The sequence below is a fragment of the Prionailurus bengalensis genome, chromosome A1 (assembly GCF_016509475.1).
Source record: "Prionailurus bengalensis isolate Pbe53 chromosome A1, Fcat_Pben_1.1_paternal_pri, whole genome shotgun sequence".
In the NCBI taxonomy this organism is placed as follows: domain Eukaryota; kingdom Metazoa; phylum Chordata; class Mammalia; order Carnivora; family Felidae; genus Prionailurus; species Prionailurus bengalensis.
Window position 1 is genome coordinate 191,289,585 of NC_057343.1, and position 106,616 is coordinate 191,396,200.

Genomic DNA, 106,616 nt, shown 5'->3' on the forward strand with positions numbered 1-106,616 from the left:
ATATCATATGATTTCAAATATTTGACACTCCAGAAAAGACAAAACTATGGAGACAGTAAAAAGATCAGTGATTGGAAGTTTGGGGTTTGGGGTGAGAGATGAATAGGCAGATCACAGAGGATTTTTAAGGCAGTGAAACTATTCGGTATGGTATTTATAATGGTGGATACATATAGTTACACATTTGCTAAAACCTGTAGAGTGTATAACACTAACAGTGAACCTTAATGTAAACTATGAACTTTGGGTGATAATGATATATCAGGGTAGGCTCATAACATCAACCATAACAAACATATTACTCTGGCTGGGGGGGGGGGGGATGTCAATAGTGGGGCAGGTGGTGTGTGTGTGGGGAAGGGGAGTAGTGAATTCGTTATGCTTTCTGTTCAATTTTATTGCGAACCTAAAGCTTCGCTAAAAAATAAAGTTTGTTAATTTAAAACGATGTACTTCCTTTAGGGTCAAGTAGTAGCAAGCAAGTATCAAAGCCTCTTTCCTAGCTGTTCTGCCAGCTGTGGAGGCCACACCCTGTGTTTCCGAGGATGGCCTGAATTCAGCCCAATTTCCAGAGTGACAAGGAGGAGATGAGAAAAAAACGTGATTTGGCCAGGAGTTTGAAGCTGGGATGCCCTGTGAACTTGGGGCATGGTAGATCCCACAGCCACCTCAGGCAACTTCACCTCTTCAAGCCTCAGTTTGCTTATCTGTAATAATATCAGAGTAGCATAGTGGTTACAGACCATTATGGTTTCAGTGGCTCTGAAGTTCCTCATACTTCAGTTGTGAATTCAAGCTTTGTCTCCAATCTAGCAGCTTCATGAACATGCTTCCATCACCATCTTCAGTCTCAGTTGCCTCCTCTGTAGGAATATCAGTAGTACCTATGGTAGAGAGTTGTCCTAAGGATAAAATGTGATAATGCACTGGTTACACTGTATGCCTTGTGTAATCAATTATGACTATTATTATTAGGTGAACCATATTACATTGCCAAAGTTTGACCCTTTCTGATCTACAAAATCAACAATTCTGTATGCTTTAACCTTATATCTTTTATGGAACTATTATGGGCACTGAATGAGATAATACAGGCACTGTACTTGCTACCATCACATGATAGTGATTATTATTATTATCCACAATTCTGGAGACAGTACCTGGTGTTGAGAATTCAAAGGCCCAAGACACATCGAGAAACTTGATCATGCTCTGTAACTGTCATTTCATTTACTTGTCAGTTCCTATTCCCATCTCTCTTTTTCCTCACCTCCCCCTACCCTAATTGTTACAGTAGAGACCTTGTCTTAGAAATCTTTGTATTTGTAGGGGCACCTGGGTGGCTCAGTTAGTTGAGCGTCTGACTCTTGGGTTCAGCTCAGGTCATGATACCAGGATCATGGGATCAAGCCCCATATTGGGCTCTCTGTTTCTAAAATAATAAAAAAAAATTGTTTTAAAAGAGAATCTTTGTGTTTTTAGATTCTAGCAAATGCTAGATACATAATTAACTGCTCAAGAAATGCTGTTGAATGAGTGATTCCAAGAGCTTTACGGGTTTCCCAGGGGTTGGAGGGATTTGCTTCTCCTGTGGATTACTAAGAGAAAAAAAGGAACTAAAGACTAAAATCTTGAACATAACCAAAGAACTTGAGTAAAAGACCCATTTAGGCTTTAATTGCTTCTGTCAAAATGGATCCGATAATCCTAATCTGGTCCCCTCACAGAGTACTTGAAATGCAAACGTGTTGCTGGGAAACAACACATATATTAAAATGGCTAAAATCAAAAGAACTGACAATACTAAGTCCTGCCAAGGATGTGGACCAATTGGAACTCTCATGTATTGCTGGGAGGAATGCAACACCGTACAACCACTTTTAAAAGTACTTTTTTGTAGTTTCTTATGAAGTGAAACATATTTAACCACAAGACCTAGAAATTTCACTCCTAATTATTAACCCTAGAGAAATGAAAACATAGGTTCACGTAAAACTTGAATATTTATAGTGACTTCATTCATAATTGTCAAAAACTGGAAACACCCAATGTCGTTCAACAGGTGAATGGATAAACTAACTGTGGTATATCCACACAATGGAATATTACTGAACAATAAAAAGGTGGCAACTATTGATACATGCAACAACGTGGATGAATCTTAAATACATTATGCTGGATGAAAGAAGCCAGACTCAAAAAGCTAAATTCTGTATGGTTCCATTTATGTGGCATTCTGGAAAAGGTAATGCTAAAAGGACAGAAAGCCAATCAATGATTGCTAGTAGTTGGGAGTGATAGGAAGCAGGAGTGAAGTTTTGGGGGCGATCCTAATTGCAGAAGTGGTTGTTCAAACTGTATGTATTTATCAAAATTCATAGTCATGTACACTAAAAAAAATGGAGACTATTAATTATGTAAATTATACCCAAACTGGACTTTAAAAAAAGAGCTAGTTGCTGGAAAAATGGTTTACAAAGCAAAGTTGTCACTGGGCCAACATTATTCCCATAGTAAGGGCCAGTGAAGAAAATTCTCCTAAGAGCAACTTGGAAGTGTGCTGAGCCCGAATAAAATAATAACAATTAATTATTTAATTTATAATTTATCTAATTAAACATTTATGATACCTTCTAAATGCTGATGGGACAAAAGAAGAACAAGGTATACCTCCTATTCACAAAAGGCTCACAATGTAGTGGGAGTGGGGTAAGAAAAAGAAAATTACAGTATAACAGGATCATTATCTTTGATAATAATTAAAGAATCAGTATATAATTAGACTCTTCACACATCACACAATTAAAAGCACAAGCTAAGCATTATACACTCCTCACCCCTGTACTTAATAGCAGTAGAATGAGGATAATAAAAACTAGCACTTATTGACTGCTTACTACGTGAGAGGTGTTATTCTAAGCAACCATTTAAGCCTCACAAAAACCCTGTGATCTAGGAACCATCATTATCACTGTCCTTTATAGATAAGGCAACAAAGTCATAGGAAAGTTTATTTTCCCATGGTCACACAATTGTAAAGGGTAGCACAGGGATTTAAACCCTGGTATGATGGTCACCTCCTAAACATGACAGTATACTGTGGCTACAGAGAAACAGTGACCTGGGTCACTTGGACTCCCAAAATTTGGAACCGGTTGCTCTAACTCTGCCTCAGTTTCCCTTACATTGGAGGAGAGAGTCAAGCATGCAAAACTCTCTGTGTAAGACACCAGGGTAAACCACTATTCCTCTTGTGATCCTTTCCTGTGTTTACCATTTAACCCGTCCACCCCCATTACTAAAATAATATGTAATTATAAAAAATGGAAGAAGCAAAAAAAAAAAAAAAAAGATAAACAAAATGCAAAAAACAAACAAATAAACCTTCATCCACCCATAGTCTCACCACCTAGAGGCAAATACTCTAGCATTTTGGCACATTTCCTTCTAGTCTTTTTAAGAAATGTCTTTTATTTACATAGCTGAGATAAGACTTAAATGTAATTTTGGACCCTGCTTTTTTTCACTTAAAATCAGAGCATAAACTCTTTGTAAACGCTATTTTATTTTATTTTTTTAATTTTTTTTTTCAACGTTTATTTATTTTGGGGACAGAGAGAGACAGAGTATGAATGGGGGAGGGGCAGAGAGAGAGGGAGACACAGAATCGGAAACAGGCTCCAGGCTCTGAGCCATCAGCCCAGAGCCTGACGCGGGGCTCGAACTCCCGGACCGCGAGATCGTGACCTGGCTGAAGTCGGACGCTTAACCGACTGCGCCACCCAGGCGCCCCTGTAAACGCTATTTTAAATGAATGTATACTAATCTATCATATAGATACTCTACAATTTATTAACTATTCCTTCACAGTTGGATATTTAGGTAATTTCCAATATTTTTACTATTATAAATAACACCACTATTAACATTCTAGTCCATAAATCTTGCAGATTATTTTTTTAGGATAGTTTCCCAGAAATGTAATTACTAGGTTAAATGTCAAGAATATTTTAAAGATTACATAGAGATGTAGTATTCTTTACAAATACAAATACATTCTTTACAAATAAATGGAAAGGCTTCCATGGGGTCAAAAGTCATTTGTATGTTTGTTTCTGTGTATAAGTATGGAGTTGAGGGGGTGATGAGAGACAGAATTGGGAACTTTCTCAGTACTTGGTCAGTGCAGTAACCACTTGACTTTTTCTTTTGTGAGCTACTTTCCAGTTGTCAGGGGCCCATGATGGTTAAATATTGATCACTGAGTGCCAGCAAATGGAAGCAAATTTCATGTACAGAGTTTGTATACCTTTTGCAAGTATATTGCCCATAGAATCAGTGAGACTTGGCACCTCAGTGTTTTTCACTGGGCAGCACCTTCACCACCATTTCGTCAAGCGTTCTCATAGCTCCTGGGTGAAATGGGTTGGAACAGCCATTACCATTCTCAGGTCATTGGTTAGAAACTGAGGCACAGAAAGAAGTGACTTACCCAAAGTTACAGAGCTGGTTGGAGAGAGCTGGGACTAGAATTCTACTCTCATGCTTCTAGGGTAAAAGCCCTTGTTACAAACTGAATTATGTCTCCCCACCCCCCAAACCCACATCACCCATTCATATGTTGGAGCCCTGACCTGCAATGTTACTATATTTGGAGACAGGGCCTATAAGGGGGTAATAAAGGTTAAAAGAAGTCATAAGGGTAGGGCCCTGATCTCCTAAGATTAGTGCCCTTATAAGAAGAGGAAGACCAGAGCTCTCTGCACACGCACAGAGAAATAGCCATGTCAGGACACAGCAGAAGGGGGTTGTCTACAAGCAAGGAAAAGAGACCTCACCAGAAACCAACCTTGCTGACACACTGATTGTGGACTTCCAGCTTCCAGAACTGTGAGAAAATAAATTTGTGTTGTTTAAGTCACCGCATTTGTGGTATTCTGCTATGGCAGCCCTAGCAGACTAATACAGATTCTGGTATCGAGAAGTGAGGGGGGGGGGGGGCGGGGAAGAAGTGTGGGGAGGGGGGTGGTTTGCCTAAAAAATGTGGAAATTGTTTCTGGAACTGGGTAATAGGGAGAGACTGGATAAGCTGTGGGGTGCATGCTAGAAAAAAAAATCCTAGGTTGCCTTGAAGGGACGGTTGGTAGAAATTGAATGTTAAAGGCAATTCTGGTGAGGGCTGAGGAAGGAATGAGAGGAGCTATTAAAGAAAGCATCTCTTATTTTAGAGAAGACACATATCATCATGGACAGAATGTTGGTAGAACTGTGAACATTAAAGGTTATTCTGGTGAGGCTTCAGATGGAAATGCAAAACATGGGAATGGAAACTGGAGAAAGATGATCCTTATCAGGAAGCAGCAAAGAACTTGGCTAAATCGTGTTCTAGTGTTTCATGGAAAGTAGAAATTGCAAGTGATGAACTTGGAAATTTAGCTAAAGAGATTCCTAAGCAAAGTGTTGAAGGTGTGGCCTGGTTTCTCCTTGCTGTTTATAGTAAAACATGAGGCAAATGAGAGAGGCAAATGGAAGGGATTGGTAAGCAAAAACAAACCAGAGTGTGAAGATTTGCAAAATTCTCAGCCCATCCATGTTGCACAAAACAAGAGTGCATGTTCTAGGGTGTGTCTGGCAAATCACTCTATAAGGAGGTCACCCATGCAGTGTATCAGCCATCTCAGCAGAAACCAAGAATAGAGATGGGATTTATACCAGCACAGACATTGTCAGTTTGGGCCAAAGGGAACAGAGATGGGATAAAATAAAGGAAGGCTATTGGATTTCTGGGATTCTACAGGACAGGATAATAAAGCTATTTGGCTGTGAATATGCTTTATCCTTTAAGAAAAGAGGATTGACCCTGAAGGTGATTCACAGATCATCAGGGCTGCCATTCCCACTATATGCCTAAAGCATACAGCCCAGAGAGCAAGACTATTTATTTCTGGGTTTCAGAGGGTAGGCCTCCTCTTGGTTTCAGGGCTCTGGGCTGTCCCTGCTTAGTGCCTCAGGGGCAGGGCTACAGCAAAAAGCCACAGGGTGGGGCTCTGCCCCCAGCAGAGGAGGCAAGGCTACTGCCTAGTGAGGATGACACTACTGACCAAGTGGGTCCAGAAGGCAGAGCATTCCTCGAGAGGATTATTCTAGAGCTTTAAGACTTAGTGGAATTTTCCTTGCTAGGTTTTGAATTTGTCTGGGACCTATCACCCCTTCCTTCCTGTTGATTTCCCCCTTTTGGAATGGTAATATCTATCCTATACCTGTATTTTGGAAGCATGGAACTTGTCTGGTATCTAGGTAGAGAAGAATTTTGCCTCAGGATAGGTCATACTTGGAGCCTCACCCATATCTGATTTAGGTGATACTTCGATAAGACTTTGAACTTGGAACTGATGCTTGAATGGGTTAAGACTTTGGGGATTGTTGGGATGGTATGAATGTATTTTGTGTACAATGAGCACATGGATTTTGGAGGGGTCAAAGGAAAGAATATTAAGGACTGAACTGTGTCTCTGTCAAATTCATATGCTGAAGCCCAACTATCAGAGTGACTGTCTTTGGAGACAGGGCCTATAAAGAGGTAATAAAGATTAAGTGAGATCATAAGGATGGGGCTCTGACCTGATGGGATTAGTGTCCTTATAAGAAGGAGAAGAGAGAAGAGCTTGGTCTCTTCACACAAGGAGAGAAGACACCATGTGAGGACTCAGTGAGAAGGTGGCCTTCTACAGGCTGGGAAGAAAGATCTTATGGAAAACAATCAAGCCACCATCTTTATCTTGAACTTCTAGCCCCCAGAACTGTGAAAAAAGTGTCAATCCACCCAGTCCGAGGTATTTTGTTACGGCAGCTCAAGCAGATGATTATAGCCTCTAAATACATCAATGGCTGGGGTGCCTGGGTGGCTCAGTCAGTTAAGCATCTGACTCTTGATTAGGGCTCGGGTCCTGATCTCGCCTTTCAGTTCATGGGATCAAGTCTGGAGTGGGGCTCCACACTGACAGTGTAAAGCCTGCTTGGGATTCTCTCTCTCTCCCTCTCTCTCTCTGCCCCTACCCTGCTCTCATTCTCTCTCACTCAATAATTAAATAAATAAACTTTAAAAATACATCAATGGCAAGACCATATACTTTATTTATCCCATGGGTACCTAATGGTTTTGATAGACCTACCTACCCATCACCTTCCCAATACAGAGTATTTTGTTGAGTTGTACAAACCTGGGTCTGAAGAAAGAGGTGCTGTCAAGGAACAGATAACAAGAGGTCTGAGGCTTGGTTTCTAGAACAAGGCTTTGCCAAACCTTGCCAAGGGATCTTGGGCAAGCCACTTCCCTCTGGTTATCAGTTACCCATCTATAAAATAAGGTATGCTGCATCAGACTCTGGAGTTATACACATGTGGGCTTGAATCCAGACTCTGACATTAGCTGTGTGACCTTGCACACATTACTTGGCCCCTCAGATTTAGTTTTCCCATCTCTAAAACAGGATAAGCGTTAGCCCAGGGTATTACTGGGCTAACTGAAAGATGATGTGCAGAGTCCCTGGCACATTTTAAAGGACGATACAAGTAGTTCTCTTCCTAGATTAGTTAATTAATTAATTAAGTTAATGCATATAAAGTGGTGAGGACAGTGTCTGGCACTTGGTAAGGGCTGTATCCAGTTTAGTTACTTTTTTTTTTTTCTTCTTACTTGAACAGAGAGTAGGTCCTCAGTAAGTGAGGTCCTTATTATTATTTTGGAGGCTCATCTCCCTTCATTTCTGTCCAAAGGCCTAACTCCTAACTATAGCTAATTTCGGTTTTTCCCCAAATACAGCCCGTGGGCTTTCCCGCCCTAGTACATTTGTCTATTCCGTTTTCCCTGCGTGATGCTCCATTTCTCCTCCTCCGGAGCTCAGATGTCTTCTCTTCTGGGAATCCTCTCTCCGACACCCCCCTCCTCCCAGTCAGAGGAATGGCTCCTAGATTTGTGTCCTGCTAAGAAAACAACTCCATATAGCACTTAGTTCTTTGTGCTCGGTGATTCGGTTAACTCTTTCAGAGCCTGCCTCCTAGAGTGGCGGCCTCTAGGGCACGGTGCTGGGTGAGTAGCCTCTGGGTGTCACCCAAGACGTCTTAGCACAGTGTGGGACAGAGGAAACGGACCCTTGTGCAGACAGGGGTCCAGTTTTAACTCCTAGAAGCCCGAGACCCCCGACCCTCCCTAGGCCTTGCCCACCGTGAAGCCTGCCCCTCCTCGGGCTCCGACCCTCCCTCCCCCCGGACCATTACCTGAGCCGACCGGGCTGCCCAGGGGTCCCCCAGGCTCCTCCTCCGCGGTCCCTCCGCCCCCTCCTGGCGGGCGCGTCCCCTCCTCCACCCCGCGGCGGAGCCCTGCGGAGCTGAGGGCGGAGCGTCGTCGCCGATGGCTGGGAGCCGGGCTGGGAGGCGCTGGGAGAGCAGTGGGTTCCAGACGCGCCGCCGCCTGGCCGGGGGGCTGGCATGGCCGCGTGCTTGTGAGCGCCGAGCGCGCGAGGGGCCGCTGCCACCATGCCCGGGGGCGTGGGCGCCGTCCGGCTCTGCCTGCTGGCGCTCGCCCTGCCGGCGTGGACCAGAAGTAAGTGGCGGGGTGCGGGGGCGCTGGGTGAGGATGGAGATGGGTGGGCTGGGTGGCCGGAGGACGTGGGAGTCGCCCACTGCAACTCCGCGGGGCTGTTCCCCCGCTGTCCCTCAGCCTGGGATCCCGGGCTTTGTTCCCACGTTGTGCACCCCGGGAGGTGGTGGGGGTCCGGGAGACCCAGAGCAGGCAGAAAACAGCCGGTCCTCTCCCTGGCTTGCCTCCCTCTCCCTCTTTCTCTTTTCCCACTGTTTTTCTGCTTTTGGCTTCTTTCCGCTGCTTTCCTAGTCTCTCCTCCTTTCTCCAGTCTTTGTGTGTGTGTTCCTATAAATATATATCGATAAAATTGGAACCATACCATATGCACAGTTTTGTGTCTTGCATTCTTCACTTCACAGTGTGAGCGTTTGCCACATCGTTACATTCTGCAAAAACATGACTTTAATGACTATAGATTATATCAAGAAATCGCAGAAGTGTAATCTTCAAAAAGTTAAAAACATGACTCCTACAAATATAGGATGAATGGGTGGCAAAGATTCCTTCAATTCATTAACGAGGCGACGAGTAGGATGGTGTAGCTGGTTGAAAGCATTAGAGGAACAGGGGTGGTGCAGGTATCCAGGAATTGTTGAAATCATGTGCTGGGACAGATGTAAAAGTGGTCAATGCCCCATCCAGGGAAACAACCATAATCCTTAGTTATCTTTCTCCCATACTAAAGTCATTTGCCTCTCTACCAGACAAAAATTTACAGTTAACATGGTAAGTTCACAGAGTATGGTTTTTTAATTCATTGTAAATTAAAAAAAAAAAGTCAAACAAATGTGCATTCCCCTAGAAAAATTTGGTGATGTATGAGAGGGCCTGTTAAATAGTGCTCCAGTGTGACATTGAAAGGACATCCTGCTTGCTTTTTGCCTCATTTGCAAGTTTTGAACAATTTTTCTTAAGATATACTGTGTTCCTCTATTATTTAGACTTGCTTTCAGCATTTTTTTTTTTGCAATCATAAAGATAATTTCATTCCTTTAAATATTCCATTAAATATCATATAATTCCTTTTTGTTGCAAAGAATCCAGACTTATGAGAGCCACTGGAGCAAGGACTATGCCTCTGGTTTCCCCGTGAATATCAAGCACCTAGCATAGTACTTGGTAAATAGTTAAGCATTCAGAAAACATGAGTAAATGAATACATTGCTTCTGACTTTTACCAGTATGACGATTCTAATGCTAGTCTAATGAGATTATTTTTTCAGATATATTTTGATTGAGAATACACTATATCAATAATCTGAAAGGAACATCAATCACTCATAATTTTGCCACTCTAACAGAACAGCTGTGGCTATCTTTCATATCGCTCATTGTATTCTATGTGATTGATGTGGTTGGTTTAGAAAGAATAGATTTTTGGAGTCTTCCAAAATCTAGGTCCCCCACCCCAGGAGTCCTATGGATTTAACCTATTCTTGTGGAGACTAATTTGTTTAGGTTTCGGGAAACTACCAGTTTATCGAGGTTATCTGCAAAAGTGAGGTCTGCAGTGCCTAGAACAAATCTCTCCTCAAACAAGTTTCAATTCACCTTTTTTTGCAAAATGGGAATCCTGCTGCTTATCTTGTCTTGAGGATGAAGGAGAACCAAGTGGTGATAGTGATTTGGAAAGTAGGAAGTGATCTGCAAATGCAAACTTGCCATTAGGAAGCTCAAGGTAATGCCACAATGCTTTGTGGTTCTGGGAGCAATTTCACGGTGACTCTCCCCAGTAACGCTGTGACATAGGCAGGCGGGTATCATGGTCTTCATTTTACAGATGAGCAAGCTGAAGCTCAGTGGGAATCACCCGTGGGCCTGAATCTGACCCATGATTCTGAACATACCCAGAATCCGACCACTTCATTCTTCTCCACTGAGGTCATTTTAGTCTGAGCCACCATCATCACTCACCAGGTCTCCAGCCTGGCCATCTTGCTTCTACTCTCACTCCCACACCCTCCCCCACCATACCCCCCATCTCCACCCAGCTGGCAGAATGATCTTTTAAAAACTGAATACAGATCATATTGCTCTGTGTCTAAACACTCCAGTGCCTACTGATCTGTTTATTTTGAGAGAGAGACGGACAGAGAGAGAGAGAGAGAGAGAGAGAGAGAGAGAGAGCGCGCGCGCACGCGCGACTGCACGTGTGAGTTGGGGAGGGGCAGAGAGAGAAGGAGAAAGAGAGAAATCCCAAGCAGGCTCTGCACTGTCAGTGCAGAGCCCCATTAGGGACTCCATCTTGTGAACCATGAGATTATGATCTGAGCTGAAATCAAGAGTTGGATGCTTAACCCAGGGCCACCCAGGTGCCCCTCCAAGTCTATTTATAATAAAATCCAGACACTTTCCATGGCTTCTGTGATACAGACCTGTGGCTCTCTTGCTGACCACATCTCCTACCAACTTTGCTACTCATTGACTAGATTCTACCTAGTAAATCTCCTACCAATCAACCACATCTCCTACCAACTTCCCCACTCATTTACTAGATTCTACCTCTACCTTCTGCTTGCTCCTTAAATGGGCCAAGTCCACTTCTGCTCACGCATGACCATTGATTGCTCTTGCTAGCCCCTCTCCCTGGGGCACTCTTCCCCCAGATCTTTGCATGGCTGCCTTCTGGTCTCTCAGATCTTAAATGCCATCTTTGCTGATCAACCTGTCTAAAATAGGCACTTCCTCTTCAGTGTCTCTTTATTCTATGACCCTGTTGGACCATTTGAGAATATTTGTGGATTGTGCATCTCTCACCTCTAGAAAGTAAACTGTGGGGAGTACAGAGACCTTGGTAAGCCCTGTGTACCACTATATGGCCAACAACTAGCAGAGTGCTTCACTCATAGGAAGTGCCAAGAGCCTGGCATCCAGCAGGTCTCCTAATGACCCAATAAGGTGTTCTTTCCGGTTGGCAATGCATGCCTAGCTTAGCTAGGGTGCAAACTCCTGGGATACCAATGGTTGTGCATCCTGTATTGGCAGGAGAAAACGGGGAAGGCAGCCCCCAGCTGCAGCATGAACTAATAATACCTCAGTGGAAGGTTGCAGAAAACCCCACGAAAGAAAAGGTAAGACCCCAAAATATCTTATTTTCAAAGGCAGGAGCTGACAGCTCCATTCTGTGAAGTGGCGGGCCACCTTCTTAATGTTCCTGGAAGCCCAGTCATCATTATAAGTTCTGTTTCTGACCCACTCTACATCCTCTCTGTGTATTGGTTTTGAAAATCCCAGATGGGACTTTCCTTCATTGTGTGACAAACTTGTAGAACACTTTCAAATGCTATTAGTTGAGGAAATTAAAATTATTGATGCTGACACAAGCTAAGTGCAAATAGTCACAAAAATCACCATCTCTCAAATGGAATTGATTAAATATTGTCATTGCTATATTTTGTCTATATATATATGCTTTATTTTATTGATGACATAATTTACTTGAAGAGAAAAATAATAATTCAAGCTATTTTTAAGAGTCAGGGAGGGATCTAGTACTGGGAAATACATCTTAAAATGCAGTAGGGCTCCTTGGGCCATAACACCAGAAAAATGCACAGGCTTTCTCAAGGGGATTGGGAGCAAGACAGAAAATATTATCCTGTTATGCAGAGAGGACCTGTACATCTAGGATATTCTTTGTGGTTCTGGTCTTTATAGTTCAAGTGAGTCATGAAAGGGCTAGAAAGTAAGACATGATTGCTGCGTGCCACCAGCTATGGGACTTTCTACTTTCTGAACTTCAGTTTCCTCATTTATAAAATAGGGCTTAGAGGGGATAGGAAGAAAGAGGACTGTGGAGAAGGGAGAGTTAATAAGGTCCTTTGGGCTCATGATTTATTGGGCAGCATATAAAAGCAGGAAAGACTTCAGACTTTGTGGCTTTTGAGTCTGGAAAGGTAAATGGGGGCTGGGGGTGGAGAAATGCTTGGAATCCTTGAAGTTATGGCTAGAGTAATACAGACATGTCCAAAAATGCTTCAGTTTGAATTTATTAAGGGAACTTCCTGCAAAAATTTTAGGAGAAATGAAAGTAAGTAACATTTTATCCTAAAGACAATAAATGCATGGAATTCATTTCATCAAAAAGTAGGAAAGGCTAAAAATAGCTTCAGGGAAAGTCTAGACAGATTGATGGATGGCTATCCTAGAGCAGGTTATTTTTAAAAAACAGGATCTTGGATAGTCCAATTTATCCATTATTGCTCAAGGAATGGATCCGATACTTTTTGTAGAGGTTCTGTGTTCCTTTTAGATGTGGGATGCCTAGCATCTTCAGGAAGGGCCTGGGAAACAAAGTGGAGCTCTAGATCCTGTCTTTATTCCTAGCCATTGTCTGCCCTGAATCTGGGTCAAAATATTTTGTAGGATTAGTCGGCACAGTGCCCTGTGCCATAAGTATCCATTGAATGAACAAATGAATGAATGTCAGAGAGAGAGAGAGTAGAAGGTAGGTTTCACTCAGGCCTCTTATTCTCATTTATGTAATTCATTCATCAAACATTCATTGAACATTCACTGTATACTAAATATCGTACCAGATCATATGGGGGCTGCACATACACAGGACAGATTTCTGATACCCTATGGAGCTGAAGATATATTTACTTATTTATTTATTTGTTTGTTTATTTATTTATATTTATTTTATTTATTTAATCTACCTCTAAAGAGAAAGGAATTTTAACCCTTTCCTTCAGGAAGTATAAATATCAGTGTCTGAGCATCTTCCACACCAGAGGCAAATATTTTTGGAGTACCCACTTATAAATACTCGTACTCATGTTGCAGCTTGTGTCTCTTTGGAGGAGACGTGACAGTGCTTAGATGTGTGTCAACTTGCCTTTTTTGTCTGGACTGTCACATGGCCGTCTACTCCTTGAATGAGGGAATTGCTACAGCTCTGTTGGTGTGTACTTTTCCTCAAATGCCCACTTGGGACTGTGTCCTGATGCTTAGTGTCATTGGGCAGGGTTCTTTCTCTGGAACATCCCAGAGTAAAGCGGCAAAGGATCAGCAACCAGAATGGGTGTTAACAGAGCTGCATCAGGGCATCAGAAACAGAGATGTGGATCCCGTAGTGAAGTTATTGTGCAAACATCCACCTAGCTTCCTCTCCCCATGATTTTGAAATGTCCCTTTTTAAGAGAAGTCAGTAGGATGAATTAGTGCAAAAATAGCAAAGGACAGGGTTGCCCAAGCTTCCTGTATCAGAACGTTCAGATCTCATCAGAGCCCTTGGTGGTGTGACTGTCCCAGGGATGCCCAGGACCCTAACGGCAGATGCAGTTTGGGGCAAATGGGAAGAGGAATGTACTTGGCAGAGGAAGGTCCCCAACCAGAGGTGGCAAAGCAGTTGGCCCACTTTCTCAGATGCTGAAACTAAGCTTTGAGATCAACCTTAAAAGGGACAGAAGCTCCACTCTATCAAGAGCTTCTGTGGATTGAAAAAAGACTTCAAGAGTTTCTCAGTTCCTTGGTCCCAACTTAGAGAATGTGCATTTAAAGCACACCAAAGAATTGATCCTGTTTTTTTTTTTTTTAAGTTTATTTAATTTTGAGAGAGAGAGAGAGAGAGAGCGAGCATATGCATGAGTGGGGGAAGGGCAGAAAGAGAGAGAGAGGACAGGGAGAGAGAATCCCAAGCAGGTTCCATGTGGTCAATGTGAAGCTTGACTCAGGGCTTGATCTCACAACCGTGAGATCGTGAGTTGGACGCTTAACTGCTTAACTGACTGAGCTACTCAGGTGCCCTTGGTCCTGTTTTTGATATGTTTAAATATGTAAATATCTCATTTCAAATAAACAATTTTTTCCTTTGAAATAAGTTCAACCACCTTAAGTTGAATTGTTGAAGCATGGAAGCTTATTATGACTTGAATTTTTAATTTCTTTGAAATTTTCCATGATAATAAGGTAAAAACAGATTAAAAACCCATCACGTAAAATATAAAAGCAATTCTAAAAACATGGAAAGATGCACAAAGAAAATAAAATTAACCCATGATCCTATTGCTGAGAAGTAACTGTGGTAACCTTTTGATATATTTCTCTCTACAAAAGCATATTTAAATAAAATAAAATAAACAGTGTTGTTTTGAGCCTTTGTGTACTTAATAATTATCATGTGTACTTTCTTGATAGTTTAAAAATTATTTAAAGTCATTTTTAATGACTGTCTAGTGTTTTGCCATATGATTGATTATAATTTATGTAACCATTCTATTATTGGACATTCAAGTCATATTTCATTAATCCTTATTGTAGGTAATGAGTATCCTTGTATATAAAACTTTACTTGTGCTTCCATTTGCTCTTTTAATATAGAATTTTACTGAGTCAGAGGGTCTAAACATTCAAAAACTCTTGGTCCAACTTTCAAATTATTTCCCAGTGAGTTTGTATCAATTTAAATTCTCACTGGTAGGGTACGAGAGTGCCCATTTTTCATTATGCCCCACTGCCTTGTGATTTGTGGGTCCTAAAAAATATTTGTCACTGTGATTTTTTAAAATGTATCTTTAAAAAATTTTATTTTTTGGCGGGAGCAGTTACCAGTGATGTTGAACATGTTTGTGTGTGTGTGTGTGTGTGTGTGTGTGTGTGCTTATTGGCCATGATATCTCAAAAAATTTATTCTGAGTGTGTTGCTAATTTGGCTATCTATAAGTTCTTATGTGCTTAAAATGTATCTTATAAAACCTTAGTTAGAGGCTCTTCTAGTTGTCTCCTCTGAAATGGGTGGGTGAGTGGGGCATCCAAACCAAGAGCCAAAATAACATAAAATAAGAACTCACTATGAAGAGAGTTCTCTTGGTATTTTAGATAATAGCCAACATGTATCAGGGGCTTTCAGTGTGCCAGGCCCTGAGACAAAGTTTTTACATTTACTGTGTCACTTTATCCCTACAAGGTTCCCATAAGGATGACTATTATTGTCTCTATTTTATAAATGAGGAAACTGAGCTAGTGGGAGGTTCAGGAACACGCCCAGGTTGGCACAACTACAGTGTCAGAGCTCAGAGCTAGCACTTGAATCCAGATGTGACTCTACACAGAATTTACCACTGAAGATTGTGTTGTTGGGTGTTTGCCTTTCCCAGACCTGTACGTGAGCACTTCCATCACATCTCAGCTTGAAGTTTCTTTCCTTTGTGTTTGAAGAGAGGTAGATGGGGGAGGGGAATTGGGTCCTGCGGGGATTGAAGTAATTTCATGTTTGGGCTGGAAGTGCAATTGACCCTTTCTCGTTCACTTCCTGTGGATCAATGTGAGAGCACTGTGCTGGATCCTGTGTCTGTTCCTGGGAGCCTTGTCCCTGCTTTTAGGAACTGACATTCTTTTGTTGTTGCTTCTAGCATCCACTCAAAGCTGAGCTCAGGGTAATGGCTGAGGGGCAAGAATTGATCGTGGACCTAAAGAAGAATGAGTAAGTGGACTCTTCCTTGTCTAAAATGAAACAATTCACTTCCCTGTCAACGCCGGATGCAGGTGCCATTGTTTTGGAAAGAAGCAGTTTGTTAAATGACCCAGGCTCTCAATCTGTGGTTCCTTTGTAGGGAATGTCTTGCAAAGACAGCATATCCACAGTCTCTTGATTTGCTGTGAAATTACTGGACCGTTTAACGTCTTCCTTGAATTTCCTCTGGTTGTATTTCCGGGGCTCTTAGAGTTCACTGCAGGCTCACAGGGGCGTGTGTGTGTGTGTGTGTGTGTGTGTGTGTGAGAGAGAGAGAGAGAGAGAGAGAGACAAAGGGAGGGATGGACTGGAGCACTTTGGCAGCTGTCTTACTAGCTCCAGCACAGCGCATGGCAGGAAGTGAAGGAGATTAGAGGAAAACAGCAGAGAGCAGAGAGGCAGGGTGGAGTGTTCTGGGATTTTGCACCTCACACGCGGGCTGCTCCATCTGTTCTGGGTCAGCTAAGTCTGAGATTCTGCCAATAAGGGCATGGTCAGCAGTCCCCTGGCTTAATCAGGCTGATTCTTCCATCTTTCTAACCTCATTCATCTTGGGTGGCTGCCTGGCTCAGGAATATTTCCACATTGATTTGCCATCAAGTGCAGTTGTATCTTGATTCATGTTATTGAGCAGGTGAATAGACATAAAGCATGGCTGCTTTTTCGACATTCCCAATCTGCTTGGCCACTGGAGAGCTCTGCTCACTTGGCTGGGGGATGCTGAGGCCTTTGGTGTTTTCCCACTAACCAGTTCTGCCTCACAGACCTCACAGATAAGGCTGAATGGCTCAGGGAACTGCCTGCCTCCTCTTGGCAGCCTCTTGAGTCCCCTAGAAGCAGATGAGTAATCAAATGCATCACTGCCAAGAAAGGGATGGATAGGGACCTTCCCGTATCCAGAAGGATGGGAATGGCTGCTGAGCTTGGGTGGAAAGCAAGAATATAAATTATTCCAAATTTGGGCTTTGGACACTTGCAAAGGAGGGTGAGTGGTATTGGAAGTGTGGCAAATGTATGCCTTAAGCAGCATGTACAGTAATGGACTTCATCCACACCTTTCCTCTGTCTCCAGTATATATATGGTGGCCTTTGGGAAGCTAAACAGATGGGCAACTCAAACATTTTTGCTACTTTCCTCCTACAGTGAAACCACCCCAAGAATGGGTTCCTTTTGTCCCATTTTCCTGGAGCAGATTTGGCTGGCTATGTCCTCAGAAGGCATAGGCTCTGCATGACTGGGATTTCTCCTTGCATTGTCTTCCTTTAGTCCTGCAGGAAATGCCTTCAGAGGGTCTGTTCTTGACTGTCTCTCAGGAGCCTGCTTTAGCTTCCCATGACCCCAGCCTTCCAGCTCTAGTCTGAATATTTGCTATTGCCACCTGAGCCTCATCTGTCCCATTTGGCCCCAAGTGAAGCATTTGGGCCTTCAACTTCCTCTGGATAGTACAAGTGATGGGGGTGATGTCATGGGTAAATGGGATCCCAGGAGTCATCCTTCCCTCATGTTTTGGAACCTGTGCAAGAGGTCATTGGAAGTTAGAGCAGAAAGACATCTTAGAAAAACACTGAGTGCAACCGTCTTATGTGTGGTTGTAGAAACTTTGAATCAGAGAGGGTTAGGCACTTGTCTAAGGTCACACAGCAAGTAAATGAGAGAGGTGAAAGTAGGATCATTTGTGTTCTTGGCTTGGTTCTAGAGTCACAGAAATCCAGGTTCAGCTTACGAGCTGTGTAACCTGGGGCAAATTGTTGCCACTTTTGGAAACTCAGTGCCCTTATCTATAAAATGCAGAATGTGACGGTGACTAACTTCTTAGGGTGATTGTGAGGACTGAATGAGGTGGTGCTCGTGAAGTGCTTATAAAACACATGGTGATCAACCACTGTTGTGATTTTTATTGTCCCACACTGAGAGGTTCCAGAGGAGAGCCTGGCACACAGCTCTACTGTCTGCTACTCCAGGCAGCTCTTTGGTTTCCCAGTGAACAGCAGGGGGGGGGACGGGGGGGGGGGGGGTGCTGGATGTGGTTCCTGGCCTCCTTGAGTTGGCAGAGGGCAGGAGGCTTGACAAAAATGGAAGCAGCAGAGCCAAACAATATGACCTCACCAGGTATCCCTAGGGGACAGCTTCCTGCTATTTTCGTCCAAATTGGGTTTTTTGTTTTTGAACATGTGTTAGCAAGCGGAACTCTAACTGCACACGACTTCCTAGTGTGTTTATTTCCCAAAGCCTTCTCATTCATGGTGCTTGTGAATCTGGATTCAAAACAGCTGGGGGTGGGGGGGGAAGGGGAGCTGGGGGAAGTGGGGGAATGATGCTTTTCTGATTTTTCAAATTGCTGTGTTAAAGTTTTTGTAATCCCGTGATATTTGAGGGGAAGCTAGGCCCTATGCCTGGTGACTTCTCAGTCTCTGGTTCTTCATATCCCCCACCGATTCATTCACTGTCATGCATCTATTATGTACCTGCAGCATTGCAGGCACCAGTGTTGGTACTGGGGACATGGCTGGGTGAACAGAACAGTTCTGCCCTATGGAGCTTATAGTCTAGTGGCAAGAACAGTACACAAGTAAACAAGTAAGCTGTGGTATGTCCGATGACAAGTGCTATGGAGGAAACAAAGTTGGGGGAGGCAGGAGGGGTCAGGACGGAGGTGCTTTTCAGAATGGCGGTCAGAAAAGGCTTTGGTGGTGTTTTGATATTGGGGTGAAGACCTAAAGGAGGTGAGGAAGTGAGCCATGTGGACAGCTAAGAGATGACAATTCCAAGGAGAAGCAACAGCCAAGTTTAAATCCTGATAGGTTATGAAGGCTTCCTCCATCCCCATACATTTCCCCACATATTGGATTCTGAGGCCTCCCAGGGCAAGGACTGTGGGCAAGGGCTTCTGGGATTCTGAGGGAAGGGAGAGGACATTTCTAATTTATTTTTCATCATCCTGAGGTGTCTGGCCTTCTCCCATCAAGTCAAAGCCCATGTGCTAATGCATGGCCCAAAATAGCAGTGAGCAGGCCTTTAATGGAATTCACACATGGAGAGATTTCCAAGAATGGTGGGGATGGAGGAGCAGGGGGTGGGCCAGGAGAGTCGGGGTGTAGCAAACAGGCTTTCAGCTCAGACACTGAGAGTTGCCTTAGTTCAATAACGTCACAACTGGCAGCCTTTTCCTGCTGTGAAGCAACTCAGGATAAATGGCTGTATGCCCATGGGAGACACACATATTTTATAGAGTGCAAGTGAAAAGGAGTGACATTGTAGGGCTAACCACAATATGGCTTTCATGTTCGACAGTTCTGGGTTCAGATCCTGGCTCTGCTACTTAACTAACTGTGTATTCTCTTTAAGTCTCAGTTTCCCTATCCAGGGTATAATGATAGTGCTGTGCCATGAGCCATAGGGAGGATGAAATGAGATGGTATGTGTAAAGGGCCCAGCATTGTGCCTGGCTTATATTCCATACTCAGTAAATGGCAGCTACTATTATTTCTTGCTCATGGTTTTTTAATTGCAAAAGCAATACATGCTCATTGTAAAACATTTAGCAATACCAAAATATGGTAAGTTAAGGAACGAGAGCCTCACAGGCTCAAGGTGAATCCACTCTTTGGTGGGCCTACCCAGGACCTTTTCTGTGTGTGTGAGAACACACGCACAGATATGCATAAACACAGTTGCATAGAAGCACATATACCGGCTGCTATTTTTGTTGGGGAGGGAGGAGCAGAAATGAGATTATACTATATACATTGTTCCATGCTTGTTTATTTAGACTTAACTGTATGTCTGAAGTAGTACTCTACTCCAATAAAGTGTATATTATGTTCTTTTACATTAACTCACACATCTACACATGATTTGCAAATGTTGGTGCATAGCTGTTATTAAGAGAATGTTACTTGCGATTGAGGCATAGCGGTCCGGTGGAGAGAGTACTGAGCTCAGAGACACATGATGTAGAGGTGAACAATAAGCCAATTGGCTCTCCTGGGCCTCAATTTTCTCATCTGTAAAATGGGGATTTTGTCCCCATTGGGCTCTAAGAGCTTTTTCCTTCACTACATATTTAAAGGATGTGGTGTAACTAGAAAAATGGAAAATAAGTCCCTTCCTTAGGGAGTTTGCTCTCCAGTTAAAGAAACATCCTTGAAAATAAGGCAGTGGGATAAAAGCAAGTGCCCCAAAACCACAGACCTTGAAGTAGAGTTTGAACTTCCAGCTCAGGACTCACCGTTTAGGCAACATAAACAGGAAAAGGGAAACAACAGGGAAGAAATTATAGGCTGTTATTTTCACAACCCAAAATTTTGAGTCATAAATCCGTAATAATTTTTATGCATATAATTTCTCCCATTCCCTGAGGACTGCCTCATCAACCCAGAAACTGTATTGGACAAAAATCTGTTTGCTGAAATCAAATGGACTCTTCCTTAGCTGTAAGCATCTAGGGAGATGAACACCTCCAGGACATGTAGGCTTTGGTTCACCCCCTTCTCCTTTCTGCACTTTTTCCCAAGAGGAGAGCCCACTGAACTGTTGAATCAGCTTGCAGGATGCTCGCTGCTCATTGGGTTGCACCCAAGGGCAGGATCACTAGGTTACAAGGTCACCTTCAAAAGCACATGAGTAGCTCAACTAGTGGGCACTCTGCCCAGAGGACCTTTGGCCATGCACTTCTCCTTGCTGGTATCTTGAGCACATTCTGGAACTCTTAATTTCCTCGGTATACTGTCTTTCCTTGAGTCCAAATGATGGTAAGATTTAGATTGTGGCTTGGGAAAGAGGTGACAACCTGGAAAATTAACATTCACTGCTAATGGAGTGATCTAGTGGCCTAGTTTTCTCCTTTTTCCCCTCAATTCTATTTGAATTATATAATACTGGAGGGTTGGAGAAGGGGAGAATTAGCAATCAGGAAAGGAGTTTTTCAGTAAGAGACAGGCTGGATTAGTTAAGCACTTCTTAGTGCCACACTTCCCTTCCAAGGAGGCCTGGGAGAAATATATAGCTGATCCAGACCAAAACCCTGAATACACCCAGGCCACTGTGCTCTCTGCTCTCTCCACCTTCCCAGCTTCCTCTTGAGTTGAGAGTAGACTTTAACATCTTATCTAGGATAAAGGACAGCTCTGTCTGACCCTCTATTGTCAGGAGCTTCATTTGTTGTTGGCAAACTTCAATTTCCCTGGATCAAAGACCAGCTTAAGAAAGGCTTAGATGCTATCCCAGTCCGCTTGGTAAACCATGCTTCACTGAGTTGTATTTAAATGAGTCAACAGACATATGGATTACATTTCACTTAAAATACACATGGCTTAAGAAATTAGAGGATATCGTTCTTTAACCAAGTATTTGGCAGATCTAAAGTATTCAAAATGTTTTTCCAAACTCGGCATGCAGCTGGGCTCCCCATTCCCCACAGCTGAGACTGAATAACTGAAGGAAGCTGGTGCTGAGGAAATGGTTGAGTGGATGGGCGGGGACACCAGAATTTGATGAGAGCTGCCTGTAAGTGTCTGCAGTCTTCTTCAAATGTTTTCTGAAGTACCAGGAACTCCATTAACCCTGCTGCGTTGACTCTGAGGCAGCGGAGGCAGAAGCGGATACAAATTCCAAGTATCACACTAGGCACCTTGCCCCAGAGACACCTGTGGTCCTGCTGGAGCTATAGTTTCCAGTTGTAGCTTTGTAGACGGAGATGGATTTCATCTACAATTCCCACGTTGCCCAGAACCCCTAGAGTTGCAGACCGAATGGATCGCCAGCCAATCTGATGTGATCTTTTTGCAAGCCAAATTCTCACATAAGCAGCGTCTTTATTATTTCTAAATGACTGGAGACTTGATACCGCTTTCTTAGGGTCCGTTGCATAAATTTAGTTTCAGTAATTAGGAGAGCTGATCTGAAGGGAGGTAGCTATACAGTTGCCAGAAGAGAGTATCGGGGAGCATCTGGAATTGAAATAACCTAGAAGTGTTGATTCTGAAGGCCGCGAGTGAGCCCATACACCCAGAACATCATAATCCATAGAGTAGAACAGACTCAGGCTTTGGTGCACAGACACCCACATTCAGTTCCAGGCACCGACACTTCCCGGTTAGGTGGCCTTTGGCAAGTCACCTGCCTTCTGAATATTTTCTTTATCTATATTCATAATAATACTCAGTCCTTGGTGAGCATGTGCTGAGAGCCAGTCACTGTGCAGAGACACTTCACACACTGTTCTATTTAATCCTCATGGCAACCCTTTGAAGGAGGTATTATTGTTATTCATATTTTATGAATAAGGAAACTCAAGTGTAAGGATGTTTAAGTAATTTACCCAATGTCAGGCAGAGCCAGGAGCCAAACTCAGGACCATCTGCCTCTTACTATATTCTACCACATGCATAGAAAATAGATATTAATACCTTCATTGCAGGGTGAGGTAAATTGAAAATTGCTCCCCACCCCAACATATTCACATTCTAATCCTGGGAACATGAGACTATGTTACTTTATATGGCAAAAAAAGAGTCTTTGTAAATGCGAATAAATTAAAGATCTTGAGAAGGGGAGATTATCTTGGATTATCTAGGTGGCCCTCAGTGAAATCACAAATATATTTATAAGAGGGAGGCAGAGGGAGACTTGATCGTAGACAGGAGAAGGCAGTGTATAACCATGGAGGTAGAGACTGGAGTAACGTGGCCACAAGCCATGGAATGCAGGCAGCCACTGGAAGCTTGATGGGGCAAGGAATGGAATCTCCCAGGGGGAGTACAGGCCTGTTGTCACCTTGATTTTGGCTCAGTGGTCCTGTTGGAGATGTTGTTTCCAACTGTAGCTTTGTAGACTGAGATGGATTTCATCTACAGTTCCCATGTAAGACGGATTTCATTCTTCTGGCCTCCAAAATCAGGAAAGAAAAATTTCCTGTAATGTTTAAAGCCACCAAGTTTATGGTAATATACAGCAACCACAGGAAATGAATACCCAGGGCTCATGAGTTTAGTGGTAATGTATTAGGAGGTGCTCAGTACAGTGCCTAGCATATAACAAGCAGGTTTCAATACACACTAACTTTCATTAATGCAAAATCAAGAACATATGTTTTCTAAAGCGCCTTGGTAATGCATAACATTGCACATGGCCCCTGTGACTGTCTTCATGCATGAAGCGACAAGAGAAAAACATATTGAGAAATAGTGTTGTGTGGTTATTACTTATCAGCATTTCCTAAGTTCCAGGTCATGTACTCTGATGCTCAGTCTGCCTTCAGGTAACTTCTGGCTGAGGAATGGTGGTCAGATATTAATAATGGTGTCAACAACCATGGTAATTATAGCTGTTACCATGTAAAAGATGCTTACATAGCAGGCACTGTTCAGAGGTCTCTATGTGGTTCATCTAAGTGAATCCTCACAACAACTCTGAGGTGTACGTACCTCTATTAGCCTTATTTGGCAGATGGAGACCTTGAGACACGGAACAGTGTGACTTGCTCGAGGTCACCTGGGTTGGAAGGGCAGAGCCAGGATGTGAAGCTAGATCTGTTTGATTTCAAAGCCCAGGCTCTTAGCCATGGCCTTGTATTGCTTCTCAGATGCTTTGCCCTTGCTCGATATGTTCTATCTCAGTTAGAACTGGCATTACTTCCCCATTCTACCTTCCCTCTTCCCTTTCCTTCTGTCTGTCCTAGGCCTTGATTAGGATCTGGATTTCAGTGTATGGTATGGATTTAGAGCTTGGCTTTTTGCACCCACTGATGATGTAAGCTTGTTGAGTCTCAGTTTTCTCATCCACTTAATGGGGCTAATAATAGTGGCCACCTCGCTGGATGTTGTGTGAGTTCAATAACGTAATGCTCTTAGAGGATGTGCACAAGGCCTGGTGCACCATGAAAGTGTAATAAATAGTCGCTATTATTTGTAATTCTCAGGGTCGGAAAAACAGTTAAGAATGAAGTAAGAGGGAATTCCCCTGGGTTGGTTTCCAAATGTAATTTGGAGGAGTTGACCTTAGAACCCATTGCCCCTGAGAGGAAATTCACTTCTGCTCTCCAGGCATGCCCAGTTTGACCTAACTGTATCTCAAGAATACAGCTTTGTAGGGTTCTCTAGCCAGCCAAACTGTACCTCTTTTCTGTGCCTGCACAATCAGTGCCCAGCCACTCCCTTGGCAAAACCCTGAACTGTCCGATATGGAGGTCAGGATTTGTTTGCCGGTTCCGGCTCTATCTCCTTCCAGGGATCCACAGCCAGGGCTGCCTGTGTAGCCAGGAAGGATGTCCATGGTTATCTTTTGTCTCAAGCTTATTTCTCCTGGCGGCCCTTCAGCAGGAGCACGGGGTAAAATGAATGGGAGGAAGCTGTCAGCTGCCCTGTTGGCCTTAGATGGACCCTTGTCAGAGCAAAGGGAAGTACTGCACTTGGAGGAAGTCAGGAGTTGATTCTTGAGTTTAAGGATCCCTTTACCATCAAGCTGTTTACCTTAAGGTCACAACGATAGCCGGCATCCAGCGTGTGCACATTGATGCTGAACTTAGTATCTTACATAGATTTTTTTAAAGCCCTTTGTAAATCTCCATGTAAATTTACCCAAATAGGGTTATACTACATCCTCAGTTTTATAAATTTTTTTCAGTTGGAAATATAGCATGGACAATCATCAAATCATTAAAAAAATTTACACAAGAAAGTTTTGGAGTGTTTGAAAACTTTGATAATAAAATTCTAGAAAAAAATTACACAAGAAATAGAGTTTCAAAATAAATGAGATCATACTGTATATATTATTCTGTAATTTGCTTTTTTATTATTTATCTTCAGTATCTTTTCATATTAGCATATTTTTAGGTCTGTCTCATTCTTTTTAATGGTGACATAGGATTCCACTAAATGGATAGATCAAAATTAATATCCTTATTAATGGACAGTTAGGTTTCCAATTCTGGCTATTTCAAGTAATGCTGCAGTAATTAGCTTACATATTATCTTTAAGAACACTTGCTAGCATTTCTGTAGGATTGATACCTACAGGTAGAGTTGCAAGGTCATTTAGCATATACGTTTAAAATGGTTTGGATTTTGATCAGTTGTACCGCTCACTCCACAGCTTCTACCCCCGAAGGCTGTACCTTTTTATAGTCATGCAGCAGAATATGAGAGCATATTATAGACACATTTCCATGTAAATTTATCAGATGATTTTTTATCAGGTAATTTTTAATGGCTATGTGATATTAAATTGTATATATATGGCGTAATTGTAAATTTCTTATAATGAAAAGTTATCAAATGCTTACGAAGTAGAATAATATAATGAATCCCCATATGCCCATTGTCCAGATTCAATAATGATAAAGATGCCACGATTAACTTAATTACCCCATATGGATAGGCATTCATGCTGTTTCTTCTTTTTTTTCATTTTTACAAACAGTGCTGAAGTGAATGCCCCTGTATTCTTTGGAAGGTACTTCTAGAGGATCACCTTCTAGGTTTAAATCACTGGATCAGGGGACTTTATGTGGAACACGTGGATAAACGCACATTGCCTTTGACTTCCCTCTAAGTTACATCCTACAGCCCTTGTGGAGCCAACTTTTCACACGCTCTCACCAATGGGTTGAGTTTTGAGCTTGGGCACACTCTTCAAACCCAACTCTCCTTCCATTTTTTAAAAAAAGCTTTATTGATAAATAACTCATAAACCATATAGTTTATCTATTTAAAATATACAACTGAATGTTTTTTAGAGTTGTATAACCCCACATGTCCTAGCTTTTGAACAATTCATCACTCCAAAAAGAAGCCATTAGCAGTGTTACGGGTTGAATGTGTCCCCGAAATTCACATGTTGAAGTCCTAGCAGGACCTCAGAACAACCTTATTTGGAAATACAGTCATTGTGGATTTAATCAGTTAAAATGAAATCATACTGGGATAATCCAATATGACTGGTGTCCTTATAAAAAGGGGAAATTTGGCCACAGGCATGCACACAGGGAGAACGCTGTGTGAAGATTGAGGTCATGGAATAAACCAAGGAACTACCAGAAGCTGGGAGAGAGGCCTGGAGCAGATCCTTCCCTAAAACTTTCAGAGGAAGCATGGCTCAGCCAACCCCTTGATCTTAGACTTCTAGCCTCCAGAACTGTGAGATAATAAATTTGTTTTTTAAGCCATTCAGTTTGTGGTACTTTGTGAAGGCAGCGCTCGCACACTGCTGTGAGCAGGCGCTCCTTTTTCCCCACCCCCCTCAGCAATAGGCAACCACTACTCTGCTCTCTGTCTCTATAGTTTTCCGCTTTTGAGATATTTCATGTAAAGGAGATTATACAACATGTGTTGTTTTGGTGTTTTTGCTTTTTGCTTTTTTTTTTTTTGTGACTGGCCTTTTTCACTTAGCATAATATCTGTGAGTTTTATCCATGTTGAATAGCATGTATCAGTACTTTATTCCTTTTTATTCCTATATAGTAGTCCATTGTATGGATATACCACATTTTGTTTATTCATTCATCAGCTGATGGATATCCTGCATTTAAAAAAAGTGTTTTTTTAATGTTTATTTATTTTTGAGAGAGAGACAGAGACAGAATGCAAGCAGGGGAGGAGCAGAGAGAGAGGGAGACACAGAATCCAAAGCAGGCTCCAGGCTCCAAGCTGTGAACACGGAGCCTGATACGGGACTTAAACTCATGAACTGTGAGATCATGACCAGAGCTGAAGTCGGACGCTTAACTGACTGAGCCACCCAAGCGCCCCGGATATCTTGTATTTTAAGCCAGAGCTAACTTGTCTCCATTCCACAAGGTTGATTTCAGCAAATGTTATAGAGCATGTATGTGTAAAATACTGTGCAAGTGCTGTAGGGAATAGATGTAAACACAGTGTCCTTGCCCTCTGGCAGTTTACTGTCTGTGGGAGAGAAAACATGCAAACAGCATACATAATTCAAAGCAGATTACAAACTTAATAATAAGGTTGCAAGTACAGTGCTGAGGAAGCAGGTGGGAATAGAGACTTGCTGACTGGGGCACAGAGAAAACTTCCCTAAGGACGGTTACTTGGAGCTCTGTCTTGCAGGAGCAAGGAGAAAAGGCTGTGGGTTGTTGTTGTTGTTGTTTTATTGAAGTATAATTGACAGACAATATCCTATTAATTTCAGGGGTACATGATTTGATATTTTTATACATTATGAAATGATCCCCATGACAAGTTTAGTTACCATCTGTCACCATGCAAAGTTATGTTGATATTGTTGACTATATTCCCTATGCTGTACTTTACATCCCCATGACTTATTTATTTTGTAACTGGAAGTTTGTACCTCTTAATCCCCTTCACTTATTTCATGCCCCCCGCCCCACTCTGTCCCTCCTCCAATAACCAATAATTTGTTTCTTATATCTATGAGTCTTATCCTGTTTATTCGTTTGTTTTGATTTTTAGATTCCACATAAAAGTGAGATCACACAGTGTTTATCTTTCTCTGTCTGATTTATTTCATTTAGCATTATGCTTTCTGGGTCCATCCAAAGGAGGGGAGGCTTTGGATGAGGGAGGGAGGAGAGGTGTGTGGAAAAATGAGAAAGGAATTCAGACTGAAATTAATATATAAATATTTGGTTTGGATCAAGGGGCACCAGAGCTGTAGTGCTAATAATCTCTTAGGAATTCAGTATTCTAACTAGCCAGATCATTTTGACTCAGAAGGGTATTATGTGGGGACTAGGGAAAGGGTTTATTTTCCTTCCACAGCTTGCTACCCCAGGATTTCAGTGCCCTAAAGCTCAATTTTTTATTCTCTCTCTTTTTAATTTTATTGTTATTATTAATTTTTTTTTTTACTTTGAGTTGGGCTCTCTTCCCTCAGGTAAAACCATGTGGTCAGGGAGGTAGATGGGGTACCTCTAGGAAAGATCCTTGAGTTACACTCCAAAGCTAGGCTGCATTTTTTTTTAACACATCGGATGAGAAGAAGCTCTTGCCCCACCCCTCCCCATTGAAGGGAACTTTGGTCTGAGTCTAGTGGATCAAAGTGTACCTGGTGGAGGGAGCCATAGACTGATTGCAAGAGGCTGAGCATAAGGCAGAGGGTGGCTTCTTCACAATTTAGGGAGGCAAGGAAAGCCTTCTGAGAAGGAGGGCATGCTGGGTGGGATGCAGAAGGATATGTGGATATACTTTTGGACTTGGGAGATGTGTGGAAGTGCCACCTTCAGGACTCTGTTTTCTCCCTAGCTTCTAGGATTTGTCGAGGCTCTTCATCTAGACTCCCTAGAAGGTGGAGGATGTTTCCACTCCACAGCCTTTGTGTTTGTGCCCTGTTGCATGACTAGATCAGGAAAAATCTAAGGGAGGAGGAGGTCAATACTAGAGCCTCTGGACTGGTTCTGTTCTGAGAATGAAACTGCGTTTACATTTCACCCAGGAAATATTTTGATTTTAAGAAAATGAGCTTACTCTTTCTCTATGTAGAATTTAGTGCCATACACAGACCTTTAGCTGACACCTTGAATACTAAATAAATAGGCTCTTGGGCACCCTGGAGCACATCATAGATCTTGTTCAAACTCAGCTGGAGGTGGACATTGGGTCAGAGAATCCCTGGCTTTTTTTTCTTTTTTCTTTTTTTTTAAGTAGGCTCTATGCCCAGCTTGGGGCTTGAACACATGACCCTGAGATCAAGAGTCACATGTTCTACTGACTGAGCCAGCCAGGCACCCTGAATCTCTGGCTTTACTGATGGGAATCTCTATTGTATTGGGCCTGAGCTCTGGTCTACTCATTGGTAACTCTTCACTTCTTGTCTTTCCTTCCTTCTCTTCCTTCATTCAACAGATATTGTGAGTGCCAACCACGTGGCAGGTATTGGGCTAGGTCCTGGGTGTTCCTTGGAGAGCAGTGGCAGGCAAAGCACAGTCTCTGCCATGGTGGGGCTTAGAGCTTAGTGGAGGAGCCAGGGAATGAAACTTTTCTGGAACAACGTAGGGCTGTAATGGAGGACGTAGAGGCTACTGTGGGAGAATGGGGAGGGGGAGCCTACCCTGGACTGGAGGTAAGAGAAGGCTTCTGGGAGGAAGTGAAGGAAGGAAGGAGTAGGGAGGAGGGTGGTAGAGTTGGCCTATTCAAGCTGCAGTGGTAGAAGAAACAAAGGCCTGAAGGTACGAGTAACGTGGAGATGAAAATAAGTTCTTTGTGGTTATAGCAGAGGGAGGAGGGCAGGAGGAAATGGTGAGAGAGGAAGTTGGCTAGGTAAGCAGGGGTGAGTCTTTGAAGAGCGTTTTAGGCTCCTTAAAGGGGTTGGCCATTTGTCTTTAGGGCAATGGGGAGCTGATGAAGAATATTTTAAAAGCCAGATAGTAACAGCCTCCCAAATGCATTTGACAAGGACTACTTCAACTGAAGTGTAGGATGGGTTGGAAGGGGCAAGACCAGAGAGGTACTAAGACCCATTCAAGAGTTTTATTATAACTGAGTGAGAAATTAAGGTGATTGAATTTAGGGAAGAGGTAGCTGATAAGGAGAGAAGGGGATGCGTTACAGGCATGTTTATAGGGTGGAATCCTGGAGACTGGGAGGTGGGTTGACTAAGCGCTGAGGAAGGGGATGGAGTCAAAGACCAATGTGAGTTTCCTGCATGTGTAGGTAGTGGGACAGGGCTGCCGGCCCCTGGGTTTGTCCTTAGCTTGCAATAGGACCTCAGACAAGTCATTTCTTTTTTCAATCTTTAGTTTTCTCATTAGATGAAGGTAATAATCCCCAGGCACCATCTTGGCAGGATCATGGTGGAGATTCACTGATAAAATCCAAGTGTAAAGTAGTGTCCTGTTCTCTTTCCATGACCCTAAAAGGCTGGGCAGAAGCAAAGTCTGTCCTTACCCTGGTTATCTTTGTAATTTGGGCTTTTACATGGTTTCCCCCCTTATCTGCAATTCTAAGCACTTAATCTCCCAGGAACTGGTGAGCCTTCTGCCTGGTCCAGCAGCTGAGACCTCACTGGGAGCCTCTCTGGGGGGGGCTGGGGGGGGTGGTCTCAAACCAGCTTTTGTTGAAAACAATGATATCATTGAGTGGGTGGAGCTGGGTTAGGCTTTTCTTAGCCAGTTTCAGGAGAAATGGGGTCTTTATGACTTCTGTACTTATGGCTCTTTTCCAGTCCCTTCCATAGCTCCCATGTACCCCACTGCCCCCTTTTCTTCTCTCTCCCCTGAGGTTACAGATTTGTGGAAAACTGGCAGCCTCCACATTTTCTCCTCTTGCATCAGCCTCCCTGGAGAGAAGTCCAGATGGGCCAAGGGGCTATAATGGCTGCATTATATCAGGCATAGTTTCTTTTTCCAAGCCCCCTCCTCCACTGAAAGGAAAGGCAAGTCACACAGAAAGGAAGGGATTCTTTTGAAGGGAGACTGGAATGCTAGGGAAAAAAGGTGATCTAAGTGTTGGGAAAGATATCAGGCTCCTGGTATGCTAGAAGCACTTTATCTCCTGACTTCTTGATGCTAAATATGGAGCTTGGGTAAGAGTGCAAAGATTAAGCAAGCCTTTCAGTTATGCGGTGATAGGAATATGGCTGGGGAAAAGGAGATCAGCAATGTTGAGTAAGGACCCTTAGTTCCTATTCTCTACGCCATTCTTCCTGTTTGTCCTCAACACACACACACACACACACACACACGCACACACACACACACATGCACACACACACCTAAATAGTGATGCACCCTTCCTCCATAGCTATGTAAGCAGCTTGTTACGGGTACTTGCTAGTTGTTGCCTGACTGGTTTGCAAAAGTTCTAGGAAGGAAGGAAGATGGGCTGTTTAACAGTGATTTGGCCTCCCGGGACCAGATGGTCATACCTGCCTTCTGTGTGGCCTGGTTTGCAAAGTGCTTTCACAGCTGACCTTGTAGGGGAGGAAAAATAATTTACCCTCTACCTTTCTAAGTTCTCAGCTGGGAACCCTGTAAACAAAGGCAGATTAACAAGAGAAAAACAGACAGAAGTTTATTAACATGTATACATAAGAGATAGCCAGGGAAAAATGAGGAGTAACTCAAAGAGTTAGAATTCAGGCTTATGTAGCACCTTTCCCAAAGAACAGTAAATTTGTAGAGAAATGACAGGACAGAGGAAAACAGTTACACTTCCAAAGATGGTAAGCTGTGGGAAGGTAATATATGGCAAACTAATGGGAGACAAAAGCTAGTCAGTAAAAGTTGTTGTGTAGATTCCTCTGGTGCCTTCACCAGGCGGATAGGGTCTGAAGTTGTCTCTGGTGATTAACTTTTGTCCTTCCTGGTAGAGAGGGGAGGAGGGACGCTTTTGAAAATTTTTGTCCTGATTTTAGGCAAATAGGTAGAGGGCAGAGAGCATGTTTTTTGTATCTGTTTCTTTTCAATTGCCTTTGGTGCAAAATTATCTGTATGCTTACTTGGCACATTCCGCCACCCTTCAGCCTACTCTGATCTTCATAATAGAGGTGCAGGTGCTGGGGAGGGCAGGAAAACTGTGCTTGTGCCACTCACTCAACTCCCTTAGCATCCTAGCACAGTGCCTGGCACACCACGGTCTCAGTCAGTATTTGTGGAATGAGTAAACAGGTTTGCAGAGGCAGAGCCTGAGCCTCAGAAGAGGTACTGCAGCTTGGCTGAGGACCCAGAACAAATACATGATGGATTCAAGCCAGGAGGAACTTGGTCTCCCTGATGCCCTGTGCCCCACAGTTTGTACTATATGATGCTGCTTAATAAGCAGTTATTGATAAGATTACACGAACATCCTTCCTCTCTGCCTTCTGGGAGTATCTGGATGGCCTAACTCTTGGATTATCTACCACTGACATTTAGCTTACTTTTGTTTATTTAGACTGATGAGCTTAGAAGCAAAATATAACTATGTGATGTTGGGTAAGTTGCTTTTGCTGTTTTTCAAATTCTTCATCTATAAAAGTGGATTGAGGGGCTCCTGGGTGGCTCAGTCAGTTAAGTGTCTGACTCTTGATTTTGGCTCAGGTCATGATCTCATGGTTTGTGAGATCGAGACCCATGTCGGGCTCTGCACTGACAGTGTGGAGCCTGCTTGGGATACTCTCTTTCTCTCTCTGCCCCTCCTCCACCTTCCCCTCAAAATAAATACATAAACATTAAAAAAATGTAAAAGTGGATCGAGGGTTGGGGTGCCTGGGTGGCTCAGTCGGTTAAGCGTCTGACTTTGACTCAGGCCATGATCTCACAGTTTGTGGGTTTGAGCCCTACATCGGGCTCTGTGCTGACAGCTCAGAGCTTGGAGCCTGCTTCACATTCTGTGTCTCCTTCTCTCTCTGCCCCTCCCCCATTCACGCTCTACCTGTCTCTCTCTCTCTCAAAAATAAATAAACTTAAAAAAAGTGGATTGAGGAGAAGCATTAGACAGATAGGGTGGCATAAAAAGATTCTTTTGTTGCAGTCAACTCTGCAGTTTGTATACTGATCTCCCCCCCCCCCCGGCCCCCACCAAAAAAAAACTTTACGGAAAGGATATGGGACAACAAATAGAATGTGTTGGGGAAAAAAAAAAAAAACAGCTGAAGAACTAGGGCTTGAACAGGAAGGATTTAGGAATTCATAGTTAGTCTTTTCAGGTGCCACCACTGGGGTGACTCTGCTCCAGCCATTTTCACCAGATGTCACCCATCATGGAATTTGGCGAAATGAGATTTGATTGTCTTGGCTTGTCACTACTGACTCCAGGTGCCCACAGTCAGTATGCAGGGACAGGGGAGCATTTGTCTGAATGCAAATCGGGGCAATCTTACTCCAAGAAGGTGGCAAAGATGCTAGAGGCTGGGACAGTTGTCCATTACAATCTAGAAGGGCTCGCCAACATCTGACCTTCTTGGCTGCATCATAGCTGTGATTTGTGCTTTAGGATGTTAAAAAACCTGGGGCAGAGTTATTGGGATATTTAATCAGAGTCTAAAAGGGACGAAGCACCCACATTTAAGGTGGGTTGGTTTCTTGTCTTCACCCACCTGCTTTTTGTATGCTTTTTTTCATAGGAAAAATGAAATGGTCCTCTTTCCTAACATATTTTCGTAGGCCCAGTGATCTTAGAGGTTCCTTTTCTTCCCTTCCCCTTTGTCTTATTCACCAAGTAAATCTCTGAAATATGCCTGGTACCTCTTGTTTTGGCCCTTCCCTTCAGGTTGATCTGTTAAACAAGCACTGTGGTTGTTTATCAAAATCTGGTTGCCAGAGAGACTGCCATCAGGTAATGTTTTCATTTTTAAAAATTTTCTGAGAAGTGGTAGAGATAGTACCCCATTTCTTTTAACTATTCTTATCCAGCTCCAATAAATACTCATAACAGGCTCTTCAGGACACTGCAGAACAAATCTCTAGACTCTTGGGTGACACATTTTGAGGTCCCTTATCTCAGGTCTCTAACACTTAAGCTCCCTGATCCCAAGAAATCAGCCATGTTTGCACAGAGAAGTTACTCGTTTTTGTGGAGTTAGCCAAGAGGGAGGCATGGAGAGGATTAAAGAAATGCCCTGCTGGTCAAAGGAGTAAACAGTGCTCATCCAAACATCCTTTGGTATATAAAAGCAAAACATAGAACCAGGAGCTGGTGGGAAGGATGCCAGGTCTTATAGGGACTGGGAGAAGATGTAATGGGAAGTGGTTGGTGAAAAAGAGTGTTGGTTTAATGCATTGTTGGGAAACTTCCTTAATAAAAGGTTAAAGAAAACATGCCATGTAGCTTTGGCTTTTTGCCAGGATTATGAGTAGCGCCATCTTGCTTCAAAGTGTTGTTTCCGGAGCTGGTCCTCTGGCAGTAATGATACTTGTTCAAGAAAGTCCTTGGGGTAGGAGGGGATCCCCACTCTTTAGATTAGGAATGATGTTTAAAGTCCCTCCTTCCTTGGCCTTTCTGTTCCCTCAAAAAGGAATGCCTCTGCCTGTGGGCCCCTGGACTTGTCAATCCTTATTTGGCTTTAGGGCCATGCCTTTGGCGTGTTGGTTTGTTTCCATTCCTTTGGAGTCAGAGGTGGAATGAGCACTGGTTTAGAAATCTTGGTTCTGAGACAGCTGTCTCTTCTCCCCTTTACTTTCTCCTTCTTCGAAAACAAAAGAAAACAAAACAATACTTACTGAGTTTGTTTTTTTGTCCCAAATATGGGTAAACGTAGGCTATTACATTAGAATAGCACTCTCTGCTTTTCAGAAACCCTTCCAGTGTCTGCCTGTCCTGGGCATCACTATTTCCACTTGGTAGAAGGGAGACTAAGGCCAAGTAGCTTGTAACTGGCATAGTGTCCCCTTGCTAGTTAAAAAATATTAATACCCGAAAAGAGTATTATGAACCCTCAGATACTCATTATCTGGATTTACCAATTATCAAGATTTTGCCACCTGTGCACATAGCTGTTCCCAGAGAAAATGATAACAGTGAATTGTAGAACACAAAACTGTATACTTTAAGAAGAGTTCTTTCACATTTGTTGATTTTACTTAACAAAATTTCATAGGCATTTGACAACAGCCCTGTGAAGTAGATTCTAAAATTCTTCCCATTTTATAGATAAGAAAACAGGCACAGAGAGTTTAACTGACTTGCCCAAGCTCACCGGAACTTGAAGTGTCAGTGTTTGAATGTATGTTTCTCATTTGGTCCTTTCAGTGATGCTGTGAGGTAGCAATTATTACTCTGTTATTTTGTGGTCTAGGAAACGGAGGGTAAAGGTTTCGGTGGCTCAAGTGAAGTAGTTCTCATACAAATACTGGTGAGCACATGTCAAAGTTCGATTTATCTCATTAATGCATTAATGGGGGAACCAGCAAGATGATAACTGGCTTAAAAGTTGGATAAGGGAAATATGTATGTATGTATTTTTTTAATAGTGAAATAAATGAATGTTGAGATAAGATTGCTAAGTTAGACATAAAACTGGTTAATATCATCCTAGAGATGATGAAACCATAATGTTTGGAGTTATCTTTTCTACTGGGTGGAAATCATTTGCATTTCCTCTATTGTATCTTATTAGCATTTTACAAATTAACGGCTCATTTTACAGACTTGTACAAGAGCTGCCTTAATTAATTGTAAATAGTCTTTCAAAGCTACATCTCCCCCCTACAGAGTCGGAAGACCCTTAGCCTGGCCTCCCCGAGCCTGCCACGCCCTGGTGCTCTTGTACGAAATTGAAAAAAAAACATAGTCATCTTTTGCCTCATTTCTGGGGTTTGAAAGAACAGTTACCTAGAAAGTAGTGCAGCTGGTAGTGAAGCTTTCTGAGCCCTGGACTTTTCTTCTGTGCTGTGCATTGATCCAGTGGGATAGGAGAATTCCCAGAACCTGAAAATCCCAGTATCACCTGGAAAAACTATTTAAAATACAGATTTCTTAGTTCTTCTCTAGAGAATATAATTCTCATTGGGGCTGGGCTGGGGCTTGAGATTTTATATTTTTTCAGTGTTTCCGGGTGTTGTGCAGTTACTGGGCTAAGTCCCATGGCTACGGCATTGGGAGTATGAGCGAGAAATGACAGAGGCTTGCATGATCATCAGCACGGGTGGGCATGGTGAAGGTCTTCCAGGGGAAATAAGAGGGCTCAGCAAGGCTATACCTCCCCAAGCATCACTGGTGTTTAAGAGCTAGGATACTCTTTCTTGAAGGACCTAGAGGGAGCAAGATCTGGGGCAGGAGGTGTCAGTAAAAATAGCCACTGTGGCATGAGCTAAGTAATGTTCACTTATACTGAGCATGGCTGCATTGGTTGTTTTTCAAGGTAGTTTGGAAATTATTATCACTTTATCTTCACCACGTGCTTATCTGAAGCAGAGGAAGGAGGACTGAACTCAGAGACGTTTTGCAAATTTGTTTTAGCCCTGCTGCTTCTCTTTCCAGAGGGAGTTTTAGAGATTGAAGTTTAGAGAGGCATTTGAAATTTGTCTGATAGTAAATAGTCCTTAGAGGGATTGTTCTGGTTTTGAAGGCACTAGGCTCTAGCAGAGGTGGGTCAGGGCTGTTTCAGACTGCAGTGTGCTTTTGGGGTCTGGCTGCATGTACAAACGGGCCCTGGCCACCACAGGCAGCTCTATTGTCCTTCCCTGGAGAGCGACCTTATGTCTAGTATTTGAGAAAAAGCTTATTTTCCCAGGTGGGATTCAGTAGATGCAGGTTTTGGTAGAGGACATGGGGGTCTGAGCGACCTGGGTTTTGCCCACAGTGAGCATTTCTGTGCTAGCTGCTGTTAGTATAGGAATACTGTCTACCTGCTTTGTGGGTTTGTGAGCCTGGACGGTGTGTGTATGGGGTGAGGGGACACTTTGTAGAAACTGCTTTTCTATCAAAGCCAGTAAAAGGAGGGGGTGGGGTGGGAAATCTTGGACAGTCCTTCTCTCTTCCTGGACTCACATCACTCACAACTTGTTTCCTGAAAATCCTAATACACTCCAGTGGTGAGAGATGGCTTCCTGCTGATATGCTGAGCCAGCCCCTTGTCAGGGAGGAGATGAGAACAAGATGTGGCTGAAGAAGGGGCGGGTGGGCCAAGCCGTGCTGCTCAGTGGCCCTGTGGCCCTCTCTGAGTCCTGAGAACACTGCCAGGGCACCCCATGGGCACGCAGGCATAGATAGGCCTGGCTCGGGGCAGTGGAGAGGATTTGGAAGTTGTGTTTTGTCTATCGGTAGAATTGCACAGATGGTGGTGATGAAACATGACCCTTTCTTTTGCTTCTAGAAAGAAAGACCTTCCTGGCCAACATCTGTAACCCTATTTGGAGAAAAGGTTGTTGTTTCAAAAAACTAGCCCTGAAGTTCTTAACATATCCATCCATCCCCTTTCTCCTGCCATGTGCTTTGCTTACTATATTTTTCTTGCATATATTCGCATCTAACAGTTCATGACATTTTTGTGACATCCCGTGTGTCTGCAAGGCAACTATCATTACCATCAAATTGTGGTTTGGACTGCTGGTTCTTGGAAGCGCTTTATTTTTATGCTTCTGCCTTCTAAGGGAGACAGAGCAGAAAAGTGCTTAAGAAGCATAGTCAGGGCCAACAGACCTGGGTCTGAAACCTGGCCCTGACATCATGCCATGAGAACTTGGACAAGTTAAGTGTCTGAATTCCCAGTGTCCTCAATTATAAAACGGGGAAACAATTAGGACCTACCTCATAGGCATGTTGTACATAGGTGTGTTAAATGGTTTAACACTTCAATATGTGTGAACTGTTGTGATGCAACTTATCTGTTTTTTTCAAACTCAGAATGATCCAGGATGTGGTAGAGGCAGGAAGGTGATAGGGGCTTGGAGAATGACACATTGATATTTCTGAAATTCGCCTACCTTAAAAATATTTTGAGGACTTATGGTCTAGGGCAGTGGTTCTGCATCAAAATCACTGAGAGAGTTATTACAATGGATAGTTGGGCCCTAACCCTAGAGTTTCTGTCCGCCCCAGTACATTTGGGCTGGGGTCCAACAGTTTGCATTTTTAACGAATTCCTAGGTGATGCTGATGCTGCTGGTCTTGAAATGGCATTAGGTAGAAGAGGAAGCAGATTGTTCCATGTAGATTCAGAAGACAGAATGAGGCCAGTGGGTGCCAGTGACAGAGATAGATTTTGGTTCATTGTAAGAACGTTAAAACTGTTGTATGTGGTCTAAAATGGAGTGGGTGGTCTCATGAGTTCCCTGTCACTGGAGATGTCCAATCCTGAAGGGCCATCTGGCAGATTCCTACGCTAGGTAGAAGGTTCATTTGTTCATTCATTCCTTCGCTTATTCCTTCTCCCACTTACTCACAGAATAAACATGTACTGCCTGCCTGGTACGTGCTGGGAGCTGGGGAGAAGCCCTGAATGAAGCACCTGTGCCCTTGCTCTTAGGGAGCCCACAGTTTAGTGAGTTTGGCTAAATGATTACGAAAGTCCCTTTCAACCCTGAGGCTCTGGGAGTCCTATGATAATGGTGTCAGATCCTCAGAATAAGAAGCTGCAGAAAGATGCTTACCCTTCTGAAGGTATGGCTGGGGACTGACCATAATGTGGACACCTCTGAGGTTCAATCTGGAATGTTCTCTTTGGAGCATCTTAATGTCACTGAATGAATGATTTTTTTTTCCCCCTGAGACCCAGACTAGGCTGAGAATGTATTTACCAGGGGTGCATTTCCTCTGGGAAAATTCACATCTCCCCACTGGCACTGGGAATGGACCATTAAACTCTGAACCCTTTTCTAGCTGTCCATGATGCCATCTGTGAAGGCAGATCTAGGGAGTGGGCCTGCGAGAATAAGCTAATTGCCTTTTCATCTCTCTCAAGTGATAAACTGGAACATTAATGGCTGGGGAGAGTTAGGGGAAAATGGGTAGATTATATCAGTTTTTCTGGGTTCTTCCATCATAATCCCTGGTGAAAGCAATAATGATAATTGCTGACCTTTACAGAGCTTACTCTATGCCAGGCCTGGTGTTAAGCCCTTTTTGTGCATTTTGTTATGATACTCTTAATATAGCCCTATCAAGTAGGCATATTATCCTCATATTTGCAAGGAGAGGAAACAAAGGTTCAGAGAGGTAAAGTAACTCACTCATGGCCATGGAGACAGTAGATGTCAGAGCTGGAATGTAAACTTCATTCTCTCAGACTCCAGACCATGCTCCAAGCTCCTAATGCTGAAAACAACTCATTCATTCAATTACTAGTTAAGTCATTCTTTCATTAAATAAATGTTAAGCACTGGTATGTACTGGTGCACTAAACAGCTTGGCCTCAGTCCTCCTGGGGCCTATGGTTTATCTCCCGCAGACAAATGGGTGACTCCTTCCTTGGATCCTTGGCTTATTAGGTGCTAAGGAGAAAGACATAGGGCTGGGAGACAGACCCTGCCAAGTGAGCTACAGACCCAGAGTTTTCATGTGAATGAGAGTTTCTCTACACAAGCTGGGTTTTGTACTTCGCTTTATTTTTACATTTTTCTGTTGGGTTTCTTTTCTTCTTGTCCAAGCCTTGATGTTGAAGGGCTTGATGTAGTAGAAGAGACAGTTCTTGTGACATTTGCCTTCTGGCTGCACTCCGGAGTGGAGAGGAATCTCAGTCAGGAGTCCCAGAACTTACAGCCAGAAGTGACTCTGGAGACCCTCTTCAACGGACCTCGTCTTGCTGGGAAATGTCCTCTCTTCCAAAACCAGGGTTGTCTCTGCACATTCCTTTGGCTCTCTGTGCTGGCCTCAGTCTATACTTTCTTCTTCCTAAAAGCAGTTTCAAATTAGGTTTTCAGGTTTCAAAATAAATAATTATTTTTTAAAAAAATCAACCAGTTTTTAGAAATATGCAACTTAGATTGTGAACATCTGCAATGCCCTGAGATAACCACCATTAACAATGGGCATTTGCTTCTCCATGTGTTCTCAATGCCTACATTTGTGTGTATTGTTATCAGTTTTTCATTAGGAGGGATTTTTAAAATGTGTATTTTCCTGAAATGTATTGTTTTGATCTAACTCCATTTTTAAACATTTTTTTCCATGTTAGTACATCTAGATCCTCTTAATTCTTGTTTTGTTAGACTTCAATTTCTCTTCCGTGAGACACCTTTTTGCCCTTAGACTTCAACTTTCTATAGATGCATTTTGCTTTTAATGTGGCTGAGCTAGTTGAAACTTCCATTTGGCTCTTTTATTTTTCTTTTAACTTTTAGAGAAATGCTAAGAACCTTATTTGGTGTTGCCTTGCCTTTGATGAGGGATTCTTAACTTCAGCTTCAAGGGGTCTGTGGCAAGAGAGAAACCAATGTGAAGTTTTAGAAAAGAAAAGAAAATAAGAATTTGTTGTAAGGGTAACACAGAACTACCAGGTCTCAGGACATCTGGACCACTAGGTCTCAGCAAAGGCAGACAAAGGCAACTCTGGGAATTGAGGCAGCAGGAACAAAGGAACAGATGAATTGCTTCCATCTGTTTGGTTTTTGCAACATCACTCCATTGGCTTAGCTTGGAACATGGGCCACTCTTGGCCAGGGCCAGGTAGGACACCTTGATTGGCAGTCTCACCAGAACATGCAACAGGATGGAAGGATTCCCATGAAGAAAAATTGGCGAGCCAATACTGCAAGTTGGTGGATGCAGTGCTAGCATAATTATAGGTACAAAAGAGCGTCCAAAGACCTTGGGAAATTTTGAGTATGGGTTCGCTTGTGTGTATTCCCAGGACCCAGAAAAAGTTGCGACCACTGCTGTCGTTTTGTCTCCTTCATCTGGTTGTGTCCATACTAAGTGATGATCCCATTAAGAACAAAATTAATAAACTTCCTCCTGGTTTTCTTTTTGTTCCGTAGGCCCTTAGGGCTGCTCATTTTCTTCTGCACAGAGATGCTTGGGTGGTTCTTCCTGGGTCATTTAGAATGACTGCCCACTGTTTCCAGGAGGGTGGAGGCCAGCACCTAAAGAGACAAATGTCTATGTTTATTCTTTGCAGGTACCTTTTTGCTCCAGCCTACACAGAAACCCATTATACTCCAAGTGGCAACGCTCAAACCACCATGCTGAAATCTGAGGTGAGTTCAGGTCAGCAGGGATCTGTCAAGCAGCTGGCCTGTCCTGGTCCCACCCCCGGGAAGTGAGGAGATATGTGGTGGGCACAGTCCCTCCTCTGGAGGGATTGTTTGCCCTGACCCCAGACCCAGGGCATGAGCAGGAAAAGCAAAATGTGAATTTGTTGTTTCATAAGGGCTCCCTCTCCTCTGCTGACTAAAATTATCAGGCAAACAGAATATTTTAGGGTAAGTGCCTCTGACTACAATTGGCATAAATCATTACAAAGCAGACATTTTCTCTGTTGTATGTTAATCACCCACATATTAACAAAAGTTTAAGTAAAAGGAATGATTTACTGGTAATCCTGCCATTGCACTTAATTAGATGTTTAATTGAGACTTTTCCATATGGATGTATAAGGTTTTGTAGTCTGCCTTTTTTAATGGGATTTTAGGTTTCATAGATTTTCTTGTTTTGCTGCCATCTTCATATTGGATATTTTCCCCCTCAAAAGTGTTTTTGAGTTTGGCTATTTGCAAAAAGATTTGTCATTTAAAAAATGGTCTTTCAAATGGTTTCTCAGAAGGATGAATTTTAGTCTGCTTCACCACACCCCACTGGTGGGCACTTAAGGTAGTGAATTGTACACGTTTCATGGTCTGCTAGCTTTTCCTACTGAGGTACCTGCTAGTGTTCATGGGGTCAGATCAGTGGTTCTCAGCTGGGAGTGATTTTGTTTAAAGTGTTTCTTTTATTTAAACTTTTGTTAACATGTGGGTAACTCACATAATGCAAAGAAAATAGGATTCGGGATGATTTATATCAATTTTAATCAGATGCAGTTACCCTAAAATATTCTATTTGTTTCTTTGACCATTTTGGCCAGCAAAGGCTTGGGGGACACTTGGCAATGTCTGGAGCCAGTTTTTGACTGTCATGACTGGGAGGTGGACGCTGCCAGCATCTGGTGGGTAGAAGCCAGGGATCCTGCTAAGTGTCCTACAGTGCATAAGCCGGCCTCTCCACAACAGAGGATTATCTGGCCCCAAATGTCAACAGTGCCCAAGGTGAGACACTCTGGATTAGAGTGACCCTTCTCAGACCATGCAGATGAGATGGGGTGAAGAAGGGAAGATGGAACACCAGTGGTCTTCTGCCTTTGGGTCAGGACATCATGCACTTTTGTGGCATATAGATGTGGAGGTGTGGTGTATAGGGCCACAGGGTAGGTCCCTCTGCCTCAGTGCTCCTCCGGCAGCTTCCCATGGAATCTTAGATTCCTGCATGACCCATCTTTAAAATATCCCTGTTAGAGGGTAGATGTCCAAAAGGCCATGGCAGCCACCATCAGTCAGTAAAAGCTCAGATTAGTTTATCAGCTTAGCCTTGAATGGGGAAAGGGACTCAGGACAGCTAAGTTTTAATAGATCTAAGAGGTCTGGAGCATAGTAATCAGGTGGCTGAGATGCTGTGTTGGATTGCTGCATGTGAAGATTAATGCAATCTTACTCACCAAGACCTTCCTGGATAGGGAAGGAATTGGCAGTGTGGCCACTACCCACAACAGGCAAGTTGGCTATGTCTTCTCATCTCTGGGGAGGCTATCCAGCTGTGGCTCCCCACCTGCTTCAGTATCCCTGGTCAAAACCTCTTCCATCATTGAGACTAAAGTTCTGTGCCTCCAGGGAGGGAGGGAGAGGGCAGGCACGCCTCGAAAGCCCCTACACATAAGGACCTCACAAAGCACGGTCCTCTCAGTTTGGCTCCTGCACTTCTCTACCCACAGCTCAAGAATGGGTCTCAGTGCACAAGTTTACCATGAGCTCATACTTCCTGCTATGAAAGCCCCCTTGGGTGGCCCCCTCAGGCCGAGAAGCTGAGAAGGAATGCGATGACTTCATGACTGTTCATTTACTTGTTCTTTGTGCTCTCAGAGTCAGGCAGAGATGCTGTGAGGGCCTTTCAGATGGAAGAGAACTTCCCCTCATTCCCAGAACTCTCCTTCTTCCAGAAGGTCTTGTTGACCAAAGCACATCCTAGCTGAAGTATGGGATAACCCATTGTTTTCTTATATCCCCTCCCGCAGGACTCTTGCAAAGCCCCCACCCGGCCTCAGGGAGCTCCTAGTCAGCTTTCTTATCTGGGAGCTGAGGACTTCAAAGAGAAATGAGAATAGAATAAACCATTTGGCTGTCCTTGACCCCAATGTTGAGAGCCACGCCCTGCTACCAGCCTGGGCCTGGGATAGTGGGAGCTCTGGAGCTCTGGGAACTTCCTCAAACTCATCAGCCAGGCCTGTAGGAGGTACAGAGTTTGGGGTCTAAAGCCAGGGTTGTAGCCTTGGCTTTAACTAGCTATGTGACCTTCAGCAACCCTTTGACCACACTAGTATTGAGTTTCTTCATCAGAAAACTGGATATGCTAAGATCTGACTCTCAGAGCTGTAGAAGGGTACAATGAATCACTGGTTTTATGAGAATTTATAAACATCTCTCCCAACACCACATTTTATTCATGAGGAAATGGAGAGAAGAGAAAAAGTAACATGCTTACCTTCAGATAACCAGTAAATGGCAAGGCTTAGACTAGAGCTCAGTCCTCCTTGGTGCTAGAAGAGAGAAGAGCTGTAACAAATGAAGCCCTGTGCACTTTCCTGGGGCTGCTTTTGCCAGGGGTGGCTATGGAGTCTGGAGTCAGGCTGCTATCATTCCAGTCTCCACCTGGGTGTGTGACCTTGGGAAAGACTTGAAACCTCTCCAACCTTTAGTTTCCCCCCACCTCCTTTTTTTTTTTTTTTAATTAATTTATTTTGAGAGAGACAGAGCATGAGTGGGAGAGGGGCAGAGAGAGAGAGAGAGAGAGAGAGAGAGAGAGAGAGAGAGAGAATACCAAGCAAGCTCCACGCTGTCAGCACAGAGCCTGATGTGGGACTTGAACCCACAAAACCGTGAAATCATGACCCGAGCTGAAATCAGGACTCGGATGCTTAACTGACTGAGCTACCCAGGTGCCCCTAGTTTCCCTAGTTCCCCTCCTAAGGCTGTGAGATTGTCAGAATTAAAAGGAAAAAATCGACATCAGTTTTTTTATCCAGTAGTAAGGGCTGGATAGATGTTAGCCCTTACTGTTTGTAACAGGAAATGGTGGGATCATTATCACACACGATGATGTGTGTGAAAGCCCCTGGTAAATTTAAAGCATGTTACAAAAGTCAGTTGTTAATGCTATTTCAGAGAGCACTCAGTGAACACATCAGTCCAAAGATGTACAAAGAGGTACAGGGATCCTTCACTCCCATCCCTGGATCTGAATTCTCTTTATCTGTAGAGGTACTTAGATTTTTGAAACTAGCTGACCCCCATTCTGAACTTCTTGACTCCCCGTCATTCCAACATCTGCTAACCCCTTTTACTCCATAAAAGCCAGGCCCCCTCTTCCACTTGTGAATAATCCTGGGCCGTGGAGTTCATGGCCCTGTAGCTGAGTTCTAAGGATCAGGTTCAGAATCCAAGCATTTGATGATGCGTCTCCAGGTCTTGGAATCTGGGGATGGAGGGAGAAACCATGTGATAGTCTGGCATTTGCAAGCAGATGCAATCGTGGCTGGAAAAAAAGTTGTCCCTGCCTCACCTTGTCTCATAGGTGCAACACAGTGGCTTTCCTTTGTGCACCTCTGGTCAGGATCTGACTTGTTTGATGTCCAGGAGAGTTTGATGCAGAGAGGGGCTGCTGCCTGTCCCTTGTCCGGAGGGCCTGAGCCCAAATGGGTGGAAGAGCCACACTGCTGGCCAGTGGGTTGTCGCCAGGTGGAAGGGCACCCACCAGTGGTCTGGGGACTGACCCTGAACTGAGTGCCAGCCTGGCCCATGTCCTGTGAACTGACTGCGTGGCTCAGCTGCATGGGACATAGAATTGGTGTGGCGATGACTGAGGATTCAGGCTCTTGGTTGGCTTCCAGCTCTCTCAAGGCCACATTTTGCCTTTGACAAGGAGAATTTAACGCCTATAACATGATCACTAAGGTTTATTGCCGGCCACTCTGGGCCAGGCGCCCTGCACTAGGTCCTTGATGTATTGTATTCTCACAGCCACCTCATGAGGTAGAGACTGAAGACACTGGAGGTCTGAGAGACATTGTGAACTGTTTGCATCGCTGGCAGGTGTGGGAGCTTGTGTTTAAATCTGGCCTGACTGTGCCAAAATGCTTGAATTTAATTATTGGGCTGTCCTGCCTCGAGGTGGGTGGAAGGTGGAGCCAGAGAATATGCAGGAATGGGTTAGCTGTCTCCTGAGTCACATACTTGCCGGCTGGGGATCAAAGAACAACTACAAGCAAGTGTGGTCCTGGTGATGGATCACTTGGATTGTTCTGTAGGCTGATGCCCGAGATTTCTTTTTTTTAAAGATTCTATCTACGCCCAACGTGGGGCTCAAACCCACAACCCCAAGATCAAATGTCACGCGCTTCACTGACTGAGTCAGCATGGCATCCCATGATGCCCGAGATTTCTGATTGGCCCCGCTCTGCTTTGGGGGGGAAAGAGAGAGCTCCTGGGTCTGCAGCTACATAGCTTATACCCTTCCTAAGACCTTTGCAGAACCTGGCTCTGCCCTGGGGATTTTCCCTTCTCTCTGTTCTGACCAGCTTCTCTCTCTTGAACTATCTGGGAAGAGGCTTGGAGGAGCGCGTCCCTCGTTATCACCCTGTAGGGGAAGGTCGTGGTTTGTGCTTCAGTGCTCCCACAGCTGTGTTGGCCTCGTAGATGCTCTGGTGTGCCTACTTATGAAACACTCTGCTGGCACCTCCCAACTTTTACTTCAAACCTCTCTTCACAGTTTGTAATTAAATCTTTGTATGGCTTTTTAATTAAGATTGGCTCTCACAAGCCTGTAAGCCCCAGGAAGGCTGGAGCTGTGTCTGTTCGCTCCTTGCTGTGTCTCCCGGGTCTGGCTGGGGGGCCTGGCGCATGGCGCGGTGCTCAGCAGCTGTCTGTAGTCACAAGGAGTCCAGCCAGGTCGGGAAGACCAGATGGCTGTGAGACACAGCAGTGAGAGAAGAGCATCAGACCTCCATGCATCCATGGATGCAGGTGCCAAGTCAAGTCTGATCCAGACACACAGGGACTCAGGGGAGGTGGGGAAGAAGGGGGGCTGTTGGATTCCCAGGGCTGCCATAGCAAAGCAGTGTGAACTCGGGAGTGTAAAACGCAGTTCCGGAGGCTGCAAGTCCAAAATCACAGTGTCAGCAGGGGCCAGGCTTCCGCTGTAGTCCCTTGGGAGGAATGCTTCCTTGCCTTTTCTAGCTTCTGGTGGCTCCTGGCAGAGTCTGTGGTGCTGCTTGGCTTGTAGCTGCATCTGTCTAATCTCTGCCACTGTCTTCCAGTGGCCTCTTCTCTGTCTGTCTGTTTGTCTCTCTGTGTCCTCTCCTCTTTTTTTAATAAAGAAAAATGATAAAGTCCAGTGTGACTTCATCTTAATTTAATGACATCTATAAAGACCCCATTCCAAATAAGATCACACTCAGGTTCTGGGTGGACACACATTTCAACTCTGCGGGGCAGCCACAGAGGTGACCCCAGCCAGTGTTTCCTGTGGTCACATGTCCTGGAAAGAGCTCTGAACTAGACCTGAAGTCCTGGCTTCTCTGACTAGCAGGGAAACCTTTGGAAAATCTTTTTGCTTCTCTGAATCTCGGCTGCTTCATCTGTTCAGTCGGGATGATGACATCTGCCCTGTCCCACCTCCCAGGACTATTATGAGGCTCAAATAAAATGGTGGCTTGGAAAGCTCTTTGCAGAGTGTAAGTTAAGATCTATATAATCATCCCTGACCTTCATAAGACATTAACATCGCCATGCTTATCAGTGTCCTTTGGCCTGACCACCCCCCTTTTCTCCTTGCTAGGACCACTGCTTTTACCACGGGACGGTGAGGAAGGCAGAACAGTCCAGTGTCACACTCAGCACCTGCCGGGGAATAAGGTAAGAGGCCCTGACAGTGCTGGCGGAGCACCTGGCCCTCTCTCTAGACAAGTGGTAGGGCTGGACCTGGGCAGGGTCCTTGAGAAGCTGTCCGTTGAGAGTGTATGCCAGCCAGTTCTAAGAAGGGCTGAGCTTGGGAGAGAAGAGGGGAATCCTTGATGATCCACATTTTCACTTGGATTGAGCTCTCTCTTTCCTGAGGAACTTGAATTTATTATTATTTAGGGATGGTGAAGCCAACAGGCCAGGAGATGACTGCCATTGAAAAACTAGTTTATTGTACTCAAGATCCCAAGAGGAGGGGCACACCGCATAGGGAAGCATACGGGTCAGTCAGGGGGCAGGGTGTGGGAGATGGGAGGATGTGGGCAAGAGTCTTTACTGTGGTTTCTACAGGAAGAAACAGGCAAAGCAGGGTAAGTATGTTTAGTATTGGCTACTTGGAATAATTCAGTGGGATCTGAGGCACAGGGGCTCTTCCCAGTTGTCTGGAACCTGGCCCTGGGGTGACCAGGGTAGGGGGACAGGGGCCCAGAGGGTGAGAGCCTGAATTTGAAACTTGTTTACCATCCTGGGAATGGGCCGATCCTGAGAAGGGCAAGGCCTCAGCTGTCAAAAAATCAGAATATCGAAAATAAAAGACAGGGTTCATACACTTGAAATGAGTGTGAGCACTTATTCCCACTTCTCCTTTGCTCTTCTCTGGTAGAAGTACTTGTAGGCGGTAAGAAAGGAAATGGAAGAGGAGAGGAGAAGAGAAAGGGAAAGCAAGGTCACTTTCAAGAAGGTCCAGCTAGGTCCTTGGAAAGGTCCACTGGAAAGAGAATGGCTCTTCATTCTCTGAGCCAGACTCCTGGGTTTGAGCCAGGAGCAGTTGACCAGCTGGGTGACCCTGGGCCTCAGTGGTCTCCTGTGTAACATGTGGATAAGGGGAAAATGTCCCTAGTGTCACAAGGATTGAATGTGTTAATCGATCTCTAACGTTCAGAACTGGCTGGCATAAAGTAGCACTCAACAACCTCCTGGCCCCTTGCTTCCTAGGTGTGCCCCGTTAGAGGGGCGATATTGACACCACCTGGGAGCCTCTTCAAAATGCAGTATCTCAGGTCCCACCCAGAACAAGTGGATCACAATCTACATTTTACCAAGATCCCCAGGGGATTCATGTGCACATTATAGTTTGAGAATACATGTTTCTCAAATACTTGTTTCTCTCCTCCAGCCTATGCTAGTGCTTGGCATATAGTAGGATCTACTCATGTATGTTGAAGTAATAGATATCATTCATTTAGACTCTTCCCACTCTCTCCTTCTTTTGGAAAAGAGATGAGGATCTGAAAAACCTATATTCTAATTGCCAATACTACTTGTTTTGCAATTGGGTTTTAATTGCCTATACTATGTGGCACCTATACCCAGTGTGTTGATGAATTGGCACTATGGGGGAAAAAAGGGGCAAAAAAGCTCTGAGCTGTAGTATCTGCCAATACGCTGGTAGAACTACTCCCACCATAACCAATTTAAAGCTATGAACGTGACGTTACTGAAGGCAGCATTGGGAGGTATGCACACGATGGGCTCCCATGAATTAGTAGGAGGTGTTTCCACTGTGTACCCTTCCTCTCTGTTGGTCAGTTCATTCAGTGACTGTTTCTTTCATTCAAATTAATATCGGGTGCCTACTCTAAGCCCATGTCCTACACAGATAGAGGAAAGACAGACATTGAAAAGTAATTTTCTGGGCCCTCAGTTTCCTAATCTGTAAAATGGGCGTTGATGATAGGCATGGTAGACCATGTTAAGTGCTGTGTTAGCTCCATAGCACTCTACAGACATACGGGATTATTATCATTTTACAACAGGAAGCCATGCTAACTAAGACTTACCCCAGGCTCACATGCAAGTGCAAGGCCCCTCATGCTGTAGATCCCATGTGTTTGTTTATAAATTGGACCATGTCTCCTCTGTAAGGCCTCGTGTTGAGTCTGCCGGAGGGAATTAGGCAGGAAACAAGCTTTGGCTGGGAGACCATAACTGTGGCTCCAGATCCCCTGCTCGGATGACCTGGTTGAGCCAAACCAACTGGTCTCCCAGTGGTGTTTACAGGCCCGGCCACCACCACCTGCAGTCTGCAAGTAAACAATGTGTCTCCCAAGAAGGAAGAAAGGGAACATGCAGGTGTGACTTGCTTCTCTCTTCCTCTGTCTCCATGGTCTGGAGCAGTGGGAACTTGGCTTGGACTCTTGCAAATCATTCCTGCAGCCGTGCTGACAGGGGGAAACCGGGTGAGCCATCCATGTGTTTCTATTTTGCATGCTTCCCTCTGGTGCAGTCCACCCATCTGACTTTTCCAGCCTTCTCACTACGCACCTTAAGAACTTACGGGTGTCTGTGGGCCCGGCTGACCTCAGAGCCAGAGACGCATGCCAGATGTCTCGATTCAGACTCTAGAGAGGGAGAGGCTGCAGCAGCCTTCTAACCCACATAACCCCCAAGTCACTCCCCAGGCTCATAAAACGATGCTGCGATGGAAAAAATCTCCATCGTGATTGTGCTTCCCTCACGGGAACATGCCCCTCGTGATTGGAGAAAATAGGTAGGACTTATACCAAATGGAATCTTCAGGCTGATAATACAAATACAGAGGAGTTCACCTGAGTTTCCAGATTGTTGCTGGGCCCCCTCATCTCCAAAACAGTACTTTGGGTGACTTTAATTGAAGCAGTAATACATGATCATAGTAAAAGCAAATTCAAATAGTACAAAAGAGGGTATAATGAAGGACAGGTTTCTTTTTCACCCAGGATTTTCGGGTTCCTCCCTCCCCAGAGGCAGTCATTGTTACCAGTTATCTTATTTATCCTTTTAGAAATACTTTTTTCAAAAAAAGAACATTGATATGTAATATAGTGTTTTGTAATCCCATTTGGGCCACTGACACCTTTGAGAATCACGTGGCAACTGTGGATACTCATAAAATACACAAGTGAAATACCATTTCACTAGGGATGCTGGGTGTCCATGCCCCCGAAGCCTGTCTCTGATCAACGACTCATCCTCTAGATGTCTACCTGACTTTTCACATGTACAAATGCTTTGCAAAGTAACACAGTATAAATGTGAGGAGGGATGATTATTTGTGAAGAAATCTAGAAAGTACTGAGATGAAGTGATCGTGAGTGAGTCTGTGGGTTCTGGGAGATACACTGTGTGTGTGTGTGTGTGTGTGTGTGTGTGTGTGTGTCCCTAGCTCACTGTCATCAAGAGAGGTATTGATTGCAAAAAAACATTTTTTTAAGTTTATTTATTTATTTTGAGAGTGAAAGCGAGGGGTGCAGAGAGCGAGGGAGAGTCTTAAGCAGGCTCCATGTGGGGCTCAATCACACCAATTGTGAGATCACGACCAGAGCCAAGATCAGGAGTTGGACACTCAATCGGCTGAGTCACCCAGGCACCCCGGCACCCCAAAACATTTTTTTACCTCAGTAGTAAGTTGTTTATTTTTAAAGAAAATGCTTATTAAAAATTATTCTTGTACAACTAGTGTGTTAAGCATTTAAATAATCCAGAAGTATCCAGTTAAAAGAAGTGCAAGTTCTGTATCCTGTTCCACGGTTCCATACAATTGCATCTCCATGTATAATCACTGTTGGGGGTGTACATAAATGCAAGGCACACCCGTGTGCATACCTGGTGTTTCTTAATCCAAACGAGGTTACCCGGTACATAACATTCTGTAATTGTTTTCCAACTTAACATTATGTCTTAGACACATGTAGATCTACCTCATTCTTTGCATGGCTGCATATGTACGTGTGTCTGGCAAGTTCATATACAGAGAAGGATATACAATAAATCATCTGTGGTTTTTATTTGATGCTTCACTCCTACAGTGGCTCTGTCCTCAAAACTCTGGGGCCCCCACTGACTGTGGTTATACCTTACTCCTGCCCAGGACTCAAGTCTGTGAGAGAGGCCAGAGAGAAAGAATATGAGATTAAAAGTGAATGCAAGATTATGTGTGCATGATGGCCTGGAAGGAGCTCAGAACTTAGAGTCAAGGAACCTGTGTTTGAGACCTAGCTCCACGCCTCCTGGCTGTGTGATCTCAAGCATTCCCCTCCCCAAATCATTTTCTCCTTGGCTTTACCTTGGCTGGGCTGGCACCTCCCATGGGCCTTACTCAGTTTTGCAGACGTTGCTCATGGTGCAAGGGCTGCGGGTGGGCGGTGGGGGTGGGGGCTGGTGTCAGGATCCCACTGGGGAGTGAGGAGCCTGTTGATCACAAGACTGGGCTCTTCCCCCTGGCTGTAGCTACTGACCTTGACAAGTTCCTTCTTCTCTGGGCTTTGGTTCCTCTCATCTGAAAAAGGAAGGTAGATCATATCACGCAAAGGGCTCTTCCGTGTTGGAAGTTCTGTGTTGCAGAGACAGTGGACAGTCTCAGGGAGCTGGGCACCTGGGGCAGGAGGAGGTGGCTCATAAGTACATGGCAGTCCATCCTTGTCTTCGCTTTGCCAAGGAGTGGCATGGCCTTTCCCTTTTGAATATCTGGCCTTCCTTCTGAAGAACAGACAATAAATGCTACCTGTGTATCAGGCACAGAGTAAGTCTTCACAGGGCAGTACCGTTCAGTCATGACAGGTGTAGATTCCGGACTCAAGCCATTCCTGTTTTAAAACCTGACAACTCGGGGCACCTGGGTGACTCAGTCAGTTAAGTGTCCAACTTCGGCTCAGGTCATGATCTCACGGTTTGTGAGTTCAAGCTCTGCATTGGGGTCTCTGCTGTCAGCACGGAGCCTGCTTCAGATCCTCTGTCTCCCTCTCTGTCTGCCCTTCCCCCACTATCTTTCTCTCTTGATCTCTCTCTCTCAAAAATAAATAAACATTAAAAAAATTTTTAAAAACCTGACAACTCACTTTAATTCTCTAGTGTCAGTTTTCTCGCTTATAAAATGGGAATAATCATGACATCATTGGTGGATTTGCATTAGGTGATGAGTGCAAGCTCCTTGAGAGCAGGGACTCTCTGATCATGTTGCATCCCCAGCACCTAAAACAGCTCCTGGCACATAGTAGGTTCAATATACCTGTGTTGAAGGGCTACCGAATGGCTGCCTATTCGTTCAGTCAATTATCCCAGCCACAGTGTGAGCCAGCCAGCATTATTGACTTAGCATAATGCTAGTAGACAGCAGAGCCAGAATTCAAATCCAGATGTGTCTCCCTCCTGAGCCCACACTCTCCACTTGTGCCTTGACATCCTATCCTGGAGGGCGCATGTCACCTATATGCCTTCTGCCTACTGTGCTGCCTTTGATGTTCCCAGTAACTTTTTCTCCTTGGATGGAGACTGGGGAGGGAAAAGGGAAAGCAGGGTAACAGGGTGGTTACCTCTTAGAGCAGCTCTGGATGTAAGGACGTGGGCTGTGTCCCCTTGGGTTTAGCTCCGAATGGACACGTTCCCAGGAAGCAGTTTGTGCCTGGTTCCTTCAAGGGTGCATTTGAGTAAGTCCTGTGGTTGTTCAGGAGTTAAACATGAATCGTTCGCTGCTGCCTGCCTGTCCTGCCTTGCCTGGGTTCCTCTGTATAATTTCATTTATATCAAGCTCCTAACAATGAGAAATAGGCTGGAGAATGGAATGGAGGATAGCATGTGAGGTCCCAGCCACCCGGCCTCCTGGGCCCCCCTCCCGTGCCCTCTGGCTAAGCTCTGCCAGTGCTTACATTTAGCAAATTAGATCAACTGAGGCTCCTGGAAAGATAAATGACCCATAGGTGCTCAGGGGAGAGTAGCTAGCAGTATTTGGGGGTGGTGATAGGGGAGGCTCCAGAAACTAGAGTCTCAGAACCCCCCTCCCCCACCATCTTCAAAGCTGGTGCTCACTATAAAGTGCTCGGGCTTGTGCCAGCTTCTCCTCCAAACCAGGCAGTCTGGGAGGATTGCAACCGTGCCACGGGGTGAGTTACCAAGGAACACAGTAGGGAGGAGGGGAGGGAAGTGGCCAGGAGTCTTACTGCTGGAAGGACCTTTGGTGTCCTTCTGAGCCTGTGTTTCTCAAAGTGTAATCTGCTCACTCCCTGAAGCAGAATCGCCTGGGGCTTTGTGAAAAGACAGGCTCCTGCCCCCAAGCCTGGGCTGCGGGCCAAACTTCCTGAGTGTAACTGCACAGGGAATTACCGGGGGACTTGTTTACAGTGCAGAAGCTCTGGCCTACAGAATCTGAGTCTCCTCCATCTGTATTTTTAATACACTCTGTAGAATATTCTAATAGATAGCTCTGAGAGCTCTGATCCTTGAGGTCTCTGACCCATAGGTTTGGAACTTGCTGATGGAGGCAGACGATGGAGGCAGATGGCATAGAGGTTAAGGGCATGGGGTCCAGAGTCTGCCAGACCTGGCTATCTAACTTCCCTGGGACTCAGTTTCCTCATCTATAAAACGGGACTCATGATGGTACCTTATAACACTGATGAAATGAAAATGATGATTGTATGCACAATGCCTGGCATATGGTTAACTCTCAAAAAATGGCATCCAGAAATGAAAACTAGACTAAATGCCTCCTTTGTCTTCTTATCTCCCAGCAGACTGATATCTTACTTCAGACAGGCCAAGCACACCTCAGGGAGAGTTTCTGGTGCCTGTTACTTAACTGGGAATATCTTTCTGATCCACTCTACGGGGCTGTTGTGACAGAGGCAGTGTGAGATTATGGTTAAGGTTGTGGGAACCAGACTGCTTAGGTTCTTACTACCTGTGTGACTTTGGGTCGGTTTATTATCCTCACCTAGCCTTAGTTTCTTATTTGTACAACAGGGATAACATTTGTAAAGATCAGAAATGTTGGTGTGAATAATAAAATACTCAGCACAGTGCCTGGACTATAGCAAAGCCTCTATATAGCCACCATGATTATTATTATTCACCATGCACCAATCTTTGACTTGATCTCTGTTCTATTTGGCCCAGAGGCTTGTTCAAATGATGCCTGGTCAACTACACTGGAACTTTCACTGGTTCCCGTGTGGAACTTTCCACTCACTGGGTATTATCTTCATAGCCACAAACTGATGCACACAAAACCATCATCTGATTTGCGGTCAAGCCCTCTGTTTCCAATGTTTGGAGCCATTGGGAGAAACTGAGGTGACGGGAGGGGCCTTGGTCAGTTGAGATGAGAAGAAAGCTTGGGAACAGGATGCCCGCAGTGGCTCTGCCCTCTGCCCTTTCCTGTCTGGACTCAAGAGCGGATGTGACCCTTGCTCTTCACCCCACTCCCACCCCCAGCTGTTCAGGGGGCACCTTGGGTGTCCTGCTGTGGGGCTGGTCCAGGATTGCTGCGTCAGCCTGGGTGAGGCCGACGGGAAGTCATCAGGCTCCCTGGCACCGGAATGAGGTCAGCCAGAGATGGATTCCAGGAAGGCTGCTGCTGATCAGAGGCTGGCTCTATCTCTCCCACAAGCATCACGGGCTCTTCCCAAAGGGCAAAACCTGGGCAGGGCTTTGATGGGGTGGAGGCGGAGGTGGAAGCCAGGACAGCCAGAGAGAGGTCCTGCCAGTTTGGAGTGGCAAAGACTGACTTGGAGATACTTTAGCTTTTGAACATTCTGGAGAGAGGAGGACCTGAGGTTTTGGAGCTCATGAAATGCTGCTGATGCCTCAGGACCTCTTGCTGAGCTCCTTCGTCCCCCAGAGTCCTGATGGAGTGCATTCTCTTGCTATAGTATTCATCTCATTGCATCAAGGATGGCAAATACCTGCTATGTGGGCCTCTACTCACCCTTCCATTGATTATTTGTGATAGTGATTGATAATAAGTCATGGCACTCTTTCTCCCCTTGTGGAGATAAAGCTCTCAGAAGCCTCATTGACGTAGCACTCCCAGGCAGCTGTGTCTAATCCATCAGTGTTAGGAGTGATGAAATCGTTTTGCGCTCTGTTATATACTCTAGTGATTTATTCCCATGTTCAGAATCTAAGCTCCGTGGGGGCAAGCACTTTGTCTGTCTTGTTCACTTTTCCATCCTCATCAACTAGTCTGATGCCTGGCACATAGCAGGAGCTCAGGAAATACTTGTGGAATGAATGACTGCCCTCCAGTGAGCTGTGAATTACTCAAGGACAGGGATTATATCCAAATCACATCTAGTACAGATTAAGGATTCATTGAGTGAAAGAATATAATGAATGAACACATGTCCTTATTCTGAGTTCAATCATTGTTTCTCTAACCAAGAGAAAAGAGTAATCACATGTCCTTGGTTGTGGACATCACTTCACTAAAGAGTGGCCTTGTTGTGGCTAGTAAGAATGCCATCGGTAATGCCTCTAGCTTTGGTTTCTGTACACAAAAATTTAATCCATTTAATCATCTGGAGTCCTGTTAAATTAGTAAATTATTTGCATTTATACATGGGGAAACTGAGGCTTGGAGTGATTTTATTTTTTTAAGAGGTTTGTTGAAGTCCATCTGACAGCTTAATGTTGGTGCTGAGACCAGAACTTGGGCCTCCTCACCCCTAGACCAGTGTTTCCTTTCTGGTCACCATACCATTTTTTTCTGAGTCTATAAAGTTTTGACTTTTGATTTGTCATATGCCATGTTTGAGTTTGGGAGGCTTTTGGGAATCCTGGTCTCACCATCCTTTCTATTATTAACTGTCCCAGGTGAGCCTTTTTGGAATCTTTGAGCTTTTTCATAATAAGCTTTTAAAACCTGAAATTGTGTGCCACCTTTCATATGCATGTGCATTTCTCTGGAGAGGAAGTCTAAGTTTGCATCAGATTCTCACCAGAAGTTATTATGCATGACCCATAATAAGGTTAAAAACCAACGATCAAAACCAACATGTCATTTCGCATATGGGGAAACTGAGGCCTGAGCAAGAGACTTTTCCAGGACCGTAATCTTTGACCAGAGATTCTGTTTCTCCCATTGACAGAGGACTGATTATGGTGAGAAGTAACCTCAGCTACATCATCGAGCCCCTTCCTGGCAGTGAGGGCCACCACCTCATTTACAGATCTGAACATCTCAAGCTGCCCCTGGGGAACTGTGGGTTTGAGCACTACAAGTCCACCACCAGGGACTGGGTCCTTGAGTTTACGAACCAGACCAAGAAAAGACCTCGCAGGGTGAGTCTCAGTGCAAGAGTCAACCTGGGGTAGGCTTGTCCCCTCTGAGGATCCTTACTTTGGATCCAGGGGTATTTCTAAATTAAAAGAGATGGCCAAGAAGGAGGAAATTACCTTTTTTTATAGTCTAAGTTATTATCTTGTTCACTGCTGTGAGATACTCTTGTATGGGATGGGATAAATTGGATGGGAAAAACACTATGACATTTAAAATACCCTGAGATGCTGACTTCAGAAACTTTAAAATGTGAGAAAAGAATTTATGCCTCCCTTTTTGGAATAGCCACTTAACCATATGCACAAAATGCTTGTATTTATGTATACTGAAAATAGAGCTATGTGGTTTAAATGCTTTTTGGGAACTTGACTTTCAGCATGTTCCCTCACAGTATGTTGGCCTATGTACTAGCAAGCCCAGCTCATTACTTTTTGAATATAAAGGACTGGACTGATAGTCTCAGAGCAGCCCCAATGATAACCAAGATGGCAGGTAGAAGGTGTAGTGAGAGTAATGGCAACTGCAGCCAGAATGGCTCTAGTGCCGGGTGTAAAGTTAGTAACCAGCACTGCTTATCAACTAGCACTATTTCTTAGTAGTTTTTTTTTTCAGTATATGAAATTTATTGTCAAATTGGTTTCCATACAACACCCAGTGCTCATCCCAAAAGGTGCCCTCCTCAATATCTTAGTAGTTTTTCAAAATGAGGAAACGCTCATCATTTCTACAGCTCTGATCTGCATATATCTCTTTCTTAGATGAAAAGGGAAGATTTACACTCCATGAAGTACGTGGAACTTTACCTTGTGGCTGATTATGCAGAGGTAAGGGGGAGACAGGGTTTTTGTTTTTGTTTTTGTTTTTTTACAGAAAAGCACTCTTTTGATAGCTTCCATTCCAGGCTTCAAACCACTTTGGGGGAAATGCTGAAACATTGATCTTTCCCCAGTTTGTCATGTGATTTTGGCCTTAAATCTGACCAAGGGCTGTTTTTGCTATTTTGAACAGTTGGGGGGCTCGGGGGAAAAAGAAAAAATCTCTTATGGCTCCATACATTAATCAGATAGAAAATCAGGCAACTAGTGTTATTTAGATGAACATTTCTTAAACTGAGTCTGAAGATCTTTAGGTTTTGGTGCTTAATCTTAGGGAGTCCATAAATTCTCTATAGAAATTTAAAAAAAAATTTTTTTTTTTTGCAAAGACAAAAAGTATATTTGCAATCATCTGATTGAATATAATTTTCCAGCCCATGTGTGGGTCCATTTTTGTAATCCTGTTCGTGCCAAATGAGAACCATGGTTCCCAAAGCATCAGCGGTACCTAGGAACTTGTGAGGTGCTAATTCTTGGGCCCCACCCCAGACCTGCTGAGTCCTAATCTATGGGACTGGGGTCCAGGAATCCAATGTTTTAACAAGCCCTCTGGGTGACTCTGTACACAGGCAAGTTTGAGAACTGCTGACCTAAGGAAAAGCTGTCTGCCTAATTCTATATTTCTCAAATCACGCCAGGTTTTCATGGGCCTTGGCTTCTAAGATTTGGTGAACACTTGTCTCTCTCACTCTTTCATTTCATTTGTTCATCAGCGATATCATGATTTTCTCTTATATGTCAAGCACCGTGCTTGGCCCCAGGAGATTAAGACAGACCTGCCCCTGACATCAGAGTTTATGGTAGGAGCACAAGAACTCTATAGTTTCAAGTGTGGTAACTGCCAGGATCGGTCTTTATAGAGGATCAGAGCCAAGATAATGAGAAGTGCCCCATGGTTTGGGAATTGGGGTAAGCTCCCACGTGGTGATGTTGAAGCTGACACCTGAAGAATGGGTTCAGGTTTTAGAACCCATATTTGCCTAAATTCGTCATATTTCACCCCCAGTTCTCAGTTCATGTAGTGACTCACCCACAACTAAGCACATCTGGGTATGGAAAGGCACGACGAGCTGAGTACTCCCCATGTTCTAACACTGCCACCTTGCCTGGGGATCCCCCAGAGCTCTGTCTGTCTCATTCCCCATCCAGATGGTGCAGTTACCAGCTCCACGGAAAGAACTCATCCCAAGGTGGCTTTACCTAGTCCATAATCCCAGAGCACAGATTGTGGAGCAGTGCAGGTTATGGGAAGAACACTAGGCTTCAGGCCTGAAGAGCCGCCTTCAAGAGCATTAGTGGCAGGAGCAGGTGGCCTTGCACTGCCTTAAAGGACAAGGAGTTGTTAACGGGGCAGACAAGTGGAGGTGAAGGGCATTCCAGGCCAAGGGGACATCGTGTTCTGCTTTGAGAAGAATTTAGCTTTGTAACTGATGTCACTATTGGTTTCTCCAGCAGCCTTTCCTTTTTTTTTTTTTCTTTTTTCTTTTCTTTTTGTTTTCCTTTCCAAAGACTGGTGTATGTGTAGGGTAGGAGAGCAGTGTGGGAAGAAAAATCTAAAGCTGATTTAAAAACTGAGGCTCCGCCGTCATGGGGAGAGGTAACAGATGCTGGCCCCTGCCCAGCAGGACTGCCTTATAGTGAGAGGGCTGCTGGAAAAGAGCTGAGTTCCTGACTCCAGGACATTTTTCCATTTAAGCTTTTATTAGATGATCTGAGATCATCTAATACAGTGGTCTTGAAACTTTTTTTTTTTTTTTAGCCACAGAATCTTTTGTTCAGATGAAAGCTCCTGGTACCCTGCTGCTCTAATGTAAAGGTGGGGTGATCCTGCCCTCTGGCCCTGCACTCGCCACAGTGGAATCTTGCTTCAGGGTTCTAAAACCTACTAGGTGCGAAACTCTGGAAGCTGAAGAAGTGGGGGTGGGGTAGGTATTGGGTGGGCACCTTTAGTCTCCTGACCTTCAGGGTCACAGCAAACCCCCAAGAGGAAAAGTGGCTCCCAAGGTGCATCTAGGACTAGGGTGTGGTCTAGAGCCATCTTCCTGTTCCAGAGTAGAGAGGCTCCAGCACCAGTCTCATAGGCATTGATGATAGGCGGTGATTCGTGCAGCCTATGGATCGGGAATATGCTCATTTCTCAGCGTCCTGGGCTTTGAATGATTCACTGGAGTGGGATGTAATCAGCCAGGCTGGGTTCACAGGCTCACAAACCCCCCGCCTCCCCACACCACTCCTTCCTGACTCCCTTTTCAAGTGATCTCTCACCCTCTGCAGGCAGAAATGTATCCCTGACAATTAATTAATCTGAGAGGTTGGGAAGACAAGGCAGGGCAGGGCTGCCTTATCTGTGATTTACAACCTGATGCTGAGACAGGCCAGGCTCCTTCTCTGGGCTCTGAACTCAGTGCAGGGAGCAGAGCCGCAGAGAGAGAGAGTTGTTGCAGTAAAAATGACCAGGCAGCTGCTCACTCCCTGGGCTTAGGTGGGAGGGCCTGGGGTGGTTCTCTGTTTATTCAGTCCTCAAGTGAAATGGGAAATCTAGGCAGGGAAAGTGCAAGATAGGATGTTGCAAGATGATGCAGGATAGTTGTAAAAACAGGCATGCAAAGTGCTTTCATATTCTGGTCAGAATGTGGGGTAGTTGGGAAAGGCCAGGTGATGACCCTGTTTTACTTCCTGTGTCACGCTAGAAAGTATTGAGATATTTCTTTCTTTAGATCAGGGGTCCGCAAATTATAGCCTATTGCCAAAACCAGCCCACCACATATTTTTGTAAATAGAGTTCTACTGGAGCAAATGATCCCTGCTGTGTGTATTGTCCATGGCTGCTTTTGAACTGCAGTGGCACAGTGGAGTAGTTGAGATGACACAATGTGTCTTGCAAAGCCTCAAATATTTACAGTCTGGCCATTTGCAAAAAGTTTGCTACTCCTGCTTGAGACTCTTAGACAACATGGTACATTACTTAAACTACTGTGGTAACATCAGGCAGCTGTTTGAAGATAGGATTAATATATTTGAATATTAATATATGTGAAAAACAATGAAATCTGATGTTCTAATAAATATTCGGTAAATGCTACAACACTTTCTCTGCAGGAAGACCAATTTAGAAATGGGAAGACTCCATAAAGAGAAACTTCAGGATTCACAAGTCATAGGTCCAAGTCATGGGGCTTTGCATTAAATTTATCTCTGTAGAAGGCAACAGTGAGGTGAGATGATTGACTGTTCTGATGAGTAACAGTCCTAAGGAAGCCCAGGAAAGTCCAAAAGCAGTGGGAGAATAAGAAATGGTGGGTTTCTCCCTTGTATCATGGCTGGGACACACGCCCGTGCCAACAAATACCCCAGAGTGTTTTATTTGGCTGTTCTTTGTGTTTTTTGCTTGGATATTTTTGCAGGATGGGGTGGAGGAAGGATGTGAAGGGTTGGAATTGAAGTAACGTATATAAGTGTGTATATAAGATAAATCACATAGGTTTTTATACAACAATAGCAGTGTACAGAACATGCCCATAATTTGCAAATTTAGGTTGCAATTGTAGCAAATTTTATCTTTACATTGTGAAGCTTTCCTTCATCATTGCAGCTGAAAGAGATGTATCCCATTCAGGCAGGAATGATAAATGTGAGGCTACACACTGAAATGTCTCCCTCCTGGTACCCATGGCAGACATTTATAATCGAGCACAGCACTCTCTCCTACTGAACCCCCTGCAGTCTCAGAATTTTTGTAGAAAGGCACTGCCATCAGTCGGAGTGGCATGCCAGATGAAGCCTGTTTTCCAAGGGCTTATCGTCCTGGTTGCCAGCACCCATGTGTGTCGTTCATGTGGCCTCATGCAGTATTTATGTGCCCATTTTAATTGTGTACTCCTTAAATACAGAATCTGCCATTGTTGTTATTTCTGGCTCTCTTTCTGTTTTAATTTAAGGTCCTCTAGACCAGTACCAGGATCTCACACACTGTGTCCTACCTCGTCCCAAACGCAATGCCTTGTCATCAAAGACATTCAGCAGCTATTTGATCAGTGTTGATTGATCACATGTAGGGAGTCCTCATGAGATCCCTGTGATGATGGCTTCAAGTTGGGGTGATGACCAAAGCAAGGATCAGATTGGTCCCACTTCTAAGCCCCAGTGAGAGTTTGCAGGAGACCTGTTAATTTGGAGGACAGAAGAACAGATTTGATTTCAAGGGCTGGAGGAAGATAATTCAGTTCACTACACAACTATTACATGCCTACTGTGTGCCTGGCACTGAACTGATAGTTGGGGATACCAAGATGAATGTGACCCAGGTTCTACCATCCCTGAGCTGAAACTGTATGTAGGGGCAGGGAGGAGGAAGTCATAAAAAAATAACTGCTCATAGAAGACTGGAGAAAATAAAAGCTAATTGAAAGACAAGAAATGGGGCACAGGAAGGGGTCCTGAGGTCTCACCTAGCTCTGCTTATTCCATTTAGTTTCAGAAGAATCGCCGAGACCAGGATGCCACCAAACACAAGCTCATGGAGATCGCCAATTACGTTGATAAGGTGAGACCAGGTGTGTACTTTGTGGGAAAGGTGCCAGCACCTTAGAGGTGCTGCAGGGTAGGAGATCACACGGCCCCTGAGCTGCCTCGTGGATTGGTCACCCAGCCAGTTTCTGAGAGGCAATAGCAATGGTATAGAGGCTCAGGGTGTTCATGACAAAGCCCTCAACTATGTGACCTTAGCCAGGTAACTTACCTTCTTTGGTTTGCAGTTTTGTTTTGTTATGTTTTTAATTTACAAAGTAGAGGGCATGGCGTAAACCAATGGCCTGCAATTATTTTTGTTTTTCTGGTGGAATCCTTCTTTTAAATGAAATCTTAGGACGATGTCTAATATAAAAATCAGACGAAAACAGACTGCTCTAAACCAAAGCAAGGGTGAGGATCTGAAGTGATGTCCTCTTGCTTCTTCCCCTCACCCCTGCAATGGTTGCTGGGTAACCTAGTTTAAGAATGCTTTAAGGTTCAAAAAAAAAAAAAAAAAAAAAAGACTGCTTTAAGGTTCTCTGAGGTTCCTTCCAGGTATAAAGCCCAGAAATTTTCTGACTTAGGGGAGAATTGAGGTAGGTCAGCATGGGAAAAGTACAGGGCCTTAAAAGTTGAGTGGGTTGTTTTGGGCAATCTGTATAGTCTCCATCTGTAAAATGATTCTAAAATTATTTGTCTCTTAGAAAGTCTTTGTGAATGGTTAACTTTCCTTGATCAGGCCCTTTTAAACATGTCCTTAGGAAATACCCAAATTCTTGAATTTTCCTAGAGCAGGCTGGTCGGGGACTTGGAAATACTTTATGTGAAACTGCAAACTGCAGTGGAAAAGATAAACCTCTTGATAGGCTAGTAGTAAATAGTTTTTAAAAGTAGATTTTAATATGTTTGGGGTCACAGGTCTCTCGAGAATCTAAAAACATTTATTGTATGGTTTCAGGGCACTCATAGCTCTTCTGAAGCTTAATTCTGGGCCTGTTAGGGATTCATGGATCCCAAGTCTACAGGGGAAATTATTATTATTATTTTTTTGGCCACTAATAGATAAAGAAGATAACTTAAAATTTTTTTATGGATTTTCAAGCAAATTTGCTAGTGTTCTGAAGTCATCAGGTGAGAGGGTCTGGGGTCTGTGTTTTTGTTTTGGCCTAGATGGCTCTGAAAACACTGGTCAGTGACAGGTGAAAGTCAAACATCAGCATTTCCTGGAAGGAAGGACTCCAGGGACACAGTTCAGTCCTCTTTCTAGCTCTTAATTCACTCAACAATAACATTCAAATGATTCTACATCCCAAACACTCAACATCTGGGAAAACAAGAAAAGCTTGTTTTCTGGGGGGGATACCAAGGAGGCAGATCCTGCCATCACTCACGTGACATCTATTGTTCTGGAGACTCAGCAGGTGGGAGGCCTGGCTGGGTCTCCCCTTCGTGGACTCACCAGCTGGTCTGGGTGGTGGAACCAGAAGTGCAGATGAAAAGTGGAAAAGAGGGGACACCAAGCCCCAGCCCTTACTCAAAGCCCCTGGCCTTGCTAGCTGGTCCCTTCTGTCGAGCACTCTTGGTTTTCTCCTCAGCAGCTGACTTTAGTCACTCCAACTGGGGTGAGGAAAGGCAAACCCACTTCTCTGAGGCTTGCTGACCCAGCTACTTGAACTGAACTGTTGTTGAACTAAAACTGGAATGAATCACACTAATTTGCTGAATCATGAACCCAGTCCAAAATGTTTTTTCCTTAACTGTGAAAAAGCCAAGTTTAAGTCCTTAAAAGCTCCCTCACGAAGCAAGTTCAAATTGGAATCCAAAACCCTTTGTTTTCTGTAATGATCGACCTGGCACAAAACTGGAAAATCAAAATTTCCTTTGAAATCTACTGATATTTCACTGAATCTGGAGCCCATCTTACAGCGCAACTTCCAGCCGGGGGCAAGATGATTCTCTGGATGTGTTAATATGCCAGCACTTAACCAGTGAGGGTCTTGAGTGACTCTGAGACCTGATCTGATAACCTGGGCCTTAATCCTGGCTCCACAGTCCTCCCTCTGAGACTTTGGGCAAGTTACTGACTTTTTCTAAGCTTCTGTGCTTGGTACATAGAATGTGCTTGATAAACATTGGTGTTAGGATTGTTTTTAGTTGCTGCAGCCCCTGCGGGTTTTGGATTAAGATAGTATCTTCTGTTCATGTGATCCGGGTTTACATGCGTTGTTGTTTTTTTTTTCAAAGTTACTGCCTCAAGTGATCTCTAGGGTAGGCCAAAGAATCCCTTGAACATACGCCTTCCAGTAGTGCTTAGCTTTAAAGAAAACCCTCTTCCTGTTTACGTACGTGAGATGAAAGACACTGTGTCACAAAGGTAAGGTGTAGCTCTAATCTGAAGGATCCTGAGAGTCAGGTGTCATTTATAGACTCTTAGGCTCTCTGGGTTGGTCAGAACTCTGAAGGTTATCTGGACCTTTGCAGACCAATGCTGGCAACATGTTTGTGGTATTGTTGACAAAGCCTGAACACCTCCAGTGATGGGAAAGGAAACTTTTGAGAATAAGCGTTCTCTCTCTACTTGTATATCATTTACACCCACCCATTCACTTCCAAAAGGAGTGGGAGACATCACACAATAATCCATATACAATTTGGCATATCCATACAGCGAAATACTATTTAGCAATTTAAAAGAATGATAAACTGATACAGGCCATGAGATGGATGAATCTCAAAAACATGCTAAGCGAAAGAAGCCGCAGACACAAAAGACCACATATTCTGTAATTCTGTTTCTAGGAAATGTCTAGAAAAGGTAGATCTATAGAGACAGAAAATAGATTTGTGATTGTTTGGTTCTGAGGGTTAAAATGGGAAATTACTATAAATAGACACGAGGGGCCTTATTGGTATGATGAAAATACTCTCAAATTGGATTATGGTGATCACTTTACTTCTTGGTAAATAAACTAAAAATATTGAGCTGTATACCCCCAAATGGGTGGATTTGTTGGTATTTAAATTATACCTCAGCATACAAGAGGAATTTGGTATGAGAGAACTTTCTAGACACATATAAAACAGGTAAGTACCATGTAAGGAATTGGGGGAGATGACTCCTAGGCAGCTGGACCATAGGTGCTTATTTACAGACAATGGCAGAGCTTAGCTCTGAGCTTACTCATGACTAACTTCATTTAAAAGCTTTTTTCCTATTTAAAAATTTTTTTTTTTCAACGTTTATTTATTTTTGGGACAGAGAGAGACAGAGCATGAACGGGGGAGGGGCAGAGAGAGAGGGAGACACAGAATTGGAAACAGGCTCCAGGCTCCGAGCCATCAGCCCAGAGCCTGACGCGGGGCTCGAACTCCCAGACCGCGAGATCGTGACCTGGCTGAAGTCGGACGCTTAACCGACTGCGCCACCCAGGAGCCCCAACTTTTTTCCTATTTTAAAATGAAAGGGGTCTTACGTGTTTTACCTACTGGATGAGCCCCACTGTAGGATTGAGTGAAACAGCGCTGATCCTATCTGTGCGGGAAAGCCCTGTACATGTTTGAAAGCAAGTCTGTGTCCTGTCCTGTCTCTAAGCTAAGTCACCCCAGCTCTGCCACCAAAATGTTGCACATTGTGCTCAGAATCTCACCGATCCCTCCTGAAAAAATGTGAATAGCCACACCTGTTGCCTCCCTGTCCTTAGAGGAATGTGCAGAAAAGGAATCTGGTATCTGAGTGCTTAGGCTAGGAAGGGGCTTATAAATCTCAGGTGGTGCTGACGGAGGAGGCTGTGGCTTTTCTGTGTGTGCTTTCAGTTTTACCGATCCTTGAACATCCGGATTGCCCTTGTGGGCTTGGAAGTATGGACTCATGGGAATATGTGTGAAGTTTCGGAGAACCCCTACTCTACTCTCTGGTCATTTCTCAGTTGGAGGCGCAAGCTGCTCACCCAGAAGAACCACGACAATGCACAGTTAATCACGTGAGTAACCCTTTTCCATATAGGTTGCCTCAGCCCTGGCTGCACCCCCCTGCCTTTGGGGTGTGTGTGTGTGTGTGTGTGTGTGTGTGTATGCTGTCTGCCCTCCCCCTCCCCCCAGTGCTGAGTACTGGGAGTACTGGCCATTTTGCGTCTCTGGTCCAAGTAATTACTTATTTCTCAGACCTGTGCTCTGCCCCCAGCACACCCAGCAAAATATTAAAACCCTGAGAGGCATAACAACCCCAAGAAGTGTTTACAATCTAGATGAAAAAAATTAGATTTACGCATATTCAGTTGAACATCAGAACCGATTGGGTGTGTATTTGGGAGGTGACTGACTCTCATTGGCTGCTCTCAAACAGACTTTCTAAGGGGCTCACTGTGGTCTTCTTGGTGCTTTGTTTCCGTACGCATACTAATCTCCCAAAGCAGTAGCAGGAGGGAGCCTTCCTTAGGTCGTCCTACACTTTGTTCCCAGGGGCCCAGGGCTGACAGCCTGAACTCATGTAAGTGGCAGACAGTGCAGGAGCTGTGCGATTGGTGGGAGGGAGACATTGGGGTGGGGTGGGGGAGTTGTGTTGGAATATCTTCAATCCCCGAAAGAATAGACCCTGTACAGGGGTCGTGGTGATACCTGATGTCTCCCAGGGGGTGATTATCCGGTATTTTTAGTGTTGGCATCCAAAGGTATTCTGACACCATTATAACAAAAGGCACATACATAATAAAACTATTTTCCTTTTGTTCCCTAAAAAATCTCTCTGAATCAACAATCATTTAAACATTTGTTCACTCTTTAAAAGAAATGGAGAAATAACTACCAAAAATCTGGACTCTGGTTATTCACAATGATACATTCACCTAGGAAGTTTTTGGGTTTTGCCTGAATTTTGGAAGCCTGATGTCTTGCTTTGGGAAAGATCTTGAATCCAGTAGGACTTCCTTAGAGCTATGTCTAAGTTTATAAAATAACCTGTGGGGCTTCATATCAATTTGCATGTATTTTATGTATTCTTTTCTTATAATCTTTTTAATTTTTAATTTTTTAATTTATTTATTGTAAGAGAGAGACAGAAAGAAGGAGAGAGGGAGACAGAGGATTCAAAGCAGGCTTTGCTCTGACAGCAGAGAGCCCAATGTGGCGCTTGAACTCACAAACAGTGAGGTCATGACCTGAGCTGAAATGGGATGCTCAACTGACTGAGCCACCGAGGCACCCCTCTTTAATTTTGCTTAATGTGTATTTATTTTGAGAGAGAGAGTGGCGGGAGGGGTAGAGAGAGGGAGAGAGAGAATCCCAAGCAGGCTTCATGCTGTCCGCTCAAAGCCCAAGTTGGGGCTCGATCCCACAAACCATGGGATCATGACCTGAGCCAAGACCAAGAGTGGGATGCTCAACCAACTGAGCCACCCAGGAGCCCCTATTTTATGTATTCTTTTGCAGATTGTTTCTCTGAAGAAGAATTTGGCTTCAATACAGCAGACTTTTATTAAGTACACCCTATGTGTCAGATTCTATGCTAAGTTCTGGTGACCCCAAAATAAATAAGGCCATCTTGGCTCTCAAAGATATCATGGTCTAGATGAGAAGACAAACATGACAATATGAAAGTACCACATAATGAATTTCTCTGTACACCTTTAAATAAATTACATATTTATAGCATGCATGAGAATACCAGTGTTTTATTCATCCCTTCTCCCCTGCCCTGGATGGATACAGCCGAGAGAGGGGTGTATTGAACTGGGGGAATGTAGCTGGCTGTTGGAAGATTAGGATCACAAATTGCAAAACAAAGGCAGAAACAGTTCATCTTTGCACCCAGCTGCACTTTGTGAGGCTCCTGATGGGACACATCTGTTTCCTTGGCTCGAAGTGATGTGGAAATGAAGCATCAGCCCCCACAGCTGCTGCCCAATCCCCCCACCCTACCCCCATATGCATACCACAGAGCCGGGGATATGGCACAGGACCCTGGCAGCTGGCGGAAGTGGTCATGAGTCACTTCAGCATCAGAACCTGTGCCACTCTTCTCTCAACCCCTCCCTCTGACCTTTTCCTCTGCAGCAGGAATGGGATGCAGCTTTACAAGACCTGCCCATTTCCTTCCAGGGAATGGGGCTCTGGGCATATTTGTGGGAAAAGGGGACCTTTTGCTCTTTCCACTTCTCTGGAGCAGTAAGAGAATAGGTGAGAGGAAGCGAGAGGTGTGGTGACCTGGAAGTTGTCCAGTTGGCTTAGAATACCAGGATCTCTCTCCTTGGGAGTGATCTGGAGATGTCAGCAGGGCCAAGGAACAATCGTGATGGCCACCTGCTCCTGGGCACAGTGGAACAGCCCTCTCAACTCCCATCTGAATGGCCTTCTCTTGTTCCCTCGTCCAGGGGTATGTCCTTCCACGGCACCACCATTGGGCTGGCCCCCCTCATGGCCATGTGCTCCGTGTACCAGTCTGGAGGAGTCAACATGGTGAGTTGATCAGCCAATATATTGATGCTGCAGAAGGCAGAAAACTGCCTCATAGGATAGGAGGTCATCTTGTGAAAAAAAAAAAAATTATATTTATTATTTCAGGAAAAACAGTTGATCAAGTAGGGCAGTTACTTAAAATTTTTTAAAAATGTTTTATTTATTTTTGAGAGAAAGAGAGAGACAAACTATGAGCAGGGGAGGGGGAGAGAGAGAGACACATAGAATCCAAAGCAGGCTCCAGGCTCCGAGCTGTCAGCATAGAGCCTGACACAGGACTCAAACTCATGAACTGTGAGATCATGACCTGAGCCAAAGTCAGATGCTTAACTGACTGAGCCACCTAGGTGCCCCTAGTAAGGCAATTGTTTAAAATGAAGTCATTAAGTTCTAAGAGATGGAGGTACCCAAGGATGAATTTTCATTTACTTATTTTTTTTAGTCAATTTTTTATTAGAGTGAGAGTGGGGTGTGAGTGGTGGAAGGGAACAGAGGGAGAGAGAGAACCCCAAGCAGGCTCCACACTGTCAGCAGAGCCTGCATGAGGCTTGATCTCACAACCCTGAGATCATAACCTCAGGTGAAATCAGATGTTTAACCAACTGAGCCATGCTTGTGCCCCTGAATTTTCATTTATTATATTTTATCCCCAATTTTCAAACTCAAGAAAACCCTGTAAGTGATTATGTTACATCTAGTGATGTCACTAGATCCCTCATGTGTTCCAAACCAGGGGCTGGAGAATAGTAAGATAATAGAGATAAATATTATTTATCCTAGGTCTTGTGTTTTTATGCATATCATTATGAAACAAGAGCTTGTCTCAAAGTCCTGGTTAGGAAATTACTGCCTTCTTTTGAAATTCCCTCTGGCTTTGTGGGACTGTTTTGAATATTCATTTCTAACCTGTGGGGAGTTTGTCCACCCATCTGTTTGTCCACCCCTTTATCCATCCCGTATTTATACACAGATGTAGCATGACAGTTAAAAGCACAGGCTTTCATAACCAAGCTTGTATGTGCTGATCATGGCATCAGTGGAGAGCTTTGAGGCCCGGCTAAGAAAAGACAGGAATAGGGAGTAAGGAGAGCTGTCTTCTTGACCTGAACTCTCCCCTTGGGCAGGACCACTCTGAGAATGCCATTGGCGTGGCTGCCACCATGGCCCACGAGATGGGCCACAACTTCGGCATGAGCCATGATTCTGCGGATTGCTGCTCGGCCAGCGCAGCTGATGGCGGGTGCATCATGGCAGCTGCCACTGGGTGAGTCAAGCAGCAAGGTGAGGAGAGCAAGAGCGTGTGAGGATGGTACAACCCAAGTGTTCCTCCCAGTTGGCCCTAAGAGCCTCTGTTATACCTCTTGTGGGGGCCTTGGAGAGAAGTGCGGTTGACAACAAAGAACTTGGAAGAGAACCAGGAAAGTAAATGTGTGCAAGGAGCACTAGGTCTGTAGCAGGCGATTTGGTGCTGGTGAAACCCTAGACAGACTTCATTTCTGTCTTAGGGTCTTTAGCTGTAAAATTGGCTTGACCACATGTGTCTTTTTCACTTCATGAATTTTTGAAGAGGACCCATTTTGAACAGCCCCAAAACTTAAGTCCCTCTGTCCCAAGGGAATTTGGGCAGTGGTGACTGAAAGTTCTGAGGTAGCCTCCACAACAAGAGAAAGGAAGGGGAGCATCCATGCCGACATAATGACTCCTCAGGGAATTTACAGACTGCATGTACCATGAGGAAGAAGAACAAGCCAGCTCTGTCTCCCCGTATTTTACAGTGAAGGATTTTTTTAACCCAAGCCTTTGAGAGAGAATTCTGGTAGCAGCCACAACTCTTAGTCACAACTCTTAATATTTAGTATCTGGGCTCATACAGTGGAGAGCACTGGGTTCTTCTAAGACCTGAGTCACTCTTTGGAAGGCATCATGATGGGAGTTTGTGTTCCCTGTACCCCAAACCATTAGAGCCTGCTTGTGCTTCTTAGAGAACGGTGTTCCAGTGTCTCCAAGAGGAAATGCAGTTTTCTTGGAGTTTCACTGCCAGTGTTTGTCCGTCACTTCTTAGCTGTGACATACAAAGGATGATGGTGACATGCAGGATACAACTCCATGGGTCATGCTCAAATCCCTAAGAGCTCATGGTTAAGTTTATCCCTTTCTCAATCTAAAAAGCATATTTGTAGTCATATGGTTGAGAGTTATATTAATTATGACTCTAATTCATTTTTAAACTATATGCAAATATACTACTAAAGTAGTTTAAAAACTACTAAAGTAGTTTAAAAACTGTTGGCAACAAATTCCTTGTGACACAGCTGACAACTGAAGGGGACCCTCCACTGTTTAACTTTTAATTGGTTTGGAGAATTAGATAACTCTTCCTTTAGACTCCATTGCGGTACTGACCTGCCACTAGAGAATATATGACTTCTGATTCTTTTTTTCCAATAGCAGGACTCAGAACCTTTCATGATCTTGTGATAAAAACTATCCATTTGTGAACTGGCTGGTTGAGTTTGGAGTGTTGCCCTGCATCCTTAGAATAGAGGTCATCAGATCACTGACCTAATGAAGAAATCTAACCCATGATCCTGGCCTTTTTTGGTTTGGTCTTCCGTCCCAAGAAAATCTCCGTTTAATATCAGCTTTAGGAAAAATTTGAGTTGGCTAGTATTTTATTCAGCTCTAAGGCTCAGACCTATTGTAACATATTCATAACCCTTTATTTATTTCAACCCCTTCCTACAAAGGGCAGAAATCGCTGCTTCTGATTCTCAAATACCTCCTCCATGCACAGTGAGGGGGAAAAAAAAGAACATTATGGGGTGGTTAATATTTCTTAATGCTTAGAAAAAATTGTAAGATAATGTATCAGTGATGTTCTGAGGGAACAGAATGCATGTAGGGGACTATAGGGGTCTGAGTCTAGGTGGAATCAGCCTTATGGGCAGCAGGATTAACACTGTTCTGGCTGCTTGATGCCCAGATTCCCAACTAACTCCACCCTTATTCTCTGCCAGGCACCCCTTTCCAAGAGTGTTCAATAGATGCAACAGGAAGGAGCTGGACAGGTATCTACAGTCAGGCGGTGGGATGTGTCTCTCCAATATGCCAGACACCAGGACGCTGTATGGAGGCCGGAGGTGTGGGAATGGGTACCTGGAAGATGGGGAAGAATGTGACTGTGGGGAGGAAGAGGTAAGGTGTCTTTGTAGTGCTAGTGGGAAGGGAAGAATGTGCATTGGTTTTAAATCTTAAAGCCAAAGAGAATGCAACTGAACACTTCTTAGTCATAGGCATCTCCCACATACACATGGCTATCAAAGACCCCATCACAAATAAGATGTGGAGAGTAAGCTTTCAATAGGGACCATTTATGTAGACTCTCTCAGTTTGAGGTTGGCACTGTTGGTGTCCAAGTCAGGGTGGAGTTCTTCCTGTGAGAGTGTGGTCTAACCAAAACCCATAATCTCCTCAGTAGAGTTACAGATGGCACCCTTGGTCCTCCAGCTGCACTGAATTTCTTCTGGAGACCACATAGCTGGATATATGAACTTGAACCTGGGCCTTGAGGTTGCTTAAAATAACAAGCTTGCACTTGCTAAATGCTCATTATGTACTGCGTATCCTGAAAAAGAGGTAATTGAAAGGAGATGTAGGAAGTACCGTTAGGTCTGGAAAGGGCTGCTAGGAGGAAGAAGGAACAGAACTGTTTGTGTATGGGCTCTTTCCTTCCTTCTGATCTTCCAGATGAGTCGGGGGCATGCAGCATAGCTCTATCATTTTTGGCAGATGTGTGTTGTTCTGCAAAAAGCAGAACTGGATAGTTTCATGTCTATTTTCTGAAGGATGAAATATGTACGTTAACATATGCAAAACAGTAAAGTGTGGAGGGGAGACTGAGGGTGTGTGTAAGACTATTTGATTTTATAGCCTGGTTTGATTTTTGTTCTTAACGTCAGCACGTAGCTTTCATAATAAATCAAGAATTAGTTAAAGGCTCTGCCACTCTCACCACCATAGTTCAAAGAGATCAGTCCAGACCCATCAGAAAGGAGGGAGTTGCCCCTCTCCATCATCATGGAGTGTGCTCAGCCACTTGGCTTATGTTCAGAGCAGCTGCTTATTCAGCAAATATTTACTGAGTGTGGGATACTATGTCGGGTGCTAGGGATAGGATGGATAGCAAAAATAGATGTGGTTCCTGTCCTTTTGGAACACATCGTCTATTGGAGGAAACACACACTGACCAAATAATTGTGAAAGTGTATGAGTACAATCCGTGCTAGAGGCTTAGGAGGGCCAATGCCATTGTGCTGTGAGCACTTGCAGTATGAGAGGAGCTGCCCTACTCAGGTAGGAGTGTGACTTCTGACTCCATATCTGAAGGCCCAGTTAGGAGTTACTAAGGAGCACAAGGAGAGAAGGCACATTTCAGCTAGAGGAGGAAGCATGCCCTGAAGCGGGAGAAGCACAGTCTGCCTGGGGCCCAGGATGGTAGGAGATTAATGGAAGGAAAGTGTCCTTAATTCCTTCTCCTAGGGAAACAAGCAGATGAGCATCATAGTCAGGCATGGGATGCATGTCTCTGACATGCTACACCTGGACCATTATGGTTATGATATGGTTCATAAGCATGGGACAAGCCCCAGGCAGACATGGCTTGAATTCAGCTTCAGCACTTGCCGGGTGTGTGCCCTGACCAGCCATAGGACCTGTCTGAGCTGCATTTCCCCGTCTATGAATTAGGAGCAATCCTGCCTCACAAGGCTGTGATGGACCTGTGCATATGGAGGCTGGCACATTGTCAAGAAATGGTTTAGAATAGGTCTGTGAACATAGTAGGAGTGGGATAAGGACACTTAGAGTCATTGGGGTGTCTCATCATCTTTTTAAGTCTCATGTTATACATCAGCAAATCAGGACCCATAAGGCAAGAAGGAAGAGAGGAGAACATGGAGCCCCTGGAGACCTTCTTTCCCAGAAAGGTCTGGGCCAGTGTGGGTTGAGGAAGAGCTGCAGATAGTGAGAGAAGTCTGAGGAAGCAGGCCCCAGGACTGACATAAACTGTGTTCAGAAGTTGTTCCCGCACACCCTTGCTTTTGATGGCCATTTTTAAAATGAGATTAAAGCCCCTGGGAATGTGTGGGGACCCAGAGGGCAGCACTAGAAGACAGGGTCTCTGACTGTTCTCTTGGGGATGAGAAAAATCTCAGTATTCCTATGTAGTATAAGTTTATGCTACAAATCATGTTTTTGAAGATTATAGGATTTCAGGAAGAAATGTACGTATTGTATTACGTTAAAAAGCAGTATGGATACTAGGATTTTGCAAAATAAGTACATATCTATATATGTGAAAGGGAAAAGGCCTGGGTAAATATTCACACTCAAAATGTAGTTGTGTCTGAGTTGTGATGTTATTGATGATTATGCATTTGCGTATTTTCTGTGATCAGTATACGTTGCCTTCATGATAAACTTATAAAGTGAAATTATTGGTAAAGACTTTCTGGGGAGCTTGGGCCCCAGGGGCATATGGGGGAGGGGTGAGGAAATGTGGGAGGTGGGTGAGAGGCCTCACCGCACCCTGACCCCTGTCTCCCTGCCCTGCTGCCCCCGAGGCTCACGGCCACTCCCCCTTGCCTCCTTAGGAATGTAACAACCCTTGCTGCAATGCCTCTAATTGCACCCTGAGAGAAGGCGCGGAGTGTGCCCACGGTGCCTGCTGTCACCAGTGTAAGGTAGGAGGCCCTCCCCACTGCCCCCTGCCCGGGGTTCTGACCGGACAGCCCAGTGCTCTGCTGGGAGCTGGTGGCCGGAATTCAGCCTCCATGGTGGGGAAATGATGGCATCAAAGTTTCAGAAACATGGAGCTGGGATGCCACTTGGTCCAAGTTTACCATTTCCTGTGCCATGCCTCACTGGGTTCAAATCAGCTCAGAGGGCTGTACCACCTGGAAGATGGGAGATTTTTCTTCAAAAAATAAGTGTCCAGGGGTGCCTGGGTGATTCGGTTGGTTAAGTGTCTGACCCTTGATTTCAGCTCAGGTCATGATCTCTCAGTTGGTGAGATCGAGCCCTGGCTCCAGCTCTGCACTGGCAGTGTGGAGCCTGCTTGGGATTGTCTATCTCCCTCTCTCTCTCTGCCTCTCTCTCTCAAAATAAATAAACTTAAGAAAAAAGACACACTTAAAGTGAATATTTATAATGTCGCAGAAATATTAATGTGTTTGGTTATAAAGTATAACCCCAGGCCCTGCTGGGGGTTATATAATATACATATGTAATGAAAGAATGTATATACATATACATACATGTGTATGTACATATGTGTTATGTCTGCTTTCTGAAATCTGAGGAGTCTGAGCCCATCTGGCCCCAAAGTTTTGGCTAGGAATTGTGGACTTAATGTTTCCACTTACCACTTGCTAAGTGCTCATTATGTGCTAGATGCTGTTCAAGTGTTCTATTTGAATGCATTCATTCTAACAATCCCATGAGAAAGTTATTATCCCCATTTACTCTGTCCTAGCCCAGAGAGGTTAAGTAGCTGCTCCAGGTCCCACTGCTGATTAAGGAGCTGGGGTTTGAATCTAGACAGGCTGGCTCCATGTGGGTCCTCTCCATCTCCATTCTGCTCCTTGGTGGTAGAGATTTGTCCTGCGTCTTCCTCCTCCACACACGGCCAGTGCCCACCCTTGCAGCTGAGGCTCCATGCTTTTGCCAAGCTGCTCAGCTGGGCCCATTCTCTGCCTTCTCTCTCCCCTGAGTGGGGTCGCCTGGAAGTAGGGAGGGCACTATTCTCAGATGAACCCTTCTTTGCAGGCCTGGGGAAACTCACCATTAGGTTTGACTCTAGAGTAGACCTGGTGTCTCCCCATGGAGGTTGTGCTGGGCGGGGCCCTTTGAGTCTTGGACGTTGGCCTGAAGAATAAGTATGTATGGACAGTGCCCATTCAGTTTGAGTCTCAGAAAGGATTCTCTGGAGAGAAACATGTGCAGAAAGATGAGGCTTAGAGTCTGAGACCTTCAGTCCAAGCTCTGGTAATGCAATTTGGTGGCAGCCTACTAACCATCTGAGTCTAGGCACATTATCTGACCACCCAGTGGAAGGGAAGCTGAAAAATTCAAAGGGAAGCTGGAAACTTAGTCTTTACCATTTGTCCAAGGTGTGCTATTGATCGGGTTATTTTATCTTCAGAAAGACGCAAATAGCAGCTTCTGCCTCATGGATATTGTGAGGATCACATAGGATAAGTATGTATAACTTAGCCCAGTGCTTGGCTCCATAATGGGGATATATTATTGCTAAAGTGCTTTGTAAATTCAGAGATGTTGTGAATACTAGCTTAGTGCGTGTATGTGCATGTGTGGACACACATTTGTGTGTATATATTAGTGGGCCTGGCTCTTCAGCCACTTACTACCCATGAGACTTTTGATACATTGCTTAACCTCGTCTGCCTCAGGTTTCATCATCTGTAAAATAGGGATAATTATATCATATTACCTAGGACTCTCATGAAAAGTAAATGAGGGAATATTTGTACTGGGCACTTACATGGGAGCTCCATAAAAGTAGCTGTTATTAGTAAAGCAGTTTACTTAGTAAACTGTAAGTTGTCGCATATATATGATTCTTATCTACTTTTTTTTTTTTCTTATCTACTTCTTAAAACTTAGAAGAGAAAATGAGCTAGCATTTGTGAAAACACCATGAAAACTCTGAGTCGTTATTCATATTGTAAGTTTGATGATGATGATTTGAGCTAACGAGGTCATGCAAAATAACGGTCTCTGGAATAATGGAAATGGGGAATTGTGTTCCACAAAAGTGATGCTCACGAATCCTTTGCTATAGGGTTGAGGTCCTGTGGGAAATTGACTGTTTTTCCCCTCTCTTTCCTCGATCCAGCTGCTGGCCCCTGGGACCCTGTGCCGTGAACAGGCACGGCAGTGTGATCTCCCAGAATTCTGCACGGGCAAGTCTCCCCAATGCCCCACCAACTTCTACCAGATGGACGGCACTCCCTGCGAGGGCGGCCAGGCCTACTGCTACAATGGCATGTGCCTCACCTACCAGGAGCAGTGCCAGCAGTTGTGGGGGCCTGGTAAGGACTCTCCTACAGAGAATGTCCCTCCTCCTGCCTCACCACTTCCAAGCCAGCCTCCCCCTTCATGTCCTTAGCATAGCTTAGATCCTTGGTTTCAAAATTGCATCTCTAGATACTCCCTTTTTATTTCCCCTTGACTCAGGGTAGGCTTTCAGAGAGAGACAGTGGACAGTGTTCTTCCTAGTTCCTTGATGCTTTAAATTCTCATAGTGGGTAAATGCGTAAGAATAACCCAACAGAAGAATGTGCAGATCGTGGAGACAGAAAAGGAAATGCAAATGACCCTTAGCTATGAAAAGATATTTAACCTCACTCATATTAAGCAGATTATAACTACTATGAAATGAGATTTTTCATATATCAGATTGACAAAGACTGAAAAATTAACATAATTATTTAATTAATCAAATTAATTTAATAATAATTATAGGTACCATACAACTGGACCAATCTATTCTGCTACTTAAGAGTATACCCTACACTTCTATTTGCACATGTATGTGAAGATAGGTTTATAAGGATATTCACTGCAACATTGTTAGTAATAGCAATAGCAACCTATATATCCTCTGGTAGGGACCAATTAAGTCTGGTACATCCCTGTAGTGGAACCCTGTGCAGCTGAATGAAAGAAAGAGGCAACTCTGTATGTACTGAATAAACCCATTTCGTACAATAGATTAAGTGAAAAAAACATTGCTGCCATTTTTAATTAGATAGACATCTCTGGAAGATACACAAGATAGAAGATACATTGTTAATTGTGATGGCTTCTCCAGGTTGTGGGGAAGTAGGAGCTGGAATGGCTAGTTAGAAATATCAAGACATGCTTTATTTCTTTATAATTTTGTGCGTATATTACCTATTTTAAAATCTAAAATGGAACAGGGCTTTTTAATTAGACAGTAGGTTTAGCACACAAACCGCCCACAGGTATACAATCTCAGTAAGGTATAAAGAATTGATATAACATCCTTTTCTATGAGTAGGTGTTGATGAGAAGTTGGGGGTGGAATAATCTGATGGGGATACAGGAAGAAAAAGCTCAACATTCCCTCCCCACCCAAAAAATGTTCTTAACTTCATGATTTTACCAAGGGCTAGCTTTGTACTTTAAGGGGCTTCTGACTTCTCCTAAAGTTGGCTAGTGTGCTGATAAATGTTTCTTGCCCACCCAGGAGCCCGGCCCGCTCCCGATCTCTGCTTTGAGAAGGTGAATGTGGCAGGGGACACCTTTGGAAACTGCGGGAAGGACATGAATGGGGAACACAAGAAGTGCAACATGAGGTGATGACCATAGGGCTGACCCCATAAGATGAGGAGTGACAGAGCAGTTTCTGTTCTGTCCTCACTCCTGTCCACCTCAGCCACTTGGGTCTTTAAGTAAATTGTCAGAGTCAGACAGCTGTTCCAGGCCTGTTCTTGGATGATATACCATTCAGCCTAAGGAAGTCAAAGGGAGGGCATCAATGGCAGTGCTTCCTAGAAAGCTGGTCAGACTTCCTTTTGGGTCCTTCTTACAGTTGAGCAGGGAATCAGCTCTCTTGGGTCATTTCTGTGGAATGCTAATTATACCCTCATCTGAATACCCTGTCATTCATTTCCTTCCTTCCTTCCTTCCTTCAACCAACTATCCACCCAATCCTCTATCCATCCATCCATCCATCCATCCATCTGTTGAAGGTTTGCTGTGTGCCAGATACTATGCTGAGTACATGGAACTTTTAATAAATGATACTGTATGATAATGGAAATGTGGAGAGAGCCACCCAATCTGGTCTTAGTAGGTCAAGGTGGTGTCCCAAGGGAAACTATGCTTAAGCTGAGATCTGGAGAAATTATCCAGTTGAACAAGATAAGGATTTGTGCTGGTACGAGGGAGAGTAGATAGATGAGTAGAGGAAAACTGGTGGGAAAAGCAGCTGATAACTTTGTTATAGTTCAAGTACAATGTTGGGGTACAGTGGAGAGGGAGCTACTGAGAAACAAACCTGGACAGTTGAGCATGGGGACCAGATCATGAAAAGCCTTGAATGCATGACTAGGGGAATTTGGACTTTAGCTTGAGAGGAGTTTGGAAATTAGACACCAGTGGAGGCAAGGCTGAAAGCAGGGAGATCAGTTTCTTGCTGTCCAGGTGACAAAAGGATGGAGGTGTGATTTGGGGTAAATATATATGAGGGAGGATTGACAGGGCTTGGGAATTACTTGAATGCAGGAGTGAGGGAGAATGGGGAGTGGGGATGACACCAGGCTTCTGGCTGTAGCTCCTGGGTGCAGGGGGGTGGGTGGAGCATAAGGGGCAGGTTGCTCAGGTAAGGCTGTTGTCCTTGCAGTAAAGAGGACTTCCCAAGGCCAGCTCTCTGGCACAGATCTGCTTGGGGACAAGGATCTAATTTTCTATCCTTAGTCTAAGTTCACATGAGATCTCTCCTGCTGGGTCCCTAGGGCACACTCGTTGCTCCTCGGCCCCTCCCCTATCCACGCCTGCTCTCCTGAGCAATGAAAGATTGAAGCTCTTCTGTCCCCCAGTTCTTCCCCTCCTCTGATTCTACCTCCTTCCCTCCCCCTCTCTCTTGGGCTCAGAGATGCCAAGTGTGGGAAGATCCAGTGTCAGAGCTCTGAGGCCCGGCCCCTGGAGTCCAATGCAGTGCCCATTGACACCACCATCATCTTGAACGGGAGGCAGATCCGATGCCGGGGCACCCATGTCTACCGTGGTCCTGAGGAGGAGGGGGACATGCTGGACCCGGGCCTGGTGATGACCGGGACCAAGTGTGGCTACAACCATGTGAGTACCTGTCTCACTCAAGGGAGAGGGGAGTGACTGAGAGATGTGAGCTCTGGAGGAAAGGTGCCTGGGCTCAAATCCCAGCTTCCCAGCCTCTCTGTGTCTCCATGGCTTCCATTATAAGACATGTCAGTAATAGCATGACCCACCCCAGAGAACTGTTGTAAGGATTAAATGAGATAATCCCTGTAAACCACTTAGAAGGGCTAGCTGTTATCACTTTTGTCCTCATCATGAATTATTATATGACTTAAGAAATGGACTAGACTCTAGTCCAGGAGCCTTGGGAAGATAAAGGCACCTATCTCAGTTAACTGAGAAGGAAATTAGAAAAAAACACGTGAAGCATTTATTTGGTATAGCACAGAGTAGACTGCTGTCACCATCATTATTTTTAAGGACAATATTAAAATTAATGCATATTAATATACACTTAATTAACATATAACCAACATATTAATATAGAATGTAATAACATCTATTTGTTATATTAAATATAATGTCTTAATAATATAATGTTTATTATTTTCTCCCTCATCACAAAATTAATAGCAGAATTTAGTTAACTATCATCCTGTCCTTGGTTTTTAGGTCATTTTCAATTTTTCAGTGTAATAAATAACCTGAAGTGAGTTGTATTTTCGAGTCCCATGTGTCCTAAGTATAAAACCCCCATCTCCTGATTGCTAACCAGTGTCCCTTCTGTGGCACTGACAGTTTGGTTTCCTCCTCAATACAGATTTGCTTCGAGGGGCAGTGCAGGAACACCTCCTTCTTTGAAACGGAAGGCTGTGGGAAGAAGTGCAATGGCCATGGGGTGCGTGTGCCCCCGGGGGATTCCGGGGTTCCCCTGCACTGATGTCCACTGGGGCGGGGCGGGGGGGGGGGGGCGGAGGCAGGCCCTAGGGGAGGCCAGACCTCTCCAGGGTGCTGACACCTGTGCCCTTCCCTCGCTTCAGGTTTGCAACAACAACCAGAACTGCCACTGCTTCCGAGGCTGGGCCCCACCCTTCTGCAACACCCCCGGCCAGGGGGGCAGCATCGACAGTGGGCCCATGCCCCCTGAGAGTGAGTGCCTGGCCTGCTCAGAGCCTCTGGCCATTTTTGTGAGGTTGGGTGGGGTGGCCTGTTGTAGAGAAAGAATGAGTCAGCTCCATTATCCTGATTTTGTAGACGAAGGAACACAAAAGAAGGGCCAAGTGGGAGAGTGGCTGAGGCAGGCTGGCAGCCTGCTGTGGGGCTCATGTCAGTTGCTCTTTCTCTCTCATTTCTACTGAGGAGGGCAACACTGCTTGGTTGAAAGAGAGATTGAGACAGATCAGAGGTTATTGAATGATCTCATCTAGTTTTGGATAGTGGAGTGATAACCTGTCCTTCTCAGCCACATAAAAACAATCATGAACCTGGGGCACATTATAATGGTTCAGATTCCCTGGATGAACAAGCTTCAAATGGAGAAACAGACAACCAGAAAAAATGTACTACAGTTTTTAGTGTAAACCACAGAGATTCTAGCCCTTTGGTTTCCAAGTTTTGTTTTTTTTTTTTAATACCAAAGTACTTTTGTGTGAACAAAATCTCTTACAGAAGAAACTCTAGTTTATAAAACAGACAAAAGTAGTGTGTCTGTACATTTAAATTGTACATTTAAATGTACATTGTACATTTAAATTTGTAATTTGTGACAATTGAGGCAGCTTTGATGAAACCAAATATGAAATTGTGGATTATCCATGAGACTTTTAGTCCTAGGTTGGTCTCAGCCTCTCAGCATTTGGGGTTGGTTGCTTTGTGTCCAGAAAAACCATGATTCAGGCTAAAAGCTAGTGGTAAATAATAATAGAACTTGAACTCCTTGCCTCAAAAGGAACTTTTAAATTAAACAGAAGTGTCTGAAGAAGCTTCACTATGAGGTCTGCACAAAGCAAATTGACCTGGCTGTTTAAGCTAATATTAGCGGTTTCCTAGGGGTACATAATGTGTGTGTGTTTATTATACTTCTTAAGTTAAAATAAATAATACAAATTAAGTGCAAATAAAATATCTGAAGAAGAATCAGGAATACAGTGTTTGAATTCCACTGCTGCAGCCCAAATAGCTTCTAAATTTCTAATTCGGGTTCTCTTTCTGGAAGGTGCTGGTCCTGTGATAGCTGGAGTGTTCACGGCCATATTTGTGCTGGCATTCCTTATGCTGATGTACCACTACTGTAAACAGAACAACAAACTGGGCCAGCTCAAGCCTCTAGCCCTCCCTTCCAAGTTGAGGCAACAGTTCAGGTATGATGGGGTGTCATGAAGGACTTGGGTCCATTGATGGCCCATAAAGCTTTCTGTAAGCAGAACCAGGTAAAAACAACTGGTGATAGTGGGTCTAAATCAGGGAAGGCAAATGAACAGTACATGCCGCCATCTTCCCTTCTGCCTTGCTTCACCAGTGTGGCAAACATTACTAATTGATCTTACTCTAAGTATTCTCTACTGGTTGTCACTTCAGAATCCTTTTCATCAGACTGCCCCTAACCATTCAAGTTGAAATGTAAAATGAAATCTGTTTGCCATCTTTTTTGTAATTGATTTGATTTCCATTTTAAAGAGCAGGAAACTGAGGCAATACAGGTGGACTAACCTAAGTCAGTCGGGGGGGGGGGGGGGGGGATGTGGGGGGTGGCTGGATATCAACTCAAGACAAAGGCTTTCTTTTCCTCCCAGTGATTCATTCCTTTGGATCCTGGGGATGTGTACTTTTTGAGTCCCCTATTAAATTATACTTTTCATGGAAGGATTTAAAATCCCAAGTCTTTCTGGATCTATGCCTGAAGGGAATTGGTTGATGGCTGGTGACATCCTTGTGTCTCCTTGAGGGAGCAAGTTCTTAAAAGGGTAAAGAGAAGGTGATGAGGAAAACTCTGTTTTGTAAGGGGCAACTCTTTACGTGAGAGTTCTCCACTGGCCACACAGTGTCTCCATATGTAGGGAGTCTTCACTTCTCCAGAGAAGACTTGGGGAGATTTAGCCGCTTGCTGGACCATTCTGAGCCAGAGGGAACTCAGGCAGTGACCCTTGATGAACATTTCCCCTTTTCCTTCTCCCCCATTCCTTGTTACCAGTTGTCCCTTCAGGGTGTCTCAGAACAGTGGAACTGGCCATGCTAACCCAACGTTTAAGTTGCAGACTCCCCAGGGCAAGCGAAAGGTAAGGGCTCTGTACCATTGAATTTTGCCGCTTTTCCTTTATCCCTCAGTACCCTGCTGGATTTTCCTAAGGCTCTGTGGGCCTGTGGGATTGGTAAAAAAGCCAGACTTGGCTTGAGAGAGATTCAGTTGGTTCCGACATCCCCTAATGACTTTAAAGATTGTACCTGACCTCTGGGAACCTGGAGATTTGGCAGGTCAGCATGTCCTTCCTTTGGTCTCTGGTCTTCTCAGTGAGACACACAGGGACACCCTTCCTTGAGTTTTTTCAGTATCTTGAGGGCTCCTGTTTCTCAGACATTCCTTGTCTTATGCATATAGGTGACCAACACCCCGGAAACCCCACGGAAGCCCTCCCAACCTCCTCCTCGGCCCCCTCCAGACTATCTTCATGGTGGATCCCCACCTGCACCATTGCCAATGCACCTCAGCAGGGCTGCTAGGAGCTCCCCAGGGGCCGGGTCCCAAGTAGAGAGGAAAGAGTCATCCAGGAGGCCTCCTCCCAGCCGGCCAGTTCCCCCGGCACCAAATTGCATCCTCTCCCAGGTAAGCAGATTCTCAGCAATGCTGTTTTCAAGGCCACTGGCAGCAAGGAATGACAGAGGCTGTGAAGATGGAGCTCACTGCGTCGTGAGTGGCCACTTCCCCTGCATCCTGGTGAATGCAGGGGCACACAGAGGGTGAGAGAGGTGACCTTGGGGAAGTTTACTCCCCAGGAAGCCCCTGAACTGCAGAGGATTTCCTTCCTGGTTGGCTTGTTTTCTGACACGCCACTACCTACCCAGTGCCCTCAATGAACTTCTTTCAGTTTGCTGTGCTTTTTCTCTCCTCTAGGCCTTTGGGAATGCTTTGTCTTCTGACTGGCACACTCTTTCCTCCTTTTGCATGGCCAGCCCTGTTCATCCTCAGATCTCCTCCTACTTGTCACTCCCCCCTCCCCAGAAGCCCTCTCTGACCCCCAAGCCTGAGTTTCGTGCCCCTGTACCTCTCTCATCACAGTACTTATTCCACCAAATTGAGTTTTCCACTAGTCGGGAAGTCTTACTGAGGGATGCTAATTTGAGGGCAGTCAGGGACAGAGGCCCCTGGAAGGTGTGAGTCATCCTGCCAGCAGCCTGTTCACCTGGCCTGTCTGTGCCTGTCTTGCAGGAGTTCCCACGGCATAGGCACAAATCTTTCCCAGGCAGTGTCCCAGCACGGTACCTTCCAGAGCTGTCCTGTGTGTTCTGGTGTGACCCTTCAAGTGGGGCAGAGGACCTGTTTATTTTCCTTCTGGGACTGCTTTCCTTGGGCTTCACTGGGACCCCAGCTGACCCCATCTGTGGGTTTGGCACCAGCTCTGGGAGGTTCCCTGGGACACAGGGCAGGATCACGGTTCGGCAGAGTTGAGAGCATCAGGTTTGGGTCGCCAATGATGTGAATCTGCCTGTCTCCCATTTTTCTCATCTGAGTCAAGGGTGGGATGGAAAATATCCATGCAGAAAGGGAGGGGAAGGACAGGCAGCAAGAGGAGAGGGAAGAAGGGAGAAGAGCAAGAGGTCAGAAATGACGAGCAGAGGCGGCAAGTGCATTCGTCAGCTGGAGAGACCCTGAGTCCCACTGACCCCCTGAGCAAGGGCTTAAACAGCAGAAAGTTATTTTCCCACAGTTCTGGAGGCTAGAAATCCCAAGATCGGGGTTCTGTAGGGTTGGTTGTTTCTGGTCTGCAGATGACCCCCTTCTCCCATGCCCTCTATTGGTCCTTCTTTTGGGCCCCAATGTCTCTGTGTCCAATTTCCTCTTCTCACAAGGACACCAGTCAGATTGGATGAGGTCCCATACTAACAGCTTCATTTTAACTTAATTGCCTCTTTAAAGTTCCTATTTCCAAATATAGTCACATTCCTGAGGTCCTGGGGCTTACAGCTGCAACATATGAATTTGTAAGTGGAAGAGCCAGGCTTCAAACCCGGGTCTGACTCCAAACCCTTCACCACCCTGTGTGCCAGGTCCTGGCTTAGGCCCTGGGATCCCCCGAGCTGAGGGGAACATCATCTTGTCTTGGGGGCATTCACAGTCCAGATCTCAGCTGCACCATTTCTAGCTAGGTAATCACTCTGGAGGTCTCTAGGGACCACCCTTCGAGAGGTAGTGGTGTAGCCTCCTCTATGCCCCACAAATATTTAGGAGCTTCTAATCTATACCAGGCCCTGGTGGGCAAAACAGATGCCATCTGTGCCTCCCAGGGCCCATATTCTGCTAGGGAAGAGACTCAGACATATGTAGTTACAGTGGTGATCAGTGCTATAAAGGAGAGGTCCAGGGTGCTCAGAAGGAATTACAGCAAGAGTTGATCTACTCTAAGAAATCTAGGAAAGTTTCCCTGAGGAGGTGACATTTGAAGTGAGAGCTGAAGGATGAGCAGGAGTTGGCAGACCGTGAGGGTTGAGAGAGGAGAGAGTTTTCCTGGTCCAAGGACCTGCTGATAGGAGGTTTTATGATGGCAGAGAGTCCCGCAGAAGAAAGGAGCATCAAGGTCATGGCTCTGGGGCCTGAGGAGTTAGATGAGGCTAGAGAATCAGGAGGGGCCAGACTGTGCCACAGGCTTTGGTCAAGGCTTTGCTCTGCATTCCATGGGAAGGGGGCAGTGGTGGGGGCATGGTGACATGATCCACTTTGCCATTTACAAGGATTCCCTTTGGGCTACCTTTAGGCAGGAGGGGAGTGCAGTGCCTGGGAGGGGCCTGTAGATGCTTCTGGGGCTGTTAATCTTCTATTTCATGCCCCGAGTAGGGATTATAAAAGTGTGCTCACTTTGTGATTATTCATCTAGTTGTATATTTATGATTCACATTTTTGTATGTATATTACACTTCCACTTTACAAAACTGGTTTAAGAAAATGAAAGGTTTAATATTTTAAAAAATGAGACCATAAAGTATATCCTTTTTTTCTCAACTGATTTTGATCTGTAATATATCGGGAGCATTTTCTTTCAAACAGGCCCCTCCGGCCTTTGAGTAAGACTTGTGACTTTCTCCCCAGGATGTTTCTAGGCCGCGGCCGCCGCAGAAGGCACTGCCGGCTAACCCTGTGCCAGGCCGTAAGAGCCTCCCCAGGCCAGGTGGCGCCTCCATGCTGCGGCCCACTGCCACTACCCCTCTTCAGTCCCGGCCTCTGGCAGCACCTGTCCCAAAGGTGAGTCTGTGGAAACCCTCAAGGTATAAGCTGGAGTCAGAGGGCTCCAAGAGGCAAGAATGTGGTTGAGAAAACAGACCAATTCATGCTCCTTTTTTGCAGGGATGAATTTCCAGAGCAAAAGCCAAGGGCCAAACCTTAGTGTTTCCTGGTGCCTACATGACTATCCGTTAAATTAGGGTTAGAGTTTTTTTTCTTTCATATGAAAGGTGATGCTTAGGAGTCTGAACTGTGGTGCCTTCAAACCTGGATCTGCAGCTGGCCAGCCGAATAGCCCTGAGCAAATCATTCTTGAGTCTCAGCTTCCTTCTCTGGAAAGAGGCAATAAGAAGCAGCAGTAGTCTGCCCCATCAGGCTGCTGCAAAGGTCAAGGCAGTTAGTTTATATACACTGCTGGCTAGTGAAAGGCTATTTACAAATGGCCCAGCTTCTTCCCTCTCCCCTGGGGCTGACATGTTCTCAGGCTGCCAGTCCTGGAAGTTGGGGCAGAGGGGAGGAGGCGAGGAAGCTGGCCGACTGCCCTCTGTTCCCACCAGGCCTGGGAAATGTGTAAACTGAACTGCAGCTCAGGTTGGGGGCACCACCTCACCTCTCACTGGAGGGTTGATAGTCTGGACGCACAGGCACGGCGACACATTTCTACGGGAAACCATTTCTAGCTGACGGTCTATCCTCCTGACCTGTCAAAAGCAAGAGGACAGATCCCGTTGACCCCATTGGTCAACATTTAGCTGATCTCTCTCTCCCTCCCCTTTCTTTGTTTCCACAGTTTCCTGAATACAGATCACAGAGGGCTGGGGGGATGGTTGGCCCGAAGATCTAACCCCTCTAAAGGGGTTTCTGCCTTTCCTTGAGGACTCTGAACCCCACCTCATCCCAAAGGATCCGTGGCCATGGAACCTGGAAGAAGCATGTCTGGCCACCTCCAAGCTCCTCCTCCCCTCTTTCCTTCCTCCCAGAACCACCGCATCTCCAAAAATCTCCTTCTTGACTCAGTGCCTCCTTGGCTTCCTGGGAGGCCCAGAGAGACTACTGTCCAGTGGCATCAAAATGTTGTTTTGTGCAATATACTGCCCCAGGGAAGGGAGGAGAGAACACAGATGAAGACAAATGGAAGCTTCTCCAACCTCCCTTGGGTTGGCCTGTCACCTCAGAGGTGCCAGTGGGGATGGTCTGGGCTGTATGACCATACAGGCCCAGCTGGGAAAAGTCCTGTTCAGCCCTTCAGCCCATGACTTGGCTTGGAGAAGCCATTCATCCACATCCTGTGGTGGAGGGAATACATGAGAGCTTTCCATTTCTTCTCTCTTGAAGGTCCCAGGCTTGACAGAGGCTGGGCAGTTACTCATCCCTTTTAGCTCTGAGATTGAGAGGGGTCAGGCCAGCCTCTACCGTGGCCCTGTCCAGGGCCTGGTCGAGGCCACCACTCCTGGCTCTGTGGCCACATGTGAGCAAGTGAAGTCTGCTCCCCTCCCACCCCTCTAAACCCCCACCTCCCCTTATTCACACGGGTCGCCCTGACTCCAACAGGTACTATTTGTGTGCAGTATAGACAGCAGAGGGAGCACCAGGCTTGGGCCTCCTCTGAGCCAATGCCAAAGGTTGTGGCTCTCACCTCGGGATCATTCTTGGTTGCCTTTTGTTTCCTTGTCTTAATAAGTGCCCGGCGCTTTTGATTTCTCCCTTCAGAAATTTCTCCTTCCCCACTCAGATCTACCTAAGGTGTGGTGCTGCGGTGAGTGGGTCTTCAGCAGTCCCAGCCTCCCAGAGACCTGGTGCTTGTGAGTTACAAGTGAGGGTCCTGCTGCAAGGGTTGGCCACTGGATTTCCTATGTGGTTCTCACGGCTCTTGACCAGAGGACACTCAGGCCATGGCTGTGGGGGTCGAAGCTTTTTTTTCCCATTGGGTTTTGTGACCTCAGCAGAGTGAGGGTGTCTTACCCTCTAGTCCCTGGTGGAAATCTAAGTAAGGTCCTCAGGGAGGGTAGCAAAGGGGGCAGAACCCCAGCCTGTCCCTAGGTCTGGTTACAGATTGGAGTCACGGTTGTTGCCCTCTGAGCAAAGAGCTGACCTGTCCCTAGAGATCTGTAGAGAAGTAGCAGTCAGCAGTCTTGATGGAACAGAGTCAGAGCTGGAGCCACCAGGCTTTTTATCATCCACATCCTCGTGTTCTTTCTTCTGGTCACTGCCTTTATCTGACTTTTATAGAAAGAACTCGGAGCAGCTGGGAAAATGCCACTGCATTGGGTACTGCCCTCCCCAGAGCAGGAAAGGAAGGCTTTGTGGTGCTCTGCTAAATTGGACAACTTGTCACTGGAGATGTTCTCTGGTGGCGGTCTCCACCCCCAGAAGGGTGCTGTGCTGTCCCCACCTCCTGCAGTGAGCCGTTGTTCATGCTTGAAAACCTCAATACAAGGAAGAAGCTTGAGCTTTTACTCCCCAGCCACCAACCCAGGGCCCCCTTACAGTTCTCTGCACACAACAGGTGCTCGATATGTGTTCTCGGGTTTTAGACAAGTGGGAGATTTGGAATGTACCCTTGGGGACACACATGAGGTAGATTTAGAAAGATCTCAGGAAAATGAGTTTCCTTTCCCTCAGGTAGTCTGATATTCATGCGTCTGTCTCCCAGACAAGGGCCCTGGTTGATCCCCATAGCCAGTTTCCACCTTCCTTGCTGCCTGATTACGTCAGGGGACAGCCTTCCATGTAATTGTGCTACTCCAAATGCCCCAGGCCTCAAGGTTGGGTCCCAGAAAAGTAAAGGTGAAAACACCCTGGCCAAAAAAAAAAAAAAAAGTCACCCTTATGCCCACCTGCATGTTTCACAGACGTTCCTGTGGTATGTCTAGCTTTTTTCCCACATACCAGGAGGTCGAAGGCTCTGAAGTGAAAATGCCATAGCCATTGTGGCTGCATGAGCCTTTTGAACCTGAAATCCACTCTCCCTGGAGCCATACCAGAAAGAGTCCTGGGTTGTGTTTTCTTTTTTTTCTGTTTTTGTTTTCCGTTATTTTAATACCACCTCTATCCCATAAAATTGTACTGTGAACTGGAAGAAGGTCGAATTTTTTATATTTGATGGAGACTTTTGGCGGCCGGTTCTATTTACTGTTTCACTTCTGGCTGTGTCCAGGGACTGGGAGTCACCGTATTGTCAGGCTGAGCAGGCTGCCCAAGAGTGAGACTGACCACTGCGTGCTCCCTTTTCCTTCCTGTGCCCCTGTGCTGCTTTGAGGTGACAAATAAAAACAAATATGGCCTTAGGTTAAAAGGGATTTTATTTGAAAGGATTACTGCAAGACAAGGAAAGGGAACTTGCATTCGGGGCAGGTGCTGGCAGTGGGGGGAATGCTCAAGTGAGCTCTTGTAAGATCTGCAAGTATCTCAAAGCTCATAAAGGGGCCTTTTATTTGATAGGATGGAGTGGATGTGACTAGAAAGAACTGCAGTTGGAGCATCCTTGCACTCAGCCTCCTTGTGGGGGGCTGGTACAGAAGGGCCGTAGGTTGGCTCAGGCTGAGGGTGGGCCCAAGTTCAGAGCCTGGTGGGGAGACGAGTCTAGCTAAAGCTGGTGGAGTTAACCAGTCCTTTGTTCAGATGGAGCTGTATGGAAATCTTTTTAAAAGCTAACTTAACCTGCCAGTTTTACAGCCCTGTATATGTTCTTCTTAAGAACCTGGGAGCCATCTCTGAAAAGTAAACCTCAAGGGACCGCAAGGGAGCTAGCATCCCCATCCGCCTGTCTCAGTGGGAGTTTTACCCAGGAACCGACTTGCTGTTGGTTGTTTTTAGCGTTGTTTACTTCTCCCTGTAAAAGCCCTTTTCTGCCCCAGCTCTGAGATGCCTGCAGATCCTATAGTATTGTGAGAGCCCCTTCTCCATACTGCAGTAGCTCCTTGCTGTCTCTTGCCATAATCCTTTTGAATAAAACCTCCCCTTACCTATGTCCAAATTTGTTCTTTTTTGGCAAAGGGTATGAAAGACTTGTGTATTTTAAATGGGGGACCAGCTCTAAAGTCAGGATTGTGTTAAATGTGTATATAACAGCTCTACTGGCCACCCAAGAAAGCCAAGGGAACGCCAACTGGAAAGGTGCCCCATCCCTAGGGAAGCTTGCTAAGAGGGGTTCTGCAGAATCCAAGCCAGTGTCCCCAGAGCCACTCTTCTGCTCATCCTCTCACACCATCCGCTGTGTGTACGTCTGTGTCTGGGATCTAGGGCATGTGAATTTTCTTTTTATTTGGAGATTGTTCACGGAAAACAGATCCTCTTCTCTCTTGTCCACCTATTAATTGTTTACAATATTTGTACATCTATGCAAAATACTTGAATGGGCCATGGTGCCTTTTCCCCCCCTTGTTTGTATTTAATTAAAATAAATTGTCATTCGAAATGTCTGCTTTGGCAGTTCTTATTTGTTGGTGTTAATCTCCCACTGCTCAGCCTGGATAGGGTCCATCTCATGAGGACTCCTCAGAAGAGTTCCCACAGAGACCACCAGTCCATCTGTGAGGCCACAATGAAAGACCCAAAGCCACAGCAAAGGGTTTTCCCATGACCAGTTGAGAAGGGCTGCTTACCTTTGTACCTGGACACAGGCTAGTCTAGTTTAATTAGGTTTGGGGTCACTAGAGGCACGAAAGAATGATCCTGGGATTGTCTGCTGTGTTTCTCCTCAGGCTACACTATTGTGCTTGGAGACAGCAAAGACCCTTGGTCAGCCTCCTCATCTTATTGCTAGGTAATACGCACTTCCAAATGGGGAGAGACTTGCTCAAGGTCTGTTGGGCTGGGTGGGCAGGTGCAGAGCCAAGGCTAGGGTTGAGTATACTTTCTGATTCCAGAGCCCTATGTGATAACAACTGCCATCCATTAGTGCCCCTGAGTCCACAGAAAGATCCTACCCGTATTCTCTCATTTGATCCCTGCCTTGGTTTTAAGGTTCTCTAAGAGAGAATCATAATAACCATGCTAGGAGGTAACATTTACCGAGTACTTAAATTATGTTAGGCATTGTATGTTACTGTCTTTCTGTACATTACCTCATTTAATCTTCACAAAAGCCCTGGGAGGTCTTTGGTATCTGATATTTTTCTAACTTCTCAGGATTTTGAGACTGCCTGAGGATATCAAATGCTTTGACTACTAAAATGCTTCCTCATGAAATCAGCCCCCACCCAAACACCCCTGCTTGTTTAACATCCATCATCTAAACTACCCACTGTGTCTACTCTGCCAGCCGATCTCTGGGTTGATAGTCATAGATTGACCAGCAATGCAATACGCAAAGCCTGGTTGGACAGACCTGGTTCAAATCCCAGCTCTGCTGCTTACTAGATGTGTGGAAATGGATAAATTCCAGAACCCAGAGCCTCTTTTTGCTACATGGAGGGAGTAATACATACCTCAAAAGTGTGATCATACGCGAAGTGCTCCGTGTGAAAGCACCCACCTGTGCCTAGCCTGGGCTAAGAGCTCAGAGACTGCTGACTACATCAGTTTTCGAATTGCCCTGCTGAACATGCCAGGGTTTTATTTATATCTGCTCTGGATTGAGAGTTGGCTCCCAAGACAGTTTGAACAAAGGAACAGTATTGCTCCTTTATTCAACAGATGATTTTTATGAGTGCCAACTATGTGTTCGGCATTGAAAACAAGCAGCAAATAAAGACCAGCTCCCATGAGGCTTATACCCAGACAGGGGAAACAGCACGGATCACAGGAAAAGGAATGAGCAAAGTAGTGCCAGACTTAGTTTAGTGCTTTGGAGAGACGCATTGCCTGGTGGGTAAGACTATAGACCCAGAGCCAGATATCAACTTGGACTCTTCCTGGCTGTGTGACCTTGGGCGATTACATAACCTCCCTGAGACACTTTCCTCAAAAATGGGGCTTAAAAATATATCTACCTTGGGGCGCCTGGGTGGCTCAGTCAGCAAAGCGTCTGACTTCGGCTCAGGTCATGATTTCACAGTTCGTGGGTTCGAGCCCCGCATCGGGCTCCATGCTAACAGCGCAGGGCCTGGAGTGTGCTTCAGATTCTGGGTCTCCTCCTCTCTCTCTGCCCCTCTCTGTTCGTGCTCTCTCTCTCTCTCAAAAATAGATAAATATTAAAAGTTAAAAAAAAAAATCTACCTGGGGGATTTGTGAGGACTTAAAGAATCCACATAAAGCTGTTCATACTGTGCCTGGCTCCCAGTATGGGCTCAGGTATTAACAAGGGATGAATATTTTCAACCGACTATTCCCCAGCCTTTCCCACTGTAGTGAGAGTGTGCCTGTGAAAGTTACTGTAGGGACTTACTTGGCAGTCACAACCCTCCAGAGATCAGAGACCAGCCCCCCAGCATTAGACAAACCAATTTAATTGTTCTGTGTCCTATGAAGGCCAAGACACAAGTATCAAGTAAACATACCCAAAGGTCTTTTTTCTTGACCCTGTAAACCACGCTCTCAGGGCCCTTAGATTACCGCCACTCTCAAGATCCAACATGTTGCACTGATTTTAGTTACAGACAGAAATCCACATTCATTGAAAACTGGAGGTGCAGGAAGCTAGTGTATTGGTCAGCCGAGCCTTTAGAGCTTCAAGGCCAGCAAGATTCTGGGCCGGGCTTGGCTGTGCTTAGGGCATAGGACATCAACGCAGGACACAGGTACGGGGTTATACAGGGGAGGCTCTGCACCCACTTGGGGGCTGAGGATCAAGCCTTCCCTCTTTATAGATATACTGGCTCTCTTACTTCCCCTTCAATGGCCCTTCTACCAACTCCCACACTCTTGCAGCTAGAAAGAAGACAGGAAGGGAATTATCTCTCTCCCTCTCTCCAGCTGCTCTTGTTTTTTAAATGCGTCTGGCCAAATGTGAGGGGACCAAAGGCAGTCCCCAAAGTAGATGGTGTTGGAGCAGCCACGACCTGCTGCTTCCCAAGGTGGGTAGCTCATCAATGGCACTGAGGACTTGGTGGCCATCTGATCAACAGCCAGAAAACACCCATGCCAAGCCTACACCCCACTCGGTCACGGAAGTTCAAAGCTGATCCCACTGCTCAAGCCTCTAAGGCTATAGCCCAGAAAGTACCCAGAGCCCTTTCCACCTGGGTTCTTGGGCACCAGAGTAAACACAAAAGTCATCCCTGGTTTCTAGAGGGCCTGTGGCCACTTTCTGCCAAATTCTGACATTGCTCCTAATTCTCCCCATCTCCCCAAATCATATTTTGGTTTACTCCTTGAGGAAAAGGAAAGTGCATTCTGCCAAATGCTATTTTGACAGCCAGACTACTTTTAAGAGCAGTGCAAATGCTGTTCTCTTTCCAGAGGGAGGCAAAATGAAACACTGGGTTGGGCCAGCAGAGCTTGGCTGTAGAGGATCATTGTCCTTGTCATTTTGTTTTTTGAGTTCTAAGGTAATTGCCTGAATGTCTCAGTGACAACTCCTTAGGACAGAGAGAGAGACGGAAGGGGCAAGGATGGGGGTAGAGTGGACGGAAGTGAAGATGCTGACCTCCCGGCTGGAGTGCTCCGGGAATGGGGCTGGTGGAAATGTTCCCTGAGACATCAGGTGGTTTTCACAGTAAGAAGGTCAGCTGAGGTCATGCTGTTGTCTCCGAAGAGGAAGTAGCAAAAGCAGCAAGACGTCTCACATTAGTTGTCAGCTCTGGATGGGAGGCATGACGAATTGCTCTCGCGGCCTCCAGGAGCCAGCTGCACTTTGTCCTTGGGCTGAGGAATGGGATTCAGTCTCAGGAGAACCAGTGCTAAGTATTTCCTGATGACCAGCATCTCAGGGAAGTTCTTGGCCTGTGCTACATTCAACGGGTCAAATTCTATCTTCTTCCCAACACAGAGATGGCACTGAGGAAACAAGTGGGAAGGGAGGTCCAGGGGACCTGCTGGCACCAACATCAAATAGGGTATTTGGTCACTGAGGCTGTTTCCACGAAGTTCTGCAACCACCGCTCACTGGGTAGGGATTTTCCTTCTGGAAACAATGATGAGGTATAAATGAACATCTCAAGAAAAGAGAGCCCATCGGTAACAGTTGTTCTGAAAATAACCAGGTGGCTCTGGAATTGAGAAGTCAGGCTGTACTGTAGTGCTCATCTTCTCACTCTCGTATTCCACACTTTAAGAATGGATTATAAATACTTTGGGCTTCTCTTCTGGTGATGGGGTGCTGGAGAGTTCTATATTGTCCACAAGGACATTCTTGTCTTCTAGTCTAATGACAGTGGGCTCAGGGGTGGGAGATGGGGTTGGGTTTTTGTGCATGTGGGGCAAGCTGGTCTGGCTGATGTCCAGGTCTTTGAAAGCATGAAGCATGAACACACCCAGAATGATGGTGACAAAGCCAGAGAGGGTGCCCACAATGTCCACTACAGACATGCTGTACCATTCCTTGAAGAGGATGACGGAGGAGGTAACCACTACCGTTGTGAAGAACACATAGTAGATGGGGAACACCAGGGAAGTATTAAAAATGTCCAGTGCCCTGTTCAGGAAGTTGACCTGAGTGCTGAGAGAAAGTGCCAGGATGAGGGACAGGATGTAGGGGAGGGGATGCCTCACAACTGGCATCCCCTGGAAGAAGTTCTTAATGGTGATGCCCAGACCCTTGACGGCAGACACGGAGAAGGACCCAATCACAGAGCAGATGATGATGTAAACGAGGATGTTCCTTTGTCCATAGCGTGGGGCAATGACGAAGATGAGGATGAGGCAGAACACCAGCAGAAGCACAGCAAACACGATGTACCCTTCAGGAGGGGAAGAGATAGATAATCTGAGCTATGGAGGATGCAATTAGTATCTAGAGCCCCTATCCATGATGATGGGATGTAACACAGTAGGGTTCCAGTCCCATGACACAACTTTTGAATAATTTGGACAAGTTACTAACTAAACCACAAGACCTCCATTTCCTCATTTGTAAAAGAGGGCTAAGAATAGGACCTTTCTTGGGGTACCTGGGTGGCTCAGTCAGTTGAGTATTGACTCTTGATTTTGGCTCAGGTCATGATCCCAGGGTCGTGGGATCAAGCACCATGATGGGCTCCATGCTAAGCATGGAGCCTGCTTGGGATTTGCTCTCTCTCTCTCTCTCTCTCTCCCTCCCTCTGCCCCTTACCCCTGCTCTTGCTCTCTATAAAATAAAATAAAATAAAATAAAATAAAATAATAAGTTAAAATAATGGGACCTTTCTCATAGAGCTTTTTTGGTGGGATTTAATAAGATAATACATGCTACAAGACTATGTCCCTCCAAGTTCCTATGTTGAAACCTAATTCCCAGTGTGATGGTATTTGGACATGGGGCCTTTGGGAGGTGATTAGGTCATGAGGGTGGCACTTTCATAAATGGGACTAGTGTCCCTATGAAAGAGAGCCCAGAGAGATCCTTCACCCCTTCCACCATGTAAGGGCACAGAGAGAAGATGGCCATTTATGAATCAAAATCTACCAGGGCTTTGATCTTGGATTTTCCAGCCTCCAGAACTGTGGGAAATAGATCTCCATTGTTTATAAGCCACCCAGTCCATGACATTCTGTTACAGCAGCCTGAACATACTAAGACAATGCATGGAAAATATTTAGAACCATGCCCGGCACATAATAAACACATGATAAATGGCATCAATACACATCAGGCTGGGAAGCCTGTGAGCTAACCCTAGGACCAGCCCCCCAACTTTCTTTCTTTAGCTTCCCTCTCCTCCAGGTGGCAGCACCTGGCATGGTCAGCACGCAGCCAGACCTTCCCACTCACGGGGGCTCGGAGCCTACCTGTGTCTTTCATCTTGGCAGCCATCTCAACAACGGTGGAGACCTTCTCTTCCTCGGGGGCGTGTATCACCATCACTGTGCTGCCGGCCACACAGATCACACAGCCCAGCTTCCCCAGCAGATTCAGACTCTCTCCCAGGAAGTATGAGGACAGGACAGCACTGCACATGGAAATGGGAGACAGAGATTAGAAGCCATACTTGTCCCAGTGTCCTGAAGGAAAATGGGGCCTGAGCAAGCGCTCATGGAGAACAGATCAGGGCTCACTGATCTCCTCCAAAAACATTTGAAATAGAAACTTATTTAGGGGAGGCTTATGGCGTGTGCTGGAGGAATCGACGTATGTGTGGAGTTCTTTCATTTTAGAGACTAAAAGATCCGCAAACACAAGAGTCCGAAAAGTCCTTCAAAGCACTCTTGTCTAACTTCCTACCAATGAGCACATCTTCTCTTAACATTACAGACTGCTTTCAGACATGGCTTGTAAACCACTGGTGGCAAGCAGCTCACCTCTGCACAAGGCAAATGGATCTACTGTAGGTTCATTCTAATTGTCAAAAATATGGTAATTTCTACTCATGTCCTATTTCTTTTTTTTTTTTTTAATTTTTTTTTTCTTCCAACGTTTATTTATTTTTGGGACAGAGAGAGACAGAGCATGAATGGGGGAGGGGCAGAGAGAGAGGGAGACACAGAATCGGAAACAGGCTCCAGGCTCCGAGCCATCAGCCCAGAGCCCAAAGCGGGGCTCGAACTCACGGACCGTGAGATCGTGACCTGGCTGAAGTCGGACGCTTAACCGACTGCGCCACCCAGGCGCCCCTCATGTCCTATTTCTATTCCATGAGCTATACGGAACAAATCTATTCCTCCTTCCGTTTGTATATGCCAACATGAACAACCACAATGACAATTAGAGGCACTGTGTCTTGGGCATATATAATACGTACTAAGTATTAGGCTAGGAATTTTCTACTTATTATATCTCACTCACATCTCACAACTCTTTGAGAAGTAAAATATATTATCCCCATTTTATAGACAAGAAACTGAGTCTTATAGAAATTAAAATAACTTGGCAAGGTCATGCAACTGGTAAGTAGCAAGGCCAGGATTTTAGCTGAATTTCTGTCTAATTATAAAGCCTATGGTTTTTCCTCTATACTTCATTGAAGAGAATTCTTGTGATTTCCCTGAAGTGGGTAAAACACCTCCAGTTCCTTGCTATTCCTTGGTGATGTGATTTTCATTCCCCTCACATCCTCAGATGGCAGAGGTGAGGGAAGAAGGGAGGGAAATGGGGCAAGACAGGTATGATCTCATGGTAGGTTTCTATTTCCTTACAAAGGTAACATTACCTTAGGGTAAAAATCAGTGGCTGATCTAGGAATGAATTCCTCCCCCCAAATCCTAGTTAAAGATATGAAGAGAGGGGAGATTAATGTCCAAGCTCCTTTGAATGTCTTCTGTCTCTTCTTTAAAACTACCCATAACATTTTACCCGGAATGTGTGTTCAAGAGAGTCTGGTGGCATTAGCACAGGCAGACGTCACGCGATGGAGTATTCCTCTCCTCCCCCAACTTCCTGGGAGTAGGAATTTGTAAGTTAATCAGATACACAATAGAAGCATCACAACTACATCAGCCAACTGTACAATGTGAGTCACGGTTCTGTTTGTTTTTGATTGTGTAAACGTTACAAAATTGTCATCCAGATGGTAAAACAAAACAGGAAACTATGGGTGCTGGGTGTGGTCAGCTGGCATTTACCAGGGCTCCCAGGTTAAGCCAATAATCACAGCCAGCTTCAAATGGGGCTCCAAGACCCCCACAGAGGAACTATGCTTATAGTTCAGGAGGAATGAGGCAATGCGAAGCACACATACTTAGTATCAGTTATTTTAAAAACTATTGGATGTCTGTCAGGCAACACGGCTTAGTGGCTTGAGCACGTGGTCTTTGAAATCAGACTGCTTGGGTGGGAATCCTGGCCTAGCCCCTTAGGACCTGGCTGATCTTGACCAAGTTGCTTAACCTGTCTTGGCTTCAGGTGTCTTCTACTTTCTAGTTAGTCGGGAGGCTGTGAGGATTAAATGAGTTAATACATGGGAAACATTTAGAACATTTAGCACATAGTAAGCCCTCATATGTGTTGGCTATGGTGATTCTTCACTGCCAGTTCTGTACTATGTTCTTTCTTTCTTTCTTTCTTTCTTTCTTTCTTCTTTCTTTCTTTCTTTCTTTCTTTCACATTTATTTTGAGAGACAGAGCATGAGCTGGGGAGGGGCAGAGAAAGATGGAGACACAGAATCCGAATCAGGCTCCAGGCTCTGAGCTGTCACCACACAGCCTGACTCGACGCGGGGCTCGAACCCACACACTGTGAGATTGTGACCTGAGCCGCAGTTGGATGCTGAGCCAGCCAGGCGCCCCTGCACTATGTGCTTTCTGTGCATCATCTCATTTAGTCCTTGAAGCAATGCCTTCAGGTAGGTAGTATTAGCATCCCCACTGAGCAGACAGGGAAATTGAGGCTTAGAGAAGTTAAATGACTTGCCCATGGTAATATAGTTACTACATTAGGCAGAGCTAAGGTCAGAACTCAGGAACAGCTAATACAGAGCTCATGCTTTTTAACTTGTATGCTGCTCCTACTGGGGCACGAAAGCATTGGCATGAGACAGCTTGGTGGCAGTGGGAGCCCTTCCAGCTGATCTGGGTTTGGCCTGCCCTTCTATTGCCCCATGGTTCGAGGAGAGGCTAGAGCAACCAGCAGCAAACAATCTACGGATCAGGAGCTCTGAACAGCACAGTGCCTCTTTCTGGGAGCTAATATCGACCCACGTCCCTGACTGCAAGTGGCAGTTGACCCCACTAGACAGTTCCAGACCTCAACAAACTGAAAATAGGAAGAAGGCAGAGACAGCAAGAGGTGACAATAACCTTATGAGGACACTCAGCGCTCCCAGAGGCGTGACAACTGTCGCAGGAGCAAATGCGTAGGCCCCGAAGTTGGCAACCTCTCCAGCAGCCACTAGGAAATGAAGGGAGAAAACAGGGTAGTGTGGCTTCGATGCATCATCTCCAGCCCCACTTAACCTGGGCAGAGACAGCTTCATTCAGTGGTCAACCATTCACAGGATCCCAGACCATCATTCCTTAATGTCTTGATCCTTATGCTCTCCCCATGGCCAATCTGATCAGAAGGTCAGGCCCAGACTATCCTGATCAAATCCTTCCATTTTAGATGGGCAAGCTAGGCCCAGAGTCCAAGGTCACAGGACATGTTTGTGGAAGGATGCTTTCTTGTTCTTGAGGTCTCTTGGCTTCTAGTCCAGGCACGGCTAAATGTATCTCAGGGACTGTTGATGTTTCATCTGTATATATGAGGTGAGTTCTAGAAAATGTTAATTTATCAAATAAAGAAACATTTAATTATTGGTTCTCCAGGTACCAGTTGGTCATGAGGTCATCTCTCCCAGATTGACAGGCAGGTGGTTAGAAAGTCTGACATTCCCAAAGGGCCTAATTCTCTGCATTTGAGTTTCTAGTTTGCAGACTCCTGAAAGTGCCCTTTCTGTCTCTGCTGGTAGAGAATGACCTGGGTCTGCCCTTTGAAAGTAGATGATGAATGTTATAGCCCTGGCTATGACTAGGGTCAAAACCTGACTTATAAACGGAAAGCTGGATAATTTTCCATTCAAAAGAATTAGGGTTTGAAAGCCAGAGAGGGTGGGTGGAAAGCGGGGGAAATGTGTGAATGTGCAAATCTGGGCAAACTGCAAGTGGCAGACCAGCCATGTTCTAAAGTGAGCCAACACATCGCCTGTGGAATGAGAAAATTGGCTGAGGAGCCCCAGCCTCCCATGTAGAGATCCAAGAGACTCCAACCAGGAGTGATAACTCTCTATGTTTCAAGGGAAGTTGAGAAAAGACATCTTTATCATTACCAGCTTTCTACAGACCTCTCTGAGCTTAAATGTTTCATGGATGAAGGACTGACTTTGGGTTGAGAAAGAGATATGAAATACAGGTAAAATGTTCAACCTGCAAAGATGGTCAAGATGTTCCCCTTGGGAATGTGGGTCTCAGATTCACACTTGGCACAATGGAGACAGAAAGGCCCCCCTCCGCCCCTCCTTTCATCTCCGCCTCTGCCATCAAAGGGTCACTGTTGTTAGTAAGAAAGAACCCACTTACTGGTGAGAAATCCAGCCCACCACATGGCATCCTTCAGGTAGCCATACCCTCCGTCCACTGTAGAAAGGAATGGACACAAAGTTAACTTGGCCATGCTCTTTCAGGCACCTTTCCTATCTCTCCCTTCACTCCCCAGTCTTGAAGGGTTCAATATATGTTAGCTGGTTAGTTCTCTGGGCTTGCTTCTGGGTGAACTTATCCATTCCCCAAGTTTTAAATACCATCTTTATGCAGGCATCCTTATTTCATACATGTATACTGATCCTTTCTTTGGAGCCCAGATGTATGTTCAATTGCTTAGTTGACATCTCTTGGATCTCCTATAGGCATCCCAAACTCTGTCTTAAATAGAACTCTTAATTTTAAATGCTCCCCACCAACCCACCTACCAAATGAAAGTCAGTAAATGGCACCTCTATGCACCCAGTTGCTTAAGCCACAAACCAGAGAATCACCCTTGACCTTCCCATTTCTCCACCTTCTGCATTCCATCCATTCTGCTAATTCCCTCTCCAAAGAGCATCGCACATATGTCCACTCCACTGCCACCACTCAACTCCAAGGCACTACCACCTCTGGCCTGGGCTGAGGCAATAGCCCTCTATGTTCATCTGATTCTACTCTCATCATCCCTTTATAACCCACTGCCTTCATAGCAGCCAATGAATTTTAAGAATGTAAATCATACAGTCACCCCTCAAGCTTGCAGCAGGCCAATAGCTTCCAAATACTCAGAGGATAAAGCCCCAAATCCTAAATAAGCCAGTTTGTGGTTTTGTCCTTGTTCACCTCTCCAAAGGCATCTCCTACCACTCTTCTTACTAGTATCTACTCAGGCTTTCTTTTAGTTCGTCCAAAATGACGAGCTCTTTTTGGCTTTAAAAACTTTGCATGTGCTTTTCCATGTTGGAAACAGTCTTCTTAACGATATTTGCTTACATATATTTGCTCACTCTTCAGGACGTTGCTTGAATGTTTCTTCCCCTAAGATGTCCTCTGTGACCCCCTTATCTCTATTATTTCTCCTTGGGATTCTCGTTCATCACACCCAGCTTTTCTCCTTCATGACATTTATTTATAAATTGAATTAATGTATTTATTTTCTGGCATATCTCCCACTAAAATGGAAACCCCAGGAAGTCAGGAATTGTGTCTGCCTTGTTCACATGGTGGACTCAGAGCCTGGCACATAGTCAATACTCAATAATAATAGTTATGATGATGATGGTTATGATGGTAATAGATGGGTTTTAGACAGTTATGTGAAAATCCAGAGATTGTGTATCGCTTTTTGTAAATGTCTATTTTTCTAAGAAGGTCTTTAGATCTCATCAGGTTCCTAAAGGACTCAGGATCTTCCATAAAAAGAGCACTGAGAGCATTTTATGCTAAGGGTTGAAATCTCATTAGATAAGGAAATAGCAGATTGGAGGGAAAAAAGGATTCCAGAGAAGCTACCTTTCTGAATGGTATCAGTGATATTTACCTTGCTTTCTCCTGGCACAAGCAAATCTTTTCCTGGCACTTTGGGAGGTCTCTGGTCTTCTGAACACTTGTCAGGACGTGAAGGAGAGAGCAACAAAGACCATTGCTCCTGACTTCCTCCCCACATCTCACAGCTTTCCATTTCAGAGGGCACCTGGCTCTAGCCCTGGATATCCAACTGTCTGCCAGGCTGTCCCACTTAGAGAAGAGTAATACCAACACTCGTGCCAAGCATTTTTGTAAACACACTACCTATCTTCACAACAATACTAGAGGCTGGAACTGCTCTTATCCCCATTTTACAGATGAGGAAACTGAGGCACAGAGAAAGCACTTTCCTTGCCCAGGATCATATCACCAGGAACTGAAGAGCTGGAATTAGAGCCCCAGGAGTCTGCTTCCAAAGCACAGTGTCCCACAGAACACTAAACTGAACATGCCCAGACTTGAACCATCATCTTCCCATAAACCCGCTCTTCCTGCCTTCTTTATCACAGAAAACAGCACCCTCATCTCCTCAGTTGCTCAAGTCAGAAAGCTGAGTCAGCCTCGACTCTGTTTTCACCATCCCCTGGGAGCCAGTCGACACCAAACCCAGAAAGCTCTCTTGGGACTCTACCACTGTCTCCATTCCCAGGCCCAAGTTATGCTATCCCTCTCCCCTAACTGGTCTCCTGGGCACCAGTCTTGTCCCTAATCCACCGTCCACCCAGCAACCAGGAATTTTTTCAAATCGTAAATCGAACTATGTCACTCCTCTGCCCAAAACCTTTCTCACAATTGCACCCAAACTCCGTAGCTCGGTTTGCAAGACCCTTCATGATCTGGCCTTTCCCCCGTCTCTTACCCCTCGGTGCTCCAGCCATCCTGAACTACTTTCGGCTTCTAATGTCACTCATCCTCTCTCGCCTCTGAGCCTTTGCACTTGCTGTCCTTTCTGCCTGCATCACCATGTCTTCTTCTCTTCTCCTCCACCTTGCCATCTCATCGTTTAGGCCCCAGCTTCCAGATCACCTTTTGTAGAAAACCTCCCCTAACCTTCCAAGCCTGGGCTTTACATGCTCCTCCAAAATAGTCCCAAGGGATTCTGTATTTTCGCCATGACAGATAGCAAGTAACCTACTATGGAACGATTGCCTATTGACTTGCCTGTGTCTCCCACTCAACTCAATGTCCCACAGGGCACTGTGTCCCCGTGTCCAGCATGGTATCTGGCACCCAGCAGGCTTGCGGTGAATCATGAGCAAATAAATGAATTCCTTTACACATGATTCCTTTTCTCCAGAATGTTTTCACAGTAAGTCCCTTGTGGACAGAGACCCAGTAATTTTTCTGTAGCCTGTAGCGGCTTCAGTGTGAAGTTAATAGGGCACACCAGTGTGCGGCAGTGCTCTGGGCAGAGGTATTTGTATGCCCATTTTGCAGGGAAGTTGAGACTTGCCTATGATGACCTAGCTGGTAAGAAATAAAACTGGACTAGATCTGGGGTTTCTGATTCTCGGCTGTGAGATTTTCCTTATCTGTACCCCCAATTAACTTATCTTGAAATTCTCCAGAAATGTTGGATTTTAAAGGAACGTCTCCTGCTGGTGGACTGGATTCCCGGTGCAGTTGACAATGAGTCTTTTGTGACCATTTAGGCCAGGCTCTGAAACTGCTACAGTGGCCCCCCCTATGAAGGGAGGTGCACAGGCCTGGCCCAGGGTCCAGTTGCCCGGCACCCCATGCCCACCCTCCCCCTCAGGACCCTACCAGCCCGTGTGGCCCCCGAGGCCACCAGTCGTTGAAGGCCTTTCTTCTTGAGGATGACACTGCTGCCGATGAGGAAGCTGGACAAGAAGGCCAGGCCCAGACCAATGTAGAAGCCGTAGCTCTGCCTGAACCTCTCCTTCCAGCTGGTAGAGGTGACATTGCTGGGCACCTGGGGGCTGAGGTCACTGACGATCTGGCACAGGACTTGTTGGGAGGAGCAGTAAAGGCTGATCAGGGAACCTGGACGGAAGACCATGGTAAGTGAGTCACGCCGGGTACATTTGGGTGCTTTCAAGATACTGGAATTGGCGGCCCTTTCAGACCCCATACTTCAGCTTCCAAGGCCCACACAATAGGCCTGAACCTAACATAATAATTAACATTCACCAAGTGCTTACTCCAAGCTAGGGGCTTTATTTGCATGAACTCATTCAATTTTCATAACCATCTGTCAGGTAAGTGCTGCTTTGAATTCCCATTTCATAGATGTAGAAATGGAGGCCATGAGAGGTCAGGCACCTTGCCTAACAACACAGACTGTCTGAATCCAGAACTCCAGCACATAACCCCTAAGGTGTACTGATGCTTCCCACACCCAGCAGGGTTCTCAGTCTCTCAAACTCTTAGGCGTCATTGACTCCAACTTCCCACCCTCCACAGGAATCTCCTCCCAGCCTCTGGACTTCCAATAGCTCAGGATCACACAGGGATTTTCTCCTCCAAGAGGCCTCTTCACTTCCATATCCCTACCTCCAGCCGCAGCAGAGACTTCTGACAGGTAACATGAGGGAGTGAGGCCTGCGGGTCCATAGCCCCTTCTAGGCCTGAAGATGACTAAATATAAGCATCCCGTTTGTTAGAACGGCCCATTCGTAAGCCAGATTTTAAGACCTCTGGTGCTGACAGTCAGTGGCTTGGGCCTCCTTCAGGCCTCAGAGACATTGGTGTCCCTGTCACTCCATGTGGAATCTCTTCAGTTTGCTTTCCAAGTCCTTGAGATCCTGAGAGTCTGAATCAGCCCTCATGCCCCAGAACCGGCCAACCCTTGCTCGCCTTTCTGGCACAAACACCAAGGACAATACGACAAACTTGGGTGAGGGGCAGACCCTCAGTCAGAAGAGCTAAGCTGCCTAAGTTCAGTGAAACAATATAAAGCACAGCCAATAATCCTCCAGTTCCAGTGCCCACAAGGTCCTCTACTCTGAGGCTTTTCAGGAACATTCCTACCACAGAAATGGCACAGTGATCATGTGCAGGGTTTTGGCTGGAGAAACTGGGACCCTGATAAGTTTGGTAACCTGAGTAAGACTACACTCGTGGTAAGAAGAGAAGCCAAATTGTTCCCCAAGTCCATGTAATGCCAAAACCATGCTCTTAACCGTCACATGTACCCCCACAGAGCAGGCAGCAAGGGTGGGGTGGGGTTTCCTTTGGCCTCTTGAGGGTTATTTTAAAATATGAACTTATTACTAACATTTAAAAATCCTATTTCCCCGGGTGCCTGGGTGGCTCAGTCAGTTAAGCGTCTGACTTCCACTCAGGTCATGATCTCGCGGTCCATGGGTTCGAGCCCTGCGTCAGGCTCTGTGCTGACAGCTCAGAACCTGGAGTCTCCTTTGGATTCTGTGACTCCCTCTCTCTCTCTCTCTCTCTGCCCCTCTCCTGCCTGCTTTCTCTCTCTCTTTCTGTTTCTCAAAAGTAAATAAACATTAAAAAATTTTAATAAAAATCTGATTTCCCAAGAAAATTCAGCTTTTGAGCTGCCTGTGTTCACCTTGTTGAGTACACCATCCCAACCGACAACTGGCTGCAGTTGAGAGTGGTTCCCCCTTAGGACATGCACCTTGCAATTCCTCAGAGTCCATACCTGGCTCCCTTCAGTCATTCTGGTTATGTGCTCAGCCCCTGTAGGCATCTGAGTTTGTGACCTCTGGTGGTCAAAGGCCTTTTTCAAACCATGGGTCACAAAGCTCCAGGCTGCTGTGCCAAGGATGTAAGCCTGGGCCGGTTTCTCCTCATACCAATTAGAACTACAGGCGAGCCACTAGATGGGCCCCAAAGCCCAAGGTCATGCAGCTCTGGCTTTGGTGTATCTGGAGGATAGAGCAGCATCTTGGTGGAATAAAATAAGGGCAATGCTGATCTTTCTTCCATGGCACAGAATGGCCTGTCTAACCCTCTTACTTGCAGCTGGGAAAACTGGGGCCTAGAGAAGGGGAAGGACTTGCTTGAGTCTCACAAAAACCTAGTGGCAGAGCTGGGCCTGGAACCCACCAGGGGACATCCATGCGTCTTTCACAGTGGGAGATCTCTCTTCCTGACACCTGTGTCACAATCAAGAGAAGATGAGACATGAAGCCATTTCCATCCTTCATGAAATTTGGTCTGACCTCTTGCTCCTGTTCCTCAGCTCAGTCTAGTCTGGAGAGTTCCCTGAACTCAGGAAATGAGCCAGAGCCTGGGAGGACATGGGCCAAGGAAGGTGACTCCCAAGAAGAAGGCCAAGCCCATCCCCACGCCCTTCACCTGCCCTCCTGAAGATGCATCTCCAGGAGGTGGAGCCACGGGGTGAGCTTGCCTGTTCTGGGAAGCACCCTCCGCTGAATGAAGTTTTCCCAGGGGGACAAAAAGAAAATGAGAGAGGCTGAAGGCCAAAGGACATCCAGTTCTGAGAAGGATGCTCATTAGACAAGCGGGTGCTGGGCCCAGTGATTCCCGCTTCTTTTCCAGAATATGCTAGGGCTGGGGAACATATTCTTCCCCAGGGGAAGGTGAGGCTGAAAATGGACTGCATTGTTGGTCAGGAGACCAAAGCCAGCCAACACCCAAAGAGCTGGCTTTGAACACAGAAATTAGAGAAACAGGGCTCTCGGACAAGTTACAATTGCAAGAGGCTGTAGGAAAATGGAGACATAGCGGGAAGAGAGCACAGTAGTCTGAGTACAGGTTGTAGGATCCAAGGGCTCTAGCTTTATATTCCACTTCCCCCAGCGGATTAGTTTGAGCAAATCATCAGGCTTTTCAGAACCTCAGTTTCTTTCTCTCCAGAAAGGAGACGGTGAGGTGTTAATATCTACCTGCCCTCTAGAGTTAAGGATAAACGAAGTAATGCAGGTAAAGGGCCTAGTCTACCACCCGGTTCCCAGCAAGAACTTAACATAAAGCTGAAGGTCTTTCGTATCCCTTCCTGGGTTGCTCTTTCCCTCCTTTCCCTAAAAGGTGTGTGTGGGTTTGGGGGTGAAGCGTCTCTGCGCCCCTCTCCCTTGCCCCAGGGAGACAGGCAGACCCGGGCAGGTAGTAGAATCTGAAGCAACTGTATATGAGAAACAACCACGAGCCCCCCCTCCCCCTCTGGTTGACCAGTTGCAATCAGTGCTGCCCGCCTCCGCCTCCGCTGCCTCCGTCCCCACGCGCGTCCCCTTTCCTCCCAACCCCCCCTCTCAGCTACCAGCTCCGAAGACGAGGGAAGTCGGCCGGCACCCCGCTTCTCCCCAAGACTGGCCAGAGCGCGATCCACCCCTCCTCGGTTTGGGCCCCGGCCAGAGAGGACGTGAAGGAAAGGAGCGGCGGCGAAGGGAAGGCGCGAAGCGCGGCCCGCACGCACCGTTCTGGCAGCTGGTGTTGCTGGCCCGCAGCTCCATGGGCCCTGCGCGCACGGACCGACGCGCGGGCTGCTGGCGCCCCGGGTTCCCCGGTTCCGGAGCAGGTGGCCGAGACTAGTCCCCCGCGTGGCCGGCGTGCCAGAGGCTGCCGGGGTCGGCCCCAGGGGTGGAGAGAATGACGCGCCCCAGAGGGGGACGGTCCTCGGGGAGGAGTCACCCAGAGTCTTGGGCAACTCGCTGGGCCGGGGGCCCAGCGCTCGAGCAGCCGGCAGAGGGGCGCACGCCCTCCCGGGGTGCGGAGGCTGCAGCGCTCCCGGAGAGGGAGTCACCGCGTCGCGCCCCTGGCGGGAGGCAAGGGGGGCGGGTCCCCGGGCGCCGCCCCTCCACGACGCCGGGACTGCACTCGGTTGTGTCCCCAGTGTCAGAGAGATGATGGATCCTCAGACGGTGGGAGAGGGGGAATTTTTTCGGGGGGAGGAAGAAGTGGGAAAAGTGGGAGTTGGAAGAGGCACGGCTGCCAGATGGAGTCCTCCCGGGTCGGGAGGGGGTCCAAGACCCTGGGTTTCTCCCTTCCTGTTTGCCTTCTTGGCTTCCTCCTTCCCTGCCTCCCTGCCTGGTTCATTCATTCAACATAGGTCTGATCTGTGCTGGGCACTCGCACACAACAGGCACACAGTAAGTAGGTGCCCGATAAATGGTCCATACTTGTCTGTGGAATGAATGGATGATAGAAGCTTGGTAAATTCAATGAAAGAAGTATATTTCTTCTTCCAAGTGACTGGAGACCAGAAGGAGGCAGACATATTCTCTGTCCCTGGAGAACCTTATGTATTAATGAGAGAAACAAAATGGGATCTACTACTACCTAGAAACTGGTGTCTTCCAAATCAGCATTAAAAAAAAAAAAAAGCTGGATGGGTGCCTGGGGTAGCTTATTCGGTTGAGTGG

At 45.4% G+C, this 106,616-nt stretch overlaps 2 protein-coding genes across 3 annotated transcripts; one reads left to right on the forward strand and one right to left on the reverse strand.

Annotated features, from left to right (window-relative positions):
- Window positions 1–8,138: 8,138 nt before the first annotated feature.
- ADAM19 (ADAM metallopeptidase domain 19) lies at window positions 8,139–89,241 on the forward strand. Of its 2 annotated transcripts, XM_043597258.1 has the most exons (23): window positions 8,139–8,602; window positions 11,627–11,712; window positions 15,997–16,067; window positions 40,555–40,633; window positions 46,518–46,594; window positions 55,543–55,735; window positions 56,492–56,557; window positions 61,080–61,151; window positions 64,931–65,097; window positions 67,483–67,567; window positions 68,692–68,831; window positions 70,585–70,762; window positions 73,219–73,308; window positions 75,483–75,678; window positions 76,860–76,968; window positions 78,268–78,472; window positions 79,212–79,289; window positions 79,432–79,540; window positions 80,607–80,751; window positions 81,582–81,666; window positions 81,987–82,211; window positions 84,690–84,842; window positions 85,612–89,241. In XM_043597258.1, the coding sequence occupies exons 1-23, from the start codon at window positions 8,536–8,538 to the stop codon at window positions 85,663–85,665; spliced, it is 2,730 nt and encodes a 909-aa protein (XP_043453193.1). In that variant the 5' UTR covers window positions 8,139–8,535; the 3' UTR covers window positions 85,666–89,241. The 2 variants fall into 2 exon arrangements, with proteins under 2 accessions (XP_043453193.1, XP_043453203.1); XM_043597268.1 differs by lacking the exons at window positions 8,139–8,602; window positions 15,997–16,067 and having other exon boundaries at window positions 11,628–11,712.
- Window positions 89,242–91,189: 1,948 nt separating this feature from the next.
- Window positions 91,190–105,972, reverse strand: NIPAL4 (NIPA like domain containing 4). Its single transcript, XM_043597280.1, has 6 exons — window positions 105,671–105,972; window positions 102,067–102,306; window positions 98,830–98,886; window positions 97,573–97,663; window positions 94,629–94,789; window positions 91,190–93,601 (listed from the first exon to the last, which is right to left on the reverse strand). Exons 1-6 carry the CDS (start codon window positions 105,705–105,707, stop codon window positions 92,973–92,975), a joined length of 1,215 nt encoding a protein of 404 aa, XP_043453215.1. The 5' UTR covers window positions 105,708–105,972; the 3' UTR covers window positions 91,190–92,972.
- Window positions 105,973–106,616: the final 644 nt, after the last annotated feature.

Excerpts from the sequence above, each read along its gene's own strand:
- NIPAL4 (XM_043597280.1), bottom strand. The coding sequence starts at position 105,707 with ATGGAGCTGCGGGCCAGCAACACCAGCTGCCAGAACG. Across the intron at positions 102,307-105,670 it reads CAACACCAGCTGCCAGAACG|GTTCCCTGATCAGCCTTTAC; the intron begins GTGCGTGCGGGC and ends TCTTCCGTCCAG. Across the intron at positions 98,887-102,066 it reads CTCGGGGGCCACACGGGCTG|TGGACGGAGGGTATGGCTAC; the intron begins GTAGGGTCCTGA and ends TCCTTTCTACAG.
- ADAM19 (XM_043597258.1), top strand. The coding sequence starts at position 8,536 with ATGCCCGGGGGCGTGGGCGCCGTCCGGCTCTGCCTGCTGGCGCTCGCC. Across the intron at positions 73,309-75,482 it reads CCTGCTGTCACCAGTGTAAG|CTGCTGGCCCCTGGGACCCT; the intron begins GTAGGAGGCCCT and ends TCCTCGATCCAG. Across the intron at positions 82,212-84,689 it reads CAAATTGCATCCTCTCCCAG|GATGTTTCTAGGCCGCGGCC; the intron begins GTAAGCAGATTC and ends CTTTCTCCCCAG.